Source organism: Pistacia vera, unplaced genomic scaffold (genome assembly GCF_008641045.1).
Source record: "Pistacia vera cultivar Batoury unplaced genomic scaffold, PisVer_v2 Contig372, whole genome shotgun sequence".
Taxonomy (NCBI): domain Eukaryota; kingdom Viridiplantae; phylum Streptophyta; class Magnoliopsida; order Sapindales; family Anacardiaceae; genus Pistacia; species Pistacia vera.
The window spans coordinates 352697-466106 of record NW_022196193.1 but is presented as its reverse complement, the minus strand read 5'-3'; the positions used below and the strand labels follow the sequence as shown (position 1 = coordinate 466106).

The 113410-nt window shown below is 35.2% G+C and overlaps 5 protein-coding genes and 3 pseudogenes across 5 annotated transcripts; 4 read left to right on the top strand and 4 right to left on the bottom strand.

Moving 5' to 3' along the window:
• Window positions 1–7500: 7500 nt before the first annotated feature.
• Window positions 7501–12828, top strand: LOC116140407 (annotated as a pseudogene).
• A 4446-nt stretch (window positions 12829–17274) lies between these two features.
• Window positions 17275–17956, bottom strand: LOC116140424 (annotated as a pseudogene).
• A 6063-nt stretch (window positions 17957–24019) lies between these two features.
• On the top strand, window positions 24020–24527 carry LOC116140406 (protein DELAY OF GERMINATION 1-like). The gene is made up of 2 exons (XM_031426045.1): window positions 24020–24144; window positions 24209–24527. The coding sequence occupies exons 1-2, from the start codon at window positions 24020–24022 to the stop codon at window positions 24525–24527; spliced, it is 444 nt and encodes a 147-aa protein (XP_031281905.1).
• Window positions 24528–36663: 12136 nt separating this feature from the next.
• LOC116140405 (CBL-interacting serine/threonine-protein kinase 20-like) lies at window positions 36664–37312 on the top strand. Its single transcript, XM_031426044.1, has one exon. It carries the CDS (start codon window positions 36665–36667, stop codon window positions 37310–37312), a length of 648 nt encoding a protein of 215 aa, XP_031281904.1. The 5' UTR covers window position 36664.
• A 1301-nt stretch (window positions 37313–38613) lies between these two features.
• Window positions 38614–39943, top strand: LOC116140404 (CBL-interacting serine/threonine-protein kinase 20). Its single transcript, XM_031426042.1, has 2 exons — window positions 38614–39489; window positions 39541–39943. The coding sequence occupies exons 1-2, from the start codon at window positions 38615–38617 to the stop codon at window positions 39941–39943; spliced, it is 1278 nt and encodes a 425-aa protein (XP_031281902.1). The 5' UTR covers window position 38614.
• A 3760-nt stretch (window positions 39944–43703) lies between these two features.
• Window positions 43704–45573, bottom strand: LOC116140444 (CBL-interacting serine/threonine-protein kinase 12-like). Its single transcript, XM_031426073.1, has one exon. It carries the CDS (start codon window positions 45414–45416, stop codon window positions 43962–43964), a length of 1455 nt encoding a protein of 484 aa, XP_031281933.1. The 5' UTR covers window positions 45417–45573; the 3' UTR covers window positions 43704–43961.
• Window positions 45574–64113: 18540 nt separating this feature from the next.
• Window positions 64114–65579, bottom strand: LOC116140403 (annotated as a pseudogene).
• A 24062-nt stretch (window positions 65580–89641) lies between these two features.
• On the bottom strand, window positions 89642–91512 carry LOC116140426 (CBL-interacting serine/threonine-protein kinase 12-like). The gene has a single exon (XM_031426056.1). The coding sequence runs from the start codon at window positions 91352–91354 to the stop codon at window positions 89900–89902; it is 1455 nt and encodes a 484-aa protein (XP_031281916.1). The 5' UTR covers window positions 91355–91512; the 3' UTR covers window positions 89642–89899.
• Between the last annotated feature and the right edge of the window lie 21898 nt (window positions 91513–113410).

Sequence of the window (113410 nt, the reverse complement as noted above, 5' to 3'; positions counted from 1 at the left end):
ATCATGCTTCCCAAATGCAACATAAGTGTAGTTTTATGGTTAAAGTGAGAATTACTTTTTCCACCCTATGTTTGTGAACTGACGTTGATATCCCGGTTTCAAAACCTATCACGGTTCCACCCATTATCCGTCCAAATGAATTTTTCATTGACCAATTATGACCATCAGAATACCCTTTTTACCTTTACAATCTTATTATAAATAAAAAAATAGACATATTACCATTAATACGAACTAACAAAATAAAATTTAGATGTCTTAAATTCAATCACTACCTTCCTCATCGCCGTAGCAACCTTCTCCCCATATCTCAATACACTAAATCAAAATATTCACATCATTACTAGCTCCAAACACGCACACATAGGAGTGATCGGTTCCAGCCGTTACCTTGCATTTTTTTGAAAGAACATCATTATATAGGAGTGGTCCTAGGATCGATCCTATGATCTGAAAATTTCTTTCCACCCTTTCAATTGGTCCTAAGATCGGTCCTATGCCTAAAAAATTTCTTTCTACCCCTCCAACTTTTTTTAATATTAAGAGCTAAATAATTTTTAGGGGCCTAGAAATTTTTTTTACCCTAGAGATTAGTAAATTTTGTAAATATTAGTTTAACCCTCAATATTTTGGTAAATTTAAAATTAAAGGGGGTTTTGGGTATTTTCTAAATGACTTTTTGGAAAAAGTGCAAAGGGGTTTGGGCCCCAGCCTAGGACTGGTCTTAGCCCCGACAGGACCAGTCCCATTAGAGGAGGGCCCGATCTAGGACTGATCCTTCCTTCATGGGTTTGGTCCGGTTTTGAGACCATGCCTCGTAGGATTGATTTTTTGGGACTGGTCTCAAATGCCCAAGTCTAGAATTGAGACTTGAGAGAAAGAAATATATTTGGGCGACCAATACGCTTGGGCAACCCATACCTAACCCACGAGGTTCCTTCGATGATGCAAATCTTTGGCAAGTGAAATTGCGAACTTTGTCCTTTTGTAGAAGTCTCCATAAATAATACTATCTTATAATAAATTTAAATTAATTAGTATTTGTTGAAATTCATGTTAAAACCACTAGAAACGAAACAAAGTGCATTTTACACAAATAGACAGTGGCAACAATTAACACTTTTAGGAGTAGTGAATTTATTAATTTTTTTTAAAGCCGTGAAAAATTGGTTGAGCGTAGAACATAAAATATTTGGGTGCGTTTAGATCGGGGGCATATAAGATAACGGGGGTAATCTTCATTTATTTTACAAGATTCCGGTGTTTGGTTTGCAAGTAATAAAATATTACGGGTATATTTTATTACAAATAGTGTTTACTGTTGGTAATGTAAGGGGTAATCCGATATCCTCCCCCAGGGGTGGGATTAAAGATTACCGGGTAATCTGATTTTTATACCCATTTTTTCCTTAATTAAATACCATTTCAGACACAATTGCCCTTAAATGTCTACCAAATAATAAATACTCAATCCTGTTATATTTGAGAAATTAGCTAAAACACCCCAGTCACAAAAAAGCTTAAAAGTTAACAAAATACCCGCAGTCACCCAAGACCACCGCTAGCTGCCAGTGTTAGTCGCTGTAATGGTGCACGATTAGTGGGATCTGGCCGATCGTGAATGGGTAAGGCCTTTTCTGGCTAAATCTGGTCGTTTCACGATCAAAGATATGGCCATGAAACGGCTACATCTCTTTGGCCGTTTCTGGTCGTGAAATGGTCATAGATCTGGCCGTAAAACGGCCATGGATTTGTGATCCATGGCCGAAAATAGCTTTGGCAGCCCACGACCGACCATATACGACCAGTCTTGCACCATTCTGTCGACTACCGGCAGTGGCTTGAGGTGGGTGAGGGTGATTTTTCTATAAATTAAAGTTCTATATGGCTGGGGTGTTTTAGCAAAAATTCAAATGTAGGGGGTTCAAAGGAATGATTCAAAAAATAATATTATATTAATATTTAAAAAGAAGGACAATTTAGTAATCTATATCCTAGTTAATAAATTCACGTATTTTATCAGGGCTGCCAATAATTCGCGAATTATATGCCCCATCTGTATAATTCGCGAATTTTTGCAAGCAAAAAAATATTAAATGATAAGGCAAAACGAAGTCGTTTTGGGTGGGGTTTGACTAAAATTAAACGAAATCTCCTTCTCCTCTTCACCAACTCTCTCTTCGACAGTTTGACGTCTTCGTCTCTTCTTCAAATCTTCAACAGTTCAACTATCAAATATCAATGGATTGCTCTCTTTAACTTTCTTTTCTTCATCTCTTGAGTCTTGATCGTTCTTGTCTTTTTTTTTAACTCTCTTTGAATCTCGTATGTTGGTGATCTACTTGTGTTTGTGCTAGTGTATGAGTAGTAGTAGTAGGGGTTGATGGATTATTGGACTTGTTATGTTGGTGCATTTATAGATTTGTTTGAAAGATATTTGATGAAATGCTTGTGAAAGTTATATTTGTATTTGAGCGTGATTTGGCACACGTAGACAAGACCAGTAAGTTTGAAATTATATATGTTTATGGAACAATAATTGGTATTCGAAATCCATTCACACCGTTTTAAAGTATTTAATTTTTCATCCACCAAATTCAGGACACATGTTTCCCCACCGCACTGCCAATAATTTTTTACACATATCACTTTGGCAATACTTTGTCTTCCTTCACCTGAAAATGAAACACAAAAATTCGCCCTTTGATGACAAGTGTGTGGCCAGGTTTCTTCTAATTGTTATTGTTTTTGTGAGATTTGGAACTAGTGATGTGAGTGACTTTGTTTGGTTTTGATTAAGTTGTTTAAATGTTTTGTTGCTGAGCCTTGTTAAAATTCAGCCTCAGTTTCCTCCTTCTGACATAATATTGGTCTTGTCATTTATGTTAAAAACTTTGCATTAATAGATTAATTGGGCATGAAATTATGATTCCTCTTTGTGTTAATTTCATGGATCCTGAATTCATAAGTGTTCTTTAGTGAAGTTCTGGTGTATATGCTAATATGGGGTTTATTCATTCACTTTATGACCCTCTTTTTTTATTGTTTTTGTTTTTTAAATCTAAAATCTGGAATTAATATTACATACATGGTGGTTGATTTCCTGTGGTTTCTTTAATTATTACAGTTTTAATTTGATGGTATTAGCTTCATAGCTTTCTAGACTAATTCATTTCGTTGGGTGTGAAAATTGGTGGACCTGATGAAAATTTGAAATTTCAGTTGTTCTAATGTTGCCGTTCTTTAAATCAGCGATTTCATTTAAAATGTTATATTGATTTTAACAAATGCTAAAATTATTATTCATATTGCTATATTTTTCAAAACGTATTATTGATAATATACCATATTAAACCCGTATATATATATATATCGTATTTTTCCCATATCCGAATTTTATGGCCGAATTTTTATAAATGTATTTTTCACCATTTATCATATCATACTCGTATAATTTCTATACCATTTTTTTGTCGTACCCTTATTTACTAACTAGGATCTATATAACATAACTACTCATTTATCTTCCCAATCAAACATATTATTCACCAATTTATTCGAACCAATTAAACATATTTTCTAAACATTTTCAATAATCTTCAAGGTGACATATTTTTCCGTTAATATAACATATCCTATAATAAAATATTATATGATCCAAACACCTCTTTGGGTATTTATAAGATTAGCTGAGAGAAGATAAAATGATTTAAAATAATATATATGATTTGCTTTAATAAGTTGTATATCCAATATAAGATCATAATCCATATAATTAACATTATTTAATTGTTAATATTGTGTGAATTGAATGGAATGTATCTTGCATGGTTTGTGGCTACCATGTCCTGTTTTGTTAGGTGGGGAGTCTCTGATATTTATTAATCAATTCAATCCAATTAATTTTGCAATTCAAATCTCAAATTATAATTTAAACTTGAATTGCATAAATCAACTTAATTTAGTTAGATAATTGTTATTTTGTTTTTAAATTTCAAATTTAGTTTATTCTTTTATTAAAAAGGGCAGTAAGTTAACGGATAGAGACCGCACAATTTAACCTTTCAAAATTAGAATAATCGGATATGACGTATTTTGACATTAAGATTAGACACATAATTACAAGAAAACGATGCCGTCTGAAATGATTGCTGGATTCTAAAGGAAAGGAAACTTGTTGGAATAACAAGGTGATGTTGGCTCCCACGAACCGACAACTTATGTTTCCCTTTAGGATCCCTTTCCTAATTATCAAGCTAACTACATTTTATTATTACATTCAACTGCTTTTCTAAGAAAAATATATAATTGTGTAATGTTAAGCAATTACGCACTATCACACAGATTCTAAATCACACATTCAACCAAACAAGAACACAGAGATTATCGTGGTTCACTTATCCTTTTAGGATAAGCTACATCCACGTTGAACTTAGGAAATGTATGAGCTCACTGCACTTATTATTACCTCAAGAATCACGATTACAATACCTCAAGCCAATCAACATAGAACCCTTACACAGATACAAATATCCTGTAATCAGCCCCAAGAGAAACCCATTGAGAATCCCTAACTCGAGAGAACAACACTCTCACCAGAATGATTAAGACCCATAACCACTCTAACCTGATTACACAAATAACAGTACGAAACTTCTTGAACCCTAACTTCTCAATCGCACAAAGAAAACCCAACAGTGATTTTTGTTTGTTAATGAGAAAAGTTAAGTTTATATACGGTTGACTAAGTGACTGGATTCTGGCCGTTGGATCTGAAGTGTATCATGCGGTCAGGATTCATCTGGTAGTTTGTCTAAAATGAAGTCGTCATTCTTTACTCAAAACGACACTGTTTCAGGCTTCCACTTCAACATGTAATAAAATTCTAGATACCCCTCAGGAGTTAGTCTAGTGATCAAGAAGGTTTACTCACTTTATTGACTTTTAAAATTCAAATCACTTTAGAACCACCTATCATGGTTGTCAAATCGCATATCGTATCGTATATCAAAAACCTAATTTTTCGAATCGTGTATCGCGTATCGTATCATAAGATACGCTTTTTAAAATAATAATAATAAATAATACAAAATTTCTAAAAATTAATATCATCCCCAAGATTAATTAACGAATTTTCTGATATTATTGGCTTTAAATTATGGTATTACATGATAAAAATTAATTACAAAATTAAGAATTTATATCATTTCCTCTCAATCATTCACATTATTTCCAACATCAAATGTCAATATCTATATTTATACTTCTGTTATTATTATCATGCAAAATAGACAACACATCTTCTTCTTCACTTTCTCCATATAAAATGGGTAAATCTAAGCGGGTTATAATGAACCGAATTGGGTGACCCAGATCCGACCTAATTTTTTTTTAATAAAGTCGTATCGATTTATATCGATATTTTTAAGAATACGAACCGATACATATCATATCGTATGATATATATCAATGTATTGAAAGATTTAGGACACGTTTTCTGATACATATCATTGGTGACCCATATCGAATCTTATCGTCTATCATGGGATACTAATAATCATGTCACCTATCATATTTGTGGTTACCTTAGAATATTAGACCATGGTTGTCAAATCGTGAATCGAAAACCTAATTTTTTGAATTGTGTATCACATATCGTATTGTATCGTAGGATACATCTTTTTCAAAAAAATTAATAAAATAATAAAATATTTCTAAAAATTAATATCATCCCTAAGATTAATTAACAAATTTTGTGGTATTATTGAATTTAAATTATGGTATTACATAATCCAAATTAATCACAAAATTAATCATTTCCTCTTAACCATTCGTATTATTTCCAAGATCAATGTCAATATATATATCTCCACTTGTATGATTATTATCATGCAAAATGGTCCTCTTCACTTTCTCTACGTAAAATGGGTAAATTTGGACAAGTTTTAGTGAACTGGGTTGGGTGACCCGTCCAATCCTTTTTTTTTTTTAATAAGTCTCCGCTCGATTTGTATCGATTTTTTAAGATACGAATGATACGTATTGTATCAATTATCATATCACGATATGAAGTTTATGATACCCTGTGATAGTACCGTTGTCTACTCGTATCGAATCATTCGTAAGATACGTATCGCATAGCGTATGATACTAATATTTCTATTAGACATGTAAATGTTTAATAGATCTCGATGATTAATTAAGTGTGTACAAACTAACTTTATGTCTTGATCATTTAAAAAAAAAAAAAAATTTCTAAATGTTGTAGTACTCAGAAAAAGCTGTGTTACGATGATCTTATCTCTTAATTTTATAAGGGGAAAGTGATAGATGGCAAATTATTTTTTGGGCGGATTTAGGCGTGGAGGCAAGACAAAGGGGACGCACAGACAAAGCATAAATTGTGGGCCCGGTCAACGCTTGAAAATTGATTGAAAAAACCGCGTCCGATTACAGCAACTGGGGCCCGCATTACCATCCACCGTCTAATGACGGTTAACTAGTTCGTTAACTTTCCCGCCGAACCCAGTATGTTTACTGTGGCCCCACGGTAAAAACCGTTATATTATATAATAATAATATTAATTAGTTTAAAAGTTAAAGAAATAGGGAGGACCCACTTAACTCACAATAATAATATACAGAGGAGATGGCTGGTGGGGGCCGTTTTGAAAGAGAGAAAACAGGAAAAAAAATTCAATTCTAAAGAAAGAAAATTGAGAGAGAAAGAAAAAAAAAAAAAAAAAAAAAGGGCTAGGCCATGAGAGAGACAAAAATGATGGTCGAAGAGAGGACGATCCTCTGATCATCCTTGGAAAGGCCAGTAATTGAAAAAAAAAAAAAAAATATAATCGACATTTGCTAGAATTATCATCAAGTTTTAATTTTTCTTTGCTGCCTTTGTGTCTCAGCTCATCAACTCACCCACCACCACCACCCCATTTCTCCTTTCGTTTGTTTTGTTATTTGCATTGTTGCCACCACCGCCACCACCTTCAAAGGGAGATTCTTTTGTACCCTTTTCGTCATTCTTTGTGGTAAATTATATTCTTTTTACTCTTTTTTTTTTTTTTTTTTGCTTGCTTGTTGTTGAGGGTATTCTTCATTCTTCGTTTCTTTTTGTTATTTTATAATGCTGATCTTTTGGTTTGTTATTCTGGATGTTTTCAGCTGCTGTTGTTGAGTTGAGAGATAATAGGGGGAAGATAATCTTTGAAGAGGGCTATGTACATTTCAGCCAAAAGGGTGAAATCAATTTAATTAAAAGAATAGAGACCCTGACATGATCATCACCGGAAGCAAAGTCTTTGGTTTGAATTTGCGAGTGTATTATATTAGGTTTTGCATCGTAGTCAGGAAATTTATTTCGCTTTTGGAAAACAAGGAAGTAGTTGTTTTTTTGTTGTTTGTATTGTTTTGAAGGGTTGTTTTTACATAAAAACCTGGCGATTTTGAATACCATCCACTACCTGCATTTGGTTCGTCAAGAAATGGGGGTAGATGGCCCCCTATTGTATCCGATTACTGCGGTTCTTGGTTTTGATTGTGAGTATTGAAATTCAAGGGTCTTGGTCTCTCAATGCCGAAGGTAAATTCTCCAATACCAATTGTAGAACGTTGATGTTGTTTGTCTGTTGTGTTGTTTTGTTTTGTTTTTTGTTCTAAATGCCGTGTGCAAATGCAGGATTGGCTCTCTGGAATTCCGGCAAGGGAATTGGGATCCTTACGGTGCCTTTGCCAATTGGAATCAAAATGACGCAATCCTTGCCTGTGGTCAGGTGTTCATTGTCCTCAACGATAAGTGACAATGCTGTAAGTCTCAGCTATAGAGTTTTCATTTTCATGAATATAATTTCTTTTTGATGCGATTGTTTGACATTGAGTAGTACAAGTTAAATGATAAATTTAATATTGTCTTCTGTTTACTTCTACTTGCAGGGATTTGAAAGAGCTTTGTTTGTGAAGGAACATTGGCCCCTGACTTGGGAGCTTATCACTTAAAATTCTGTAAGGATTCACATTTTTGCTTCCTCTGTATCTAAAATCAGTTTTTACTTTCACTGAGGAATTCCTTTTAATAATGTGGATCTTCTGCTTCTTTAACTCATGAGCCTCTTTAATTTATATGAGTATGGATGCATCGTTATTTGATTTCTCACTTACAAGTTCCAAAACAATGTCACGAGATTGTAAATGTGTACTATCTCTGCATATCAATGGTAATGTAATGAAAATCAACTTCCTGGTCCATTTTACATTGCTAAGATGAAATTTGTATGCATGTTGGAACGACAATAAGATAGAATGAAGAGAACATGGAAAAGTCATTTGCCAACAAGAGAAGGACAAGTTAAAGAAAAAGAACAGTTAACCTTCAAACTTTTATCAGTCTGTAAATCACATATCACAACTTACAGTTTGACTGGAGAAGGAATACAAATATTGCTAACCTAAATTAGTTTAGAGATGACTTTATTTTATGAATCATAATTTACAACTCCATGATCACATTTCATTAAGTGTGTTGAAGGGTGCATAATTATTACCTAGTTTCATGATGCTCTGAAATTAAGAAAATCTTAAACTATGCCTCTGCTTAAGGTTAGATCTGATAAGGATTTTCTTAAATGATAACAGTGTATCTAGCGTCTTAATATTTAGCTCAATATTTGGTAATGTTTGCAGTGCTCTCTGAAGGTGATTAAATTTTCTTGTTCTTGCTCTCTCCGTTTGCATTAACAGTATACTCCAGAAAAACCGTTTCTCTGGTGCCATTCCTAAAGAGTTTGGAGAGCTTACAAAGCTGGAGCTTTTGGATTTGAGGAACAATAAGTTGAGTGGAACATTCCAGAAGAGTAGGTGGGATGCTGTCACTAAACGCATGTGAGTTTATTGTTTTACGTTTAATAATATATGATGCTTTAGCCTTATGGGTACCTCAACTAACTCATTTTTCACATAGGTTGCTTTGCAATAATAACTTTGAAGGCAGCATTCCTCTGGAGCTTACAAGGCTGAACTACTCTCTAAACTGCAATGTGATGAAAACCTTTTACTTCTGTTTTTGCTGGAATTGACTGCATAATAGGAATTTTGGACACTGGTAAGACATTTACTCATCTAGAAGATCTACCGTGACTCTACCAGTAACCCCTTTATTTTGTCCTTGACCAGCAAACTTCTTTAAGTTCCGGGTGCTTAGGTCTTTATTGTACATAAGAAATTTATATAATGTAGCTTGTGAATGATCTCTTGATAATTCCGTAACTGTGCCTGCTCAGTGACATATGAGCTGTTCAAATAATTGTTGACTTGTAGCTTATAGCCAAGAAGAGTCTAATTAACACATTAAATAATGCTGATGAATTGATTATGTCTAATTCTCAATTGGCATGTGAGCTATAAAGACGTTTGCTTATTTGAGCCCTGTTATGCTCCAATCATAACAGCACTTTGACTTTTTTTTTTTTTTTGGATTTAGTCTATAAATCTCTTCAACCCATGTGAAGTATAAGTTACTTAGAATTCTATGTAGCATCAGGTATTGATCATCAACTATGCAATATGATGGCTCTACAAAAGGCAGCACTCCGTGTTGTTGATAAGCATTATATATACTGAGCTTACCCTATTTTTTTTTTTCCCAGATCAGAGCATTCTTTTTATCTCTTTGCTACTTAAAAATTATATTTATGTTGTAGATACCTAGTTTTCTGATTTTTAAATGTCTTGAACAGCATTTGGCATAGCAGTTTCAAGCAACTGAATAAGGCAGAATCATTTCTTAGCCCAATTAGGAGTTCTCACTCTTTATCTCAATACTTGCCACTGCCAGTGTACGGAATAGAAATATTTCTTTATTATTACTTTTTTTGATATATTTCTACTTTTTTTTCATCTTCTCTTTGTTGAAACTGTTCACCATTCTTACAAGGTTGAAGCTTAAAAGACTCTCTGGGTCACTCATGGAGACTGTTGCTGCACTTACCTGCATGGTGAGTAGAGATAGTTGTACTATTCTTGGGTATTGCACATGAATATTTATGCTGTGATAATTATTGATGTTGTCTTTTGTATGAAGCAGGTTCATCTGAGACACATATGGTTCGGTATATGCAGAATCTTGTCAATGTTGCACGTCGTAGGCTACATGAACAGTCCAGTAACCTCCCTGCTGCACCTGCCACCGGTGAGCCTTCCTCCGACCACATCATTGCTCTTCCAACTGCCCGAAGTAGTGGAACTTTCCCTGCTATACCAAATGCCAAAAAGAAACATTATCCTTCACCTGCACCGACACTGCAGCCTTTGAATGACGCTGGTTCAAAATCTCCAAGGAGTGATTGTTACAATTAACCAGCCTTCCCCGATTCCTCCGTCTCTGTCTTCAGATGCCAGTGGAGCATATGGAGGTATGTTTATATTGTTCCTAGTGGAGCAGCTTTATTCATATTTGCTGCTGCCATGGTCTTCATGTGCCGAACCCGAGCGGTGAAACCATTGGTCCGTGGAAGACTGGACTAAGTGGCAGTTGCAGAAAGCTTTTATTACAGGTGATTTTCTGATTTGTAATTAAACTTATTTACCTTTTAATGTGTTGGACACCTAAAATTGCTTGTTAGGTCGGTTTGAGATTTGCTAAATTTTAGTGTTTGTTTTCCTAGGCTGACCTATTTAGTTGAGATGATAAATCAACTCTAGCATTTCCATTTCGTTGTTGCACGTCAAGCACACTAACAAATAACTCCAGATCATGAAGTAGCATTTTGAAAGTACTTTTTATTTTGTATAGTGATGGCTTTCCACTTTCTTCCTAGTATAGAGTACAGAATGTAGTAATAGAGTACAGAATTTGGGCTTCGAGTTCTGGGCAATGCACAATCTGGCCATGAGGAAAAGGACATCATGAGTTTTCTGTACAACATATGATGAGTTGGACCTAGAATCTCCTAAAAGTAGAAATAATCACATGGCTATAGGGGTGTGTATCCGTAAATTTGAGACGTTGAAATATAACTGCTTTTTGGCTTGTTGATAAAACATTGTAGGCATGAAAGGAATCATAAAAATGAAATAAATCTGAATTTTTTTTGAGGAAAATATGTAGCACCCTCTTTATTCTATAGTTTTTGCAGGTAAATGAAGGAAGATTGTTATATAATGAATCTTGGACATCATATAAATCTCTAAGATTCTTTAGGAAAATATCAGCATCCATATTCAGCAAAATTCAGGTAAATAGGGTCAAATTACTATAACACTGTAAAGAGGATTGAATATGGGTGGACATGCATTGACTATTGAGTCCACAAGTGTCCTGGACAAATTTTTAGATAGACATGGTCCTAAAAACGTACTTTTATGAGATGGCTTCTGTTCTATTAATGTCTGTGCATATTGAAACCTTGCAATTCCCTATAATTGTTTTGTGTGATATATGGAAACTAAATTGTGCTGTATAAAATGCAGGGGTTCCAAGCTGAATCGATCAGAACTGGATACAGCTTGTGAAGATTTCAGCAATATCATTGATACCATTGACGGTTGCATTATGTACAAGGAACGCTATCCAGTGGAGTTGAGATAGCTGTTGCATCAACCACAATTACTTTTCCAAAGACTGGCCAAAGACTCAGAGATGTTTACCGGAAACAGGTTCAATGTTTCTGTGATTATTGGATATATTGACATTTTTAAGACCAGTAAATTGTTCAATACATTGCTACTTCTAATTTCTTGCTCCAGTCCTTTTTTAATTTGACTGTTTATGTTTTACTACTAGATAGATAAATTGTCACGAATTACCATAAGAACTTTGTCAATCTCATTGGCTGCTGTGAGGAGGATGAACCTTTCAATAGGATGATGGTGTTTGAATATGCTCCAATGGAGACAGTCTTTGAGCATCTACACGGTAATTCTTATTTAGATGCATCTTTTCTGCTCGAGATCTGAGTTGGAAGCTTAATATTGAGAGCTAATAAATTTCTCCCTCTCACTTTTTCAGTCGAAGACATGGAACATCTTGACTGGAATGCAAGAATAGGATTATTATGGGAACAGCTTATTGTCTTCAATACATGCACCATGACTGATCCACCGGTAGCACATACCAACTTAACTTCAAGTTGTATCTTTTTGACAGACGATTTGCTGCAAGGTACATCACTTCATCTCACAATTTGAGCAACTTCTTCACACTTTGACCATTATGATTTTGTACGTCTTCCTATTGCTCTTGCTTTCACAGGTAGCAGAGACAAGTTTTTCTTCACAATCTATCTCCAGTCAAGGTCTCAAGTGAAATGAGTATAGGGATCTGAATTGCCCCCTCTGGCTGATCCAGAAACTAATTATACAGTTTTGGCATATTATTGCTTGAACTCATTTCTGAAGGCTCCCATACTCAGATGACCATGGGCCCATAGAGCAATGGGTAAGTTCCATTAGAGCAAAACCAAGGTGGAGTTCTATTTCCTTTATATTTTTGAATAATTTGATTGACATTTAAAGTTTCCAGGCTGCTGATATTTGGACGACAAGGAAAGCATCAGCGACATGGTTGATCCGAGCCTCAACTCATTCAAACAATGAACTTGAGTCATCTGCGATGTTATCACGAGTGCATCCAACCAAATCCTCGGCATAGACCAACGATGAAGGATATAGTTGCCAATTGAGGGAATATCATATCTCCCTGATCAAGCCACCCCAAGACTTTCTCCCCTCTGGTGGGCAGAACTTGAGATCCTATCTGCAGAGGCAACTTAAGTTCCTGTCTGACTCTCTTCTTTGTGTTGTAAGTCAAGTCTCCTATTACTTTTGAGTCTAAATCACAAGAGTAGTTTTTTGCTCCGTAATTCCACAACACAACTATTGCTGCCAATCTTGTTTCTAATCTTTTTTGCTCTCCATGATTTCATCTATACATAAATGTAATATATAATGTCCCATGATTGATTCATTCTTATTCCATTTTTTCCACCATTTCTGTTTAGCTTTCCATTACATTAAGTGTGCTATAATTTTCTTTAATTGGGTTGTGTTCCCTGTTTATACTAGACATATGTACTTGTGATACGTTTGTGTGATGTAAGAACTGACTTAGCACTGGGATCCAAGTCCTAGTTCAAATATTAATTTGTCGATATTATAGGTTTTTTTTTTTTTTTTCCTAAATTTTGTTTATTATAAACCTCCCGCGCCGGGTTGATCTTTACTACCACCACCTTTGGGAAAATTAAATTTTTCCATGAGCTTTTGGCTTAATTATCTTTAGTCCAATATATTTTTTTAGTACTACTTTTGGTTCTTGTCAGTAATAGGGGCGAAAAGCGAGCCAACCGCTTGCTAGCCACTCAAGCTCGAATATTGATTTGAGTCGAGTTCAATCACAGTACAACTCGACTCGTAAAACTCAATTAAGCTTGAAAGTCTCAAAAAGCTCGATTAAAACTTGATACAGTTTGAATTCGAATTCGAACTCTAATTCCAATTTCAAATACCAAATTCAATTTCGAACTCGATTCTTTAGGTTTAGTCAAGCTCAAATTCAAACTCGAATTAATATTGTAGTAATTGAGTCGAATTCTAGTAATCGAGTCGAATTCGAGTAGCCAGATACTCAACTTGATTTTACCCCTAGTCAATAACATTTTGTTCCTTATTTGCATATGACGAGGACTCAAATATCACTGCACAATATCAAATGTTACTAACCATTTTTGGTGGACTAAAGGATTTAACCTGAACCTCAAGGATGAACTTGTTATTATCCCGACCGCTTTTTGACTATCTAGCCTCCAGCCCTCCACTCTAATGTTTAAGCACAGATCATTTCACTGGAAACATCTACCCGTTAAGGGCGTGTTGTGGTTTGGAGACCGGGATTTGCATGGGACAGGAATGGGATTGGTTTTTATAAAAATTGTACAAAACCCATGTTGGGACCGCCAAATAGGAGAACGGATTGGACTTGGGATAATTTCTTGTCCCGTTTGGATTAACTTGGTTTCTTCTTCTTTTTATATTAATTATTCTATTGATTATAATAATTTGAAATTGATATTACAACTATTATTTTTTTTAGATGGTGTAAAATTTTTATATATAATCTATTTATTAACTAATTTATATATTTACAATAGTATCATATAACAATATTTTAAAATATAATTATGTGATTACCCATACTTCATTAATTTTGATTGAACTTCAAAAGTATTACACTATATTGAATTAAATGAATATTTTTATTCATACTATAAACACTTAATTAAAATACAAAAACACAAACTAAAATTAATGCGTTGATAATTAATATATTTATGATTCAAGTTTTATTCAATTAATTATTATGTGGGTTTAGAAAATTGAGTTAATTTTTTACACTTTTTGTGAGTTGTTAATCTTTGTTGTCTAATTTTGATAATATAAAGTTTAAGGTAGTTAATTAAATACCACATCAAAATCTCTCTTCATCGCTGTACTAAATATAAACAGTTACTAGGAATGTCAAAAAATAAAGTTAATGAATCCTGACCCATTACGGTAAAAGATCATAGTTATTAAATAAATATTTCAAGATAATTGTTATTGAAATTAAATAGGTTATTAAGTAAATTTTTGTTTTATTCATAGTGACATTTCTAATCGGTAATATATTTTTCGCTTACTTATACAGTATAATTATTACTCATTATCTAATTTATTTAATCATTTATTATTTTTAAAATATTAGAAGTATTTAATAATTTAAAAAAATGTTAAATTAATTTTAAAAGTTTTTAATTTTTTTTAAATAAAATATTCTTATCCAGTCCACACTTCATTAAACACAATATGTGCGATTATATCCAATCCTATCCTAAAAATTATTATAATACAATCCAATCAGGCTCCCAAATGCAACATAGTGATAGTTTTATAGGTTAAAGTGAGAATTACATTTTCCACCTATGTTTGGTGAACTGACGTTGATATCCCGGTTTCAAAACCTATCACGGTTCCACCCAATTATCCGTCCAAATGAATTTTTCATTGACCAATTATGACCATCAGAAATACCCTTTTTACCTTTACAAATCTTATTATAATAATAAAAATAGACATATTACCAGTTAACGCCTAACAAAAAAAATTTAGATGTCTAAATTCAATCACTACTCCTTCTCATCGCCGTGAGCAACCTTCTTCCCCATATCTCAATACACTAAATCAAAAATTCACATCATTAACTAGCTCCAAACACGCACAAAGGAGTGATCGGTTCCAGCCGTACCTTGCATTTTTTTGAAAGAACATCATTATATAGAAGTGGTCCTAGGATCGATCCTATGGATCTAAAAAATTCTTTCCACCCTTTCAATTGGTCCTAAGATCGGTCCATGGCCTAAAAAATTTCTTTCTACCCCTCCAACTTTTTTTTAATATATGAGCTAAATAATTTTAGGGGCCTAGAAATTTTTTTTTACCCTAGAAGATAGTAAATTTTGTAAAATATTAGTTTAACCCTCAATATTTGGTAAATTTAAAATTATAAGGGGGTTTTGGGTATTTTCTAAATGACTTTTTGGAAAAAGTGCAAAGGGTTTGGGCCCCACCTAGGACTGGTCTTAGGCCCGAGCAGGACCAGTCCCATTAGAGGAGGGCCCGATCTAGGGACTGATCCTTCCTTCATGGGTTTGGTCCGGGTTTGAGACATGCCTCGTAGGATTGATTTTTGGGACTTGGTCTCAAATGCCCAATCTCATAATTGAGACTTGAGAAAAGGAAATATATTTGGCGACCAATACGCTTGGGCAACCCATACCTAACCCACACGAGTTCCTTCGATGATGCAAATCTTTGGCAAGTGAAATTGCACATTGTTCCTTTGTAAAGTCTCCATATAAATCTATTCTTATAATTAAAATTAATTAGTATTTGTTAATTCATGTTAAAACCACTAGAAAACACAAAGTGCATTAACACACAAAAATGAAAATAATAATATAATATAACATATAGTAATTGTTGATACAGTTTTTCATATCAACGGCAAGTCGCTTGATGAAATCTATGCAAGGTTTGTCATAAATCTGGTTTTAATATTGAGTTAATGCAAAAATAATAAACAAATACAAGAACAAAGATTTTTAATGTGGTTTGAATGCAATGGTTTGTCGTAACCTGTGTAATTTAATATTGGATTACTGCAAAGTAATAAATAAATACAAAGAACATATAATTTTTTAAGTGGTTTAGAATAACAGATATGATCCTACATTATATACTATTGTTTTTCTTTTGTATTTCAAATACAAGCGCTCATTATCTTTAACATATATAGTCGATTTTAACGATCCCAAAATTTGGGTGAGAGTCAGTATTTATACTATTACATTGAAAGACTTACTGATGAAGTAATCTTATCAAAGGATAACAGACTTACTGATGAAGTAATCCTATCAAAGGATAACATGCGACTTAGGATAGACTTACATATAAATAACCCTTGATAGGCTTATAAATGAAGTAGGCTTGAGGGAGTGCAGATGACCCGGTGACAGCATATCTTCAGACATAATCCATGCAATGTGGATTTACGGCACAACAATAAGTTTTTTGTTTTTTAGTAGCCCGTTTATTTGCAACAGAAGAGCAGGAGCAACTAATTCAGAGATATTATCTTTCGATTTGTTTTTCTTTTAAGTATTTTTCATGCAACAGAATTCATTCTAGTTACGTCATGACAAATATGATCCATTATTTTGACTAATCTAATTTAATTTAAACTTTAGTATTAATTTGATACATTATCTTCATTTTATTTATTTTGATATTAATCTAATAAATATATTGAATTTACACCTATTTTTTGCTTTCTTGGATCTGGAAAATATCCTCGTTTTTATTCTACAAAGATATGGAAAGAGATTCAGAATTTCCGAGAAATGTTTGATTCGATTTATAAAGTTAAAATATTTTATAATCTCTCATTAACTATTTATAGTTCAAGATAGAGGAAGTAATTAAGATTTGCATATAACTGGAGATTGGTTATGCTTAATTAGTTTTGAAGAAAGATTTCCAACTTTTTGTGTTTCTGATGAAGTATTCTCTAGAACTTTCTGCAGAAACACACTATCAAATTAAAGAAACCACAGGCACAAACAAACTTAACAAACACTATGATCACTACGCTCATTCTAATTAAAAACCACATTGATTCTACGTTTCTACAATCAAACACTATGCTTGTTTATAATTCTAAACCACCTTTCCCGTCCCTTTTCATCCCCATAGCCGTAGCTGAATGTGAAGCATGCAAGTGCCAGCCAAGAAGTCGACACATTGCTTCGAGTTCAAGATGTCCAGAACGCCTTTCATTGTCTTGAGCCTAACACAGTCTGAACCTTTCATAACCTTTTCCAATCCGCACTTTAATCCTTTCAATCCACCTCCACAAGCCCGTCCACCTGAACCGTTGTGTCGCCATTTCTATCTCGGCTAGCCAACCGAGATAATCCACCATCTTCTATCCCCCATGGAAACTTGTTGCCTCTCCATGTCTCTCTCAACCTTCTCCTCCTCTAACCTTATCTCACTCTCAACTCCTCTATCTTCTTCAGCTGTTGCTCCGTCAACTCTAAAGACTCGCTCCAGGGATTCGAGCCTTCCTCATAGACTCAACCAGTTTAAAATCATCGACGGTTTCCACCCAGTGACCCATGAATAAGCATTCTCAATGTGCTTATCCAACCAGGACAATAAACACAAGCACTTCTTCATGAGCTAGAGCCCATTTGACAGTGTAGTATTCTTTTAAATGGTCGTCACTTTAGACACCAACGCTTGTTGTCAGCTTCATGATAGTAGTCTCCTTTGAAACCTTAATGAGTTGTTGAAGGTGTTCATCAAGTTGACAAACCCACTTCTCGAAGAACTCAGTGAACCTCCTCACTTGGCTTTTCATATTTTTTGATAAGTTATTTTCTTGGCATGTAAACATGAAATGGGAAGCATTTATAGAAGTGAAAGAGGGGGGGCGGTGATGAAGAAACAGATGGAAAAGGAGTTAAAGCCACGGTGATGGTTAGAATAGGGGAGGCTTGTGCATGGCTTACGCGCAGCAATGGCTACTAGTGGATGTCAAGCGTTAATGACGCTTTGCAAAATCGAGAAAAAAAAGGAGATGATGAATTACTAAAGGAGGTTATTTAAGGGTTGAACCTTTGCTGTGTGAAGAGTCATGCATGCGCCCCACCACCTGGTGTTCGTGAGTTCAGGTGTTTTGAAACGGGGCAACAGCAGAGAAAATCATGGCTACGACGTGGAGCTTGTCTAAGCTGTTCATGCTTCACCTGGCCCCATTTAAGATCATACCTGGATAGGATGACTTGCTTGATTGTTTCTAGGAGCATCTCGCTGTTTTTTATTTTGAAAAGCATCTTTATATAAGTAAGTTATTTTTATTATTTTTAAATATAAGAATATAATTTTTATTCAAATCCATTAGACTCTTTAATTTAATGAGGATATTCTTTATTTTAAAAAAGAGACTTATAGGAAAGAATTAATAAATAAAATGCATAAGAACTTATAGTTTATTAATTAAAATAGAATAGAGAGTGAATTTGACTCTCTAAATGTAGAGAACCAAACTCACTTTTAATTTATATTTTAAAGATAGACCATGTTGGAGTCTTGTTTTTATGGATACTCTTTATAATAAAGAGTTTGGATCATATAAGAATCCCTTGGAGATGATCTAAACAGAACAACCTTTCTTTTAATTTATTAAGATCACGGATATCTGTTTAATTATTGATTAATAACTCCAACATAACCTTTCATATGTTTTATATTTATAGCAACAACTTCAATGCAAGACATTCATCTCAAGGCCTGAATTGTGAAAAAGGAATAAATATTTTGTTTTATAAAGCTACATTGGCATATCTTTTTTTTTTTTAATGTTTTTTTTTTTTTTTAATGATCGGGATACCCAAGCTAACTTATGTAGACCTCAGTTAATCTCTCGAGATTCTAGAACTATCTTAGAGGTCATGTTAGATCCTATAAGTTAGATCCTCCTATTTTGAAGATCATATTAGGTTCTTCTCTTGTTCTTTTATTATTAAGGAAATTCGAATTTAAGAAATCATGTTAGATCTTCTTTTACTATTTTACCATCAAGCTATCCAGTAATGGTTCATGGGCACAACCTTAGTAATGCATGTGTTCCGGTTTCCTTATATTGAATTAGTTACACTAATATAAAAAAAGCTACTGATGAAAATCTTTTAAGTATATCTACCATCACACACAAATACCGTCTAAAAGTATATATATATAAAGTTTTATCTTTCAAGTATATATAAATGTATTTCAGTTACCCAAAGTCTTGATATGGAAGTAAAGAAAATGGTTACTAGACACGAGAAGGAAAAGTGGGGAAAAAGTAAAAACTAGAGAAAGAGAAAGAATAAAGAGTACATAACATGGAAAAACCACTAATTAATATTTAAACATTCTGATCATTAATTAGTTTCAAATTAACCAATATCTTGATTAAATAATGTAAACTATATATTATACCAAGGTAGAAAAGAAAAGAGAAGAAATTAAAACCTCTCATAATTAGTCTAGATTAAACCATATTATGAAATACGAAAAAGAAAATTAAAAGATGTATAAAGACATACAAGAAAACGGCACACACTTACAAATACCAAATAATAATAATATAATTATGAAAATACTAATTAAGCGAGAAACTTACCTAGAATTTACTTCCATGTTAAGCAAGAGTTGTGTTGATAATTAAATATATCATAATTTCCATCAATAATATAACAATAAAGATTAGCTCATGACCTAATCTCACAAATTCTATCTCACAATCCTAATGTGGCAGCTTGCAATTGATAAGATAAAAAAAATTCATCAGAAACCAATTATAAACTATTATGTCAGAGTTGTAAGAGAAAGTTTATGAGATTAAATTATAAGTGTAATATTACCCGTAATATAATAACACTTATGTTCTCCTCCTTCTCTTTGCATCTCCAATATAATCTACTTGCAGACGTCTCTCTCACTCTCTGCATAATTCTAGATTTGTTTTAGCTGTAAAAATCTATCGAAGTTTCGGTTATTATTGTAGAAAACACTAAATACCACGAGAATATTTTGCTATTCTGACGACATATATTCTGACGTACACATATTTCGTCGAAATATCGAACCAACTCTTAACACACAAAAATAACTAATTATAAAACCTTTCCCGACAAAAATAGCATCGGTGAAGATATTTATTAAGACACAACAGTTTCATCATAATACAATACAAAAGTTGCGTTCTTAGTGACGTAGTTTTGTCACTGAAATATAGCAAATGTCTTGTGGCTAAACCATTAAGGAAAATGATAGAGTTATCAAAAGTTACACACCGAATTTGTGCATCGAATGACGTGATAAAATCCTGATAATTAATTAATATTAACTTATAATGAATCAACGGTTAGGATTTCGTCACGTTATTCGGTGCATAAATTCAGTGTACACCCTTTGATAACTGTAGCATTACTCAAACCATTAATATATCTTTTAATCTCTAAAATGAAAAGTAACCCACTCAGGGGTAGCCCAAAGGTAAGGGTTAACGAAGAGGATTGCAAATAGTTCAACTCACAATCCAAGTTCGATTCCCTCGTTGGGCACAAAGGTAGCACCTTTATGTACCCATGATTTATCGGGGGAAACATAACAGTGCGTTGTTGTGGATTAGTTCTTCCTGAAGATTCGTTAAAGTATGTGTAAGCTAGTTTAGACACTTTAGTTATTAAAAAAAAAAAAATGAAAAGTAATTTTTTTTTCAAATTATATAAAAAATGTTTCTATAAATAATTTTTAAATTTTCATTAGAAGGTTTGTCATTAATTAACTCAAATAAGCAAACATTGCTAATTACAACAACTTATTTAATGGGAGAGTATCGCTACCCCGAGGTTTCTGAATTTATCATTTCAAATGACAAATTTTTTTTTTTTTTAGCCTTTTTATTAATGGATCCTCGAAGTTTGAAAAATGTATCATTAATACCCCTTTACTTTATCAAATGGATCTTCAAAGTTTAAAATTTTTATCACATATACCCCTTTGACCTTTGCTCTATCTCTATTACTTTGCTAATAGGTTTACAAAATATTTTCTTATAAGACCAAAATTATCATTTTATCCCATACTTTTTTTAAGAGCAAAGTTATCATCTCACATAAGAGATTTAGGGCAAAGGAGCATCCATGATATTATTCTCAAACTTTGAGGATTCACTGGATAAAATGTGTGACAGTTGTCTGATAGATTTGAAAACCTTAACGGCAGTCTATAATATTTTCTCTTTATATTTTCTAGGTCCTTGAGGTTTAAACTAATTATCTTTGATCAACTAAAATTGAAAAGTAACATTGTTGTCCTTTCTAGTAAACAAAGAAAGTAACCTAATGTCCAAATAACGCCAATTTGTCTTGTTTGTGACAATCAAAAGAAAGAAAATAATATATATATATATATATATATATTTTTTTTTTTTGAAAAATATATTAAAAAAGAAAGTGGTTGTCTTCATCTTCTCTAATATAGTCACAGTATATTTAAAAAAGGATTTAAATATTATTTTTACCTTAATTCAAGAAGAAACGAAAAAAAAAAAAAAAAAGAGTAAATTAAATTTAAAGAACTATTAATATATTTTTGATGAGGCCTATAACCATAAGGAATTATCTACCCATGGATAGCCTGGCGGTAATGGTGAACCAAGGGGGCTATAAATGGTCCTATCCACAGTCTCAGGCTCGATTCTCCTTGCTATTAGACGCAAATATAACACTTTTGTCTATGATTTATCTGCGAGGCCATAGTAGTGGGTTACTGTAGAATAGCTTCTCTTGAAGATTAGTTGAGGTGTCCGAAAGAAAGGTTAAGACAACAAATCCCCCTGAAGATTAGTCAATGTGTACATAAACTTGCCTAGACACCTTAGTTATTATTATTATTATTATTATTATATGAACAATGCTAGTTTTATAAAGATAAATACAAAGGAAGCATACAAAGATAATTACAATATTTGATTTTCATAATTTCTCTCTCTCTTTCTCTTTTTCCCCTTTTTTTGGTTTTTTTTTTTTTTTTCCTGACATCACTTTGTAACCCTTTATAAAGATATTATTTTTCTTATTATATATGGATAGCTGCCTTGCCCGTAGCCAGCGTTGCATTTCGGTCCCACTAAAGGTAAATGATGTCTTGGGAGCAAGCGAAAAAATCGGCACTTCAAATTATTAGCGGATGCAAAGTCTGTGTACCCAAATTAACTCAAACTAAAAATAGGGTTGCCCATATAATGTCATCTAACATTAATGGAAAAGTCGAAAGAGAACAAATTGGCAACGCCCTCTACATCGTGTTCGAATGGTATTCTGCATTTTCCTGATGGCGGTAGTCTGCTAGATGTCGATTTACAGAGAGATTATTTGGCGAGTAATAAGAAAGCATGGGTGTGTTGCACATGAATGTGAGAGGAGATTAGGCCAAAGAGCACGTGCTTTTGCCCGAGGCAAATTACTTGTAATGCTGCATGCACTCTTGTCTCTGCGAACCTTTTCTTGATGTCAAAACAACTGCTTTGAATTACCACCTATTTTTAGGCAATAATATCTGCCTTCTGAACTCATTTTAATGATTCTTGTCGTTTTGTCTTTAGTTCTATCTCTGAACTTCACTGCTTCGATCCTTCTGTTATCAGTAGCAGAGTTTAAGATTTATAATTATATTGCTTGCTAAGCCACAAAACAAAGCCACACCCCAGCTGGGCGGCACGACTCGGATTCAAATTACAATACTAGTTATTTTGCGCGTGCTCAGAAAAAATCATCATACTACTAGATTTTCTTTTTATTTTTCTGAATTATTTGAGCTCATTGGAGTATAGAGCTTAGAATTCAGAATCACTAACTATATGTATGTCATAACAGCGGTGCCATAACATTCTTTTGTTGAATTAATTAACATGATTTAAACTATTAATTGGCGTGAATCAACTAGAGTACTTCAATTTATTTCTATTCTCTGATCGCTATATGTGACCTGATTGTAATATCTTATTTATAAAAAGGTAGTGGACATAAGATTTGTTTTGAGCATCCGAACCACTTTAAAAATCATCTCCCATTTATTTACTTCATTGCATTTTTCATTCACGTGTAATTTCTAAGCCAGCTTAGCACTTTGCCCGTGCAAATCATTGGTATTAAAATCAAGTATCAACAAGCTCCTTGAAGCCCTAAACTCAAACTCCAACAACAGCCAACTCTGAAAATGTATACACTCAATTGACCCAAAAGAGCATCTACCATTTCCAAGATGTTGAAGTGAAGACTGAAAGTATGTGGTTTTGGAGATTAATGAAACGCTGCGTTTTGGTATTTGTCTGTGTTAAATCTGATCGTTGATCCAAATCTGATCTGATGGCTGAGAATCTTCACTAAGTTAACAATATAAAAAGGGGGCAATGCACAGTCAATTTAATTGAGCTGCTGCGTTTTTCCCTGGTTGAAGAACTTTATATTCTCGGTTTTTTCTCTTTATTAAGCAGTTTAGATTGATTTGTGAAATCCTTGTAACTTGGATTGATTGGGTAATTTGGTAATCAATCAAAAAGGCTTCTTTGCTCTTGTTTTTTTGGGATTCCTGGTGAGTGTCTGTAGGATTAGTTACTGTGAGAGTTTCTTGTAATTGTTGAGAGTTTGATTGGGGATTTGTAGTTGTTCTTGGTTTATCTAATAAGTAGTGTAGCGAGCTCTCCCATTTCCAGAGTTCAACGTGGATGTAGGTTATTCAATTTGGATAAGTGAACTACGGTAAAATTTGTGTTGTGTTTGTTCTTGATTTTCTTGTGGTTTTTGTGATATATTGATCTGTGTCTTGTTATTTAGTTCCTACACAATAATATATAGATAAACGTTCACAAATGTATCACGAGGATCCTTCCTCCTTCTTTGCACCTTCATGGTGCACCTCTCTGGATTATTCTTCTATGTGGATATCCGGCTGTCGACCATCCTCGTTTATCCAACTTCTTTATGCACTTGGTAGGTCAGAGATCGAGTCGTTGCTATCCGAATTGGTAGAGAACAGTGCCAGTAGAGTAAGTATAAAGTAAACTGTCATCAAACAAACTAACAATGGTAAACAATTTACATCTAGACACTATTAAGAAAGAGGATAAGATAACGACTAAGTTGGCGAGTTTGCAAGAAGATATGGCGGATCAACCCATCTCCTTGATTGCTAAGAATTTGAGCGAAGTTGGAAAGCCAAGTGAGGAAGTAGATCGGGCGCTTGATGAACACGAGTCAGCAATGGCAAATATGATTCAAGAGGTGGATAAGTTGAGGGTAAACACGCTTAAGGAGTTTATTAATATATTGACGCCGAAGCAAGCGGTGGATTTTCTAGCTTCAAGTAAGAAGTGTTGAAGTAAATGATATTTTGCTGAAAATCATTTTGCATGTTTGGTTTGAACGTTTGGCGCCAGTTTTTGAACTAAAAGGGGTTGTCTGTCAAGTGCAGTTCCTGTCCATTTTGGAAGTGTATTTGTGTGATGTTCAGGTGAAGACATCCGGTGACTAAGGTCACAAAATCTCAGTGAAATTTATGTTTGTTAAGGGTAGTTCAAATTGTAGCATATTTAAAGATTATTTATACTGAGAAGTTGTTGTAACAGTGATGTATTAGGTTCATATATCTCTCAGTTTATGAATGAAAATATAGCATGTTTTGCATTCAGTTTTACTCTTCTTATTTTTAGCTCTCTTTCATGCACGAAAACCTTTCTTTCTCTTAGCTTTTGATCCCTGAAAAACCTACAATTGGTATCAGAGCCTCTTTGATCTTTCAGGACCAGAATACTAATGCAAGAAAAGCTTCTCCATGGCATCCAGTTCTGCTCCAATCTCTGCTCCAGTTTTCAATGGTGATCAATACCATGTTTGGGCTGTTAAGATGAAAACATACCTGAGGGGCCATGGTTTGTGGCAATATATGGAGGAGGAGAAGCAAGTTCCCTAACCTGGACCAAACCCGATGCTGAACCAAATGAGAGTTCATGAAGAAGAAGAAGAAGCAACCAAAGCACCAAGAGCACTGTCTTGTATACATTCAGCCATGACAGATCAGGTATTCTCCAGGATCATGGCATTTGAGACCCCTAAACAAGCTTGGGACACTCTCAATGAGGAGTTTGGAGGGAGTAACCAGATAAGAAATATGCAAGTTCTAAACTTGAGAAGGGAATTTGAAGTGCTCAAGATGCAGGAGACAGAATCTGTCAAGGAATATGTGGACATACTTATGGTTGTTGTGAACAAAATCAAACTGCTAGGGGAAGAACTAACCAAGCAGAGAGTAGTGGAGAAGGTCCTAGTCAACTTACCTGAGAGGTTTGAAGCAAAAATTTCGTCCCTAGAAGACTCTAAAGATCTGTCCCGAATCAGCTTGGTTGAGCTAGTTCATTCACTTCAAGCCTAGAAACAAAGGAGGCAGCTGAGGCAAGAAGACTCAATTGAGGCAACCATGTTTGCAGGACAAAAAGGAAGAGTACAAGGAAAGGAAGACAAGAAATACGGTGGTGAAAAGAAAGCAAAAGAGAAGAGCAACAATCAAGGAGGGAAACGTGGTGGACCAAGATCATTTCCTCCATGTGTGCACTGCAAAAAGAAGAACCATCCAAAATATAAGTGTTGGTTCAGACCTGGCATACAATGCAGGTCATGCAAGCAGTATGGACACATAGAAAAAGTGTGTAAAAGCAAGGGAAATCAGCAGGAGCAGCAGGCTACAGTGGTGGAGGTCCAACAACAAAATCCAGAAACCAAACAACTCTTCATGGCTTCATGCACAAACCACAACATGTGTGATGATGTATGGCTAATTGACAGTGGCTGTACAAACCACATGACTCCAAATCTGTCAAGTTTTGTGAGCATTGATAAACTTTTTCACTCCAAAGTCAAGATTGGCAATGGAGAATTTGTGGAAGTCAAAGGAAGAGGTAAGGTTGCTGTCCCAACTCCATTAGGCACTAAATATATTTCAAATGTTCTTTATGTACCCTAAATTAACCAAAGTTTGCTGAGTGTGGGTCAGATGCTAGAAAATAACTACTCCTTGCACTTTCAAAACATGTCTTGCATTGTAGTAGATAACTTAGGAAATGAGTTGATGAATGTAAGAATGCTTGGGAAAAGTTTTCCAATAGAATGGAAAAATTCAACTTTACATGCCTTGTCTGCAAAATGTGTTGAAACTGAAGTTTGGCATAAAAGACTTAGGCATTTTCATTATTCAGGTCTTAAGGAAATAGGGAGGAGACAACTTGTTCAGAACATGCCCGAAATTGAGGAGAAGGAAGGGGTGTGTCAAGTTTGCCAACTAGGGAAAATCAGTAGGCAACCATTTCCAGCAAATCAATCTTGGAGAGCTGTTGAAAAGCTTCAGCTTATATACATAGATGTGTGTGGTCCCATGCAGGTTCCTTCTCTGAATGGCAGCAGGTATTTTCTGTTGTTTATAGGTGACTTCACCAGGGTATGCTAGGTTTACTTCTTGAAACAAAAAGGTGAGGTGGCTGCAATGTTTAAGGGGTTTAAGCAAATGGTGGAGAATGAAACTGGTTTGAGTTTGAAAACCATCCGGAGTGACAATGGTTCAGAGTATACCTCAAACCAGTTTCAAGAACTTTGTGCAGGGTCCAGAATAAAGCACCAGCTGAGCACTCCTTACACACCACAACAAAATGGTGTGAGTGAAAGAAAAAACAGAACCGTAATGGAAATGGCAAGATTTATGTTGTTTGAAAAAAGGCTACCAAAATTTTTCTGGGCTGAAGCTGTAAATACAACAATCTACCTTCTCAACAGGCTACCAACTAAAGCCTTGGATAACAAAACACCATTTGAGGCTTGGTATGGAGTAAAGCCAAGCATCAACCACCTCAAAGTATTTGGGAGCATTTGTTATGCTCATATTCCAGCCAACAAGAGGAGTAAGCTGGATGAGAAGGCTAAAACTGGAATTTTTGTTGGATATAGTAGCTTGTCCAAAACATATAGGATTTACAATCCTAAGACCAAAAAATTCTTGGTTAATCGAGATGTAAAAGTAGATGAAGATGGGTTGTGGAACTGGGACAAAAATGAAATTGAAGGGAGTAATATGCAGGAACAATGAGGAGATTTAACAACTAATCAGGATGCTTCAGATTTTAGTTCTGATTCTGAAGCTGATCCTCCAGTCAGGGGAACTAGACCTTTGGCTGAAATTTATGACAAATGCAACTTGGCCTTGATGGAACCAACTTGTTATGCTGAAGCAGTCAAGGTTGAAGAGTGGAGGACAGCAATGGAAGAAGAACTTGACATGATTGAGAAGAATGCAACCTGGGAATTGGTGACCAGACCTACCGAAAGAAAGATCATTCAGGTGAAATGGATTTATAAGAAGAAAATGAATCCTGATGGTTCAGTTAATAGACACGAAGCAAGGCTTGTAGTGAAGGGTTATGCACAGCAGTTTATGGTGGACTTCACTGACACTTTCGCACTAGTTGCAAGGCATGACACCATCAGAATCTTTCTTGCAATTGCAGCCCATTTCAAGTGGAAAGTCTTCCAAATGGATGTGAAATCTGCTTTCTTAAATGGGTGGCTTAATGAAGAGATCTTTGTGGAGCAACCTGAAGGGTATACGGTTGAAGGGCAAGATGATAAGGTGTATCTCCTTAGAAAGGCTCTTTATGAATTAAAACAGGCCCCTAGGGCCTGGTACAGCAGAATCAATGAATTCTTGATAAGTTTGGGGTTTGAAAGAACTTATGCGTCCATGAGTGGGGGGAAAGAAGGGATCGTAAGAGTGGTCGCACTTGAAGTTAATTCAATTATATAATCTGTTTAATTAGTTGGTAGAGATGTTCACATTTTTCTTAAAATTTGGATTTCACTTTATGGTGGAAGGAGTTCATCAAAAATTTGTTTAACTCTTTTCTCAGAAACTGAAATCCGAATTTTTAAAGATGTGTTGATGTAAGCATATATCTAAGAAAAATTAGTAAAAATACATAAATATATAGTATGATAAATATATATAACAGTGTCTGGTAAGAATAATATTGTCAAAGCTGGCTAGTTTTCTAAGTTCTTATGAATTTATTTATGTATTTGTTGAATGGTGACACTGAAAGCCACTTATTATTTATTCTATCTGTTATGTTTTTGTTTCTGTCTTTGTAACTTGTGAAATAAGTTTATATAAGATTAGTACATGAAACTGGTAAATTAGCATGACCATTTATCCACCGATCAATGTGTAAAAAATTAGGCAAACTGTTAGATTTCTAGGGTTTACTTAAGACTAAATCAGCAGTGAAACGTTTATCAACTTAACAATCAGACATATGACAAATGAAGATAAAGTATAAAACAAGCATAAACAAGACACAGAATTATAGTGGTTCGGCTTTACAGCCTACATCCACTCTCCAAGGCTCACAATAGGGCATTTCATTTCAATCAAGATAGTACAGAGATAATGATTGAATCAGAACATGAAAGATTACAGATAAGGAAAGAACACACCCAAATCTGAAAACCTTAGATTTCTTTAATCTGAAATCTGCTTCTTCCTTCAGCATCAGCATGTGTTAAATACACATGATCCACTCCTAGATCGTCATCCACCTGTCTCTGATTCCTCCATAATCGTAGATGAAAATCAATTCTGGAACTTTCTTTAGGGGTAAGAGCTGTCGAACCAAAACAGAAAAGAGAGAGATGAAGTCTGCGTAAATGTGTGATAGCCTAATCAGATAACACATTAGGTTTGGCCAAAACGACGTCGCAACAAGTGTTTGACTTTTAATTAAAGAAGTTAACTTCCACCGTGGCAAATGAGAAGCCACATCATCACAATTCTCTACCTTGGCTTCTCGATTTGTCACCCCATGTGACCTTGGAAATTCATCAGTTCACTCTTGAACTTGAAGTAGGCTCATGTAGAGCCTGTGCTTTTCAAATGGAACAGGTATTGTGAACATATCAACAAGATTATGAGAGCCATCAATTTTTTCAATCTCGATTTCTCCTCTTTCGATCATTTCCCTAATGAAATGAAGGCGAACATCTATGTGTTTGGTTCTTTCATGGTATACTTGGTTTTTGCAGAGGTGAATTGCACTCTGGCTGTCACTGTTAATCATCACTCTCTATTGCTTAATACCCAGCTCATTTATCAATCCTCTCAACCAGGTAGCTTCCTTTGCTGCCTCAGTTAATGCAACATATTCTGACTCAGTTGAAGACAGGGTAACCATATGTTACAGCTTAGATTTCCAACTGACAACATTTCCCCACATAGTGAAAACAAATCCAGATGTAGACTTCCTTCTGTCTATATGTCCTACATAATCTGCATCACAAAAACCCTCAACACAATCATCACAACTCTATTTTTTCTTAAAAACAATTCATGCTGATCTAGTTCCCTGTAAATATCTCATAATCCATTTAAGAGCTATCCAGTGAGTCTTTCCTGGATTGCTTATAAATCTGCTTACCAGACTTACAGTAAAGCCTAAGTTTGGTCTTAAACACACCATCAAGTACATTAAGCTTCCCAATGCACTCGCATAAGGAATTTCTGCCATCTCCAGCTTCTCTTTTTCAGTTTGTGGACTCTGCTCATGTGAAAGTTTTAGGTGAACACCGAGAGGAGTTTGAACAGATTTAGCATCCTGCATATTGAATTTCTTTAGGATTTTCTCAGCATAGTCCTATTGTACTAGCTTCAGACTTTCAGAGGTTCTGTTTCTGATAATAGAAACACTAAGAATTTTCTAAGCTGACTCAGTTCTTTCATTTCAAACTTGGTGTTCAGTAACCTCTTCAGTCGACACAGCTCAGATTTATCATGACATGCCACAAGCATATCATCCACATACAACAGTAAGAAAATATGAGTCAGTTCAAAAATTATTTTAAAATAAAAACAGCTGTCAAAATTACATCTGTTAAACCCTATTTCTATCATAAAAGAATCAAATTTCTTATACCACTGTCATGGTGACTGTTTCAAACCATATAATGATTTTTTTAATAAACAAACTTTACTTGTAGCACTGTTGTATCCTTCAGGTTGCTCCATTAAAATGCTTTCTTTCAAATCCCCATGCAAGAAAGCTGTCGTCACATCGAGTTGTTCTAATTTTAGGTCAAATTGAACTACAAGAGAGATCAAAACCCTGATGGATGTATGTTTGACCACTGGAGAAAAGATTTCATTATAGTCAACCCCCTCTACTTGTGTGAACTCCTTCGCAACTAACCTAGCTTTGTACCTAGGTGCATCCTGAACTGTTAAACCTGGTTTCCTTTTGAAAATCCATTTGCATTTTACCACTTTACAATCTTCTTGTTGATCAACCAAGATCCATGTATTATTCTTCATAAGATAATCAAATTCTTCTTCAATGGCTTTCTTCCATTCCAACTTTTCAGATCCCGAAACTGCTTCTTGGAATATCTTAGGTTCATCATTCATCTCTCCCTTCACCTGAAGTGCATATGCAACTAAGTCTGCATATCCTAGTATGTTGGGAGGTCTGATTGTTCTTAATCCTATCTCTTGATAATCTGTCAAGTTTGATGTATCTACACTTGGAGTATTCTAACCTACTTCATGATCAGCAATTGGTTCTTCCTCATGAGTATTTAATTCCTCAACTCCATCTTGATTCAAACTTAAACTGAGACTGGAGTCCTTCACTTCTAGTTCTAAGTGTCCTACTCCTGAATAGAGATTCTTAGATTCATCAGGTTTACTTCCTAAACCAGGTAGGGTATTTTCTCTGAAGATGACATCTCTACTCATAATGCATTTCTTAGATTTAAAATTCCAGAACTTATAACCTTTAACCCCGTCTGGATATCCTAAGAAAATACATTTAATGGCTCTAGGTTTTAATTTTTCATCCTTTGTATGAACATAAGCTAGGCACCCAAACACTCTATGTTTTTCCAGGTTTACAGGGTGACCAGTCCATCTTTCAAGTGGAACCCTAAAACTTTTAGCTGAAGAAGGTGTTCTATTTATCAAGTAGACCACAGTATGGGTTGCTTCTGCCCAGAACTTAACTGGAAGTTTAGAGCATGACAGAATGCTTCTTACCTTTTCTAGAATAGTCATATTCATCCTTTCATAGAGACCATTCTGTTGTGGAGTGTGTCTCACTGTCTTATGTCTAACTACCCCATTAACTCTACAGTAGTTATTGAACTCCTCATTAATGAATTCCAAACCATTATCAGTTTTCAACTTTTTCAGTTTCTTTCCACTTTGTTTTTCAACCATAGTTTTCCATTCCCTAAATCTAGGAAAAGCTTCATCCTTGGTTTTAAGGAACTAAACCCAAACATGCCTAGAGTAGTCATCTATAAGACTCATAAAGTATCTACCTCCTCCAAGTGCATAATGCCTAGATGGTCCCCATATATCAGAATGCACATACTCAAGTGGTGAGCTTGAGTAGTGTTGTCCAATCCCAAATTTTACCCTGCTCATTTTTCCAAATACATAGTGTTCACAAAAATTCAGGTTCCCTATTTTATCCCCACACAGTAGGTTTTGTTTACTAAGTTCTCCTAAACCTTTTTCACTGACATGGGCAAGTCTTTGGTGCCACAAGGTAGTCTTATCTAGCTCCTCAGTTGACCCAATATTAGCCACTCCACTATCAGTCTTACCTTTCAACACATACAAACCATTCCTTTTTTCAGCCTTCATAACAACCAAAGAACCTTTCAAAACACTAAGACTCCCATTAGCAGCCTTATAACTTAGACCTATAGAGTCTAAAGTTCCAAGAGAGATAAGATTTCATTTGAGGTCAGAGATATACCTAACTTCAGTAAGTGTCTTAGTTAATCCACTATGGAGATTCAGCTTAACAGATCCTATTCCCTTAATATGATAGACATTATTGTTTCCCATCATCACTTTCCCACCATCTAAGAGTTGAAACGAGCTAAACCACTCCCTATTAGGTGTCATATGATAGGTGCAACCAGTGTCTAAAATCCACTCATCACTAGTATTGCCATCTGAAATAACTAGGACCTTTGAACTCTCATAACCCTCTGATACTGCCCCTACACTACCTCCATCATCCTCTTTCTCATATTTATTTTTCTTTCTCTCAGGACAATCTCTCCTAAGGTGGCCCTCCTTATGACAGAAGAAACACTTCCATTTCCCAGGTTTGGATTTGGACCTATGTCTATTCTGCCCGCCTTTTTTCTAGTTCTTCTTCTCAGATCTTCCTTTGACTATAAGACCCTCACTATCACTCACATTTCTTTCCCTAATCCTATTTTCAGTATCCTTAGCTGAGATAGCTTCTACTACTTCTTCTAATTTCAGAGTCTGCCTATCATATTTCAAAGTCTCTTCAAAGTTCGAATAGGTTTTGGGTAAATAATTCAACAGGATCACAGCTTGATCCTCATCACCAATTTCAATAGAAATACTCTCTAAATCTTGTAAAATCTTAAGAAAATCATTCTTATTATCTTTTAGTGATTTTTGTTCATCCATCTTAAACCCAAATAAGCTATGTTTTAGAAATAACCGATTAGGAACAGTCTTTGACTGATAAAGTGAGTCTAACCTACTCCATATCTCTGCAGCAGTCTTTTCTTTCTTGACTTCTCGAAGCACTTTGTCACCCAAGCCAAGGATCAGTGAGCTTTTGTCCTAGTTCAGCATGTCTTGTTTTTTCTATGGTGGTTAATGTATCAGGTAACTCTTCTTCTCCCTTCAGAGCTAAAGCCAAGCCCTCTTTAACCAATACTGCTTCCATCTTCATTTTCCATAATCCAAAATCATTTTCACCTGTAAACTTTTCAAGCTTAAATTTAGTTGACATGTCTTTCTCACAAATCCGAAAAACATTCAGCAATAGAAAAGAAATCAGTTTAAGAAAACCTAAAACTGTATTTAGGCACGATTAAACTAGAGAAACCCTAATTGGACCTTCAATCAGGCTCTGATACCAATTTGTTAGATTTCTAGGGTTTACTTAAAACTAAATCAGCAATGAAACATTTATCAACTTAATAATTAGACATATGACAAATGAAGATAAAGAATAAAACAAGCATACACAAGACACAAAATTATAATGGTTCGGCTTTGCAGCCTACATCCACTCTCCAAGGCACATAATAGGGCATTTCATTTCAATCAAGATAGTACAGAGAGAATGATTGAATCAGAACACGAAAGATTACAGATAAAGAAAGAACACACCCAAATCTAAAAACCCTAGATTTCTTTAATACACATGCTCCATTCCTAGATCGTCATCCACCTGTCTCTGCTTCCTCTATAATCGTAGATGAAAATCAATTCTGGAACTTTCTTTAGGGGTAAGAGCTGTCGAACCAAAACAGAAAAGAGAGATGAAGTCTGCGTAAAAGTGTGATAGCCTAATCAGATAACACATTAGGTTTGGCCAAAACGACATCGCAGCAAGTGTTTAACTTTTAATTAAAGAAGCTGACTTCCACTGTGGCAAATGAGAAGCCACATCATCACACAAACAAGACATAGAGAATTAGAATGAAGAATGAAGAATTAAGAATTCCAAGGGGTTGGTCTGACGGCCGGTCAAGGAGGTTTGCTCCCTTCCTTGAATACTTGGGTTCAAACTTTGGGGCTATCTACTATAATAACATTGCGTTTTACTTTTTCTTTTAAACTTATAGAGTGTTCAATATACTCTATATATAAGTTGAGATACTTACAAGTTGACTTGGAAATCCCAGTTACCTAAAAGAAAAAGAAAAAAATTAGAATGAAGAGGGTAAAAATAATCCTTGCTAAGTGTAGAACACTGTGACTCAGTAACATTTAAAATTGCATAATAATTTCTTTTGTAATATTATTGTCATAAATGTATCCATTTAGTTTATGAATTGAAAATTATTTTTGAAAATGAACAAAAAATAAATTTCAGAATTCATTTTTATGGTTTATAATATGAAAAACTTAAAAAATATTTTTTTTCCATTTGCAAAATGTGCAGTAATTTTAACATTGTATTAAAAAAATATTCCAAATAACATTTCAAACTCATTTAATCGATGGCATTATCATAAAATATAACTAAATTTTAGATGAAACCGCCCAAAATTGAGGGTAAAAAATAGTGAAATTGTTTTGGACGGGTGTCATAGGTAGTGAAAGCAAGCACAGCATATGCAGAAAGCAAATTAAGCGGTACACCGAAACCAAAGCAGAGGTCATCATTCCAAGTTTTAGAAAACTTTTTGCCATCATGTGCTTGCATGAAACGGTGTCCCCTCCTACCGCTTATTTATGAACTGTACAAAACCTGCATGCATGCTGCCACCCATTATTAATTTAGACGGTGAACACAAAGCAACTGTGTTTTACAAGATTCCTACTTCCTCAAACCCTCTATCCTCAACATGGCAGCTAACAGATCCTTCATCGCATTCACAAAAGCTGGCACTTTGACCCCACTTGTTCTTCAGTTTTCATACATGTTAAACAATCGTTTAATTAGTCTCTTTCTCGATAAAAGAGAGTCTGAATTAATTTTATGTTATAATTATTTCTAAATAAAATCACTATAAAATCGTCATATATCACTAAAGTATAGAATTTAGTTGATTAAGCTTAGATCTTCATTATTAAATAGATACATTTTGAGTGAAAAATGTTTACGTAAAGTTTTCGAGCCTTAACCCCAACCGAGTTCATAGATATACATTTAATATTTAATATGTGGGCATACATGAACCAACTCAATCAAACCGACATTTTTATTGTTATTTGAAATAATATACGTAAAAGTCACAATATTAATTAAAAAATAATATCATGAATTCCGAAGCAAAACATCGCGATCAGGTCACTGCCTTACAAATAGAACCACTGCATTCTGCCTAGATTTAGTTATGGCTGGTATGCAGTCACCAATTTCTCTATCCATCATGAATTCGTAGCTAATATTTAACTAAAGTAGGTCAATTGGTCACGGTGCAATCAGCCACATGGCTCCGCCACATGTAATAGCTTCATTGGCTGAGTTTGTGGTCCAGTTGTGAGCTGATGAACTGGTGGATGTGGTGACAAGTTATATAGTTTAGATACAAAATGAAATGATGTTGACTTCAATCTCTTTATCTATATAGTTTAGATACAAGTTATAACCATTTCGTCCGAATTTTCCCAAACGACAGTATTTACTAATAGCTACTTTCATTCATGGCTTTGTTATTAAACTATAGGACACTCAGGTTAATTGAATAAATATTAATTGTTTCAGGTTAATAACATAATTAAGAATGCGACAGAATTATCTTTATCTTAAAGCAGATTGAAGGTCAAAACTCAAAACTGAAGTGTACCCCCCTGAAATTATAAATTATATATATAGTACCTCAATAATCAGTGGATAAAACGATTCCGATTCTGTGATCCTATTGTCTCTCTCAACTCTTAGGAAATATCGTGAAATGAGTACAATTTTTTTATGGCCCCGGAAACTTTGAATTATTGACAAAAGACAATTCAAAACAGTCTGTATGGTTCTTAACAATTGCTAGTTCTGCTTACAGAACTCACTATTAACGAAGAAAATGTGCATAAAATTGAATGCCAAACTCACCTTTTAATGCTTACTTAATTTAGTGTTTCAAATATGGATTCCGGAATACTCTTTTCTGGATCAAATTAACTATGCTATTCATTATTAATATTTTCAATAAAGAAAAGGGCCATTGCTACTTGTTTAAATACTTAGACTACATATGATTAATCGAGATACATACAAGTTGGCTCGAAAATTCATGATGCCAAAAAATAAAAAAAAGAACTTAGGCCACAACATGTAAAAATTTGGGCTACATGAATACAAAGTCATAAGGATTTTGTGCTTAGTTTGTACACCACTTTTTTTAATCAAAATCAGTGCCGAAAAAACACGATTCTAACAGTTAAAAACTGGTTCTAGAGAATAACAGCACGTTCTTCCAAGATCCGACATTGTATTAAAACCAAAAAAGCTACGCAATAATCGTCTGATTTTATGGACAAGATCCAAAATATCAGCCTATAAATATTACTATACATAGAAGGAAATAATGGCCAATACTTGGTCATCAACACCAACCAACTTTTGCTATTTTTATAAAATGCAATCAGTTTTCTTGGTATAGCTGGAATTCGTGAAGTCTGTGGTACCTTTGTGGAATAAAATTATTTTAGTGGTTTTCTCCTCTTGCAAAGGATTTTTCTAGCCTCGCCTCTAGGCTAGGTTTGAACATCCTTTGTCCTAATTATGCCCTGATTGTCAATCACCCCTTTAATTCTCTTCTTTCTTTCAACATTTTTTCATTGTCTTCATTCATGTCCCGGCTGACTAGGGGGAACTGATGTTGCAATCTTGAATGGTGAAATACAATAATTGATGTTTTTGAATCATTTTGTTGTATTTTCACCTTTCATCGATCGTTTCTTTTAACGTTCCTTCAGGATGGAGAAAGGAGTATTGATGAATAGGTATGAGCTCGGACGATTGCTTGGACAAGGGACATTCGCCAAAGTTTACCATGCGAGAAACCTCAAGACTGGCGAAAGTGTAGCCATTAAGATTATTGATAAGGAGAAGATATTGAAGGTTGGTTTGATTGATCAAATCAAACGAGAAATCTCTATAATGCACCTCGTTAGGCATCCTAATATTGTACAGCTTTATGAGGTGATGGCAAGCAAAACCAAGATATATTTCGCCATGGAGTACGTGAGAGGAGGTGAACTTTTCAACAAAGTTGCCAAAGGGAGGCTCAAAGAAGACGTTGCAAGAAAATATTTTCAACAATTGATTGGAGCCGTTGAGTTTTGTCATAGCCGAGGGGTATATCACCGGGATCTTAAACCCGAAAATCTCCTTCTTGATGAGAATGGTGACTTGAAAATTTCAGATTTTGGCTTGAGTGCATTGCTGGATTCAAGAAGGCAGGATGGTCTACTTCACACATCTTGTGGAACTCCTGCTTATGTTTCACCAGAAGTAATCAACAAGAAGGGCTATGATGGAGAAAAAGCTGATATTTGGTCATGTGGGGTTGTTCTTTATGTTCTATTGGCTGGTTATCTCCCTTTCTATGATNATATAGTTTAGATACAAGTTATAACCATTTCGTCCGAATTTTCCCAAACGACAGTATTTACTAATAGCTACTTTCATTCATGGCTTTGTTATTAAACTATAAGACACTCAGGTTAATAATATAATGAATAATGCGACAGAATTATCTTTATCTTAAAGCAGATTGAAGGTCAAAACCGAAGTTACCCCCCCTGAAATTATAAATTATATATATAGTACCTCAATAATCAGTGGATAAAACGATTCCGATTCTGTGATCCTATTGTCTCTCTCAACTCTTAGGAAATATCGTGAAATGAGTACAATTTTTTTATGGCCCCGGAAACTTTGAATTATTGACAAAAGACAATTCAAAACAGTCTGTATGGTTCTTAACAATTGCTAGTTCTGCTTACAGAACTCACTATTAACGAAGAAAATGTGCATAAAATTGAATGCCAAACTCACCTTTTAATGCTTACTTAATTTAGTGTTTCAAATATGGATTCCGGAATACTCTTTTCTGGATCAAATTAACTATGCTATTCATTATTAATATTTTCAATAAAGAAAAGGGCCATTGCTACTTGTTTAAATACTTAGACTACATATGATTAATCGAGATACATACAAGTTGGCTCGAAAATTCATGATGCCAAAAAATAAAAAAAAGAACTTAGGCCACAACATGTAAAAATTTGGGCTACATGAATACAAAGTCATAAGGATTTTGTGCTTAGTTTGTACACCACTTTTTTTAATCAAAATCAGTGCCGAAAAAACACGATTCTAACAGTTAAAAACTGGTTCTAGAGAATAACAGCACGTTCTTCCAAGATCCGACATTGTATTAAAACCAAAAAAGCTACGCAATAATCGTCTGATTTTATGGACAAGATCCAAAATATCAGCCTATAAATATTACTATACATAGAAGGAAATAATGGCCAATACTTGGTCATCAACACCAACCAACTTTTGCTATTTTTATAAAATGCAATCAGTTTTCTTGGTATAGCTGGAATTCGTGAAGTCTGTGGTACCTTTGTGGAATAAAATTATTTTAGTGGTTTTCTCCTCTTGCAAAGGATTTTTCTAGCCTCGCCTCTAGGCTAGGTTTGAACATCCTTTGTCCTAATTATGCCCTGATTGTCAATCACCCCTTTAATTCTCTTCTTTCTTTCAACATTTTTTCATTGTCTTCATTCATGTCCCGGCTGACTAGGGGGAACTGATGTTGCAATCTTGAATGGTGAAATACAATAATTGATGTTTTTGAATCATTTTGTTGTATTTTCACCTTTCATCGATCGTTTCTTTTAACGTTCCTTCAGGATGGAGAAAGGAGTATTGATGAATAGGTATGAGCTCGGACGATTGCTTGGACAAGGGACATTCGCCAAAGTTTACCATGCGAGAAACCTCAAGACTGGCGAAAGTGTAGCCATTAAGATTATTGATAAGGAGAAGATATTGAAGGTTGGTTTGATTGATCAAATCAAACGAGAAATCTCTATAATGCACCTCGTTAGGCATCCTAATATTGTACAGCTTTATGAGGTGATGGCAAGCAAAACCAAGATATATTTCGCCATGGAGTACGTGAGAGGAGGTGAACTTTTCAACAAAGTTGCCAAAGGGAGGCTCAAAGAAGACGTTGCAAGAAAATATTTTCAACAATTGATTGGAGCCGTTGAGTTTTGTCATAGCCGAGGGGTATATCACCGGGATCTTAAACCCGAAAATCTCCTTCTTGATGAGAATGGTGACTTGAAAATTTCAGATTTTGGCTTGAGTGCATTGCTGGATTCAAGAAGGCAGGATGGTCTACTTCACACATCTTGTGGAACTCCTGCTTATGTTTCACCAGAAGTAATCAACAAGAAGGGCTATGATGGAGAAAAAGCTGATATTTGGTCATGTGGGGTTGTTCTTTATGTTCTATTGGCTGGTTATCTCCCTTTCTATGATTCAAATCTCATGGAAATGTACAAGAAGATCACAAGAGGTGAATTCAAGAGGCCCAACTGGATTCCACCAGAAGTTCGGAAACTTCTTTCCAGGATTCTTGATCCGAATCCTAAAACAAGAATCACTATGGATAAGCTCATGGACAATACCTGGTTTAAGAAGAATTATGAACAACTTGAACTCCCACAATCACCACAAGGACAACAGAGAAACAAGTTGATTAGCGATATTCATGCTGCGTTCGAGTCATCAGAAAGTGAGAGTAGTACAAGTACATCAATGGCAAGCAGAAGTCCAGTTAAGCCATATCTTTTTAATGCCTTTGACATTATCTCTCTCTCCCAAGGCTTTAATTTATCAGGTTTATTCGAGAATGATATGAATAGTAGTCTAGAAACAAGATTCACTACAACAAAGTCAGCCTCTGCCATTGTGTCGAAATTCGAAGAGATAGCAGTTACAGAGAAGTGTTACTTCAACAAGAAGAATGGAACAGTGAATTTAAGACACAGCAGACAAGGAAGAAAAGGGAAGCTCGCAATAGATGCTGAAATCTTCGAAGTTACTCCTTCTTTTCATGTGGTGGAGTTGAAGAAAGCATCTGGAGATACAATAGAATATAAAAATTTCTGCAGCCATGAATTGAAGCCTTCTCTCAAGGATATAGTGTGGACTTGGCAAGGAGTTGAGTAGTCTATATCAACTGTAGCCATAATAATTCTTATAGTTTTTGCTTTATATATAGGATAACAAGAGGTACTTTTCCTGAACCCTCTTCTATTTCTGCATGCAACTCATATACGCTGCTAAACCCTTTTAACCTTTTATCCATTTCAATTCTTTCAATTCATTGTTTTTACTTTTTCTTTTGTTTTGAATTTTTTCTTTCTTGCATGTATATTGTTAATTGAATTTAAAACTATGAAGAGATTTGTATTACATTAGTCTTGTTTGGTACAGAATTCTTGACATAGAACATTATGCACTTTCAGCCTAACAAATGTGATTAAAACAGGGTATTTAAAGAGCCAAAATGAACCAAACATTGTCATTCTTGCTTAACAGGTTATATTAATTAAACTTGCGACTGAAATTTTAGATTGGAATCAAAACTTTGAGCAAATCGAAGTTGATGACAATAAAATAATGTTTCAGTACAACAGTACTGATCAAATTACTATCCTAGCTAACAGAGTGGCCTCAGAGAAGCTAGCTTTTAAGAACGTTTTTGACAAATATAAATAAATAGAAGGCAAGATCATCATGATTGTATACTAATAATGTCAGTCTAGTTATAAAACCCAGAAGAAGAGGTTTATGACTTTATGTTTAGAAGATTGAATGGCTGAATGGCATGTTATTCTTCCAACAGGAAGTCAGTCTTATTAGAAACAATTGAATGACAAGCAGTACATCTTCAAGACTAAAGAGCGACAAATCGTCCATCTACATAAACGAGATTCAGAAAGGCATTTTGGTGTACTTATAACCGGTCTTATGTTAGTATTATGGACAATGAGCATACATAATGTCAGATTGAAAGAAGATAACCTCTGCCTGAGAACGTTTTATTGTTGATTCCAGCCGTTCATGAACCAGCAGGCCGGCAGCCGGCTGCCGCCATCTTCATTTTAAAAACAACGAATAAGAAGCAATTGAAAGCTCAATTAACGGCAGGGATACTTCATTTGTTGGAAGATGTACCACAGAAGACAAAGTTTGTCCCATCAAAAAGAGTAAGTAGAATTTGGATTTTGCAGACATCATTATTGAATATTTGATTATTCTATTACCATTAATTTCAAAACGGTATTAACAGTAAATAGATCCAGTTGCAGACAATTTATCCCCACAAAGTCTAAAAGTTTCTACGTAGTTTTCAAATATAGCTATAGCGGCTATCACTTGTTTCTCATCCATTCCATATTTCCATTTGTCTTTGTCTATCTTTCGCTTGGTTCATGTACAGAAACATAACTGTTGAAAGGAAAAAGACATTGATAAAAATGTCCAATAAATCCACAACGTGCAATGTGGGTATGTGGTCTGATTGATTAGTTAGTTGAGCTAATTGATGGCAACAGCTTCCTATACTTAGAAAATAAAATATATTGTGGCCCTTCTGTAACCCCAGAAATCAAAAGAGGGAATGATGGAGGTAAAGCTAATCACGAGGAGGCTAGATTTCTTAGTAGTGGAGGGGCTAGCTCTGTCCTAAACACCTCAGTAATTTGAAAAAAAAAAAAAAAAGTCTCATTAAGTTTTACATATTTAAGATATCGTTTTGGGATGTTTATTAGGTTCACTATTTGGCTTCTTGATTAAGAAAGACAGCTCAACAAAACTTAAACAGAGCATTTCCTGTAACTGCATTCACTAAGTAAGGGATGGCTTCAAGCAACCAATGTAAATCGTCAAAAGTGGCCTAAATTTTCAAATAAAAGTTGTATAAAAATTTGTGTTTTTTCGTCAAACATGCAGAATCATCAAGGATGACATTGAATAGTTTGATCCGCCAATAATTTGGAAAAGCAATATTGGAAAAACGTGAAACACACATATATCAACATTGCAATCGAATCACGACACTCTATATCATTGACATGATACACGAAGTGGATTGTCAAACGGATTTTTTTCTACATAAATATCTATTATTGCCTAACCATACCCACGAATTAATGCTTCATGACTTATTGTTGTAATCCAAAACGACTTCACCAAATTGCGAAGCTGAAAATCGCATCAGAAAGTCAATTGGTTCTTCCAAGATCAAGAAGATATGTGTAGTATGGCTTAGCCCAGACTTTCAGAACCAAAATTCAAATATTTCAAAGTATCTTCAGTCAGCTTAATTTTTTAGAACATAAGTTTCTGTGCCATCAACTTTAAGCTGATAGCATGAACAAACGAATTGAACTTGAGATGATAATGAAATTAGAAAAAAGGAGAAACATGTTCTTGCACATTGATGCACAGAATCAAGCAGATTTTGAAGAAAACCCAACAATAAAATGAGGGAGCAAAGCAAATTAATCCCCCAGAACTCTGGAACTATCGGTCGGATAAGAACCCAATGACTACCCCTATTAGCAATCGAAAAAGGACTCAAACTCATGACCTCTTAAGTAATACACCTAAGAGTTTCTATCGAACCACTCGACCACCTAGAAGTAGTTAGGAAATTTATTTTAACCTGCTCTGGGATTTGTAAATCTTCTAGGAAGGAAATCTTATTGATTGAGATAGAATAATCATCTCTTTTTTCTCATAATCCAACAAATCCCCAGTCCTCACATCCCAAACCACAAAGTAAAACAAAGAGAAAGTGAGAGAACAACAGAATGAAGCCTTTCCCTCAATGGCACAAGTGGTCCCATGAGTCATGGATTCATGTCGCTCATCTCCATTATCCAGAAACAGTCCAGACAACCAGTTGGCCCCGCAGCCTCGGGGTCAGATTTCCACAGTGCAGTCAAAAATAATTGAGCTTTTAGTTAGAATGAATTGATAGCATAAATTTGACAAGGAGCAGTTATTAGCACAGAACAATACGCATTGGTTCATTAATTTGATTTCTATAGAGTTTCTACAGATGTCCTTCATGCCTCCAAATTATTGCCTTCCAACTTATATTCCAAGAACTGGACTTATTATAGAAATACATGACAGCACAAATCAAATAGGTTGTTTCCCAAATTTACAGCTACGAAATGCAGAAAAACAAGACCAAATTAATACTGACAGTAATGGAAGGAAAATTATGGTTTCCTTATAAAAACAACTCCAACGAAATCCCCAAGGTATGATTGCCTTTTATCTTCAAAGTTAATTCTTGCGAAAATAATCTTATTTCTGTAGCAAAGCATGGTGCTAGTTCTCAATTTTTGCTCTATAAGATCGAAGTGAATCAATTTGCTGGTTTATCTAAATCATATTTTTTAAAAGATCATCGAGTAATTTAACTGAATATATAGTTCCTGTCCATTGAAACTGACCTGGCACTTCTGTGCACTCTACTATGCTAAACTCACAAAACTGATGAAACAAAATTTAGCACCATGTTCTAGCCCAAGCTCCTTAATTTGCATAGAACTACAGCGTCTAGTACATAAACTTCCTTTCACTTCAATTATTTTTCAGATACTGCATGTCACAGAATCAAACAATGGAAGGGTAACCTAACTTTTCTAGCCATATTTCTAATTGAAACTCTCTACTTCCAATGGCATCACCTTAAAAGAATATAAGGCAAAACTGCAGCAAAATCAAAAACAGAGACGGAAGTCTTTCAAAAAATGTGACATTAAGAGAAGGAAAGCAATGTACAGATATTCAGAGATCATCGGTTTTCACAGTAACCTATCACATTGATGAAGCTCATGCAAACCACAAATTTGCAGAACTATATACCTTGTAAGTATGACACAATGAAAAGGACAAAGGAAAAAGGGAAAAAGGAAAGTGCATATATCCATTCATCATTTCAATTAGATATTGATAGAAAACAACATATAAGGCACCCACCAAAGTGCGAAGATCAGTAGAAACTTGTATTTTCATTTTCCGTATACTAATCTAATCATCTCGACATAAGAACATAACATACAATACATAATAGCATCTATTTAAGTAGCACAAGAGAACAATCAAAGCAATTAGGAAAAAAAAAAAAAAAAGGAGTACATCATACAGAGGCCTGCCTGTCTCTCTACTCAGTATCCGAGGGCAAATGAGAAGCATCAACAGCAGAAACAACTGCAGATTCTGATTCCTCCGTCATCAAATTTTGCAACCCCGGTTTCAATTCGTTATTACAAAATTCTTCATATTCTCCTCTGTCTCCTCCTTTCTTCTTTACCTCCAGTACCACCAATTTCGGTGTTAATTCAAATATTTCAGCTGCAATTGTCAAAGGCCCTTTTACACCTTCTCTAGACCCCTCCAAACTCACTCTACAATCCTTCTTCCTCACTGTAAAACTCACCACCTTAGCAATCTCCTCCAATTTGGATATAATCTTTGAAACCGGAGCTCCAGACACAAATCTCGAACCCTCTCCTCCCTCTTCAAATAATCCAGATAAATCAAATCCAGGAGAAAAGGATATAATATCAAATGCATTCAAACTAGCTGGTCTGGGTAACGAAGTTAATTTCCTTCTTGTTTCCATTTCAGATTCTGATTCGGACAATGATTGATCAGATGATGATCCCACATCCGTCTCATCATCCTCCTCAACATTACAGAGCTTATCATCCTCTATATAAAACTTTATATGCTTAAACCCTCTTTTAAACCATCTGAACTCCATGATTCCCGGAATAGTAATTCTTGTCTCAGGATTAGTATCAAGTAACCTTGATAAAAGCCTGGTTAACTCAGGAGAAAACCATCTTGGACATCTAAATTCACCCTTATAAATCTTCTTATACATAGCCATAATATTTTGATCATGAAAAGGCAAATAACCAGCCATTAACACAAATAGAATCACCCCACAAGACCAAATATCTACCTTAGCTGCCTCATAACCTTTTCTCCCTAAAACCTCCGGAGCCACATAAGCTGGAGTCCCACAAAAAGTGTGAAACAAACCATCTTGACGAATCTGATCGGACACAGCACTAAGTCCAAAGTCAGAAACTTTAAGATCACCATTCTCGTCAAGTAACAAATTTTCAGGTTTCAAATCACGATGGTAAACGCCGCGCGCATGGCAAAATCCGACGGCTGAAATTAACTGCTGAAAGTATTTCCTCGCAAGATCTTCTTTTAATCTTCCTTTGGCAACCTTGTTAAAGAGTTCACCACCCCGAACATATTCCATAACAAAATAGATCTTGGACTTAGTGGCCATCACTTCAAACAATTGCACGATGTTGGGGTGGCGAACTCTACGAAGAATTGAGATCTCACGCTTGATGTGTGCCATGAGTCCACTTTTCAAAATCTTTTCTTTATCAATAACTTTGATGGCCACACTTTCGCCGGACTTGATGTTGCGTGCGTGGTAGACTTTGGCGAAGGTGCCATGACCGAGAAGTTTGCCGACCTCATAGCGGCCTAAGAGAGGGCTTTGTTCTTTGTTGGAGTTGGACCTGGAGATGGTGGGGGTGCGGGTGCGGGTGGAGGTTGGGGTAGCGGTGGTGGCGGTTTGTGCCATAAATGAATGAATCGGGGATGTGAAAGAGGTGGAGGAAAAAGGGTATTTGAAGAACTAATGATTGTTTTGTTGCATTGAAGGTTGGAGAAGTTGTTTTGGTTGTTTGTGTTTGTGTTTGTGTTTGTGTTTGTGAGACTGATAAACACTTACGGGTTGGATACAGATGCTTTTTTTAGGGAAAGGCATATACCCTTTAAATTTTTAACTGCATTCTTTATTTTTTAAATTTCAAAATTATAGGGTAATGTTTTTTTCTTATTTAAAATTACTAACCTTCTAAAAGTCAAATTATTTTAGTGATATCTTTGTTTCCATGCGAAACTTATCTAGAAAAGACTCAAAACTTCCGACTCTCCGAGTCTCCCTATACTTTTAAAGCTCCTAACCATCTAAAATTTTAACATTACCCAATTACTTCATTTAAATCTATTAGTTTTATCCAAGTAAGATTATTAATTTAATTCTTCGAGTAGTCTTTTATACATTTAAAGCTCCTAACAATCTAGAATTTTAACATTACACAATCATTTCATTTGAATCTATTTGTTTTATTCAATTTAAGTCCTACCCAAAATTATTAACAATGTAGAATTTTTGCCAGTTTCAGCGGCCAAAATCCCACTCGTCAACACCCCTGGAATCAATGGCTCCCCTTTATCAAAACCCCCCATCACCCTGGCGTCTAGCAGCTCGTCGAACATCATTTGCCACCCTTTTGGTTGTTATGAGAATAGTCTTTTTTTTTTTTTTTTTTTTTTGGATTCGAGTTTTTGTGGAGAAAGTTTAGATCTTTGCTTGATTTGAGTTGTGTGTTGTTGGATTCTCGAATTGTTTTAGTTTTAGGATCTAGGGTGTTTTGATTTCAGGGTATAAAGTTTGGATTTGGGTTTGATGTGGTTTGATGAAGGAGAGATGAAGTTTGGATCAGGCAGGGGTCCAGGTGTCGGAAATTCTGGTCGAATGAGATCTAGAATTTGGAATTACCATTTTACCATTTAACTATTACGTTAGACAGATTTCTCTTAATTTAAGAGTGAAAATCTAGAATTGATGAAACCAAGGATGGTCATTTCGCTAAACCTTGGGCGAGAATATATCATTTGATCTTTGATAAAAGGAGATTGTTGATTCTATAGAGTGCTTTATGTAGCATTGAAATGTGAATCTTCCGAGAGATCTATGTATATGATATTAGTGTTTAATTGTGTGGCCATTAATGTGCACATATGTATATGTAAATGTTTGTATGTTTATTCGACGCACAATTAATAGTTTAAGTATCTACAATATCAAAAGTGCAAGTAAATTGCACCATAGATATTAGTTTTACCTTCTAATTTAGTAGTAGATCCTTGATGATTGACGCATATATGAAGGAAACATCAACACCAACCCCATAAATTCTAAATGAATTATTATTTTTATATTCTATATTGGAAATAAATAAAATTCCCTTTGATCATTTCACTTTAGCTAATGTTGACCAATTTTAGGGATGTTTGTGATAGTTTTTTTTTAAATATTGTGTCCTTACAAAAATGCAACTATCCCAAAATACAACGTAATTTTTTTTTTTTTTTTTTTATGACTAAGGGTGTTTAAGTCAATTTATGCACACTTCAATTAATCTTTTGAAAACATATAACTATCGGTCGAATAAAAACTTTAATGGCTATCCCTATCCGCAATCGAACTCAAAATTTCTTGAATAATACCACGAAGAGTTCCTATCAAAACGTTCGGCCACCCAAAGATAATTAAACGTAATTTCAATAATGTTGTAGGTAAAGTTTAGAGAAATTATAAATTAATTTTTCATAATTTTGAATTAACATAAAATACTGTTGATAACAACTAACAAGAACAAGAACAAGAAACAGATGTATCTAATGCCTATAAAATCATGCAAAAATTTCTTATATGTTATGTGTTACCTAAACTCATAAAATTTCCCCTTTTTCTTAATTTCTTAAGCTATTTCCCAATTTATATAACTAAAATTAATTCCCATTAAATTATAATTTGTTCTATAAGACACGTTTTTAACTAGGGGTGTTCAAAAAAATGCAAAAACTGAACCGAACAGCTAATCGAACAGAAAAACCGATTAACCAGAAAAAACGGTTCGGTTACGGTTCGAAAAATTCAAAAAACCGAATTTTCGGTTCGGTTACCAGTTCGGGAAAAATTAGAAACGATTAACCGAAAACCGGTTTTTCAAATATATATATAATAACCTAAACTAAAATAAATCCCTAATTCACTCAATCTAAAATCCCAACCCAAAATTTTTTTCTTAGTTCCTAATGTATTGTCTATATTTACAATTTAATTTAGGACAAAATTTAAAAAAAAAAAGTTTTATAAAAAAAAAAAGGGAAAACCGGTTCAAAACTGGTTAACCGAAAAATTGATTTCCCCTAAAATCGGTTCGGTTTTGGTTCAAGAATTTTCTTAAACTGAAAATCCAGTTTGATTTAAAAAAGTCGGTTAACCACTTTTAAACACCCCTATTTTTAACACACCATAAATAATACTGAAGAGTAAAAGCATCCAGGTTGAGTCCAGGTGGCGTAAAAAGAGAGGAAAAGGGAGGCGGTGAGTTTTGGTCTGTGACAGTTGAACATTTTACGATAGAATGAATACAATGAATGGTGTAGTGTAAATGTAACGGCTCTTTTAACATCTTCATAGAATCTGAGGTTCAAATTTATACAAAGACTTGTTCCTATTTCCAACCACGCAAAACAAGCTGTCAACCGGTTTTTTTGTGGTCACCACGTGTTGTTACGTCATCTGCTTACGTGTACTCGTGCAGCACACGTAGGCTAACTTTTTTATTTTTTCCAGTTTCTATGCTTATCGACTTATCCGCTGTAGATAAGCTTCCTTGTTGTATTTGCTCTCACCATTTCTGATCAGTAATCAGACGGCTCTAATCATTTTTGTGGCGAGATATTTTTCAACCGACTAAATAGTTAAATATTTTATGTATTTAATTTTATTCAATGTGTCTGGGTTGGTTACGTACAGGTCCTCTGAATCTTGTGATGGAATTCATGTCAACTCGATGGTCGGTGATGATTGACTGACGCGCAAGCTTTTTCTTTTAATTTTTTTTAAGGAATAAAATAAATAATTAAATGTAAAAAAGAATTAGTGATATAGGTCCCGCACATGAGGTGGATAGTACTAATGAATATATGAATATGGTGAAGTGCATTAATCGAAACGGTGAATGGGCAAGTTGTAAGTTGTCTACCAGCCCACTTATTCATATGTTGTAATACAATATTAAGCTACGGGGATTGAGATACGAGTAAACTACTTTTTCCCATCCAAGGTTTGCCTTAATAACACTTTTTTATCTAAAAAGTTTCAAAATACCACTTTTTTCATATGTTGTAATATAATATTAAGTTATGGGGATTGAGATACGAGTAAACTACTTTTTCCCATCCAAGGTTTACCTTAATGACACTTTTTTACTTAAAAAGTTTCAAAATACTATTTTTTTTACAAAAAGTTAATATTTCATTAATACCCAAAATACACTTCAATTTCTTAGTTGGCGTTCAACGAGTTACCATTTACCAGAAACCAAGGTACGAGGGGTTTTGTAGAGTGGAGGCCGGTTAATCGAATGGTGATAACCAGTTGAATATTTGTCTTCGGAATCAGCCAAAAATCAGCTAAGAATAAAAAACTTTAACTTTGCAGTGATTGACAATCGGTGAGAAATCAGGTGTTAGAGTGAAAGAGGTTTTGTAAAGAGGAGACTAGAGGTTCAAATGATGGTGACAGAGAAAATTTTTGCCTTCGTAATTGATTTTGGATAATAACTGAATATTAATTTTGGGTGAAAAGGTGGTATTTTGAAACTTTTTGGGTGGGAAAATTATTTAGGCAAACCTTTGGGTGGGAAAAAGTCGTTTACTCTTGAGATACCCAGTCATTTGTTTATTTTTTGCTCTTGAAAGGATCGCCTTCAAGGAGATTTGGAAGGATTAGGATTTAGGGTATGAGAGTTGTGGTTATTATCTAAAGGGTTTTAATACATACCCAAAAATCATTTGATGGGCATTATTTTGAAGGTAGAAAAAGACGGCAAACTTCGTTATTAAAAAACAAGTAGGTAGAAGTAGAAGCGTACACTACACTCTCCAAGTTCCATGGAGATAGCCAGCCAGTCAGCCAAATAAGTTGGTTGTGTTTGTGTATATGTAGAGTTTCTGTTTTGGGTGATTAATAAATAGGTTTTAGATGCAAGTTTTAATACACAACGTACAAGGAAAGTGAAGTGGATTCATATATGTTGGCTTAACTAAAATGTAGGGTTGATGAGTTCAATATATTCTCAAACTTGGGTTTTGGTTTGTTTCTTCTCTCATTAATATTTGTTCGAAAGTATTCGCCTGGCCTAGGCATGGCCCATTTACAATTGGATTGAAAATTATAATTGAGTGCTTTCTATTGCCACCCATCTACAAGTTAAGAGAAATAGCCCGTTTCTCCTCCTCTCTTGAGGGTCCAATTTCAATTAAAAAAAAATAAGAGTTGATGTCATTTAAGCATTAAGCTTCACAAATCTTTTTATAAGTTCCAAATTAAACAAAATGTGGATTTATTGGCACTCCACTAAGAATTAAATAAGCCTAATTTTTATTAAATTTTATAATGATAAATTTATCTTTATATTAAATTATTAAAATTAATTTTAATTTCATATTTACAAATACTTTTGACACCCCACTATTTTCTCATAAACCCTTTATTTTATTATTATTATTTTAATGAAAATGAATAATAAAGATAGGATTTAATATATGAGACTGTTTGTAGACACATATTAAATTTATTGTTAATTTATTCTTTAAAGTATTGGTAGTTATTTTAATTTATATATATATTTGGAGTTTTTAACTATTATATTATTTGTAAGGTTTTTTTTTTTTTTTTTTTTTTTTTTGGGTTGGCTTTAATTTTTTCTAAACTTTCAATTTAATCATCTAAAGTGTTTTAGGAATAACGATGGTGGGAGTATATTACATAAGTTAAGAGAATTAAATATTAATTCTTTTAAACTAAAAGACAAAAATAGAATAAAGGGTATTCATGAAATTTATGGGTTTTCATAAGAAAAAGAAAGAAAAAGAAAATGAAGCTTCTTTAGTCCATAAATGGAGTGCCAATAGCTCCACTCCTAAACAAAATTTATATATAAAATCAAAATTTAAATAAAATGTTAACATATTCCACAATTTTATTATTATTATATTTTTTGGTAAGTAAGTTATATATCCAAAAAGAAGGAGGTTACAAAGTAACACGAATGGCCCATAGGCCAAAACAAACTAAAATGACAAAGGCACACACACCCGTGTCTCAAAAGCATGCAAGCTCAAATAAAAAAGGCATCGGCACCTACAAAGGAGCACGTAGGCTTGTAAACAAAAACACAAAAGAGGCACAAACGCCTAAACAAAACATACAGGCTCTACAATAATGAAAAGGAACAAGAAATTAGGATTGTCGTCCTTTATTCTTACTCTTCTTACCCTTGGGCGCAAGCAGATCGAGAGGACGAGAGGACTAAGATTGAATCATGTGCCATTCCATGTCAAAGTGGAGGTCCACCTCGACGTTTTCAGTAGGGATAGCTTAAACAATGGCTAACGACCCTTCACAGTCGTCAATAGAAGACTCATCATTCAATTGGTCCCTTGCCACCCTTTTAAGGGCTTTGTGGGCCAAAAGATCACGAGCCTTGACAAACGGGTCATCACCTAAGAGGACATCCTCCTAGTTAAGGAGGTGGTGCTCACAGGGGGAATCTCTGAGGCATTGAGAGGTCTCAAAATTGGGTCACCACTTGGGAGGGCAGTCTTCCGGTTAGGGAGTTAGGTGCTCACGGGGGGAATCTCTAAGGCCCCTGGAGTTCTTGGTATCGGGTCACCACTTGAGAGGTCACCCTTTTAGTCAGGAAGGTTGGTGCTCACAAAGGGAACCTTTAAGGCCCTCGGAGGTCTCAAATAAGGGACACTCTAAGGGGCTTCTTGAGGGCTTTGAGAAGGCGTTGGCACCTCTTTTGACAGGTGGTAAACATGGCCAAACACGTAGCACTTCTTACATTGCTTCGACTTCCATTCATAGGCAACTTCGACTTCATCTGAGATGCTGAACATACTAATTATAAATTGATGCAATACAGGATTGTCTACATAGATCAGCTCCACACACACCCAAGCATAACCAAGCCAGGTGAACTCATAAGTCAATTGGTCACACCATAATGGGGTAGCCAACTACACTGGACGCAAAGCCCAAACCTTCATGCAACTAAAAAGCAAAGGGCAAACTATGTAAATTGATCCAAACTATAACTTTTTTTATCTCGGAAACTCCAGGATATTCAATGGGTTGCCACTAGAAGAGGATGATATGCTTCTCCCGAAATAGCCATAGGCCATCCATTAAAACTAAGCGGATGGCATCTTCGTCCTTTAAACGAAAGAAAAAACCTTCTTCATTTGACAGGACTTATCGAAGTCCATAAGAAGTCCACATCCTTGAGGCTATAGACTCGATGGCATGGCAAGACATTATACATTGCGAGAAAGATCCCACAACGCAAAGGTGCCATCGGACTCAACACTTCTCAAGCAAGGTTGTCGATGGCTTAGCTACCAGATTATCTCCTTCCACATTTTGGTGGGTGTAGGGAAGCGTGAAAGAAGACTTGGAGTTGGTTAATCGTAATTTATTGACTCAAGAGAAGTTGGGTTGAGATAGACCACCCTATGGGAGGGGTAGTTGCCGATGGCTTGGAAGGGGGTTGGGGTTGAAAGATTACATGCTTATTAGGAGTAAAATGGTGGAAAAATGGTGTAACGTGAATTAAGGATCGTATGGCATGAAATTAAAACAAAAAGGGTGGAATTAGTACCTTTAAAGCTTGCAATTGGAGATGAAAGATCTTCAATAACTTGAAGAATCCTCTAAGTGTATCCACCACAAGATGAAAAGAGAGAGCCAAACAAAACTGGGTTTTTGGGTGAGATATTTTCTTCTAAAAAAATTAGGTTAAAATGAGATTATAAACATATCTATATACAATACTTGGACCATTTTACAATTTTGAAATTGTTATTAACTTCTTAATAAAATTTCATTATTGCTAGTTTGTCCTTGAAACAATTTCAATTTAAAAGTTAATCCTAGGTTTAAACTAATTTATAACCAAAGCATTTAACTTTTATTAAATCCCATTTTATACATATATATATTGGGCCATTATTGAATCCTATATATATATATATATATATTATTGAATCCAATCCAATAAATATATGTACATATATCAACCCATTATTGAATCCAATTCAATAATGACCAAATGACCTTATTACCCTTGGTAAGTGCTAGCTTTTCATGGATAATCATTTCTCACCAATACATTAATTTGGATGCACACTTTTATGTATGAATATCATTAATCTTTAATGATAAGTATCACTCTCTCTTCTCATATTTGTTTTTTTAGGTGTGACCACTTAGGTTTATTATAACCTAGCCATGGGCTAAATATCGTATTCCAATATGTTTCGTCATAACTCTTTATGATCGAAACTCTCACCGATCATGTAGGCATTTAGCAATGCTCCATAACCCCTAAGCCACAATGAAGTTAAACTCTAATGAACCTATTTCCGATCGTACATTCTGTGTAGTAAAATCCCTCCGTTTGTCTAATCTCAATTAAGTATAGGTTCATGATATGTCAAAACCCTTAATCTCTAATCGAATCATCAATCAATACAATCGAACGTGTCATCATGAAACTCTTTTCATATAACAATTTTCATACTCTAGCCAGAGATTTCATTTTTCTAATGTTTATTGACATTTGTCTGGGAACTCGAGACCAAAACATTTCGAGTCAACAAATCTCATCTTGACCATCACTTGTCCTTACACATGAATAACATATGACCAAACCAGCTTCTTACACAAGAAATAACTAGTCTCGTGTTTATACACCATATGAACCATATGCATCCCATATCGAATTCAACCATAATATCTCAAGTCTAAGGATCAATGGTACACTAGTACGACCCTACAATGTAGCATTAACCACATTCTAAATGTACATGTGATTTATCGTAATCAGTTATATTTGATAAACAGTTCACTAACTATTTGTCCATGCTAATGCCCTAATGACATAACTCTTATAGTCATCCACACTAATATCATCACATGATATTCAATGGAGACATTTAGCATGCCTACTATGCAATGTTATTGCCCAATTAACATTACTTACGTAGAGAATGCTTCAACGATTTGATCTTCAAAAGATCTGTATCATCTGGACATTTCACATGCATTATAAATAATATAAATAAAGCAGTAAACATACATGTGAAATTAGAACTCTTTCCTCCATTCTTAAAAGAATATTTACAAGATATAATGTCTTAAAACCGACATGACGATTGGTTCCTAGGGCATACCCTAACAGAGGTTTGTTTGGTTGGAGCATTTTGTCGAGCAGGCGATGGGTGTGTGTTTGAGGTGTTTTTTGGGCAAAAAGACTGGTGTTAGGGTGAGCTGGGGTGGTTTAGAGGATTGTGTTGAGGTGTTTATGGCTGGTGGAGGGAGTGGAGAGGGGTGGGAGGTGTTACACGAGCAGCCAACACAGATTGCCAGAGGCAGGCACGCACACATTGTCGCTGGGTGCTGGGTGTTTGTTGAGGCAATTCAACGAACACTTGGCATGCACCAAGCTGGAAATGGAGGAAAGGCCTCGAGTTGGGAGGGAAAGTGCTAGAAAAAGCCATACAAACAAATCCTGAAACTCCAAACACTCCAAAAAAAGACAATCAAATCCACCAAACAACTTCAAAAATACACCAATTTCAACCTAACCACAAAGAACATGTAATGCTTTCTTTCTAGCTAGTATACTCGTAAAATAATCACTAAAACTCATTAAAGATATATATAAGAAAATACACACATATATACAAGTAATAAAGTATGGGCCCATATTTAATTTTTCTTTATATACAAATATTTACAAAATATTCTCAAAAATAGCAACTTGACAGTGTAGCCCGACCCTTCCACTGCGTGACGTTTTGAGCGATCGCAACTCACCTATTACCTGCAAAACATTAAAAACAACGGAGTGAGTACTAATGGTTTAGTAAGTAAACCCACTATGCTACCCTTCGCTCTCTCCGTTGCTTAAAATTCCGAATTTTCTTTCCTTACATCACATTTCCCGATTATTCTTTATTCTTTCCATGTTCTTATCTCTGCTCTTTCTCTGTTCTTTCTCTATTCTTTCCCTGTTCTTCTCTCTGCTGTTTCTCTGTTCTTTCTCTATTCTTTCTCTGTTTTGCTTTCTGTTTTTCCAAATTTTTCACTACCCATGATAATGAGCACGGTATTATGCATATTCATGATGCAAATGCACAAATGCATAAATTATGCATTTTCTTTTCTATTTTTCTTATTCTTATTCTGTTTCTTTTTCTTTATTTCTTTCTTTCTTTTTTCTAGTCTTTCTTTCTATTTTTTTCTTTCTTTTCTATTCTTTCTATTCTTGTCGACCAGACTTGGTTGAGGCATGGATTTGGAGCTTTGGCCGTGTGAGTGAATTCTCTAATTCTAGGTGTAGTCCTCATCCACACACACTTCTAACGAACTATATATTTATTCTTTCTGAATTTGAGGCCGCTCACTAAAGGCAGCGTGCATATAGGACTATCTCACTCACAGCTCCCCATCGCAACAACCTTCTCTTCTTTTTATTTTATTTTTTACACTTCTTTAAGAAAATTTCTCTTTAACATATTTTAGGGCATTTTCATGCTCTTATGAATATGTATGCATGTTGATGGTTTCATGCTTATAATTCTTTCTAAATTCACATATTTAAATGCAATTATGCATTATGGAATGCAAACATGTCATCCTCTACCATCTACAAACACATCCCAAGTTAACACATACTCATACTCATACATGCACTTCTCCTTGACATTTCATCAAACAATTCATGTGCACAAATCAACACTAATTTGGCTACACTTCTATCTCTATTTTAGGCCACCAAAAATTTGGAATAAACTCCTCCATAATCAACACCAAATCTGCCCAAAATACACACTTCAAAATTTTCACTTCAATTCTTCAAAATCTCATCCAAACATTCATCAAATAATAACTACACCAACACAACTTCTCATGGATAGGTTCTAATCATTATTCAATACCAAATCCATCAACAATTCTACATATAACACATCTATATGCATAAAGAAAGTTCTCGACATAACATAACTTAAATCATACTTAGGGTAGGATTTACTTACCTTTGATATGAGCAAATTCAACCCTTTAAGAATCTTCTTTGACCAAACTCTCTTCCTCTTAAATCCTATGAGCATAAAACATTAAAATCAACACTTTAAAAACTAAAATTTACTTCTTACTGCAAGGATCTTACCTATAGAAGCTTAAGATTGAAAATCCACTCAAAAACACCTAAAACCATTGAATTTTCTTTGAAGAAGAATTGAAGAATTTGAGAGAATATGGAGGTGAAAGTGGCATGCAAATGGGAAAGAGTGGGTAGGGTTTCACTCTTCAATTTGATATAACATAAAAATTATATTTAGTTTCCCATTTTGCCCTTGCACTTTCTTTAAAATTCCATCTATGTCCCTTAGTCAATTACCATAATGCCCTCATTTTTATTGCATTCTCCATGTAATTCTATCTCTTTTCACTCCCCACAATTTCAACTAATTTTGAGTGAAAAGACCATTTTACCCTTAATGTAAGTTTAAGGCATTTGCTTCACATTTTCTCAAAATAACTTTAGCAAAAATCAACTAAAGGTATAAGAGCATAAATTAAATTACATACCTCTATGTGGGCGTTACAGAACACCACAAGAAAACCCTAAGGTTGGCCAGCGGCAAATAAATAGTCAATTGTGACACTTCAAATTTTTCAGGGAAAGGGCATATACCCTTCAAATTTTTAACTGTCTCTTTTTTTATTTTATTTTTTATTTCAGAACCATAGGGTAATGTTTTTTTTTATTTAAAATTATTAAAGACGATAAGTTCCAACAGGTAGCAAACACCTCCCAAAAGTCAAATTATGTAAGTCATATATTTGTTTCCATGTGGAAACTTATCTAGAAAAGACTCAATTACACTCCGACTCTTTTGAGTCTTCCTTATACCTTTAAACCTTCTAACAATCTAGAATTCTAACATTAACTAATTAATTCCTTATACCTTTAAACCTCCTAACAATCTAGAATTTTAACATTACCCAATTACTTCATTTGAATCTATTAGTTTTATCCAAGTAAGGTTATTAATTTAAGTCCTATAATGTAATTTATAAGTAAATGACATGTTCCCACAAAAGGTTTAGCAAAATGACAAATCCCCACCCTTGGTTTCATATTCCAAATTCCCACCCTTAAATTAACACCGTTAGTGACTGTTGGGTTCTGACACAGATGTAAAGGGTGCTATTACAAAACTACCATCCCTTGGCGTTGTTGGCCTTCCCCAATACACCACCAGAATCCTCGTCCTCCCTATACCAAAACCCCCATGATTTCCACCTGATTGTTCCCACCAATCGCTGCCCGCTACTAGGTTTAGGGTTTTGCCTTTTCAAGCCATATTTTGATCGATTCCGACAGCCAAAATCCCACCCGTCAACACCGTAGCATCACCGACCCCCCTCATCCAAACCCCTATCACCCCAGCGTTTGGTAGCTCGTAGAACCTCATATATGCTCCTTTGGTTGTTTCGCGACTAGTCTTCCTTTTTTTCAATTTTCGTTCTGAGTTGGATTCTCAAATGGTTTTAGTTTTTGGATCTAGGGTATTTTGATTTCGAGGTACGAAGTTTGGATCTGGGTTTGATGTGGTTTGAGGAGGGGGAGATGAAGTTTGGATCTAGTGTAAGTCCAAGTGCTAGAATCACACCCGACTAGTTGCAATTCCAGTCGAATGAGATTTGGAATAACCATTTTACCCTTTAACCGTTACATTAAACAATTTTCTGTTAATTTAAGAATGAGAATCTAGAATTGATGAAACCAATGATGGAAATTTGTCATTTCACTAAACCTTGGGTGGGAATATATCGTCTGCTCTTTGATAAAATAAGATTGTCAATTTTATAGAGTGCTTTAGGTAGTATTGAAATGTAAATCTTTCGGGAGATCTATGTATATGATATTAGTGTTTAATTGTTCGGCCATTAGTGTGCACATATGTCTATGTAAATCTTTTCATGTTTATTTGACACACAATTAAAATTAATAGTTTAAGTTCTACAATATGAACGGTGCAAGTAAATTGCACCACAGATATTTAGGCTCCGTTTGACACATTATTTCTACCCGTATTCCCAATCTTATTCCCAAAATATTGTTTGTTTTGTTATTTGAGAAATATTAATATATTTTTTTAATTACTTTTAGACCCCTTAAGTTTATTAATTTCATTAAATATCTCTAGAAAAAAAGTTTAAAAATTTACAAAAACACCCTCACCCACCCATACTTGCCAAATTTCGGCTACCACCAACTCTGTCACAACGGTCTACAAACAACCGAAACTGGCCGATAATTCACCAATCTAGCCGTCAACAACGGCCAAATCTTGGCCATCGTTGACCGACAACGACGACCATATTTTTTGTCATCGCTAACGACTAGATCTAGACTTTTCCGACCGTCGACGGCCAGATCTGGCCAAAAAAGGCCATATCGATGCCCTACCTACCATATCCAACCGGTCTGCGTCGTAACACCATTTTCTAGCCAGATTCCAGCAGTGGTGGCCGGAATCTGGCACTGTGGGTGGGTGGGGGTATTTTTGTCATTTTACAAAATTTTTATATATTGGGGTGTTTAGTTAAATTAGCAAACCTAGGGGTTTTTTTGTAAATTTTTAAATTTTATCTCATAATACTCCCCTATTCAACTATCCAATATTATTCTCAAAATCCTATCCAAAATAATAAAACAAACAGCCTCTTAGTTTTACCTTCTGATTTAGTAGTAGGTACTTGATGATTGACGCATATATGGAAGTACCATCAACACGAACCCATAAATTCTGAATGAATTATTATTTTTATATTTCATATTGTAAATAAATAAAATTCCCTTCCCTTTGATCGTTTTACTTTAGCTAATGTTGACCAATTTTAGGGATGTTTGTGATAGTTTTTTAAAATATTGTGTCTTAATGTAGACAAAATTTAAGACACCAAAAATGTAACTATCCCTAAATACATTGTAATTTTTTCTTTTTAATGATCGGGAGTGTCTGTGTCAATTTACAGCTTTATGCACACTTCAACTAATCTTTCGGGATTCAAGAACTATCGGCTGGGTAAAAGCTCTAGTGGCTACCCCTATTAGCAACTAAGGAAAAACTTGAACTCAAGATCTCTTGAATAATACTCCCCAGAGTCTATCGAATTGCTCAATCACCTAGACGTAGTTAAACATAATTTCGATAAAGTTCGTAGGTAAAGTTTAGAGAAATTGTAAATTAATTTTTCATAATTTTGAATTAACATGAAATACTATTTTTAACAACTAACAAGAAAAATAACAAGAAACAGATGTATCTAATGCCTATAAAATCACGAAAAAACTTCTTATGTGTTACCTAAACTCATCAAATTTCTAGAATTAAAAAAAAAAAAAAACCAAAATTTTCCTTTTTTCTTAATTTCTTAAGCTATTTTCCAATTTATAGCACTAAAATTAATTCCCATTAAATTATAAATGTTTTATAAGACACGTTTTTAACACACCATAAATAAATAGTGAAGAGTAAAAGCATCCTGGTTGAGTCCAGGTGGCGTAAAAATAGAGGAAAAGGGAGGCGGTGAGTTTTGGTCTGTGACAGTTGAACATTTTACGATAGACTGAATACGATGAATGGTGTAGTGTAAATGTAACGGCTCTTTTAACATCTTCATAGAATCTGAGGTTCAAAGTATACAAAGACTTGTTCCTATTTCCAACCACGCAAAACAAGCTGTCAACCGGTTTTTTTGTGGTCACCACGTGTTGTTACGTCATCTGCTTACGTGTACTCGTGCAGCACACGTAGGCTAACTTTTTTATTTTTTCCAGTTTCTATGCTTATCGACTTATCCGCTGTAGATAAGCTTCCTTGTTGTATTTGCTCTCACCATTTCTGATCAGTAATCAGACGGCTCTAATCATTTTTGTGGCGAGATATTTTTCAACCGACTAAATAGTTAAATATTTTATGTATTTAATTTTATTCAATGTGTCTGGGTTGGTTACGTACAGGTCCTCTGAATCTTGTGATGGAATTCATGTCAACTCGATGGTCGGTGATGATTGACTGACGCGCAAGCTTTTTCTTTTAATTTTTTTTTAAGGAATAAAATAAATAATTAAATGTAAAAAAGAATTAGTGATATAGGTCCCGCACATGAGGTGGATAGTACTAATGAATATATGAATATGGTGAAGTGCATTAATCGAAACGGTGAATGGGCAAGTTGTAAGTTGTCTACCAGCCCACTTATTCATATGTTGTAATACAATATTAAGCTACGGGGATTGAGATACGAGTAAACTACTTTTTCCCATCCAAGGTTTGCCTTAATAACACTTTTTTATCTAAAAAGTTTCAAAATACCACTTTTTTCATATGTTGTAATATAATATTAAGTTATGGGGATTGAGATACGAGTAAACTACTTTTTCCCATCCAAGGTTTACCTTAATGACACTTTTTTACTTAAAAAGTTTCAAAATACTATTTTTTTTACAAAAAGTTAATATTTCATTAATACCCAAAATACACTTCAATTTCTTAGTTGGCGTTCAACGAGTTACCATTTACCAGAAACCAAGGTACGAGGGGTTTTGTAGAGTGGAGGCCGGTTAATCGAATGGTGATAACCAGTTGAATATTTGTCTTCGGAATCAGCCAAAAATCAGCTAAGAATAAAAAACTTTAACTTTGCAGTGATTGACAATCGGTGAGAAATCAGGTGTTAGAGTGAAAGAGGTTTTGTAAAGAGGAGACTAGAGGTTCAAATGATGGTGACAGAGAAAATTTTTGCCTTCGTAATTGATTTTGGATAATAACTGAATATTAATTTTGGGTGAAAAGGTGGTATTTTGAAACTTTTTGGGTGGGAAAATTATTTAGGCAAACCTTTGGGTGGGAAAAAGTCGTTTACTCTTGAGATACCCAGTCATTTGTTTATTTTTTGCTCTTGAAAGGATCGCCTTCAAGGAGATTTGGAAGGATTAGGATTTAGGGTATGAGAGTTGTGGTTATTATCTAAAGGGTTTTAATACATACCCAAAAATCATTTGATGGGCATTATTTTGAAGGTAGAAAAAGACGGCAAACTTCGTTATTAAAAAACAAGTAGGTAGAAGTAGAAGCGTACACTACACTCTCCAAGTTCCATGGAGATAGCCAGCCAGTCAGCCAAATAAGTTGGTTGTGTTTGTGTATATGTAGAGTTTCTGTTTTGGGGTGATTAATAAATAGGTTTTAGATGCAAGTTTTAATACACAACGTACAAGGAAAGTGAAGTGGATTCATATATGTTGGCTTAACTAAAATGTAGGGTTGATGAGTTCAATATATTCTCAAACTTGGGTTTTGGTTTGTTTCTTCTCTCATTAATATTTGTTCGAAAGTATTCGCCTGGCCTAGGCATGGCCCATTTACAATTGGATTGAAAATTATTGAGTGCTTTCTATTGCCACCCATCTATAAGTTAAGAGAAATAGCCCGTTTCTCCTCCTCTCTTGAGGGTCCAATTTCAATAAAAAAATAAGAGTTGATGTTATTCAAGCATTAAGCTTCACAAATCTTTTTATAAATTCCAAATTAAACGAAATGTGGATTTATTGGCACTCCACTAAGAATTAAATAAGCCTAATTTTTATTAAATTTTATAATGATAAATTTATCTTTATATTAAATTATTAAAATTAATTTTAATTTCATATTTACAAATACTTTTGACACCCCACTATTTTCTCATAAACCCTTTATTTTATTATTATTATTTTAATGAAAATGAATAATAAAGATAGGATTTAATATATGAGACTGTTTGTAGACACATATTAAATTTATTGTTAATTTATTCTTTAAAGTATTGGTAGTTATTTTAATTTATATATATATTTGGAGTTTTTAACTATTATATTATTTGTAAGGTTTTTTTTTTTTTTTTTTTTTTNTATACCTTTAAAGCTCCTAACAATCTAGAATTTTAACATTACACAATTACTTCATTTGAATCTAATAGTTTTATCCAAGCAAGGTTATTTATTAAAGTCCTATAATTTAATTCTTCGAGTCTTCCATATACCTTTAAAGCTCCTAACAATCTAGAATTTTAACATTACACAATTACTTCATTTGAATCTAATAGTTTTATCCAAGCAAGGTTATTTATTAAAGTCCTATAATTTAATTCTTCGAGTCTTCCATATACCTTTAAAGCTCCTAACAATCTAGAATTTTAACATTACACAATTACTTCATTTGAATCTAATAGTTTTATCCAAGCAAGGTTATTTATTAAAGTCCTATAATTTAATTCTTCGAGTCTTCCATATACCTTTAAAGCTCCTAACAATCTAGAATTTTAACATTACACAATTACTTCATTTGAATCTAATAGTTTTATCCAAGCAAGGTTATTTATTAAAGTCCTATAATTTAATTCTTCGAGTCTTCCATATACCTTTAAAGCTACTAACAATCTAGAATTTTAACATTACACAATTACTTCATTTGAATTTATTAGTTTTGTCTAAGCAAGGTTATTAATTTAAGTCCTACAATGTAATTTATAAGCAAATGGCATGTTCCCACCTAAGGTTTAACAAAATGACAACTCCCATCCCTGGTTTCATATTTTTATATTCTCATCCTTAAATTAACACCGTTAGTGACTGTTGGGTTGCTATTACCAAACTGCCCTCACTTATTCTTCTTTTTATTCTCCCCTCCCCCCTCCTCCTCTTACCATTTTTTTTTTTTTTTTTTGGTTCTTCATCTCTCCCTCCTCCTCTCGTCTCCATGCCCTCCCATTCCGGCTCCGTTGGCCTCCCCCAACACCACCACCAGCATCCTCGTCCTCCTTACACCAAAACCCAATGATTTTCGCCTGATTGCTCCCACTAATCATTTGTCATTGCTAGGTTCAGGGTTCTGCCTTTTCAAGCCGGATTTTGGCCGATTTTGATGGCCAAAATCCCACTTGTCACCACCCCTAGCATCATCGGCTCCCCCCATCAAAACCCCCCATCACCTCAGCATCTGATAGCTCATAGAACATTGTTCACCGCCCCTTGGGTTGTTACAGGAATAGTCTTCCTTCTTTTTTGGGTTTTCGTTTCGAGTTATTGTGGAGAAAGTTTAGATCTTTGCCTGATTTGAGTTGTGTGTTGTTGGATTCTTGAATTGTTTTACTTTTTGGATCTAGGGTGTTCTAATTTCAGGGTATGAAGTTTGGATTTGGGTTTAATGTGGTTTGAGGAAGGGGAGATGAAGTTTGGATCTGGTAAGGGTCTAAGTGTCGGAATCGCACCTGACCAGATGCAATTCTGGTCGAATGAGATCTAGAATTTGGAATGACCATTTTACCTTTTAACCGTTACATTAAACAAATTTCTGTTAATTTAAGAGTGAAAATCTAGAATTGATGAAACCAAGATGGAAATTTGTAATTTCGCTAAACCTTGGGTGGGAATATGTCGTTTGCTCTTTGATAAAAGGAGATTGTCGATTTTATAGAGTGCTTTATGTAGTATTGAAATGTGAATCTTCTGAGAGATCTATGTATATGATATTAGTGTTTAATTGTGCGGCCATTAGTGTGCACATATGTATATGTAAATGTTTGTAAGTTTGTTCAACGCACAATTAATAGTTGGGCGAGCGACATGCACCCACCCAAGGTTTGCTATAAAGACAATGTGGTAACCAAATAGTTTGGAAACGACAAACAGGTGCCTTCCGTCATTCTGTGTTAGTGATTTTTGTCTTCTGAAGGGTACACTTCTTAAAAAGACTAGAGTGCCCTTGAATGAATTTTTTTTTAATTTCTCCATTGTTATAATTTTCTATTTCTTCTTCTCCATCGCTCTTTTTTAGCTTCTTATTTTTTTCTTCTTCATTGCTCTCTGTTTGATGAAATAGATTGACAAAATCGGTTTTTTTTTCCCTTTCTTCTCCGGCGTTATGAAATCTTCATTAATTGATGAGATTTCATTACAAAATCTATTAAAACGCTAACAAACCAAACCCTAACCCTAACCACCAAAACCATATAGAGTCTGGCGTGCCACCATGTCGATTCTTCATTGGCTTGACATCGTCACGCCTCGCCAAAAGCCAAATCGCCGGCTTCATGATCCCCTAATCATGTTTTCTCTTTGACACTTGGTGACGTTTCGCTCCCCCCTTTCCCAATCCCTTGCCTCCCTTTCCTCCAGAACATAACATACACTACGTACTAGCCTCTATTTAAGTATCACAAGAGGAACAACAAAGCAATAGGGAAAAAAAAAAAAAAAGGAGTATACATATACAGAGGCCTGCCTGTCTCTCTACTCGTATCCGAGGCAATGAGAAGCAGCAACAGCAGAATAAACAACTGCAGATTCGGATTCCTCCGTCATCACATTTGCAACCCCCGTTTCAATTCGTTATTACAACATTCTTCATAGTCTCCTCTGTCTCCATCCTTTCCTTCTTTACCTCCAGTACCACCAATTTCGGGGTTACTTCAAATATTTCAGCTTGCAAATTGTCAAAGGCCCTTTTAACACACCTTCTCTAGACCCTCCAAACTCCTCTACATCCTTCTTCCTCACTGTAAAACTCACCACCTTAAGCATCTCCTCCAATTTGATATAATCGTTGAAACCGAGCTCCAGACACAAATCTCGAACCCCTCTCCTCCCTCTTCAATAATCCAATAAATCAAATCCAGGAGAAAAGATATATATCAAATGCATCAACTCCTGGTCTGGTAGCGAAGTTAATTTTTTGGTTTTTTGTGTTTTTGGGATTTTTTCCCTTCTTGTTGCCATTTCAATTCTGATTCGGACAATGATTGATCAATGAGGAGCCCCATCCGTCTCATCATCCTCCTCAACATTTACAGAGCTTATCATCCTCTATAATAAAACTTTATATGCTTAACCCTCTTGTAAAACCACTGAACTCATGATTCCCGGAATAAGAAATTCTTGGTCTCAGGATAGTTCAAGTAACCTTGATAAAAGCCTGGTTAACCAGGAGAAAACCATCTTGGACATCTAAATTCACCCTTATAAAGCTCTTATACATACCATAATACTTTTGATCATTAAAAGGCAACTACCCAGCCATTAACACAAATAGAATCCCCACCATACCAAATATCTAACGTAGCTGCCTCATAACCTTTTCTTCTCCCTAAACCTCCGGACACATAAGCTGGAGTCCCCCACAAAAATGTGAAACACAAACCATCTTGACGAATCGGATCGGACACAGCACTAATCCAAAGTCAGGAAACTTTTAGATCACCATTCTCGTCAAGTAACAATTTTCAGGTTTCAAATCAAGATGGTAAACGCCGCGCGCCATGGCAAAATCCGACGGCTGAAATTAACTGCTGAACGTATTTCCTCGCAAGCTCTTCTTTTAATCTTCCTTTGGCAACCTTGTTAAGAGTTCACCACCCCTAACTATTCCTACAAAATAGATCTTGGAGCTTAGTGTCCATCACTTCAAACAATTCCTATGTTGGGTGCTAACTCTACGAAGAATTGAGAATCTCACGATTGATTTGTGCCATGAGTCCACTTTTTTCAAAATCTTTTCTTACAATAACTTTGCATGGCCACACTTTCGACGGACTTGATGTTGCTGCGTGGTAGACTTTGGCGAAGGTGCCATGACCGAAGAAGTTTGCCGACCTCATAGCGCCTAAGAGAGGGCCTTTGTTCTTTGTTGAGTTGGACCTGGAATGGTGGGGGTGCGGGTGCGGTGGAGGTTGGTGTGCGGTGGTGGCGGTTGTGTCCATAAATGAATGAATCTGGGAAAATAGTGAAAGGTGGAGGAAAAAATGTATTTGAAGAACGAATGATTGTTTGTTGCATTGAAGGTTGGAGACGTTGTTTTTGTTGTTTGTGTTGTGTTTGGTGTTGTGTTTGTGAGACTGATAAACACTTACGGGTTGGATACAGATGCTTTTTGTTTAGGGAAAGGCATATACCCTTTAAATTTTTAACTGCATTCTTATTTTTTAAATTCAAAATTATAGGGTATGTTTTTTTCTATTTAAAATTACTGACCTTCTAAAAGTAAATTATTTTAGTGATATCCTTTTGTTACATGCGAAACTAATCTAGAACAGACTCAAAACTTCCGACTCTCCGATCTCCCTATACTTTTAAAGCTCCTACCCATCTAAAATTTTAACATTACCCTTACTTCATTTAAATCTATTAGTTTTTATCCAAGTAGATTATTAATTTAATTCTTCGAGTAGTCTGTTATACATTTAAGCTCCTAACATCTAAGATTTTTTTAAACATTACACAATCATTCATTTGAATCTATTTGTTTGATTATTCAATTAAGTCCTACCAAATTATTAACAATGTAGAATTGTTGCCAGTTGAGCGGCCAAATCCACTCGTCAACACCCCTGGAATCAATGCTCCCCTTTATCACAACACCCCCATCACCCTGGCGTCTAGCACTCGTCGAACATCATTTGCCACCCTTTTGGTTGTATGAGAATAGTCTTTTTTTTTTTTTTTTTTTTTTTTGATTCGAGTTTTTGTGGGAAAGTGTAGATCTTTGCTGTGTTTGAGTTTTGTGTTGGTTGGCTGTCTCGAATTGTTTTGTTTTAGGATCTAGGTGTTTTTGATTTCCAGGGTAAAAGTTTGTATTTGGGTTGATGTTGTTTGATGAAGGAAGCTGAAGTTTGGATCAGGCAGGGTCCATGTGTCGGAAATTCTGGTCGAATGAGATCTAGAATTTGGAATTTACCATTTTAAATTTACATTTCCTATTACGTTATACATGATTTTCTCTTAATTTAATAGTGAAAATCTAAATTGATGAACCAGGATGGTCATTTCGCTAACCTTGGCGAGAGGTGGGTATATCTTTTGATTTTGATAAAGAATTGTTGTTCTTCAGAGTGCTTTATGTAGCATTGAAATGTGAATCTTCCGAGAGATCTATGTATATGATATTAGTGGTTTAATTGTTGGCCATTAATGTGCACATATGTAATGTACATGTTTGATGTTTATTTCATGGGCGCACAATTAATCGTTTAAAGTCTCTACAATATCAAAAGTGCAAGTACATTGTCACTAGATCTTAGTTTTTACCTCTAATTTATATAGATCCTGATGATTGACGCATATCTAAGGAACATCACACCAACCCCATAAATTCTAAATATTAGTATTTTTGATATTCTATATTGGAAATAAATAAAATCCCTTTGATCATTTCACTTTAGCTAATTTGAACCAAGTTTTAGGGATGTTTGTGATAGTTTTTTTTTAAATATTGTGTCCTTACAAAAAATGCAACTATCCCAAAATACAACGTAATTTTTTTTTGTTTTTTTTTATGACTGAAGGGTGTTTAGTCAATTTCTGCACACTTCAATTACTCTTTTGAAAACATATAACTATCGGTCGAATAAAACTTTAATTGCTATCCCTATCCGCAATCGAACTCGAAAATTTCTTGCATAAATACCACGAAGAGTTCCTAATCCAAATTCCTATCAAATTCGGCCACCCCAAAGTAATTAAACGTAATTTCACTATTGGTATGTAAAGTTTAAGAAATTAATAGAATTATTGTTATAATTTTGAATTAACATAAAAATACTGTTATAACAACTAACAAGAACAAGAACAAAAACATATGTATCTAATGCCCATAAAATCAATGCAAAAATTTCTTATATTTAATGTGTTACCTAAACGCTAAATTTCCCCCCTTTTTTCTATTTCTTAAGCTATTTCCCCCATTTATATAACTAAAATTAATTCCCATTAAATTATAATTTGTTCTATAGACACGTTTTTTAACTAGGTGTTTCAAAAAAAGTGCCAAAAACTGAACGCGAATCATCTATCGAACAGAAAAAACCGATTAACCCAGAAAAAAACGTTTGCGGTTAAAAAAACGGTTCGAAAAATCAAAAAAACCGCATTTTCGGTTCGGTACGCAGTTCCGTGGAAAAATTAAACGATTAACCGAAAACCGTTTTTTCAAATATAATATAAACCTAAACTAAAATAATCCCTAATCACGTCAATTCTAAAATCCCAACGCCAAATTTTTTTCCTGTTCCTATGTATTGTCTATATTACAATTAATTTAGGCCAAAATTTAAAAAAAAAAGTTTTATAAAAAAAAAGGAAAACCGGTTCAAAACTGTTAACCGAAAATTATTTCCCCTAAAATCGGTTCGGTTTTGGTTCAAAGAATTTTCTTAAATCACTGACAATCCAATTTGATTTAAAAAAGTCGGTTAACCCACTTTAACCACCCCTATTTTTTAACACACCAACAATACTGAATAAGTACAAGCATCCTATTTTGAAGTCCAGGTGGGCGTAAAAGAGAGGAAAAGGGAGGCGGTGAGTTTTGGTCTGTGACAGTTGAACAGTTTACGATAGAATGAAACAATGGAAAAAATGGGTTTTGTATTGTAATGTAACGCTCTTTTAACATCTTCATAGAATCTGAGGTTCAAATTATACAAAGACTTGTTCCTATGTCCAACCCCAGCAAACCAGACAATCTGCAACCGGTTTTTTTGTGTCACCACGTGTTGTTACGTCTCTGCTTACCTGTACTCGTGCAGCACACTAGGCTAACTTTTTTATTTTTTTCCAGTTTCTATGCTTAGCGACTTATCCGCTTAGATAAGCCTCCTTGTTGTATTTGCTCTCACCAGTTCGGATCAGTCATCAGACGGCTCTAAATCATTTTTGTGGCGAGATATTTTTCAACCGACCCCCCCCCCCCCCCTAAATATTTAAATATTTTATGTATTAATTTTATTCAATGTGTCTGGTTGGTTACGTACAGTCCTCTGAAATCTTGTGATGGAATTCATGTCAACTCGATTGTCGGTGAGGATGACTGACGCGCAAAGCTTTTTCTTTTATTTTTTTTAAGGACAAAATACATAATTAAATGTAAAAAGAATATTATATAGGTTCCCGCACATGAGGTGGATAGTACTATGAATATATGAATATGGTGAAGTGCATTAATCAACGGTGCATGGGCATTTGTACTTTTCTACCAGCCCTTATTAATAGTTGTAATACAATAATTCAGCTACGGGGAATTGAGATACGAGTAAACTACTTTTTTCCCATCCAAGGTTTGCCTTAATAACACTTTTTTATTCTAAAAATTTCAAATACCACTTTTTTTTCATCATGTTGTGTAATATAATTTAAGTTATGGGGTTGGAGATACGAGTAAAACTATTTTTCCCCAGCCAAGGTTTAGCCTTATATGACACTTTTTTTACTAAAAAGTTTCAAAATACTAGTTTTTTTTACAAAGTTAATATGTCATTAATACCCAATACCTTCAATTTCTTAGTTGCGTTCAACGAGTCACCATTTACCATAAACCAAGGTACGAGGGGTTTTGAGAGGAGTCCGGTTACTCAATGGTGATAACCAGTTGAATATTTGTCTTCGGAATCAGCCAAAATCAGCTAAAGAATAAAAACTTTAACTTTGCATGGTGTTGACAATCGGTGAGAAATCAGGTGTTAGAGGAAAGAGGTTTTGTAAATAATACTAGAAGGTGCAAATGTGGGCTAGAGAAAATTTTTGTGTCCTTCGTATTGATGGTGGATATAACTGAGAATTACTTTTGGGTGAAAGGTGGTATTTTTGAAACTTTTGGGGAGGGGGTGGGAAGCTTATTTAGGCAGACCTTTGGGTGGGAAAAGTCTTTACTCTTGAAGATAGTGCCCAGTATTTGTTTATTTTTTGCTCTTGAAATGATCGCCTTCAAGATATTTGGCAGGATGAGTATTTAGGTATGAAGTTGTGGTTATTATCTAAAGGGTTTTAATACTCCCCAAAAATCATTTGATGGGCACTTATTTTGAAGGTAGAAAAAGACGGCAAACTTCGTATTAAAAAACAAGTCTGTAGAAGTAGAATCGTACACTACACTCTCCAAGTTCAGATATGCCAGCCAGTCAGCCAAATAAGTTGGTTGTGTTTGTGTATATGTAGAAGTTTCTGTTTTGGGTGATTAATAAATAGGTTTTAGATGCAGTTTAATAACAACAACGTACAATGAAAGTGCAGTGGATTCATATATTGTTGGCTTAACTAAATTGTAGGGTTGATGAGTTCAATATATTCTCAAACTGGTTTTGGTTTGTTTCTTCTCTCATTAATTAATATTTGTTCGAAGTAGTCGCCTGGCTAGCATGGCCCATTTACAATTGGATTGAATTCTTTGAGTGCTTGTCTATTGCCACCCTCTATAGTAAAGAAAATATCCCGTTTCTCCTCCTCTCTTGAGGGTCGCAATTTCATAAAAAAATACGAGTTGATGTTATTCAAGCATCTTAAGCTCACAAATCTTTTTTATAAATGCCAAATAAACGAAAAGTGGATTATTGGCACTCCATAAGATTTAAATAAGCCAATTTTTATTTAAAGTTTATATGTAAATGTATCTTATATTAATTATTAAAATTAATTTTATTTCATATTTAAAATACTTTTGACACCCCACTATTTTCTCATAAACCCTTTATTTTATTATTATTATTTTAATGAAAATGGAATAATAAAGATAGGATTTAATATCTGAGACTGTTTGTAGACCCCATATTAATTTTATTGTTACTTTACTTCTTTAAAGTATTGGAGTTTTTTAATTATATATTATTTGAGTTTTTTCACTATTATATTATTTGTAGTAAGGTTTTTTTTTTTTTTTTTTTTTTTTTTTGGGTTGGGCTTTAATTTTTTCTAAACTTTCAATTTAATCATCTAAAGTGTTTTAGGAATACCGATGGTGGGAGTAATATTACATAGTTAAGAGAATTAAATATTATTCTTTTAAACTAAAAGACAAAAATGAATAAAGGGTATTCATGCCATTATGGTTTTTCATAAGAAAAGAAAATTACTTTCAAAACTTTGAAATATGAGTGTCTTAGGAAAGGAAGCTTCTTTAGTCCATAATGGAGTTCCAATAGCTCCACTCCTAACACAATTTATATATAAAATCAAAATTTAAATAAAATGTACATATTCCCAATTTTATTATTATTAATTTTTGGTAGTGAGGAGAATAAGTTATATATCCAAAACGAAGAGGTTACCAAGTAACACGAAGGCCCATAGTCAAACCAACTAAAAGTGAAAAGGCCACACTCCAACCCGTGTCTCAAAGCATGCAAGCTCAAATAAAAAAGGCCTCGGCACCCTACAACGGAGCACGTAGGCGTGTAACACAAACACAAAAGAGGCACAAACGCCTAAACAAAACATAAGCTCTAAAATAATGAAGGAACAAGAAATTATGATTGTCGCCTTTATTCTTACTCTTCCTTACCTGGGCGCAAGCAGTCGAGAGACAGAGACTAAGATTGAATCATGTCCATTCCATGTCAAAGTGGAGGTCCCACCTCGCGTTTCAGTAGGGCTAGCTTAACAATGCTAACGACCCTTCACAGTCGTCCAATAGAAGACTCATCATTCAATAGTCGCCTTGAACACCCTTTTAAGGGCGTTGTGGGCCAGAAGATCACGAGCCTTGACAAACGGGTCATCACCTAGAGGACAAATCCTCCTAGTTAAGGAGGTGGTGCTCACAGGGGGAATCTTCTGAGGCATTGAGAGGTCCTCAAAATTGGGTCACACTTGGAGGGCATTCGTCCCGGTTAGGGAGTTAGGTGCTCACGGGGGGAATTCTCTAAGGCCCCTGGAAGTTCTGGGTACGGTTCACCATTGAGAGGTCACCCTTTTAGTCAGGAGGTTGGTGCTCACAAAGGGAACCTTACAGAGGCCCTCAGGAAAGGTCTCAAATAGGACAACTCTAAGGGCTTCTTGAGGGCTTTGAAAGGCGTTGGCACCGCGGCTCTTTTGACATGTGGTAAACATGGCCACACGTAGCACTTCGAACATGGCTTCGACTTCCCATTCAAGGCAACTTCGACTTCATCTGAGTGCTAACATACTACTTATAAATTGATCAATACAGATTTGTCTACATCGATCAAGCTCCACACACAACCCAGCATAACCAAGCCAGGTGAACTCATAGTCAATTGGTCACACCAGATGGGGTATCCAACTCCACTGGACGCAAAGCCCCAACCTTCATGCAACTAAAAAGCAAAGGGCAAACATAAATTGATCCAAAACTAATAACTTTTTTTTATCTCGGAAACTCCGATATTCAATGGGTTCCACTAAATAGGATGGATAATCCCCCCCCCCCGCCCCCCCCCCCCCCCCCCCCCCACCCCCCTGCTTCTCCCCCGAAATAGCCATAGGCCATCCATTTAAAACTACGCGATGGCATCTTCGGTCCTTAAACAAGAAAAAACCTCACTTCATTTGACAGGACTTATCGAGTCCATAATAAGTCACATCCTTGAGGCATAGACTCATGGGGGCATGGCAAGACATTATACATTGCGAGAAAGATCCCACAACGCAAAAGGTGCCATCGGACTCAACCTTCTCAAGCAAGGTTTCGTGGCTTAGGCTACCAGTATTATCTCCTCCCACATTTGGTGGTGTGGGAAGCTGAAAGAAGACTTGGAGTTGGTTAAATCGGTAATTTATTGACTCCAGAGAAGTTGGGTGAGATAGACCACCCTGATGGAGGTGTAGTTGCGATGTCTTGGAATGGGGTTGGGGTTGCAAGATTCATGTCCTTATTAGGAGTAAAATGGTGGAAAAATGGTGTAACGTGAATTCAGGATCGATGGCATGAAATTAAAACAAAAGGGTGGAATAGTACCTTTTAAAGCTTGCAATTGGAGATAAGATCTTCAATAACTTGAAGAATCCTCTAATTGTATCCACCACAAGATGAAAAGGAGAGCCAAAACAAACGGTTTTGTGTGAGATATTTTTCTTCTAAAAAATTGGTTAAATGCCATTATAAACCTATCTATATCCATACTTGGACCATTTTACAATTTTGAAATTGTTTTAACTTCTTATAAAATTCATTATTGCTAGTTTTGTCCTTGAACCAATTTCATTTAAAAGTTATCCTATGTTTAAACTAATTATAACCAAAGCATTAACGTTTATTAAATCCATTTTATACATATTAATATATTGGGCCATTATTGATCCTATATATATATATATATATATTATTAATCCAATCCCAATAAATATATTACATATTAAGCACCCATATTGAATCCCATTCAATATGACCCACTGACCTTTTTACTCTTGTAAAGTAGTGCTAGCTTTTCATGGAGAATCATTTCTCAACAATAATTCATTTGGATGCACACGTTTTATGTAGAATCATTAATCTTTAATGATCAGATCATCACTCTCTCTTCTCTATTGTTTTTTTAGGTGTGACCACTTAAGGTTTATTATAACCTAGCCATGGGCTAATATCGTATTCCATATGTTTTCGTCTAATCTTTATGATCGAAACGCTCACCGACATGTAGCTTTAGCAATGCTCCATAACCCCTAAGCCACAATGAAAGTTAACTCTAATGAACTATTGCCGATCGACATTCTGTGTAGTAAAATCCCTCCGTTGTCTAATCTCATTAAGTATAGGTTCATGATATGTAAAACCCTTAATCTCTACGAATCAATCAATCAATACAATCGAACGTGTCCTCATGCAAAGCTTGTCAGTATAACAATTTTCATACTACAGAGATTTCATTTTTCGAATGTTTATTGACTTTGTCTGGGAACTCGAGACCAACACATTTCTGAGTCACCAAATCTCATCTTGACCATCACGTGTCCTTACACATGACACCATATGACCAAACCAGCTTCTTTAACACATAATAACTAGTCTCGTGTTTAACACCAATGAAACCTAATGCATCCCATATCATTCACCATAATATCGCAAGTCGACGATCATGGTAGCCCCACTATAACGCCCTACAAATTATCTTACCCCATTCTAAATGTACATGTTGATTTATCGTAATCAGTTATATTTGATAAACGTTCACTAACTAATTTGTCCATGCTATGCCCTAATGACATAACTCTTATAGTCACCACACTAATATCATCACATTATATTCATGTAACATTTAGCATGCCTACTAGGCAATATATTGCCCATTAACATTACTTACGTAGAGAATGCCTTCAAACGTTTGATCTTCCCAAAGATCTGTAGCACTGTACCTTTCACATGCATTATAAAAATCTAAATACAGCAGTAAACATACAGTGAAATTAGAACTCTTTCCTCCATTCTTAAAGAATCTTTCCAAGATATACTGTCTTAAAACCGACATGACTATTGTTTCCTAGGCATACCCGAACAGAGGTTTGTTTGGTTTGTAGCATTTTGTCGAGTCAACAGGGGGCCGATGGGTGTGGTTTTAGGTTTTTTTGGGCAAAAGCCTGGTTTAGTGTGAGCTGGGGTGGTTTAGAGGATTGTGTGAGGTGTTTATGGCTGGTGGAGAGTGGAGATGGGTGGGAGGTGTACACAGCCACCCACACAGCTTGCCAGAGGCGGGCAACGCACACATTGTCTCTGGGGTGCTGGGTGTTTTGTTGCGGCAATTCAACGAACACCTTGGCATGCACCCGCTGTTAAATGAGTAAAGGCCTCGAGTTGGGAGTAAATGTGCTAGAAAAAGCCATACAAACAAATCCTGAAACTCCAAACAACACTCCAAAAAATACAATCAATCCACCAAACACTTCAAAAATACACCAATTTCAACCTACCCACAAAGAACATGTAATGCTTTTCTTTCTAGCTAGTATACTCGAAAATAATCCTAAAATCTCATTAAAGATATATATCAGAAATCACACAATATTACAAGTAATAAAGTATGGGCCCCTAGTTATTTTTCTTTATTCAAATATTTACAAAATATTCTCAAAAATAGCAACTTGACAGTGAGCCCACCCTTCCACTGCGTGACTTTTTTTTTTTTGAGCGATCGCACTTCACCTATTACCTGCAAACATAAAAACACGGAGTTAGTACTATGGTTTAGTAATACACCCACTATCTAACCTTCGCTCTCTCCGTTGCTGTAAAATTCCGACTTTCTTTGCCTTACATCACATTTTCCCGATTATTCTTATTCTTTCCATGGTCTATCTCTGCTCTTTCTCTGTTCTTTCTCTATTCTTCCCTGTTCTTCTCTCTGCTGTTTCTCTGTTCGTTCTTCTCTATTCTTTCGCTGTTTGCTTGCTGTTTTTCTTCTTCCCAAATTTTCACTACCCATGATAATGATCACGTATTATGCATATTCAGATGCAGAATGCACAAATGCATAAAGTATGCATTTTCTCTTTTCTCTTTTCTATTCTTATCTGTTCTTTTTCTTTATTTCTTCTTTCTTTTTTCTAGTCTTTCTTTCTATTTTTTTCTTTCTTTTTTCTATTCTTTCCTATTCTTGTCGCCAGGACTTGGTTGAGGCATGGGGGGATTTGGCGCTTTGGCCGTGTGAGTGAATTCTCTAATCTAGTGTATTCCTCATCCACACACCCTTCTAACGATACTATATATTTATCTTTCCTGAATTTGAGCCCGTCTCACTAAAGGCAGCGTGCATATAGGACTATCTCACCACAGCTTCCCCATCGCAACAACCTACTCTCTTCTTTTTATTTTATTTTTTACACTTCTTTTAAGAAAATTCTCTTTAACATATTTTAGGGCATTTTCATGCTCTTAATGATATGTATGCATGTTGATGTTTTCATGCTTAATTCTTTCTAAGTTCCATATTGAAATGCAATTATCATTATGGAATGGCAACATGTCATCCTCTACATCTCAACACATCCCAATTACACATACTCATACTCATCCATCACTCTCCTTGACTTTCCTCAAACAATTCATGTGCCCAAATCAACACTATTTGGCTACACTTCTATCAATCTATTTTAGGCCACCAAAAATTGATAAACTCCTCCATAATCAACACCAATCGCCTCAAATACACACTCAAAATTTTCACCTTTCAATTCTTCAACAACTCATCCAAACATTCATCAAATAATAACTACACCAACACAACTTCTATGGATAGGTTTCTAACTCATTATTCAATCCAACTCCATCACAATTCTAACATATAACACATCCTATATGCCTAAAGAAGTTCTCGACCTATACACAACTTAAATCAATACTAGGGTAGGATTTCTTACCTTTGATATGACAAATTCAAACCCTTTCAGAATCTTCTTTGACCAACTCTCTTCCTCTTAATCCTATGAGCATAAAACATTCAAAATCAACACTGTTTAAAAACTAAATTTACTTTCTTACTGCCCAGGATCTTCCCTATAGAAGCTTAAGATTGAAATCCACATCAAAAACACCTAAAACCATTGAATTTTCTTTGAAGAGAATTGAAGAATTTGAGAGAATCTGGAGGTGAAAGTGGCATGCAAATGGGAAAGAGTGGGTAGGTTTCACTCTCAATTTGATATAACTAAAAATTATATTTATTTTCCCATTTTGCCCTGCACGTTCTTTAAAATTCCATCTATGTCCCGTAGTCAATTACCATAATGCCCTCAGTTTCTTGCATTCTCCATGGAATTCCTTATCTCTTGTTCACTCCCCACAATTTCAACTATTTTGGTAAAAGCCCATTTTACCCTTATGTAAGTTTAAGGCATTTGCTTCCATTTTCCTCAAAATAACTTTAGCAAAATCAATTAAAGGTATAAGAGCATAAATTAAATTACATACCTTGATGGGGCGTTACAGAACACCACAAGAAAACCCAAGTTGGCGAGCGGCAAATAATAGTCAATTGTGACACTGGCTTCAAATTTTCAGGGAAAGGGCATATCCCCTTCAAATTTTTTAACTGTCCCCTCTTTTTTATTTGATTTTTTATTTCAGAACCATGGTAGGTTTTTTTTTTTATTTAAAATTATTAAAGACGATAAGTTCCAACAGGTAGCAAACACCTCCCAAAGTCAAATTATGTAATTCATATATTTGTTTCCATGTGGAAACTTATCTAGAAAAGACTCAATTACACTCCCGACTCTTTTGATTCTTCCTTATACCTTTACACCTTCTAACAATCTTAGAATTCTAATTACATTAATTCCTTAGAACCTTTAAACCTCCTAACAATCTAAATTTTACTTACCCAATTACTTCATTTGAAATCGATTAGTTTGATCCAAGTAAGGTTAGTAATTTAAAAAAAATTTTTAAAAAGTCCTATAATGTAATTTATAAGTTAAATGACATGTTCCCAACAAAGGTTTAGCAAATCACTATCCCCACCCTTGGTTTCCATATTCCAATTTCCCACCCTTAATGAACACCGTTAGTGACTGGTGGGTTCTGACACAGATGAAAGGGTGCTATTACAAAACTACCATCCCATGGCGGTTTGTTGGCCTTCCCCATCACCCCCAGAATCCTCGTCCTCCCTATACCAAAACCCCCATGATTTCCACCTGATTTTTCCCACCATCGCTGCGCCGCTACTAGGTTAGGGTTTTTGCCTTTTCAACCATATTTTGATCGATTCCGACAGCAAAATCCACCCCTTCAACACCGTTAATCATCACCAATGACCCCCCTCCATCCAAACCCCTATCACCCCGCGTTTGGTAGCTCTAGAACCTCATATAGGCTCCTTTGGTTGTTTTCGCGAATAGTCTTCGCTTTTTTTTGCATTTTTCGTTCTGAGTTGGATTCTCAAATGGTTTTTATTTTTTGGGGATTAGGGTATTTTTGAATTTCGCGGTACGAAGTTGTGTCTGGGTTGATGTTGTTTGAGGAGTGGGAGATGAAGTTTGGATCTAGTGTAAGTTCCCAGTGCTAAATCACACCCGCCTAGTTGCATTCCAGTCGCATGAGATTTTGGAATACCCCTTTACTCCCTTTAAACCGTTACCATTAACATTTTCTGTTAATTTAGAATGAGAAGCGTAGAATTGATGAAAACCAATGATGGACTTTGTCATTTTCACTAAACCTTGGGTGGGAATATACTTCTGCTCTTTGATAAAATAATTTGTCCATTTATAGAGTTCTTTTAGGGTGTATTGAAATTGTAAATCTTTCTGGAATCTATGATTTGATTTAGTGTTTAATGGTTCGGCCATGTAGTGTGCACAATATGTCTATGTAATCTTTTCATGTTTTTTGACACACAATTAAAATTAATAGGTTCAGTTTCTACAATATGAACGGTGCAAGTAAATTGCACCACCTATTTAGGCTCCGTTTTGACACATTATTTCTACCCGTATTCCCAATCTTATTCCCAAATATTTGTTGTTTTGTTATTTGAGAATATTATATATTTTTAATTCTTAGACCCCTTAAGTTATTAATTTCATTAAATATCTCTCTAGAAAAAAAAGTGTTAAAAATTTACAAAAAACACCCCTCACCCACCCATACTTGCCAATTTTTCGGCTACCCCCAACTCTGTCACAAACGTCTACAACACCGAAACTGGCCGATAATTCCCCATCTAGCCGTCAACAACGGCCAAATCTTGGCCATCGTTGACCGACAACGACTACCATATTTTTTGTCATCGCTAACGACTAGATCTAGACTTTTTCTTCCGACCAGTCTACGGCCAGATCTGCCAAAAACAAGGCCATACGATGCCCTACCTACCATATCCAACCGTCCTGCTTGTAACACCATTTCTAGCCAATCCCGCATTGGTGGCCCGGAATCTGGCACTTTGGTTGGTGGTGGTTTTTGTCATTTTACAAAATTTTTATATATATTGGGGTGTTTAGTTAAATTAGCAAAACCTAGGGTTTTTTTTGTAATTTTTAAATTTTATCTCATAATACTCCCCTATTCAACTATCCAAGATTATGCTCGAAATCCTATCCAAAATATAAACCAACAGCCTCTTAGTTTTACTTCTGATTTAGTAGTAGTACTTGATGATTGAACGCATATATGGAAGTACCATCAACACCAACCCATAATTCTAAATGAATTATTATTTTTATATTTCATATTGTAAATAAAAAATTCCCTTCCCTTGATCGTTTACTTTAGCTAATGTTGACCAATTTTAGGGATGTTTGTGATAGTTTTTTAAAATATTGTGTCTTAATGTAGACAAAATTAGACACCAAAATGTAACTATCCCTAAAAATACTTGTAATTTTTTTTTTTATGATCGGGATGTCTGTTCAATTACTTTACGTTTAATCAATTATATCTTCGGATTCAAGAACTATCGCTGTAAAAACTCAGTGGCTACCCTATTAGAACCAAGAGAAACTCGAACCTCAAAATCTCTTGAATATACTCACAGAGTCTATCGAATGCTCATACCTAGACGTAGTTAACTAATTTCAATAAAGTCGTAGGTAAGTTTAGAGAAATTGTAAATTAATTTTCATATTTGAATTACATAAAATACTATTGATAACAACAACAAGAAAAAATAACAAGAAACAGATGTATCTAACCTATAAATCAAAATCATGAAAACTTCTTATGTGTTACCCAAACTCATCAAATTTCTAGAATTTAAAAAAAAAAAAAAAAAAAAAACCAAAATTTTCCTTTTTCTAATTTCTTAAGCTATTTCCAATTTATAGCACTAAAATTAATTCCCATTAAATTAAATGTTTTATAAGGCAAGTTTTTACACACCATAAATAATAGTCAAGAGTAAAAGCATCCGGAGCGGTGCGTAAAAATAGAGGAAAAGGGAGGCGGTGAGTTTTGGTCTGTGACAGTTGAACATTTTACGATAGATGAATACAATGAATGGTGTAGTGTAAATGTAACGGCTCTTTTAACATCTTCATAGAATCTGAGGTTCAAAGTATACAAAGACTTGTTCCTATTTCCAACCACACAAAACAAACAGTCAACCGGTTTTTTGTGGTCACCACGTGTTGTTACTTCATCTGCTTACGTGTATTCGTGCAGCACACGTCGGCAACCTTTTTTTTTTTTTTTTAAGTCAATCTTATCGACTTATCCCTGTAGATAAGCTTCCTGTTCTATTTGCTCTCACCATCTCTGATGAGTAATCGGACGGCTCCAATTTGTTGGGCGAGATATTTCAACCGACTAAATAGTAAAATATTTAATTTATTCAATGTGTCTCGGTGGTTGTACAGGTCAGCCCTGAATCTTGTGATGGATTCAAGTCACATATGGTCGGTGATGATTAATGACGAGCAATCTTTAAATAATTAATAAAAAATAGGTGATATAGTCCCGCACATGAGGTGGGTTGTATTAATGATGGTGAAGTGTATTAATCGAAAACGTGAATGGGCAACTTGCAAATTGTTCACCAACCCACTTATAAGTATTTGATTACCATATGTTACAATATATATAACTTTGGGAATGAGATACCCAAATAGTTTGTTTATTTTTGTTCTTGAAAAGATCTCCCAAGGGAGATTTGGAAGGATTGGATTTAGAGTATGAAAGAGAGTAAACATTTTTTCAACTCAAATAATAGTTTAATGATACTTTTTAACCTACAGATTTTTAAAATACATTTTATATTAAATTTATATTTTTTCCGATTCTGACATCGTTATAACAACATACTCACCATTCTTTTTGTCAGCATCACTCATCAAAACCTCTCAAACCTATCTCTGTGATGTCTGACTACAATTCGCCGGCAATAACAATTAGAGTTTATACAACAACCCCTTCCAAGTTAAATTCGATTAATCATAACCACAAAATCTAATATTTCACCACCAAAAGACTCAGCTCCCTCTTAAAAGTTTCAACGGTCTGAACGAGTTAGTCTCTATTCATCACTAAATATAAATTTAATATAAAATGATATTTTAAACGTCTATGGTTGAAAAAAAAAAATGTCATTAAACCATTATTTGGGTGAAAAAAAAGTGTTAAATCTATGAAAGAATCCTTAATTTAGATGGGAGTTGTGGTTATTATTATACATTCCCAAAATCATTTGATGGGACCTTATTTTAAGGTTGGAAAACACGGCAAACTTCATTATACAAAAATAGCCAGCTACAAGTAGAAAGCGTACTACACTCTCCAAGTTCCGTGGAGATAGCCGCAGCCAAATAAGTTGGCCAAAATATGAGTTTCTGTTTTGGGTGATTAGTAATAGGTTTTAGATGCAAGTTTAATACACAACTTACAAGGAAAGTGAAGTGGATTCTACATAATCATCTATGTCGGCTTAACTAAAAGTACGGTTGATGAGTACAGTATATCTCCAACTTCGGTTTCTTGAAAGTATTCGGCCCGGCCAGACATGGCCCACCACAATTGGATTGAAAATATAATTGAGTGCTTTCTATTGCCATCCATCTATAAATAAGAGAAATAGCCCGTTTCTCCTCCTCCTTGAGCAGGTTCAATTTCAATAAAAAAGAAGACTAATGTTATTTAAGCTTCACAAATCTTTTATAGGTCCATATTAAAGAAAAAAGTTGATTATTGGCACCCCATAAGAACTAATAAGCCCCATTTTATTAATTTTTATAATGATAGATTTACCCTTATATTAAATTATTAAATTAATTTTAATTTTAATTTTCTATTCTTTACAACATACTTTTAACACCCCACTATATCTCATAAACCTTTTTTTTTTTTTTTTTTGTTATGAATGAATAAAAAGATAGGATTTGATATAGTGAGTTTGTTTGTAGACACATATTAAATTATTGTTAATTTATTCTTCAAAGTATGGTAGCTATTTTAATCTATATTTTTTTTGTGTTTTTAACTACTATATTATTGGGATTATTTATAAAGTTTTTTTTTTTTTTTTTAAACTTCAATTTGATCATCTAAAGTGTTTTAGGAATAACAATGGTGGGGGTATATTACATAAGTGAAGAGAATTAAGATATTAATTATTTTAAACTAAAAGAAAAAAATAGAATAAGAGGTATTCAAGAAATTTATGGGTGTCATATAAAAAATGAATAATTTTAAGACTTTGAAATAGAGGTGTCTTAAGAAATGAGGATTCTTTTGGTCCATAAAGCAGTCATGTGCCATATATATATATATATATATGTAGAGTAAGTTTATATCCAAAGGAGGGAGGTTACAAGTAACGCGAACACACCCATAGGCCAAAACAAACTAAAATGACAAAGGCACACGCTTTTGCCTAAAAAACACGTAGGCTCAAATAAAAAGGCACGGGCACCTTCAAAGGAGCATGGAAGCTCGTAAATAGAAACACAAAAGGCATGAATGCCTAAAGAGAGCATGTAGGCTCTACAATAAAGAAAAGGAAAAAGAAACTAGGATCGTCGTCCTTTCTTCTTATTCTTCTTACCTTGAGTCTTGGCAGATCTGTAGGACGAGAGGACTGAGACTAAGCATGGGCCATCCATGTTAGAGTGGAGGTCCACCTGGACGTCTTCGGCGGGGATAGAGGAACCCTGGCTAACGACCCTTCGCAATCGTCAACAGAAGACTCGTCACTCCATTGGTCTAGAGTTGTCCTTTTAAGGGTTTCGTGGGCAAAAGGTTCACGAGCCTGATAAACAGGTCACCACCTAGGAGGGACATCCTCCTATTTAGGGAGGGTGGTGCTCACGAAGGAATATTGAGGCCCGGAGGTGTCACATTAGGTCACCACCTAGGGGGCATTCTTCCGATTAGAGAGTTAGGTGCTCACAGTGGGATGTTTGAGGCCCTAGTAGGTCTCAGTATTAGGTCACATTCACCTGTCAGGAAGGTTGGTGCTCATAGGGGATCTTTGACTTGGGAGGTCTCGAATGAGGGACACTCTAGAGGGTTCCTGAGGCCTTGAGAAGGCGTTGGCGCCTTCTTAGCGGGTGGCAAACATGGCCAAACACACAGACTTTGAACACTACTTTCCACTCATAAGCAACTTCGACTTTATCTAAGATGATAAACTTACTAATTGGAAATCGATGCGTATTGGCTTGTTAGCATTAAACCCCACACACTTGGGCATAATCAAGCTGGACAACTCATAAGTCGATTGGTCACCCATAATGGGCAGCCAACTACATTGGACGCAAAGCCCAAACCCTCATGCAAAAAAAGAGCAAATAAAAACCGTGTAAACGATCAAACTAGAACTTTTTTACCGGGAAAACTCTAGGGCATTCAATGAGTTACCATTAGCGGAGGATGATTGCTTCCCCAATAGCCAGGCCATCCACTAAGATTGAGCAGATTGCATCTTCGTCCTTGAAACGGAAGAAGAAATTTTTCCCATTTGACAAGTCTTGCGACAGAAGTCCACACCCTTGAGGCTATAAACTGAACGATAGCTGGTCGGACCGGTACCAGGCCCATGAGCAATTTTAGGACCCGAACCGGTCCTATGTGCCTGCAAAATTCTTTTCCATCCTTATCTTTTTTTATATTTTAAGGGCGAAATGAAATTCTGTAAGGGGGTTTGTAATTTTCAAGGATAGATTAGTAAGTTTTAAAAGTTTAATTAATTTTGAAAAATAATAAATTAATTAATGGTTAATTTTAACATAAATTATATTCACGCGTCACAAATAAACAATTAAATAATTTTTTTATAAATTATTCATCTTCATCGTCAACATATTTAATCATTTAAATTTGTGTTCCTAAAGAGTTCGAGTAGTTCGAGATCTTAAGGTGTTGTTTAGTCTTCTCTTACATGAGTCAATCTCGTAAACACGTTATCACTCAATCATACTTATCGGTTTAAAGAGCATTTTCGTCTTCAACAATTCGGCCACTCGTTGAAAATGTTGAATCAGATGCAATTACAGAACACGGCACAGATAAAATATCATGCCATTGGGTCAAAGGGAATGACTTGATATTGTCCACCATTGAAGCAAATCCATCTCACGTTTCTCCTTCATCGTCATATGGACAAGTCCATTTGTAGGTAGCGATTCAACTCATATGGTCCATAGGTATGTACGAGTGGAGCTGCTACTTCCGCTATGTTCCATATATATCTACATGCTGATCTTTGATAGAGGTCTCCATCAGGGTCTGATCGTCTCTCCTGGCGTTCCACTTCCACTTCCATTGTACATGTTCTGATATAAAGAAACAAAGTTTTCCATTTTGCTTAAGTCAGTTAAATAAGATGTATATCATGTCCTAAATGTTGGCCTATCTCATAATTATACAATTGACTACGGTAATTTAAACCTAGGATCTACAACAAGCCTAATCCATATAAGAATGGAATATCTAACAATATTTCTCTGTTTTTCTTCACAATCTTAAAACAATTCCATTAAAACGTTCATTATATCTATATTTAGCAAAAGTTTTAGAAATTTGAAGTAAAATATCTAACGCTAAATTAGTAGTTGGATAATAAATACCACTTAATGTATTAGTGGAATCATAAAAAATTAGAAATGAATAAAAAGTCACAAACCACCAATCACATAGCTGACAACTTTCTCTAGATGGTTCTCTGGTTAACGAAATCTGTAATTTTTTGCAGTTGACAAACTTTTCCAACATCAAGTAGGTGGAGTTCCAACGATAGGCATGTCCGTACATAACTTCAAAGGTTAACCGGTGACGTCTCTGGCCTGTATCGTACTATTGCGTACTCTTATCATCTTTTATGCTACCGTCGACGTAATCCAATAGTCGTGCCATCCTCTCCATCTTCGAATGGTATAGCATATAAACCTGCTTTAACAATCAATTGATGATTGGCAAGCACTTTCTAGTGAAAAAAATTTGCCTTACCACACGGATCCAATCTCTTTTAAAGGAGTGACGTAGGCGTGTTAGCAGCTCATTATCAAGCGTTAGGGCTACAACTCTATCATTTACATACTATCTTGCAAAACTTCAGAATTCGTAAAATAAGTAGTGCACGCTATGTTTTCTTCTAATGGTTTAAAACCCATCAAATTTGTTGTAAACCCCAATTATGATCTAAGAAATGTATTGTGGCAGTTAAAAAACTGTTTTTTTTACAAGCCCATATGTCTAATGTAAGTGCATATATATTCCTAAAATTTTGAAATTCGTTTTTAAGTTTATTATTTTTGTTATAAATTTTTAGTATACTCTTCTACTTGTACTTTCTACTAACAGGGGTATATGCTGGAACAAAATGCAGTTTTAATCATGTGAATAAAATAAGGATTTTCGATAAACAAATGAGAGAGTCCATAGCAACTATGAATCTTGCTATTTCCTCTCGTGCAACATGTGCATTGTATTACCATGTTGAGAGAGTTAGTATTGTGGATTAAAATTAAGTTGAGTTTGAATTTGCCTACTTGATCGGTTAAGATGTACCAGAGACGTTATTATTGGGGTGCTTCTTCTCCAAGTGTCGTCGAATAGTCAAAGTCCCTTCTTAGCGCCAATAATGTTCCACAGAAATACATCACCACATGACTCTTCCCCTCCCCATTTTGTCTTTGAGTCGTTTTGATTTGGTGAAGTGTCGCATATATTGGACACGACCCTCTTTAGACAGTTGGGGGGGTTTGGTTATGCCCATGCCCTTGAGCGAGTGGCTTGTTGTTTGGCTGAACCTTCCGTGGCCCGGACCGAATGTTGTTGTTGAATTGCATTTACTCCTTGAGCAAAAGTGAAAAAGGATTAAACTTCTATTTCTTCTTGTGATGGACGTAAAGCTATTTGGAAGAGATCTGAATGATCATTTTGGGAATCATTATGAATTTATGATAAAATAATAAATAATTAAATGCAAAAAAAAAATTAAATAATATCTGATAAGAGCATGATATTGAAAAATAGAAAAAAATGAATAATAAATAAAATAAATAAATAATGAGTAAATTATAAATATAAATGTAAATTGAATCAGACTTTGATTGGAGATTGGGAGGTAGAGAGTAGAGAATGATTGAGAGAATAGAGATTAAGTGGTGTGGAAAAAAATGAGAAATTAGGGATATTTATAATTTAGCTTGGGGGGGAGACGTCCAGCCCGTTGCAACCGACGGTTATTAAAGATTTTTTTCTAATTTTGTAAAATTTAATTTTAACAACTTCATTTTCTGTTTATTTCAAAATATAGGGGTTTTATGTAATTATACAGGGGCTAAAAAATGAAAAGGGTTTGGGCCCAGGGCTTGGAGAAGGGCCCAATGGAGGACAAGCCCTCCTCCTTAGGCCTGGTTCGGTTTGGACTAGGCTTGTTAGGACCGGTCCTAGGATCGGGTTTTTGGGTCAGATTTTGGACCCGGTCCAAATGCCCAGCTTACTTGATGCGTGGAAGGCATTGTGCATCTCAGGAGATCCCACACGCAAAGGTGCCATTGAACCCACACCCGTTCTCGAGGAAGTAGTTGATGGTTTAACTATCGGTATTATCTCTTTCCACATTGTGGTGTTGATGGAAGCGTGAAAAAAGACTTGGAGTTGGTTACTCGTAACTTTTCGGCCAAAAGGAAATGGGCTAAGATAGACCGCCCCATGGGAAAGGTAGTTGCCAATGGCTTGGGCTTGTAGGGTGAGATTTGGTTGGTTGGGCATTTTGTCGGCAGGGGTGGGCGTGTGTTTGAGGTGTTTTTTGACGAAAATGAAAGGTGTTAGGGTGAGCTGTGAGGTTTAGAAGATTTTGGTTGGTGTTTGTGGTTGGTGAGGACGTGGTGAGGGTTGGGAGGTGTTACAAAGCAACCAAGTAGAGCTACAGGGTACACACACGTGTGTCTTGGGCGCTGGGTGTTGTTAAGGTAATTGCTATGAAACATCAACATCACCAAGCTGAAATTGGAGGAAGTTCATGGGTTAAGAGGGAAAGGGCTAGAAAAGCACCACACAAGCAAATCCCAAAACTTCAAACACTCTAAAAAAGCAATCAAATCCACCAAACAACTCAAAAATACACCAATTTCAACCAAACCACAAAGAACACCACAAGAAAATCCTAAGGTTGGCTAGCGACACATGAAGAACCGGTTAGCGACACACTACGAATGTGTGTTGTCAACTGCTTTAGAGCATCGATGCATGTTAGCATGCTAACGATGCTCATGCTACAATAAGTAGATTGGGAGAAAATTTCCCCTCTATCCAAAAATATCTTTTTCTCCTAATCTTTCTCTCTCAAAATTTCAATTATTATTTTGCATTGTTGTGCTTTTGAGTCTCTTCAACTTCCCAGAAGCAACTAAAGGGGTTTCCCAAAAATTTAAATTATTGGTTTGCATTGTTGTGCTTTGGTTTGTATTGTTTGTTGCATAGAAGGTTGGAAAAGAAGTAGTTGGATTGGTTTTTTTGGTTGGGTTTTTTTTGTGTTTGTGTTTGTGTGTAGTAGTATAAACAATTATGTTAGGGTTGATACAAATGCTTTTTTCAGGGAAAGTCATATACCCTTAAATTTTAACTACCTCTTTTTTTTTTTTTTTTTTTTTTTTTAAATTTCAAAACCATAGATTTGTGATTAAAGAATAAGTTCCAACAAGTAGCAAATGCCTCCCAAACAGTCAATTTATGTAAGTGATATCTTTCTTTCCTGTGGAAACTTTTCTGAAAAGACTCAAATACACTTCGCCTTTTGAGTCTCCTTAGTAGAAAATAAAATATATTGTGGCCCTTCTGTAACCCCAGAAATCAAAAGAGGGAATGATGGAGGTAAAGCTAATCACGAGGAGGCTAGATTTCTTATTATTGGAGGGGCTAGCTCTGTCCTAAACACCTCAGTAATTTGAAAAAAAAAAAAAAAAGTCTCATTAAGTTTTACATATTTAAGATATCGTTTTGGGATGTTTATTAGGTTCACTATTTGGCTTCTTGATTAAGAAAGACAGCTCAACAAAACTTAAACAGAGCATTTCCTGTAACTGCATTCACTAAGTAAGGGATGGCTTCAAGCAACCAATGTAAATCGTCAAAAGTGGCCTAAATTTTCAAATAAAAGTTGTATAAAAATTTGTGTTTTTTCGTCAAACATGCAGAATCATCAAGGATGACATTGAATAGTTTGATCCGCCAATAATTTGGAAAAGCAATATTGGAAAAACGTGAAACACACATATATCAACATTGCAATCGAATCACGACACTCTATATCATTGACATGATACACGAAGTGGATTGTCAAACGGATTTTTTTCTACATAAATATCTATTATTGCCTAACCATACCCACGAATTAATGCTTCATGACTTATTGTTGTAATCCAAAACGACTTCACCAAATTGCGAAGCTGAAAATCGCATCAGAAAGTCAATTGGTTCTTCCAAGATCAAGAAGATATGTGTAGTATGGCTTAGCCCAGACTTTCAGAACCAAAATTCAAATATTTCAAAGTATCTTCAGTCAGCTTAATTTTTTAGAACATAAGTTTCTGTGCCATCAACTTTAAGCTGATAGCATGAACAAACGAATTGAACTTGAGATGATAATGAAATTAGAAAAAAGGAGAAACATGTTCTTGCACATTGATGCACAGAATCAAGCAGATTTTGAAGAAAACCCAACAATAAAATGAGGGAGCAAAGCAAATTAATCCCCCAGAACTCTGGAACTATCGGTCGGATAAGAACCCAATGACTACCCCTATTAGCAATCGAAAAAGGACTCAAACTCATGACCTCTTAAGTAATACACCTAAGAGTTTCTATCGAACCACTCGACCACCTAGAAGTAGTTAGGAAATTTATTTTAACCTGCTCTGGGATTTGTAAATCTTCTAGGAAGGAAATCTTATTGATTGAGATAGAATAATCATCTCTTTTTTCTCATAATCCAACAAATCCCCAGTCCTCACATCCCAAACCACAAAGTAAAACAAAGAGAAAGTGAGAGAACAACAGAATGAAGCCTTTCCCTCAATGGCACAAGTGGTCCCATGAGTCATGGATTCATGTCGCTCATCTCCATTATCCAGAAACAGTCCAGACAACCAGTTGGCCCCGCAGCCTCGGGGTCAGATTTCCACAGTGCAGTCAAAAATAATTGAGCTTTTAGTTAGAATGAATTGATAGCATAAATTTGACAAGGAGCAGTTATTAGCACAGAACAATACGCATTGGTTCATTAATTTGATTTCTATAGAGTTTCTACAGATGTCCTTCATGCCTCCAAATTATTGCCTTCCAACTTATATTCCAAGAACTGGACTTATTATAGAAATACATGACAGCACAAATCAAATAGGTTGTTTCCCAAATTTACAGCTACGAAATGCAGAAAAACAAGACCAAATTAATACTGACAGTAATGGAAGGAAAATTATGGTTTCCTTATAAAAACAACTCCAACGAAATCCCCAAGGTATGATTGCCTTTTATCTTCAAAGTTAATTCTTGCGAAAATAATCTTATTTCTGTAGCAAAGCATGGTGCTAGTTCTCAATTTTTGCTCTATAAGATCGAAGTGAATCAATTTGCTGGTTTATCTAAATCATATTTTTTAAAAGATCATCGAGTAATTTAACTGAATATATAGTTCCTGTCCATTGAAACTGACCTGGCACTTCTGTGCACTCTACTATGCTAAACTCACAAAACTGATGAAACAAAATTTAGCACCATGTTCTAGCCCAAGCTCCTTAATTTGCATAGAACTACAGCGTCTAGTACATAAACTTCCTTTCACTTCAATTATTTTTCAGATACTGCATGTCACAGAATCAAACAATGGAAGGGTAACCTAACTTTTCTAGCCATATTTCTAATTGAAACTCTCTACTTCCAATGGCATCACCTTAAAAGAATATAAGGCAAAACTGCAGCAAAATCAAAAACAGAGACGGAAGTCTTTCAAAAAATGTGACATTAAGAGAAGGAAAGCAATGTACAGATATTCAGAGATCATCGGTTTTCACAGTAACCTATCACATTGATGAAGCTCATGCAAACCACAAATTTGCAGAACTATATACCTTGTAAGTATGACACAATGAAAAGGACAAAGGAAAAAGGGAAAAAGGAAAGTGCATATATCCATTCATCATTTCAATTAGATATTGATAGAAAACAACATATAAGGCACCCACCAAAGTGCGAAGATCAGTAGAAACTTGTATTTTCATTTTCCGTATACTAATCTAATCATCTCGACATAAGAACATAACATACAATACATAATAGCATCTATTTAAGTAGCACAAGAGAACAATCAAAGCAATTAGGAAAAAAAAAAAAAAAAGGAGTACATCATACAGAGGCCTGCCTGTCTCTCTACTCAGTATCCGAGGGCAAATGAGAAGCATCAACAGCAGAAACAACTGCAGATTCTGATTCCTCCGTCATCAAATTTTGCAACCCCGGTTTCAATTCGTTATTACAAAATTCTTCATATTCTCCTCTGTCTCCTCCTTTCTTCTTTACCTCCAGTACCACCAATTTCGGTGTTAATTCAAATATTTCAGCTGCAATTGTCAAAGGCCCTTTTACACCTTCTCTAGACCCCTCCAAACTCACTCTACAATCCTTCTTCCTCACTGTAAAACTCACCACCTTAGCAATCTCCTCCAATTTGGATATAATCTTTGAAACCGGAGCTCCAGACACAAATCTCGAACCCTCTCCTCCCTCTTCAAATAATCCAGATAAATCAAATCCAGGAGAAAAGGATATAATATCAAATGCATTCAAACTAGCTGGTCTGGGTAACGAAGTTAATTTCCTTCTTGTTTCCATTTCAGATTCTGATTCGGACAATGATTGATCAGATGATGATCCCACATCCGTCTCATCATCCTCCTCAACATTACAGAGCTTATCATCCTCTATATAAAACTTTATATGCTTAAACCCTCTTTTAAACCATCTGAACTCCATGATTCCCGGAATAGTAATTCTTGTCTCAGGATTAGTATCAAGTAACCTTGATAAAAGCCTGGTTAACTCAGGAGAAAACCATCTTGGACATCTAAATTCACCCTTATAAATCTTCTTATACATAGCCATAATATTTTGATCATGAAAAGGCAAATAACCAGCCATTAACACAAATAGAATCACCCCACAAGACCAAATATCTACCTTAGCTGCCTCATAACCTTTTCTCCCTAAAACCTCCGGAGCCACATAAGCTGGAGTCCCACAAAAAGTGTGAAACAAACCATCTTGACGAATCTGATCGGACACAGCACTAAGTCCAAAGTCAGAAACTTTAAGATCACCATTCTCGTCAAGTAACAAATTTTCAGGTTTCAAATCACGATGGTAAACGCCGCGCGCATGGCAAAATCCGACGGCTGAAATTAACTGCTGAAAGTATTTCCTCGCAAGATCTTCTTTTAATCTTCCTTTGGCAACCTTGTTAAAGAGTTCACCACCCCGAACATATTCCATAACAAAATAGATCTTGGACTTAGTGGCCATCACTTCAAACAATTGCACGATGTTGGGGTGGCGAACTCTACGAAGAATTGAGATCTCACGCTTGATGTGTGCCATGAGTCCACTTTTCAAAATCTTTTCTTTATCAATAACTTTGATGGCCACACTTTCGCCGGACTTGATGTTGCGTGCGTGGTAGACTTTGGCGAAGGTGCCATGACCGAGAAGTTTGCCGACCTCATAGCGGCCTAAGAGAGGGCTTTGTTCTTTGTTGGAGTTGGACCTGGAGATGGTGGGGGTGCGGGTGCGGGTGGAGGTTGGGGTAGCGGTGGTGGCGGTTTGTGCCATAAATGAATGAATCGGGGATGTGAAAGAGGTGGAGGAAAAAGGGTATTTGAAGAACTAATGATTGTTTTGTTGCATTGAAGGTTGGAGAAGTTGTTTTGGTTGTTTGTGTTTGTGTTTGTGTTTGTGTTTGTGAGACTGATAAACACTTACGGGTTGGATACAGATGCTTTTTTTAGGGAAAGGCATATACCCTTTAAATTTTTAACTGCATTCTTTATTTTTTAAATTTCAAAATTATAGGGTAATGTTTTTTTCTTATTTAAAATTACTAACCTTCTAAAAGTCAAATTATGTTATTGATATCTTTGTTTCCATGCGAAACTTATCTAGAAAAGACTCAAAACTTCCGACTCTCCGAGTCTCTTTATACTTTTAAAGCTCCTGTCCATCTAGAATTTTAACATTACCCAATTACTTCATTTGAATCTATTAGTTTTATCCAAGTAAAATTATTAATTTAATTCTTCGAGTAGTCTTTTATACCTTCAAAGCTCCTAACAATCTAGAATTTTAACATTACACAATCATTTCATTTGAATCTATTTGTTTTATTCAATTTAAGTCCTACCCAAAGTTATTAATAATGTAGAATTTTAATATTACACAATTACTTCATGTAATTTATAAGCAAATGACTAGTTCCCACCTAAGGTATGCAAAATGACAAGTTCCCACCCCTAGTTTCATCTTTCCATATTTTCACCCTTAAATTAACACTATTAGTGACTTTTAAGTTCTGACACAGATGTAGAGCGTGCTATTACCAAACTACCCTCACTTATTCTTCTTTTTCATCTCCCCCTCCCCCTCCTACCTCTCCCATTTTTCTTCTTCTTCATCTCCCCCTCTTCCTCTCGTCCTCATGCTCTCCCATTCTAGGTCCATTGGCCTCCCCTGACACCACCACTAGCATCTGCGTCCTCCCTACACCAAAACCCCCATGATTTTCACCTGATTACTCCCACCAATCGTCAATCGCTGTTACATTTAGGGTTATGCCTTTTCAAGCCAAATTATGACCAATTCCGACGGCCAAAATCCCACTCAACACCACCACCAGCATCCTCGTCCTCCCTACATCAAAATCCCCATGATTTCCACCTGATTGCTCTATCCAATCGTCAACCGCCGCTAGGTTTAAGATTTTTCCTTTTCAAGACAGATTTTTACCAGTTTCAACGACCAAAATCCCACTCGTCACCACCCCTAGCATCACTGGCTCCCCCTCATCAAAACCCCCCATCACCCTAGCGTTTGGCAGCTCGTCGAACATCATTCGCCGCCCTTTTGGTTGTTATGAGAATAGTCTTCCTTCTTTTTTTTTTGTTTTTTCTTTTCGAGTTTTTGTGGAGAAAGTTTAGATCTTTGCTTGATTTGAGTTGTGTGTTGTTGGATTCTCAAATTGTTTTAGTTTTAGGATCTAGGGTGTTTTGATTTCGGGGTATGAAGTTTGGATTTGGGTTTGATATGGTTTGATGAAGGGGAGATGAAGTTCGGATCTGGCAGGGGTCCAGGTGCCGAAAATTCTGGTCGAATGAGATCTAGAATTTGGAGTGACCATTTTACCATTTAACTATTACGTTAGACAGATTTCTCTTAATTTAAGAGTGAAAATCTAGAATTGATGAAACCAAGGATTGAAACTTATCATTTCGCTAAACCTTGGGCGAGAATATGTCATTTGCTCTTTGATAAAAGGAGATTGTCGATTCTATAGAGTGCTTTATGTAATATTGAAATGTGAATCTTCTGAGAGATCTATGTATATGATATTAGTGTTTAATTGTGCGGCCATTAATGTGCACATATGTGTATGTAAATGTTTGTATGTTTACTCAACGCACAATTAATAGTTTAAGTATTTACAATATCAAAAGTGCAAGTAAATTGCACCATAGATATTAGTTTTACCTTCTAATTTAGTAGTAGGTACTTAATGATTGACACATATATGAAGGAACCATCAACACCAACCTAGGCATGGCAATGTTCCCCGGGATTTCAGGGACCCGTCCTGCCCCGCCCTATATGGGGCGGGAAAGCCCCTGTTTTTTTAGGGATAAGGGCGGGGGTGGGGGGTGTTTTAATCCCCGTCCTCGGGGATGGGGCGGGGGTGGGTGATGCCTTTCCCCCGCCCCGCCCCGTATATAATATATAAAATTAAAAAAATGTATATATATATTTACTTTTCACTAATATCTCTATATTTCACCTAATTACACAATTATCCTACCTATATAAATCCATATTTTCCTAATTTCTCTCACTCTAAATAATTGAACAAGAACAAACCCTGACCCATATTTATGTATAATTAATTATGTTTAAACGATTAATTTAAGTGTTTGTCATGTGGACGAGAATTAACTATTGTGTTTGATAATGCTCAAATTAATTTATTTTTATATAAAATTAACGGGGCGGGGACGGGCCTCCAACATTCCCCTTTGGGGCGGAGAAGGGGAATTCCTGTCATTACTGTAACGGGGATGGGGCGGGGGTGGAGAATGATTTTGAGGGTGGGGATGGGTACGGTGAATGAGATCCCCGCCCCATTGCCATGCCTACACCAACCCCATAAATTCTAAATGAATTATTATTTTTATATTCTATATTGTAAATAAATAAAATTCCCTTTGATCATTTCACTTTAGCTAATGTTGACCAATTTTAGGGATGTTTGTGATAGTTTTTTAAAATATTGTGTCCTTAATGTAGAAAAAATTGAAGACACCAAAAATGTAACTATCCCAAAATACAACATAATTTTTTTTTTTTTTTAATGACCAAGGGTATCTAAGTCAATTTATGTACACTTCAACTAATTTTTTGAGAACATATAACTATCGGCCGAGTAAAAGCTCTAATGACTATCCCTATTAGCAGTCGAACTCAGAATTTCTTGAATAATACCACCAAGAGTTCCTATCAAAACATTCGACCACCCAAAGGTAATTAAATGTAATTTCAATAATGTTGTAAGTAAAGTTTATAGAAATTATAAATTAATTTTTCATAATTTTGAATTAACATAAAATACTGTTGATAACAACTAACAAGAACAAGAAACAGATGTATCTAACGCCTACAAAATCATGCAAAAATTTCTTATATGTTATGTGTTACCTTAACTCGTAAAATTTCCCCTTTTTCTTAATTTCTTAAGCTATTTCCCAATTTATATGACTAAAATTAATTCTCATTAAATTATAATTTGTTCTATAAGACAAGTTTTTAACACACCATAAATAAATAGTGAAGAGTAAAAGCATCCAGGTTGAGTCCAGGTGGCGTAAAAAGAGAGGAAAAGGGAGGCGGTGAGTTTTGGTCTGTGACAGTTCAACATTTTCCGATAGAGTGAATACGGTGAATAGTGAAAATGTAACGGCTCTTTTAACATCTTCACAGAATCCGAGGTTCAAATTTATACAAAGACTTGTTCCTATTTCCAACCACACAAAACAAGCTGTCAACCGGTTTTTTGTGGGCACCACGTGTTGTTACGTCATCTGCTTACGTGTACTCGTGCAGCACACGTAGGCTAACTTTTTTTTTTTTTTTTTCCAGTTTCTATGCTTATCGACTTATCCGCTGTAGATAAGCTTCCTTGTTGTATTTGTTCTCACCATCTCTGATGAGTAATCAGACGGCTCTAATCATTTTTGTGGCGAGATATTTTTCAACCGACTAAATAGTTAAATTTTAATTTTATTCAATGTGCTGGGTTGGTTACGTACAGGTCCTTTGAATCTTGCGATGGAATTCATGTCAACTCGATGGTCGGTGATGATTGACTGACGCGCAAGCTTTTTCTTTTAATTTTTTTTTAAGGAATAAAATAAATAATTAAATGTAAAAAAGAATTAGTGATATAGGTCCCGCACATGAGGTGGGTTGTATTAATGAATATATGAATATGGTGAAGGGAATTAATCGAAAAGGTGAATGGGCAAGTAAATTGTCTACCAACCCACTTATTCATATGTTGTAATATAATATTAAGTTATGGGGATTGAGGTACCAGTAAACTACTTTTTCCCACTCAAGGTTTACCTTAATGACACTTTCCCACCTAAAACGTTTTAAAATATCACTTTCTTACTCAAAGTTTATATTTTGTTATTATCTAAAATACATTTCAATTTCTCAGCCAACGTTCAACGAGTTACCACTTACCAGAACCAAGGTACGAGGAGTTTTATAGAGTGGATGCCGGTTGATTGAATGGTGGTAACCGATTGAATATTCATCTTCGGAATCGACTGAAAATCAATTAAGAACAGAAAACCTTAACTTTGCGGTGGTTGGCAATCAGTGAGAAATTAGGTGCCAGAGTGAAAGAGGTTTTGTAGAGAGGAGACTAGAGGTTCAAATGATAATGACGGAGAGAATTTTTGCCTTCATAATTGACTTTGGATAATAACTGAATATTAACTTTGGGTGAAAAAGTTGTATTTTGAAACTTTTTGGGTGAGAAAGTATTATTAAGGCAAACCTTTGGGTGGGAACAAGTCGTTTACTCTTGAGATACCCAATCATTTGTTTATTTTTTGCTCTTGAAAGGATCGCCTTCAAGGAGATTTGGAAGGATTAGGATTTAGGGTATGAGAGTTGTGGTTATTATTTAAAGGGTTTTAATACATACCCAAAAATCATTTGATGGGCATTATTTTTAAGGTAGAAAAAGACGGCAAACTTCGTTATACAAAAACAAGTAGGTAGAAGTAGAAGCGTACACTACACTCTCCAAGTTCCATGGAGATAGCCAGCCAGTCAGCCAAATAAGTTGGTTGTGTTTGTGTATATGTAGAGTTTCTGTTTTGGGTGATTAATAAATAGGTTTTAGATGCAAGTTTTAATGCACAAGGAAAGTGAATTGGATTCCACATGATAATATATGTTGGCTTAACTAAAATGTAGGGTTGATGAGTTCAATATATTCTCAAACTTGGGTTTTGGTTAGTTTCTTCTCTTATTAATATTTGTTCGAAAGAATTCGCCTGGCCTAGGCATGGCCCATTTACAATTGGATTGAAAATTATAATTGAGTGCTTTCTATTGCCACCCATCTACAAGTTAAGAGAAATAGCCCGTTTCTCCTCCTCTCTTGAGGGTCCAATTTCAATTAAAAAAAAATAAGAGTTGATGTCATTTAAGCATTAAGCTTCACAAATCTTTTTATAAGTTCCAAAATAAACAAAATGTGGATTTATGGGACTCCACTAAGAATTAAATAAGCCTAATTTTATTAAATTTTATAATGATAAATTTATCCTTATATAATTAAAATTAATTTTAATTTCATATTTACAAATACTTTTGACACCCCACATTATGTTTTTAACTATTATATTATTGGATTATTTGTAAGGTTTTTTTTTTTTTTTTTTTCTTTTTTTTTTTTGCTTTTAATTTTTTCTAAACTTTCAATTTAATCATCTAAAGTGTTTTAGGAATAACGATGGTGGGAGTATATTACATAAGTTAAGAGAATTAAATATTAATTCTTTTAAACTAAAAGACAAAAATAGAATAAAGGGTATTCATGAAATTTATGGGTTTTCATAAGAAAAAGAAAATTAATTTCAAAACTTTGAAATAGAGTGTCTTAGGAAAGGAAGCTTCTTTAGTCCATAAATGGAGTGCCAATAGCTCCACTCCTAAACAAAATTTATATATAAAATCAAAATTTAAATAAAATGTTAACATATTCCACAATTTTATTATTATTATTATTATTTTGGTAAGTAAGTTATATATCCAAAAAGAAAGAGGTTACAAAGTAACGCGAACGGCCCATAGGCCAAAACAAACTAAAACGACAAAAGCACACACACCCCTGTCTCAAAAGCATGCAAGCTCAAATAAAAAAGGCATAGGCACCAACAAAGGAGCACGCAAGCTCGTAAACAAAAACACAAAATAGGCACAAACGCCTAAACAAAACACACAGGCTCTACAATAACGAAAAGGAACAAGAAATTAGGATCGTCGTCCTTTCTTCTTACTCTTCTTACCCTTGGGCACGGGCAGATTGAGAAGACGAGAGGACTAAGATTGAATCATGTGCCACTCCATGTCAAAGTGGAAATCCACCTCAACGTCTTCAGCAGGGATAGCTTAAACAATGGCTAACGACCCTTCGCAGTCGTCAACATAAGACTCATCATTCAATTGGACCCTTGCCACCCTTTTAAGGGCTTTGTGGGCCAAAAGATCATGAGTCTCGATAAACGGGTCACCAACTAAGAGGATATCCTCCTGGTTAGGGAAGGTAGTGCTCATAGGGGGAATCTCTGAGGCCTTGAGAGGTCTCGAAATTGGGTCATCACTTGGGAGGGCATTCTTCCGGTTAGGGAGTTAGGTGCTCACGGGGGGAATCTCTAAGGCCCCTGGAGTTCTCGGGTTCGGGTCACCACTTGAGAGGTCACCCTTTTAGTCATGAAGGTTGGTGCTCACAAAGGGAACCTTTAAGGCCCTAGGAGGTCTCAAATGAGGGACACTCTGAGGGGCTTCTTGAGGGTTTTTAGAAGGCGTTGGCTCCTCTTTTGACTGGTGGTAAACATGGCCAAACACGTATCACTTCTTACATCGCTTCGGTTTCCATTCATTGGCAACTTCGACTTCATCTGAGATGTTGAACATACTAACTATAAATGATGCAATATAGGATTGTCCGCATAGATTAGCTCTACACACACCCGAGCATAACCAAGCCAGGTGAACTCATAAGTCAATTGGTCACACCATAATGGGGCAGCCAACTACACTAGACGCAAAGCCCAAACCTTCATGCTACCAAAGAGCAAAGGGCAAACTATGTAAATGGATCCAAACTATAACTTTTTTTATTTGGGAAACTCCAGGATATTCAATGGGTTTCCACTAGAAGAGGATGATATGGTTCCACCGAAATAGCCATAGGCCATCCATTAAAACTAAGTGGATGGCATCTTCGTCCTTTAAACGAAAGAAAAAACCTTCCTCATTTGACAAGACTTGTCAAAGTCCATAAGAAGTCCACACCCTTGAGCCTATAGACTTGACGGCGTGGCAAGACATTGTACATCGCGGGAAAGATCCCACAACGCAAAGGTGCCATTGGACTCAACCCTTCTCAAGCAAGGTTGTCGATGGCTTGGCTACCAGATTATCTCCTTCCATATTTTGGTAGGTGTGGGGAAGCGTGAAAGAAGACTTGGAGTTGGTTAATCGTAATTTATTGGCTCAAGAGAAATTGGGATGAGATAGACCACCCCGTGGGAGGGGTAGTTGCCGGTGGTTTGGAAGGGAGGTGAGGTTGAAAGATTACATGCTTATTAGGGGTAAAATGGTGGAAAAATGGTGTAACATGAATTAAGGATCGTATAGCATGAAATTAAAACAAAAAGGGTGGAATTAGTACCTTTAAAGCTTGCGATTGGAGATGAAAGATCTTCAATAACTTGAAGAATCCTCTAAGTGTATCCACCACAAGGTGAAAAGAGAGAGCCAAACAAAATTGGGTTTTGGGGTGAGATATTTTCTTCCAAAAAAATTAGGTTAAAATGAGATTATAAACATATTTATGTACAATACTTGGACCATTTTGCAATTTTGAATTTGTTATTAACTTCTTAATAAAATTTCATTATTGCTAGTTCGTCCTTGAAACAATTTCAATTTAAAAGTTAATCCTAGGTTTAAACTAATTTATAACCAAAGCATTTAACTTTTATTAAATCCCATTATATATATATATATATATATATATATATTGAATCCAATTCAATAATGACCAAATGACCTTATTACCCTTGGTAAGTGCTAGCTTTCCATGGATAATCATTTCTCACCAACACATTAATTTGGATGCACACTTTTATGTCTGAACATCGTTAATCTTTAATGATAAGTACCACTCTCTCTTCTCATACTTGTTTTTTTAAGTGTGACCATTTAGGTTCATTGTAACCTAGCTGTGGGCTCAATATCATATTCCAATATATTTTGTCATAACTATTTATGATTAAAACTCCCATCGATCATGGTAGGCATCTAGCAATGCTCTATAACCCCTAAGCCATAATGAAGTTAAACTCCAATGAACCTATTTCCGATCGTTTAGCAAAATCTCTCCGTTGTCTAATCCCGATTAAGTATAAGTTCATGGTATGTCAAAACCCTTAATCTCTAATTGAATCATCAATCAATACAATGGACCGTGTCATCATGAAACTCTTTTCATATGACAATTTTCATACTCTGGTCAGATATTTCATTTTTCCAATGTTTATTGACATTCATCTGGGCACTCGGGACCAAACCATTTCGAGTCAACGAATCTCATTTTGACCATCACTTGTCCTTGCACATGAATAACATATGACCAAACCAACGTCTTACACAAGACATGACTAGTCTTGTGTTTATACACCATATGAACCATATGCAGCCCATGTTGAATCCAACCATGATGTCTCAGGTCTAAGGATAAATGGTACACTAGTACGACCTTACAATGTAGCATTAACCACATTCTAAATGTACATGTGATTTATCGTAATCAGTCATATTCGATAAACAGTTCACTAACTATTTGTCCATGCTAATGCCCTAATGACATAACTCTTATAGTCACCCATGCTAATACCATCACATGATATTCAATGGAGACATTCAGCATGCCTACTAGGCAATGTTATTGCCCAAGTAACATTACTTACGTAGGGAATGCTTCAACGATTTGATCTTCAAAAGATCTGTCATCTAGACATTTCATATGCATTATAAATAATATATATAAAGCAAAAAACATACATGTGAAATTAAAACTCTTTCTTCCATTCTTAAAAGAATATTTACAAGATATAATGCCCTGAAACTGACAGGACGATTGGTTCCTAGGGCGTACACTAACAGAGGTTTGTTTGGTTGGGGCATTTTGTCGAGCAGGCGATGGGTGTGTGTTTGAGGTGTTTTTTGGGCAAAAAGAAGGGTGTTAGGGCGAGTTGGGGTGGTTTAGAGGATTGTGTTGGGGTGTTTGTGGCCAGTGGAGGGAGTGGAGAGGGGTGGGAGGTGTTACACGAGCAGCAAACACAGACTGCCAGAGGCAGGCGCGCACACGTTGTCGTTGGGTGCTGGGTGTTTGTTGAGGCAATTCAACGAACACTTGGCATGCACTAAGCTGGAAATGGAGGAAAGGCCACGAGTTATGAGGGAAAGTGCTAGAAAAAGGCATACAAACAAATCCCGAAACTTCAAACACTCCAAAAAAAAGCAATTAAATCCACCAAACAACTTCAAAAATACACCAATTTCAACCCAACCGCAAAGAACACCACAAGAAAACCCTATGGTTGGCCTGCGGCAAATAGAGAGTCAGTTGTGACACTTCAAATTTTTTAGGGAAAGGGCATATACCCTTCAAATTTTTAACTGCCTCTTTTTTTTAATTTCAAAACCATAGGGTAATTTTTTTTATTTAAAATTATTAAAGACGACAAGTTCCAACAGGTAGCAAATAACTCCCAAAAGTCAAATTATGTAAGTCATATCCTTGTTTCCATGTGGAAACTTATCTAGTAAAGACTCAAATAGACAAATACACTCCGATTCTTCTGAGTCTTCCTTATTCCTTTAAACCTTCTAACAATCTAGAATTCTAACATTACTCAATTAATTCCTTATACCTTTAAACCTCCTAACAATCTAGAATGTTAACATTACCCAATTACTTCATTTGAATATATTAGTTTTATCCAAGTAAGGTTATTAATTTAAGTCCTATAATGTAATTTATAAGCAAATGACATGTTCTCACACAAGGTTTAGCAAAATGACAAGTCCCCATCCCTGGTTTCATATTCCAAATTCCCACCTTTAAATTAACATCGTTAGTGACTGTTGAGTTTCGACACAGATGTAGAGGGTGCTATTACAAAACTACCCTCCCTTGGCGTTGTTGGCCTTCCCCAACACCACCACCACCACCACCACCACCACCACCACCACCACCACCATCCGCATCCTCGTCCTCCCTATACCAAAACCCCCATGATTTCCACCTGATTGTTCCCACCAATCGCTGCCCGCTGCTACGTTTAGGGTTCTGCCTTTTCAAGCCATATTTTGACTAATTCCGATGGCCAAAATCCCACCCGTCAACACCCTAGCATCACCGGCCCCCCTCATCAAAACCCCTCTCACCTTGACGTTTGGTAGCTCGCAGAAACTCATCTATGCCCCTTTGGTTGTTTCACGACTACTTTTCGTTTTTTTTCGATTTTCGTTTTGAGTTGGATTCTCAAATGGTTTTAGTTTTTGGATCTAGGGTATTTTGATTTCGAGGTACGAAGTTTGGATCTGGGTTTGATGTGGTTTGAGGAAGGGGAGATGAAGTTTGGATCTAGTGGAGGTCCAGGTGTCGAAATCGCACTCGGCCAGATGCAATTTCGGCTAAATCGCACCCGATCGAATACGATTCCAATTGAATGAGATCTAAGATTTGGAATGACCATTTTACCCTTTAACCATTACATTAGGTAATTTTCTCTTAATTTAAGAGTGGAAATTTGGAATTTATGAAACTAGGGAGGGAAACTTGCCATTTCACTAAACCTTGGGTGGGAATATGTCGTTTGCTCTTTGAAAAAAAGGAGATTGTCGATTGCACAGAGGGCTTTATGTAATATAGAAATGTGAATCTTCCAAGAGATCTATGTATATGATATTGGTGTTTAATTGTTCTCCCATTAGTGTGCACATATGTATATGTATATGTAAATGTTTTTATGTTATTCGACGCACAATTAATAGTTTAAGTATCTAGGTATCAAAAGTGCAAGTAAATTGCACCATAGATGTTAGTTTTACCTTCTAATTTAGTAGTACATACTTGATGGTTGACGCATATATGAAAGAACCATCAACACCAACCCCATAAATTCTAAATGAATTATTATTTTTGTATTTCATTTTGTAAATAAATAAAATTCCCTTTGATCGTTTTACTTTAGCTAATCTTGACCAATTTTAGGGATGTTTGTGATAGTTTTTTTATAATATTGTGTCCTTAAAGAAAACAAAATTTAAGACACCAAAAATTTAACTATCCCAAAATACAATGTAATTTCTTTTTATTATTATTATTATTTTTTTTTTTTAATGACCGAGGATGTTTGAGCTAGCTTACGCGTATCTCAACTAATCTCCAAGATCTTGGAACTACTGATCGGGTAAGAGGTCCAATGGCTACCCCTATTACCAATCGCGGAGAGACTCAAACTCATGACTTCTTGAATAATACATCTAAGAGTCCCTATCGAACCATTCGACCATCCAGATAATAAAATCGTAGGTAAAGTTTACAGAAATTATAAATTAATTTTTCATAATTTTGAATTAACATAAAATACTGTTGATAACAACTAACAAGATCAAGAAACAGATGTATCTAACACCAATAAAATCATGAAAAAAATTTCTTATATGTTTCCTAAACTCATAAAATTTCTAGAATTGTTTTAGTTTTTGGATCTATGGTGTTTTGATTTCAGGGTATAAAGTTTGGATATGGGTATGATGTGTTTTAAGGAGGGGGAGATGAAGTTTGGATCTAGTGTAAGTCCAGGTGCCGGAATCACACCCCGACTAGATGCAATTCCAATCAAATGAGATTTGAGATTTGGAATAACCATTTAACGCTTTAACCGTTATATTAAACAATTTTCTGTTAATTTAAGAATGTGAATCTAGACTTGATGAAACCAATGATGGAAATTTGTCATTTCACTAAACTTTGGGTGAGAATATGTCGTTTGCTCTTTGATAAAATAAGATTGTCAATTTTATGAGTGCTTTACGTAGTATTGAAATGTGAATCTTCCAAGAGATCTATGTATATGATATTAGTGTTTAATCGTTCGGCCATTAGTATGCACATATGTCTATGTAAATCTTTTCATGTTTATTTGACACACAATTAAAATTAATAGTTTAAGTTCTACAGTATGAAAAGTGTAAGTAAATTGCACCAGATATTTAGGCTTCATTTGGTTCAATATTTGATGATTTTTAAAGTAGTATTTTGAAAAAAAATAAAATTGGGTTATTTTTACGAGAAAAATAATTATTAATGTTTTGTGAGGTGAATAAAGTAGAATAAGATTTTGAGAATATTGAAACAAATGTATTTTTGGGTTTTTAGGATATAATAGTATAATAGAATAGGGATATAATATTGAACCGAATGAAGCCATTTTGCCTTCTAATTTAGTAGTAGATACTTGATGATTGACGCATATATGGAAGTACCATCAACACCAACCCATAAATTCTAAATGAATTATTATTTTTATATTTCATATTGTAAATAAAAAAAATTCCCTTCCCTTTGATCGTTTTACTTTAGCTAATGTTGACCAATTTTAGGGATGTTTGTGATAGTTTTTTAAAATATTGTGTCCTTAATGTAGACAAAATTTAAGACACCAAAAATGTAACTATCCCTAAATACATTGTAATTTTTTTTTTTTTTTTTTTTTTATGATCGGGAGTGTCTGTGTCAATTTACGGCTTTACGTACATTTCAATTAATCTTTCGGGATTCAAGAACTACCGATCAGATAAAAACTCCAGTGGCTACCCCTATTAGCAACCAAAGAGAAACTCGAACTCAAAATCTCTTGAATAATACTCACAAGAGTCTATCGAATTGCTCAATTACCTAGACGTAGTTAAACGTAATTTCAATAAAGTCGTAGGTAAAGTTTAGAGAAATTGTAAATTAATTTTTCATAATTTTGAATTAACATAAAATACTATTGATAACAACAAACAAGAAAAATAACAAGAAACAGATGTATCTAACACCTATAAAATCATGAAAACTTCTTATGTGTTACCCAAACTCATCAAATTTCTAGAATTTAAAAAAAAAAAAAAAAAAAAACCAAAATTTTCCTTTTTTCTTAATTTCTTAAGCTATTTCCCAATTTATAGCACTAAAATTAATTCCCATTAAATTATAAATGTTTTATAAGGCAAGTTTTTAACACACCATAAATAAATAGTCAAGAGTAAAAGCATCCAGGTGGCGTAAAAATAGAGGAAAAGGGAGGCGGTGAGTTTTGGTCTGTGACAGTTGAACATTTTACGATAGAATGAATACAATGAATGGTGTAGTGTAAATGTAACGGCTCTTTTAACATCTTCATAGAATCTGAGGTTCAAATTATACAAAGACTTGTTCCTATTTCCAACCACACAAAACAAACAGTCAACCGGTTTTTTGTGGTCACCACGTGTTGTTACTTCATCTGCTTACGTGTATTCGTGCAGCACACGTCGGCAACTTTTTTTTTTCCAGTTCAATTCTTATCGACTTATCCACTGTAGATAAGCTTCCTTGTTCTATTTGCTCTCACCATCTCTGATGAGTAATCGGACGGCTCCAATCATTTTTGTGGCGAGATATAATTCAACCGACTAAATAGTAAAATATTTAATTTTATTCAATGTGTCTCGGTTGGTTATGTACAGGTCAGCCCTGAATCTTGTGATGGAATTCAAGTCAACTAGATGGTCGGTGATGATTCAATGACGAGCAATCTTTAAATAATTAAATAAAAAATAGGTGATATATGTCCCGCACATGAGGTGGGTTGTATTAATGAATATGGTGAAGTGTATTAATCGAAAACGTGAATGGGCAACTTGCAAATTGTTCACCAACCCACTTATAAAGTATTTGATTACCATATGTTACAGTATATATGAACTTATGGGGATTGAGATACCCAAATAGTTTGTTTATTTTTGTTCTTGAAATGATCTCCCCAAGGGAGATTTGGAAGGATTAGGATTTAGAGTATGAAAGAGAGTAAACATTTTTTTCTACTCAAATAATAGTTTAATGATACTTTTTAACCTACAGATTTTTAAAATACCATTTTATTATTTAAATTTATATTTTATTTCCGATTCTGACATCGTTATAACAACATACCACTACCATTCTTTTTTTCGGTCATCACTCATCAAAACCTCTCAAACCTATCTTCTGTTGATTCTGCTAATCGCCGGCAATTAAACAATTAGAGTTTATACAACAACCCCTTCCAAGTTAAATTTCGATTAATCATAACCATCAAAATCTAATATTTCACCACCAAAAGACTCATTAGCCTCCCCTCTTTAAAAGTTTTAACGGTCTGAACCGAGTTAGCTCTCTATTCATCACTATAATATAAATTTGGATAATAAAATGATATTTTAAACGTCTATGGGTGAAAAAAAAAATGTCATTAAACCATTATTTGGGTGAAAAAAAATTGTTAAATCTATGAAAGAATCCTTAATTTAGATGGGAGTTAGTGGTTATTATTAATACATTCCCAAAATCACTTGATGGGACCTTATTTTTAAGGTTGGAAAACACGGCAAACTTCATTATACAAAAATAGCCAGCTACAAGTAGAAAGCGTACACTACACTCTCCAAGTTCCGTGGAGATAGCCTGCCAGCCAAATAAGTTGGCCAAAATATGAGTTTCTGTTTTGGGTGATTAGTAAATAGGTTTTAGATGCAAGTTTTAATACACAACTTACAAGGAAAGTGAAGTGGATTCTACATAATCATCTATGTCGGCTTAACTAAAATGTACGGTTGATGAGTACAGTATATTCTCCAACTTCGGTTTTGTTTCTTCGAAAGTATTCGGCCCGGCCAGACATGGCCCCACTTACAATTGGATTGAAAATTATAATTGAGTGCTTTCTATTGCCATCCATCTATAAATTAAGAGAAATAGCCCGTTTCTCCTCCTCTCTTGAGCAGGGTTCAATTTCAATAAAAAAGAAGACTAATGTTATTTAAGCTTCACAAATCTTTTTATAGGTTCCATATTAAACAAAAAGTGGATTTATTGGCACCCCATTAATGAACTACATAAGCCCCATTTTTATTAAATTTTATAATGATAGATTTACCCTTATATTAAATTATTAAAATTAAAATTAATTTTAATTTTAATTTTCTATTCTTTACAAATACTTTTAACACCCCACTATTATCTCATAAACCTATTTTTTTTTTTTTTTTTTATGTAAATGAATAATAAAGATAGGATTTGATATGTGAGTTTGTTTGTAGACACATATTAAATTTATTGTTAATTTATTCTTCAAAGTATTGGTGGCTATTTTAATCTATATTTTTTTTGTGTTTTTTAACTACTATATTATTGGGATTATTTATAAAGGTTTTTTTTTTTTTTTTAAACTTTCAATTTGATCATCTAAAGTGTTTTAGGAATAACAATGGTGGGGGTATATTACATAAGTGAAGAGAATTAAATATTAATTATTTTAAACTAAAAGAAAAAAATAGAATAAGAGGTATTCAAGAAATTTATGGGTTGTCATATTAAAAAAATAATAATTTTAAGACTTTGAAATAGAGTGTCTTAAGAAATGAGGCTTCTTTGGTCCATAAATGGAGTGCCAATATATATATATATATAGTGAGTAAGTTTTATATCCAAAAGGAAGGAGGTTACAAAGTAACGCAAACAGCCCATAGGCCAAAACAAACTAAAATGACAAAGGCACACACGCTCTTGCCTCAAAAACACGTAGGCTCAAATAAAAAAGGCACGGGCACCTACAAATGAGCATGAAAGCTCGTAAATAGAAACACAAAAGAGGCACGAATGCCTAAAGAGAGCATGTAGGCTCTACAATAAAGAAAAGGAAAAAGAAACTAGGATCATCGTCCTTTCTTCTTATTCTTCTTACCCTTGAGTGTTGGCAGATTTGTAGGACGAGAGGACTGAGACTGAAGCATGGGCCACTCCATGTTAGAGTGGAGGTCCACCTTGACGTCTTCGGCAGGGATAGCAGGAACCATGGCTAACGACCCTTCGCAATCGTCAACAGAAGACTCGTCACTCCATTGGTCTAGAGTTGTCCTTTTAAGGGTTTCGTGGGCCAAAAGTTCACGAGCCTTGATAAACAGGTCACCACCTAGGAGGACATCCTCCTATTTAGGGAGGGTGGTGCTCACGAAGGGAATATTTGAGGCCCCGGGAGGTGTCACAATTAGGTCACCACCTAGGTGGGCATTCTTCCGATTAGAGAGTTAGGTGCTCACAGTGGAATGTTTGAGGCCCTAGTAGGTCTCAGTATTAGGTCACCACTTGGGAGGTCACCCTTCCGATCAGGAAGGTTGGTGCTCATAGGGGAATCTTTGAGGCATTGGGAGGTCTCGAATGAGGGACACTCTGAGGGGCTTCCTGAGAGCCTTGAGAAGGCGTTGGCGCCTTCTTTAGCTGGTGGCAAACATGGCTAAACACACACGACTTTATACACTACTTTCCACTCATAAGCAACTTCGACTTTATCTAAGATGATAAACATACTAATTGTAAATCGATGTCGTATTGGCTTCTCAGCATTAAGCTCCACACATACTTGGGCATAATCAAGCTGGATGAACTCATAAGTCGATTGGTCACACCATAATGGGCGGCCAACTACATTGGACACAAAGCCCAAACCCTCATGGAAAAAAAGAGCAAAGTAAAAACCGTGTAAACGAATCCAAACTAGAACTTTTTTTACTCGGGAAACTCCAGGGCATTCAATGAGTTACCATTAGCGGAGGATGATATGCTTCCCCCCAAATAGCCATGGGCCATCCACTAAGATTGAGCAGATTGCATCTTCGTCCTTGAAATGGAAGAAGAAATTTTCCCCATTTGACAGGTCTTGTCGAAGTCCATAAGAAGTCCACACCCTTGAGGCTATAGACTTGACGGCATAGCTGGTCAAGGACCGGTACCAGGCCCATGAACAATTTTAGGACCCGAACCGGTCCTATGGGCCTGCAAAATTTCTTTTTCCATCCTTATCTTTTTTTATATTTTAGGGGCGAAATGAAATTCTGTAAGGGGGTTTAGTAATTTTCAAGGATAGATTAGTAAGTTTTTAAAAGTTTAATTAATTTTAAAAAATAATAAATTAATTAATGGTTAATTTTAACATAAATTTAATATTCACACTTCACAAATAAACAATTAAATAATTTTTTTATTAAATTATTCATCTTCATCGTCAACAATATTTAAATCATTTAAATTTGTGTTCCTAAAGAGTTCGAGTAATTCGAGATCTTCAAGGTGTTGTTGTAGTCTTCTCTCTACATGAGTTCAATCTCGTAAACACGTTATCACTTCAATTATCTTATCGATTGAAGAGCATTTTCTGTCTTCAACAATTCGGCCACTCGTTGAAAATGTTAAATCAGATGCAATTGTAGAAACTGGCACAGATAAAATGTCACGTGCCATTTGGGCTATAGAGGGGAATCGACTTTGATGTTGGTTCCACCATTGAAGCAAATCCATCTCACGTTTTTCCTTCATCGTCATATAGGACAAGTCCATTTGTAGGTAGCGATTCAACTCATTTGGTCCATGTATGTACGAGTTGGAGCTGCTACTTCCGCTATGTTCCATATATATCTACATGCTCGATCTTTGATGGAGGTCTCCATCAGGGTCCTGATCGTCTTTCCTGGGCGTTCCACTTCCACTCCATTGTACTTGTTCTGATATAAAGAAAAAAGGTTTTCCAATTTTTGCTTAAAGTCAGTTAAATAAGACGTATAATCATGTCCTAAATGTTGGCCTATCTCAGTAATTATACAATTGACTACGTGTAATTTAAACCTAGGATCTACAACAAGGCCTAATCCATATAAGAATGGAATATCTAACCAATATTTCTCGTATTTTTCTTCCATCTTTAAAACAATTTCCATTAAAACGTCATTATATCTATATTTAACAAAAGTTTTAGAAATTTGAAGTAAAATATCTAACACTAAATTAGTAGTCGGATAATAAATACCACTTAATGTATTAGTGGAATCATAAAAAAAAATTAAGAAATGAATAAAAAAGTTCACAAACCGCCCAATCATCATAACTGACAACTTCCTCTGGATGGTTCTTCTGGTTAACGAAATCTGTAATTTGTCTTGCAGTTGACAAAGCTTTTTCCAACATCAAGTAGGTGGAGTTCCAACAGATAGGCACGTCCGTACATAACTTCAAAGGTTGAACCGGTGGGTCCTCTTGCCTACAATATTTGACGTACTCTTACCATCTCTTATTGCTACCATCGATGATAAATCCAATAGTCGCATGGGTCCTCTTGCCTACAATATTTGACGTACTCTTACCATCTTTTATTGCTACCGTCGACGATAAATCCAATAGTCATGCGCACCCTCTCCATCTTCGAATGTATAGCATATAAACCTGCTTTAACAATCAAATTGATGATGTGACAAGCACATTTCTAGTGAAAAAATTTGCCTTCACCACACGGATCCAATCTCTTTTAGTGTTAGCAGCTGCATTATCAAGCGTTAGCGCTACAACTCTATCAGTTAATACATATTCTTGCAAAACTTCAAGAATTGTAAAATAAGTAGTGTCAGCGCTATGTTTTTCATATAATGGTTTAAAACCCATAAAGTTTTGTTGTAAACCCCAATTATGATCTAAGAAATGTATTGTGGCAATTAAAAAATCTGTTTTTTATCTACAAGCCCATATGTCTAATGTAAGTGCAATAGATATATTCCTAAAATTTTGAAATTCATTTTTAAGTTTATTATTTATTTTGTTATAAATTTTTAGTATATCTCTTCTACTTGTACTTCTACTAAAAGCGGTATATGTTGGACAAAATGCAGTTTTAATCATGTGAATAAAATAAGGATTTTCAGATAAACAAATGGGAGAGTCCATAGCAACTATAAATCTTGCTATTTCCTCTCGTGCAACATGTGTATTATATTACCATGTTGAGAGAGTTGAGGATTGTGGATTAAAATTAAGTTGAGTTTGAATTTGCCTACTTGATCTGGTTAAAGATGTACCAGACAGTTACATTATTTGGGGGTGCTTCTTCTCCAAGTGTCGTCGAATAGTCGAAGTCCCCTTCTTAGTGCCAATAATGGTTCCACAGAAATTACATACCCCACACGACTCTTCCCCCTCCCCATTTGTCTTTAGTCATTTTGATTTGGTAAAGTGTCGTCATATATTGGACACGACCCTCTTTGACGATTGGGGGGGTTGGGTCATGCCCATGCCCATTGAGTCGCAGCTCACTTGTGCTTGGCTGCACCTCGTCCCGGCCGAATGTGGTTGTTGAATTGCAGTTACTGCCTTTAGAGGAAAAAGGTGAAAATGGATTAAACCCTTCTATTTCTTCGGTGGATGGAACGTAAAGCTCATTTGAAGATGATCCTCCGAATGCATCATTTTGGGAATCCATTATGAATTTATGATAAAATAATAAATAATTAAAATGAAAAAAAAAATTAAATAATAATATGAATAAGAGATGATATTGAAAAATAGAAAAAATTGAATAATATAAATAAATAAATAATATGAGTAAATTATAAATATAAATGTAAATTGAATCAGAATTTGATTGGAGACTTGGAGTAGAGAGTAGAGAGATTGAGAGAATGAGAGATTAAGTGGTGTGGAAAAAATGAGAAATTAGGGATATATAATGTAGCATTCCACCACACCTCCTGTCTCCACCCCCCCCCCCCCCCCCCCCCCCCTTGACCGAACGGTTATTAAATGAATTTTTTTTTTTCTAAATTTTGTAAAATTTAATTTTAACCTTACAATTTCTGTTTATTTCAAAATTCATAGGGGGTTTTATGTAATTATACAGGGGCTAAAAAAACGAAAAGGTTTGGGCCCGGGTCTTGGAGAAGGGCCAGTGGAGGACAAGCCCTCCTCCTTAGGCCTGGTTCGGTTTAGGACCAGGCTTGCTAGGACCGGTCCTAAGATGGGTTTTTGGGTCAGATTTTGACCGGTCCCAAATGCCTAGCTTTACTTGATGGCGTGGTAAGGCATTGTGCATCTCAGAGATCCATAAAGCAAAGGTGCCATTGAACCAAACCCTTCTCGAGCAAGGTAGTTGATGGTTTAACTATCGGATTATCTCTTTCCACATTGTGGTGGGTGTGAGGAAGCGTGAAAAAAGACTTGGAGTTGGTTACTCGTAACTTTTCGGCCCAAAAGGAAATGGGCTAAGATAGACCGCACCATGGGAAAGGTAGTTGCCAATGGCTTGGGCTTGTGGGGTGAGATTTGGTTGGTTGGGCATTTTGTCGAGCAGGAGGTGGGCGTGTGTTTGAGGTGTTTTTTTGACGAAAAGAAAGGTGTTAGGGTGAGCTAGGGTGGTTTAGAAGATTTTGGTTAGGTGTTTGTGGTTGGTGGAGGGAGTGGTGAGGGTTGGGAGGTGTTACACAAGCAACCAATGTAGCTTCCAAGGGTAGGCACACACGTGCTGTCGTTGGGCGCTGGGTGTTTGTTAAGGTAATTCTATGAACACTCAACATGCACTAAGCTGAAATTGGAGGAAAGTTCATGGGTTAAGAGGGAAAGGGCTAGAAAAAACCACACAAGCAAATCCCCAAACTTCAAACACTCTAAAAAAAGCAATCAAATCCACCAAACAACTCCAAAAATACACCAATTTCAACCAAACCACAAAGAACACCACAAGAAAATCCTAAGGTTGGCTAGCGACAAATGAAGAACCAGTTGCGACACTACTAACGTGTGTTGTCAACTGCTTTAGGAAGCATCTATGCATGTTAGCATGCTAACATGCTCCATGCTACAATAAGTAGATTGGGAGAAAAATTTCCCCTTCCATATTCCAAAAATATCTTTTCTCCTAATCTTTCTCTCTCAAAAATTTCAATTATTAGTTTTGCATTGTTGTGCTTTTGAGTCTCTTCAACTTCCCTAAAGAAAGCGAAAGGGGTTTCCCCAAAATTTTAAATTATTGGTTTTGCATTGTTGTGCTTTTGGTTTTGTATTGTTTTGTTGCATAGAAGGTTGGAGAAAGAAGTAGTTGGGATTGGTTTTTTTTGTTGGGTTTGTTTGTGTTTGTGTTTGTGTTTGTGTGAGTAATAAACAATTATGTTAGGGTTGGATACAAATGCTTTTTTCAGCGAAAGTCATATACCCTTTAAATTTTTAACTACCTCTTTTTTTTTTTTTTTTTTTTTAATTTTAAAACCATAGGGTAATGTTTTTTTATTTATAATTATTAAGGATAATAAGTTCCAACAAGTAGCAAATACCTCCCAAAAGTCAATTTATGTAAGTGATATCTTTCTTTCCATGTGGAAACTTTTCTCGAAAAGACTCAAATACACTTCGACTCTTTGAGTCTCCTTATACCTTTAAAGCTCCTAACAATCTAGAATTTTAACATTACACAATTACTTCATTTGAATCTAATAGTTTTATCCAAGCAAGGTTATTTATTAAAGTCCTATATCTTAATTCTTCGAGTCTTCCATATACCTTTAAAGCTCCTAACAATCTAGAATTTTAACATTACACAATTACTTCATTTGAATTTATTAGTTTTGTGTAAGCAAGGTTATTAATTTAAGTCTTACAATGTAATTTATAAGCAAATGGCATGTTCCCACCTAAGGTTTAACAAAATGACAACTCCCATCCCTAGTTTCATATTTTTATATTCTCACCCTTAAATTAACACCGTTAGTGACTGTTGGGTTGCTATTACCAAACTGCCCTCACTTATTCTTCTTTTTCATCTCCTCTCCCCCCTCCTTCTCCTACCATTTTTTTTTTGTTCTTCATCTCTACCTCCTCTCGTCTTCATGCCCTCTCATTCCGGCTCCGTTGGCCTCCCCCAACACCACCACCAGCATCCTCATCCTCCTTACACCAAAACCCCATGATTTTCGCCTGATTGCTCCCACTAATCATCTGTCATTGCTAGGTTTAGGGTTCTGCCTTTTTAAGCCGGATTTTGGCCGATTTTTATGGCCAAAATCCCACTTGTCACCACCCCTAGCATCACCGGCTCCCCCCATCAAAACCCCCCATCACCTCAGCATCTAATAGCTCATCGAACATTGTTCACCGCCCCTTGGGTTGTTACAGGAATAGTCTTCCTTGTTTTTTGGGTTTTCGTTTTGAGTTATTGT

Coding starts and splice junctions, on each gene's coding strand:
- LOC116140426 (XM_031426056.1), bottom strand. CDS start 91,354: ATGGCACAAACCGCCACCACCGCTACCCCAACCTCCACCCGCACCCGC.
- LOC116140444 (XM_031426073.1), bottom strand. CDS start 45,416: ATGGCACAAACCGCCACCACCGCTACCCCAACCTCCACCCGCACCCGC.
- LOC116140406 (XM_031426045.1), top strand. CDS start 24,020: ATGTATCACGAGGATCCTTCCTCCTTCTTTGCACCTTCATGGTGCACC. Junction 24,145..24,208: donor CTTCTTTATGCACTTGGTAG/GTCAGAGATCGA, acceptor GTAAGTATAAAG/TAAACTGTCATCAAACAAAC.
- LOC116140404 (XM_031426042.1), top strand. CDS start 38,615: ATGGAGAAAGGAGTATTGATGAATAGGTATGAGCTCGGACGATTGCTT. Junction 39,490..39,540: donor ATTAGCGATATTCATGCTGC/GTTCGAGTCATC, acceptor AATGGCAAGCAG/AAGTCCAGTTAAGCCATATC.